This window comes from Rattus norvegicus, chromosome 14 (assembly GCF_036323735.1).
Source record: "Rattus norvegicus strain BN/NHsdMcwi chromosome 14, GRCr8, whole genome shotgun sequence".
Taxonomy (NCBI): Eukaryota; Metazoa; Chordata; class Mammalia; order Rodentia; family Muridae; genus Rattus; species Rattus norvegicus.
In genome coordinates, this window is record NC_086032.1 from 73,796,790 (window position 1) to 73,940,968 (window position 144,179).

Genomic DNA, 144,179 nt, shown 5'->3' on the forward strand with positions numbered 1-144,179 from the left:
GCTGTGGGAGATTGTGGCTACTAACTAGAACAAAGAATCCATTGCTCAATTTTGAGTTTCACACTAGATTTTTATTTTAAGTACATGGAGAGATAACAGTCTTGACAGCCTACTTTTCATGGATGGAGATTAGCTTTCCTTACTTTAAATTCCCCAAACCACCCTCTATATATAAAAAACATAAGCTAAGTATCTGAACTATGTTTGCTCTTAGCTGTAGTATAGAGGAGATATTGAAATTTATTACAAACAGGATAGAAAAACCACATTGATATGGGGTCAGTATGAAGATATAGTGAGTGTGAAGATGCTGTCTTGAGGTTTCAAAGCTACACAAAAGTGTCAAGTTCATCAAATCCTTATTCAGGGTGGTTAACATGTTAGTCATGCTATTGAGAAGCTGCAGGAGAAAAACCACAGTTTGATTCAATTTCTTTTGGAAATTCTAGAAAAAATATCCAGTGTGGTACCCACTGATGCATCCACTGAACTCTGAGGGCTAGTCCTAACTCAGGAGCATAGAATTGACAGTGATGAAACTGTGAGAAACTAAATAAAACCAAAACTAATTATTAAAGATAAAAGATGTAGAGAAGGGGGAGGGGTAGTTGGAGGGGAGAAATAGGAGAGACCACAATATATAATATATATATATAATGCACATTTACAGAATTTTTGAAAAAAAGATGATTTACTAAAAATGTATGGAGTGCTCACTTTAATCAGACACTTTACCTATATGTTTATTATTTGTTTATCCTTTATAGCACACATGCAGTTATAAATGCCTTGTATAGTGTGAATCTTAAACTGTATATAAAGGGATTAGGAGATGGCTCAGTGGGTTCAAAATTGAGGATCTGAATTTATATCTCCAGAGCTCATAAGTACCATATGCTCTATCCTTCCAGTACATTTATAAGAGATGGTAGGTAGAGACAAGTGAATCTCTGGAAGGTGAAAGGCCAGCTATTCCACAGAAAGCCAACAGAGATCTTAGCTCAAACAAGATAGAAGAAAAGAACTGATGTGTGAGGTTGTTCTTTGACCTTTACATGAAGAACTATATTCACACATAGAAATGAATTATGCATGTGCACATACACACACAAACACACAATATACACAGGAACAGGCACAGGCACAGGCACAGGCACAGGCACAGGTACAGGCACATGCACACACACACACACACACACACACACACACACACACACACAGCCCAAAAAAGATTCAGGTGTTGAACTGTAAGGGCACAATAGCACAATTCAGCAGACATCAGAATTACAAACGTACTTTTTTCTGCTTCTCACAGCTCGTTTCCTTGAAGGCTGAAAGTCAACTGATAACCCAGGGAATGGGTTGGGGTAGGACTCTTTCTATGGCATTAGCTATATTGAAATGTCATGTTTATTTTGGTTGTTCTATGCCTGACAACATTCTCACAGAATTCTATGAATTTGAACAATGACTTACAGATTTTTTACTAGTTTGTAATCTTTAGAGAAGTCTAGACATTAGTAAAATGAAAAATAGTTGATTATTACAGTAAATGTGATCTCTAGACCAGTATCACATGGGAATATATGAGGGATTAAACTTCTTGGAACCTAGGCTAGCAGTACTGAATTAGAAACTCTGGGGTTACTCCCAGAAATGTGTTTTAACTGGCCCTTCAGAAACATCTGATATACAGTGAAGTTTGAAAATCCACTGTGTTATCATGACAATCACTGGTATGTTCAGACAGTCGTTTATTTCTTCCTTCCAAGACCCACAAATAAAATTCCTATGCATATTTTAGAGTGGAGGGATGGCTGCCTGTTAAACATAGTAGATAAAAGAGCATTTCTGTCTCTACTTAGAGAGCCACAGGAAACCACAAAGAGAAAGTGAAACAGAAATAATAAAATCTAAAGTGAAATGACTAATATATGCTAAGCCCTAGGAAATGTGGATTGGATAAGGAAGGCATTGTCCTAATGCACATATATGCTCTACTTGAGGGGGAACACAGGTTTCTCTAGATTTTACTGTCAAAAGCTTGGAGAAAACTGAGTGTAGATGCATAAGCCTGTAATCCACAACGCTGAGAACTCTAGGATAGGTGGGTTGTGAATTCAAGGTCAGCCTTGAAGAGTCTGAAAAACAAAAGATCTATCTAATAATCATCTCATTAACATACATAAGCACCTGCTTTAGAACAGTAGGTCCCTATTTAATACAGATGCAATGACCGAGCATGACAGGCAAGCGTGAAGTAGCTTACAAAAGTAATAGAAGATAAAAACAATAATGCAAATGGGCTGATTCTGCAAAGTGCTAGAAGATGAAAAACATGACTGAGAAAGTAAAGCAGAGAAGAGAGACAAAAATCCTAAGTGCAATTGATTGTTGCTATAAATTTACATGGGAAAGGTCAGGCATGCATCAGGAGTTAACTATTTTAATTTAGACTGGAAGAAGATGAGCTAAGAAGTCCTGTGCTCACCCATGCAGTGAGTAGATGAATAAGAATGAGCAACAGGTACAAATGGCCTGAAGTGGGAGTTTAGCTTGTGTGCTGGGGATGCTCGAAGTCAAGTGCCGTTCAGAGGCATGAGTGAATGCACAGAACTAGAAATGGTAGCAAAAGCAACACAGGCAAGGTGCCGAAGTCACTGCTACTCATTGTGACAACTTTGGTATATGTGAAATATGGGGGCACCCTCAGGGCTCTGAGCAGAAAGGGTCTATGTGACTTTGAACTTGAGAAGCACATTGCAGGTGGATTTACAGGTCAGTGGATTTACAATCCAGGTGAGGGATAACTTCGTCATAATTTGTAGCCATCTAGAAGGGGTTTGATTTTAGAGAGTCAGGTTCACTTTTGTAAGCTGTCATCTTACCACTGTCTCTCTGAAAGGTCCTGAAACACAATCTTATTTTCTGAGTCATACTTTTACTACAATAATGTTTTTTTATTGAAAAACAAACAAACAAATGGGACAGGCTCTATGTCATGATGAGTGCCACAGTGTATTTTTGGGCAAAGATATACATCTCAACTTTTTTGATGCAATAGCCTCTAGTTAGAGAATATCATTTGAAAATAATTAGAATTGATTGTTCTATTTGAGGAGAGTAATATACATTGTGAATATGAAGAGGTTTGAATTTTGTAGACCCCCTCAGTCTGCTGTGTTCATACTTTATTGATAAGTATACAGACTTAATCTTTTGGGTGTACTTCTCATTTTACCAACACTTAAAATAATGTATTCTAGGTCATTTAATGAGTATACATAAATCTTTCTGTTGACATATCATTTTAAACATATAAATATTGTTTTGATTTGGGACAGAGATTGCCAAAATCTCCTGTTTTAGTTAAGGTTTTACTGCTGTGCACAGACACCATGACCAAGGCAACTTTTATAAGGACAACATTAATTGGAAGTGGCTTACAGGTTCAGAGGTTCAGTCCATTATCATCAAGGTTGGAGCATGGCAGAGTCCAGCGAGGCATGGAGCAGGAGGAGCCGAGAGTTCTAGCTCTTCATCGGAAGAGCACTAGAAGACTGGCTTCCAGGCAGCGAGGACCAGGATCTTAAAGCCCATGCCCACAGTGACACATTTCCTCAAACAAGGCCATACCTCCAAATAGTGCCACTCCCTTGCCAAGCCACCATACCTCCCCATTAAAAACCCTACTACCACCAGAGGCCAAGAAACAAGTGGTTCAATTGCAGGAAGGAGTTATATTTTTGGAGCTGTCAGATAATGAAGTTTCATAGAGCCCCAGACATTAAAGGTTATTGCCGTTGCTCATCGTTACCCTCTAGAACTTGATGGTAAGTCCTTATTGCTGAAGACATGACACACTTGAGGAATAAAATATGATGAAATCAAGCTGGTACACATCTGGGTATTTTTCATAACTACAATGACTAACATGCCCACTAATGCAATAGTGGTACAAACATTATGTCTGTAACCAACTACTTTCTAGTTGTATTTAAGTCTTATTGTATGTTATGGTTTATATATGCCCAGGAGTGGCACTATTAGAAGGTATGGCCCTATTAGTGTAGGTGTGGCCTTGTTGGAGTAGGTGTATCACTGTATGTGGGGAGCTTTAATAGCCTCATCCTAGCTATCTATACTGGAAGCCAGTATTCTGCCTACAGCCTTCAGATGAAGATGTAGAGCTCTCAGCTCCTCATTCACCATGCCTGCCTGGATGCTGCCATGTTTCTGCCTTGATGATAATGGACTGAACCTCTGAAAGTGTAAGCCAGCCCCAATTTGATGTTGTTCTTATAAGAGTTGTCTTGGTCAAGGTGTCTGTTCATAGCAGTAAAACCCTAAGACACTGTGTAAGGTGAGACACAAACTGGAAGCATCATTGAACTAAGAACTCATGTCTAGACATGTTGTAGGCCCTAGGGGAAACTCTACCTTCAGTATGTTACTAAACATACATAGTATGAAACTGACTGCTAATGACTTCTTATAAGACCCATAGATCAATGCATCCCTTATCGCTCCTCTGAGAAATCTCTATTTTATAGTATATAATGATTAGCATGAAGACTCTCAACTTACTGAAGTTCCCAGAATAAAAGGTTTCAAGATAATCAGTCCTAAAGTGAATTTATATAATATGTCCCACACCCAAGGCTCATGGATCATTGTGGAAGTGTGAGGAGTATAAGAGCCAGAGAAAGTTATGACTACAAGAAAACTTATGAACACAGCAGGTCAACTGAAAATATAAACTCACCGTGGTTGTGACAATATGCATAAAACTTGTGAAAGCTCAAATCAGACCCAAAACAGTGTGGAGAAAGGAGTTGGGAAGACAGTGCTTGCCTAGCTGTGGAGTGATCGGCAATTGTTAGCTTCTAGGAAGGAAAAGGTCAGCATTCTGTAAGAACTTCTGGTAAGTTGAGCATACTCCAGAGTGAGAGTAAACATCCAAGAATATTTGGGCAGCACAAATTGGTCTTGAGATTAGGAAAGAAAGAAAGTAAAAAATGAAAAAAGGAAGGGAGGAAAGAAGGAAGGAAGGAAGGAAGGAAGGAAAAGAATGCTGAGAGATAAGAAAGTAGTGAAGAATTTGGAAATACTTAGGAGGAGTAAATATGACCAAAAAGTCATACAAAGGTCAAAATTCTCATAGAACTAATAAAAATTTGAAGAAATGGCTTTTAGGAAAACAATTGTTGAAGGATTTCTGTTTTTGTGTGCTAGTTATTTTTCTGTTTCCATGATAAAATTTTCCAACAAAAGCAACACAGGCTAGAGCAAGCTTATTTTAGGTAACAATTTTAGATTTAGATAACACACATCATATCAAGGAAATCAAGGCAGCAGGAGCTTGATATGTCCTGTCACATCCATAACCAAGGGTACAGAATGAAAGTGTGCATTGATATACACAGATAGGGGTTGGGGATTTAGTTCAGTGGTAGAGCGCTTGCCTAGCAAGCGCAAGGCCCTGGGTTCGGTCCCCAGCTCCGAAAAAAAAAAAAAGAAAAAAGAAGATATACACAGATAATTTTCTTTACTCTTTTGCAATTCTGGATCTCAAATCAGGGAATTCTATTAGCCACTTTTATAGGGGCTTTATCTCACATCAACACAACACAACACAACTATATCGAAATGATAGACTTGACCACAGGCCAACCTTACCTAGACAATGAGACTTTCTTCCTAGGTAAATTATACAAGTTGATAATCAATACTAATCACCACACATTGCCAGTTGAGGGTGATATAGCACAATGCCATAGACTGGGTGGTTACATGCAAGAGCAACTTACTTCTTATGGTGCTAGAGGCTGAGAAGTCCAATATTAAGCGACTCCCAATAATGTGTGTGCTTTAGATTTACTTTGTAGTTTACAAACACTGCTCTCTCATTGTTTTCTCATGGGGTGCAACCAACCAGGAAGATTCCTGGATCTTTTTCTTGTGGACAATAATCCCACTCATAAGATTCCCACACTGATGCCTTACCACTCCCTAGAAGGCCTACCTCCTACAATCAACATGAATTTTACAGGAACATTCACATTCAGACCTTAGAAGTTTCAAGTACAAATTATGGTCATTGAAAAACAGAAGAGCAGAACTTACTGAATTAGTGAAAGCATATGAAGAGTGGGTGTCCAGAATAAACCCCCTTCTACCATCCTATCTTCATCCCAACTTAGTGTACTCTATTATTATTATTATTATTATTATTATTGTTGTTGTTGTTGTTGTTGTTGTTGTTGTTGTCATTGCCATTGTCATTGCTAGGCCCCTACTCATATGCCAACGGGTGGGGGCAAGTCACTACTGAGGAATGGACAACCTACCAGTAACTACATTTTCAAAGGAATGTAAGTCTTTCCTCTCTTAGAACCTATCAAATAGCAGTAATTCCTCCTCAGGGGTTAAGCCTTGGGATCCTTGGCTTGATTTTTCTCTGGCTTTTCTTATTTAGGTCTTGTGCAGTTGCAGGGAATTCAGAATTGCAATACACATGCCATATCCAAAAGACAGAATTTTTCTATTGGATATTATTTTTATTTACATTTCAATTGTTATCCCTTTCCCAGTTTCCCATTCACAAACCCTATCCCACCCCCCTCTCCCTGCTTCTAAGCATTCCTCCCATCCTCTCTTGCATACTTCCAAGTTCTTCTTTCATGATGTCCCATGATCCTTAGTGATTGTGGTGGTGGTGGTGGTGGTGTGGGGGTTGCTAATATATACAATCTCATTTAGAGTTGAGCATTCAGTCTTTTATTCTTGACCCTTTGATCAATTATGCATATCTCCCTGGAGCTGTTGATCCTTGAAAAACATAAGTGCTTCTGACCACATTTGAGTGAGTACATGAGTATAAACGTAAATATTTAGAGGGCAACATAATCATTTAGCAAAATAGCAATAGCAGGTTCTATGCAGACTCCATGACCTCCTGAGGCATTGGCTTTTGACCAGAATTACAGTACTAGACCTAAAAATTCTCCCCTGTGGAGCAGATCTCAAATACAATTGTAAAGCGGTTAGTTATACCATGGCAATTGTGCCACTATGGCATCAGAAGGCACATCTTGCCTGGCAGGTTGTTATTGCATTATGTAGGGTGGAGCTGTGTAGACCATTGATATATTTTCTCTACCAGCTGCCTGCATAGCACCTTCTCGCTTGAAAACTGGGCAATAGTGGGCAGGGTCCCTGGTGGGTTTGAGATGGGTTTCTCTAGGTTCCACAGCCAAGGTTTTTGGTGTCTTCAGCATCAGAGACTTACTATGTAATTATCACGGATAACCAATAGAAACGGCAATTGATTTTGTTGTTCTGGAGAACTCTGTGGCTACTTGACCAATCAATAACTCTTAAGAAGTTATGCCTTGTACCGTTATGTTCACTTAATAAGAGAGTGTATCTCCTGTAGTGACAATGTCTACCCATGTAAGATAAGGCTATTCAAACCTTTATTTAAAGTTGCATGTGGAAGTTAGCTTACTAATTGTAGGATTAACTCTCTCCACGGAGAAGCTGGTAACCTCTAATTCATGAAGACCTGTGAGTAATAATGGCTTCTCAGATTTTAAGACAGCCATGACTAAGCCATGCCTGGGGTACTGCATCCTACAAGGAAGAAGCTAGGAGGCCAGTTCTTATTGCAAACCAAATCTGTTATTGCCTTAAATTTGGACTTCTGTTCTCCAGAATTGTTTAGAAAATCAGTGTTGTTCTAGCCACTTGAGACATGACATTAATTTTTTCTTAATATTTACTTCTATGTGTGTGTGTATGTTTTCCCTGTGTGTATATGTATGTATTATATGTATGCCTGGTGCCTGCAGAGGCTCGAGGGGAGCATTGGATAATCTGGAACTGAAGTTACAAATGAATGTGAATCACCATATGGGTGCTGAGAACCAAAGTTGGATCCTCTGGAAGAGTAACCAGTGCTCTTTACTGTCAAGTCATCTCTGTAGCCCTGAAATATGGCATTTTATATATGGAAGCCCACGCTGGGTAAGACATCCCTCTATGTTCACCAGTTTTCAAATATATGTTTACCATGACACTTATGATTTCTTGCTTCCTTAGTGAAAATGGTTGTAATTTGTTTATCTCCATTTCCTTTAAGCATGTGATCAGAAGTCATATTAAATTGGGACTTCTATAGCTAGAACTTCTCACTATATTGTATTCTACAATCCCTGCCAGCCAGTAGTTTTATTTTTCTTGACACATATAAATTTTCTAACATCCAATGTGATTTACTTATTTACTTTGCCATACTGGTAGATTGATAATGACCTAAGAACAGGAAATCATATCAAAAATGCCATCTTTAGCTCAGAGTGACACCCATAATATCTCTAGCAGTACTTGGAATAAATCAGGAACTCAATAAATATTTGTTGAACCAATAAATGAAGTCAGTATATTCTCACTATTTGACATTATGTTTGAGTTAGAAATTGACATTCAAAATTCCATGTGGCTGTCAATGCTGCTGTTGAATTTTGGTCTCTCTCCTTGACTCCTAAAGTTTCTCCTGACTTTGTGGCTAAGTCTTCTAGGTATGAATTTTAGGTCCCACCCACCTAACTTTTCAAGGTTTGTATTAAGACACCATAATATGTGGTTCTTGTGTGGAGGAGGTCTCATTAGTAAGAGTTCCCAGGGTCCAGTTGATTCCAGTTCCATTTGAGTCTGTGGTTCTTTCTTGCAACTCCAAACTCAAAGTTGACTTTGGAACATCACCTTTCTCAAGTTCCCACAGTATTTGCTCTAGACTAATGAAAAAATGAATGATCATAAATATAATTACTCTGAAGGCTTGAGGGTATTTTTGGTGTACTTGGGAGAAAGATGAACTTGAAAGGAAAGCAAATGACTGCAAAAGACTTTAGGTATTTTTCTCTGTTAAAGTTTAGGAGGATGAGTACCAAAAATAAATATCATCTCTCATGCCCAGTTGGGTTCTGAAAGTGGAGCAATAAAAAATAAGAACTATGATATAATATGAACCAAAATGTCATTTTAATTACTGCTAGACACTGGGGAGGTAGTTTAGTGTGAGCGCCAAAGGAGCCTGTGCCCAGGATGAGGCTGATGCCCCCATGCTGACCATGGCAGTGGAAAGAGCTACTATTGACTTGGCTAGAAGACTGGGAATCCCCAACAACAGCAGAGCCTTTGGCTGTCAACAGAGGGAAAGCAGGGCAGGGGAGGAAGCTGCCCTAGACATTTCTTTGCTGGGACAGCAAGTGTGCTTGTCAATTCTCAATTGTTGTGACAAAACAACTGAGGAAATCAACTCAAAGGAGAAAAGATTTATTTTGGCTCATGACTTTAGAGGTTGCAGTTCACAGTTTCCTGGCTCTGATGGTTCTGAGTCTAAAGGGAGGATTTGGTGCAACAGTGCAGCTCCCTTCAGGCTGTCTAGAAGTAAAGACAAGAAGAATAGTGGCCAGTGTAACAATTTCTCCATACAAAGCAACTTCCCAATGATCTCCTTACTCCTACTAGGCTCTACCTCCTAAATATCACCAATACTTTCAACAGTGTAGGAAGTACTTAAGACACAAAACTTTGGGGAAGAATCACACTGGAAGTACAGTATTTGTGAAGCTGTTTTGGTTGATGTTCTCATAAATGGCAGATATTTAACAAGCATCTTTATAAAACGTCATTCATTACACCTGGCACTGGACAGACAAGCGAGAGAGGCAAGTGCAAGGCAAACGTGGGTCCTTGCTTTAACTAACCTATAATCTGAGTGACCCAGATGGGCTCACATTTTAAGATCACTTGTACATGCAGTTTGAAAAGACTCTTCAGTATGTAAAGAAAGTGACACACAACCTTAGGTCACCGGAAGATAACTTGAGGGGTGGGGTGGTTTTTGTAAAATTTTGTTCATTATGTGATCCAGATTCAGAGCAGAGAAAGCTTGAGTAGTTAAGGTGTACCAGCAAATAGAACTTTATTTACTAAAGGGTTTATTTTTTGTACAAGATCAAAAATAACATCATGAAGATACCAAGTGACATTGAGAATCAGTCTAGAGGAGTGAACTTTCATCAAGTGAAATAAAATGTGTATGAGTTCAAATTCCAGTTGTTAACTGTTTCTTTTTCTTTGAAATTTAATATTTTTATTAGATATACTTCTTTACATTTCAATGTTATTCCCTTTCCCGGTTTCTTGTCCATAAACCTCCATTGCCTCCCCCTCCCCACAGGGGTGTTCCCTCTATCAACCCCCTTACCAATCCCCAGAAATTTCCTTGCAATGGGAGTCCAACCTTGGCAGAACCAAGGGCTTCCCCTTCCACTGGTGCCCCAACAAGGCTATTCTCTGCTACATATGCAGTTGGAGCCCAGGGTCAGTCCATGTACAGTGTTTGGGTAGTTGTTTAGTCCCTGGAAGCTCTGGTTGATTGGCATTGTTGTTCTTATGGGGTTGCAAGCCCCTTTAGCTCTTTCAATCCCTCTTCTAATTCCCCCAAAAGGGGTTCTGTTCTCAGTTCAGTGGTTTGCTGCTAGCATTGACCTCTGTATTGGACATGCTCTGGATGTGTCTCTCAGGAGAGATCTATATCCGGTCCCTTTCAGCATGCACTATTTAGCTTCATCAATCTTATCTAGTTTTGGTGCCTGTACATATATGGGCCACATGTGGGGCAGGCTCTGAATGGCCATTCCTTCAGTCTCTGCTCTAAACTTCTCCTCTATATCCCCTCCTATGGATATTTTTGTTCCCCCTTTTAAGAAGGAGTGGGAGCATCTGCATTTTGATCATCCTTCTTCTTGAGCTTTCTGTGGCCTGTGGATTGCATCTTGGGAAATTTGAGATTTTGGGCTAATACCCACTTATAAATGAGTGCACACCAAGTGTGTTTTTCTGTGATTGGGTTACCTCACTTTGGATGATATTTTCCAGTTCATTCCATTTGTCTAAGAATTTCATGAAGTCATTGTTTTTGATAGCTGAGTAGTACTCCATTGTGTAGATGTACCACAGTTTTGAATCCATTTTTCTTTTGAAGGGCACCTGGGTTCTTTCCAGCTTTTGGCAAGTATAAATAAGGCTGCTATGAACATAGTGGAACATGTGTCCTTGTTATATGTTGGACCATCTTTTGGGTATATGCCCAGGAGAGGTGTAGCTGGGTTCTCACGAAGTGGCATGTGCAATTTTCTGAGGAACCTCCAGACTGATTTCCAGAGTGGTTGTATCAGTTTGCAGTCCCACCAAAAATGGAGGAGTGTTCCTCTTTCTCCACATCCTTTCCAGCATCTGCCATCACCTGAGTTTTTTATCTTAGCCCTTTTGATTGGTGTGAGGTGGAATCTCAGGGTTGTTTTGATTTGCGTTTCCCTGATGACTAAGGATATTGAAAACTTCTTTAGGCGCTTTTCGGCCATTCAGTATTCCTCAGCTGGGATTTTTTTGCTTAGCTCTGTGCTCCATTCTTTAATAGGGTGATTTGGCTCTCTGGAGTCTAACTTCTTGAGTTCTTTGTATATTTTGGATATTAGTCCTCTATCAGATGTAGGAAAGGTAAAGGTCTTTTCCCAATCTGTTGGTAGCCATTTTGTCCTAATGACAGTGCCCTTGGCCTAACAGAAGCATTGCAGTTTTATGAGGTCCCATTTATCGATTCTTGATCTTAGATCATAAGCCATTGCTGTTTTGTTCAGGAAATTTTCCCCAGTGCCCATGTGTTTGAGACGATTCCCCACTTTTTTCTATTAGTTTGAGTGTATCTGGTTTGATGTGGAGGTCCTTGATCCACTTGGACTTAAGCTTTATTCAGGGCAATAAGAATGGATCGATCTACATTCTACTACATGCTGAACTCCAGTTGAACCAGCACCATTTGCTGAAAATGCTATCTTTTTTCCATTGGATGATTTTGGCTCCTTTGTCAAAAATCAAGTGACCATAGGTCTGTGGATTCATTTTTGGATCTTCAGTTCTGTTCCACTGATCTATCTGTGTGTCTCTGTACCAATACCATACAGTTTTTATCACTAGTGCTGTGTAATACTGCTTGAGGTCAAGGATGGTGATTCCCTGAGAAGTTCTTTTGTTGTTGAATATAGTATTCAATATCCTGGCTTTTTGGTTATCCAAATGAATTTGCAAATTGTTCTTTCTATCTCTATAAATAATTGAGTAGGAATTTTGATGGGGATTGCATTGAATCTGTAGATTTCTTTTAGCAAAATGGCAATTTTTACTATATTAATCCTGCCAATCCAAGAGAATGCAAGATCTTTCCATCTTCTGAGATCTTCTTCAATTTCTTTCTTCAGAGACTTGAAGTTCTTGTCATACAGATCTTTCACTTGCTTGGTTAAAGTCACACCAAGATATTTTATATTATTTGGGACTATTGTGAAGGGTGTCATTTCCTTAATTTCTTTCTCAGCCTGTTTATTCTTTGAGTAGAGTAAGGCTACTGATTTGTTTGAGGTAATTATAGACCCAGACACTTTGCTGAAGTTGAAGATTAGGTAGTTCTCTGGTAGAACTTTTGGGGTCACTTATGTATACCATCATATCATCTGTAAATAGTGATATTTTGACTTCTTCCTTTCCAATTTGTATCCCTTTGACCTCCTTTCATTGTCTGATTGCTCTGGCTCTGACTTTGAGAACTACATTGAATAAGTAGGGAGAGAGTGGGCAGCCTTGTCTAGTCCCTGATTTTAGTGGGATTGCTTCAAGTATCTCTCCATTTAGTTTGATGTTAGCTACTTGTTTGCTGTATATTGCTTTTACTATATTTAGATATTGGCCTTGAGTTCCTGATCTTTCCAGGACTTTCATCATGAAGGGGTGTTGAATTTTATCAAGTGCTTTCTCAGCATCTAATGAAATGATGATGTGGTTCTTATCTTTGAGTTTGTTTACATAGTGGATTATGTTGATGGATTTTCATATATTAAACCATCCCTGCATCCCTGGGATGAAGGCTACTTGATCATGATGGATGATCGTTTTGATGTCTTCTTGGGTTCAGTTTTCAAGAATTTTATTGAGTATTTTTGCATCAAAACTCATAAGGGAAATTGATCTGAACTTCTCTTTCTTTGTTTGGTCTTTGTTTGGTTTAGGTATAAGAGTAATTGTGGCTTCATAGATGGAATTTGGTAGTGCTCTGTTTCTATTTTGTGGAATAGTTTGGACAGTATTGGTATGAGGTCTTCTATGAAGGTTTGATTGAATTTTGCCCTGAACCCATCTGGACCTGGGTTCTTTTTGGTTGGGAGACTTTTAATAACTGCTTCTATTTCTTTAGGAGTTATGGGGTTCTTTATATGGTTTATTTGTTCCTGATTTAACTTTGGTACCTGGTATCTGTCTAGATCATTGTCCATTTCCTCCAGATTTTCCAGTTTTATTGAATACAGGCTTTTGTAGTAGGGTCTGATGATTTTTTGAATTTCCTCAGATTCTATTGTTATGTATCCTTTATTTCTGATTTTGTTAATTTGGATACACTTTCTGTGACCTCTGGTTAGTCTGGATAAGGGTTTATCTATCTTGTTGATTTTCTCAAAGAACCAGCTCCTGGTTTAGTTGATTCTTTGTATAGTCCCTTTCGTTTCTACTTGGTTGATTTCAGCCCTGAGTTTGATTATTTCCTGCTTTCTATTCCTCTTGGATTTATTTATTTTTGTTCTAGAGTTTTTAGGTATGCTGTCAGGCTGCTGATATATGCTCTCTTCTGTTTCTTTTTCCAGGCACTCAGAGCTTTGAGTTTTCCTCTCAGCATTGCTTTCATTCTGTCCCATAAGTTTGGATAAGTTGTATCTTCATTTTCATTAAATTCTAAGATGTCTTTAATTTCTTTCTCTATTTCTTCCTTGACCAAGTTGTCATTGAGTAGAGCATCGTTCTACTTCCATGTTTACATGGGCTTTCTGTCGTTATTGTTGTTATTGAAGACCAGCTTTAGTGCGTGGTGATCTGATAGGATGCATGGAATTATTTGTATCTTCCTGTATTTGTTGAGGCCTGTTTTGTGACCAATTACATGGTCAATTTTGGAGAAGGTACCATGAGGTCATGAGAAGAATGTATATCCTTCTGTTTTAGAATGGAATATTCTGTAAATATCTGTTAAATATATTTGGCTTGTAACTTCTGTTAGTTTCTCTGTGTCTCTTTAATTTCTGTTTCCATGATCTGTCCTGAGAGTGGGGTGTTGAAATCTTCTATTATTGTGTGAGGTACAATGTGTGATTTGAGCTTTAGTAAGGTTTCTTTTATGAATGTAGGTGCCCTTCCATTTGGAGCATAAATAGGATTGTGAGTTCATCTTGGTGGATTTTTCCTTTGATGAGTATGTAGTATCCTTCCTTATCTTTTTTGATGACTTTTGGTTGAAAGTTAATTTTATTTGATATTATAGTGGCAACTCCATCTTGTTTCTTCAGGCCATTTTTTGAAAGTTGTTTTCTTGCCATTTACTCTGAGGTAGTGTCTATCTTTGTCTCTGAGGTATTGTCTGTCATTGTCTCTGAGGTGTGTTTCCTGTAAGCAGCAAAATGCTGAGTCCTCTTTACATATCCAGTCTATTAGACTATGTCTTTTTATTAGGGAATTGAGTTTGTTGATATTGAGAGATATTGAGGATCAGTGATTATTGTTTCCTGTTATTTTCATTGTTAGAGGTAGAATTATGTTCGTGTGTTTCTCTTTTGGTTTAAATGCAAGGAGATTATATTCTTGCTTTCTGTACAGCGTACTTTCTCTCCTGTGTTGGAGTTTTCCATCTATTATCCTCTGTAGGGCTGGATTTGTTGAAAGATATTGTACAAATTTGGTTTTGTCATGGAATATCTTGGTTTCTCCATCTATGTTAACTGGTAGTTTTGCTGGATATAGTAGCTTGGGCTGCCATTTGTGTTCTCTTATTGTCTCTATGACCTCTGTCCAGGATCTTCTGGCATTCATAGTCTTTGTTTAGAAGTCTGGTGTAATTCTTAAAGGTCTCCATTTTTATGTAACTTGACCCTTTCCCCTTACTGCTTTTAATATTCTTTGTTTTATGCATTTGGTATTTTAACTATTATGTGATGGGAGGAATTTCTTTTCTGGTCCAATCTCTTTAGAGTTCTGTAGGCTGCTTGTATGTTATGGGTACCTCTTTCATTAGGTTAGGTAATTTTTCTTCCATAATTCTGTTTATTATATTTACTGGCCCTTTAAGTTGGGAGTCTTCCCTGTGTTCTATACCTATTATCCTTAGATTTGATCTTGTCATTGTGTCCTGGATTTCCTGGATGTTTTGGGCTAGGAGCTTTTTGTGTTTTACATTCTCTTTGACAGTTGTGTAGATGTATTCTATGGTATATTCTGCCCCTGAGATTCTCTCTTCTATCTCTTGTATTCTGTTGGTCATGCTTGCATGTATGACTCCTGGTCTCTTCCTTAGGTTTTCTATCTCCAGGGTTGTCTCCCTTTGTACTTTTCTTTATTGTTTCTATTTCCAGTTTTAAATCCTGAACCATTTTCTTCAATTCCTTCACCTGTTTGTGTTTTCCTGTAATTCTTTCAGGGATTTTTGTGTTTCTTCTTTAAGGGCTTCAATTTGTTTACTTGTGTTGTCCTGCATTTCTTTAAGGGAGTTATTTATGTCCTTCTGAAAGTCCTCCATCATTATCATAAAATGTGATTTTAAATCTAAATCTTGCTTTTCCAGCGTGTTTGGATATCCAGTATTTTCTTTTGTGGGAGTACTGGGCTCTTATGATGACAAGTAGTCTTGGTTTCTGTTGCTTAGGTTCCTGCACTTGCCTCTTGCCATTCGGTTGTCTGTCTCTTGTGTTTGCTTGTCTTACTGTTTCTGAGAGTAGCTTGACCCTCCTGTAGGACTCTGTGTCAGCACTCCTGTAGAACTGTTTTCCTCTTTTCTCTCGGCCTTTTCTGAAAACAGGTGCTCTGATCTCAGGTGTATAGGTGCTCCTGGTGACTGTGTTTCAGGTCTAGGTGCAGGCAGGAATCAGAAGGGTCCTGCCCCTGATTGCTCCTAGGTTCTTGTACCCAGAGGGCATGATTGGTTCTAGGTGTTTCCCTCTTGGGTTGGGAATGTGGGCAGAGGGTAGTCTCCTCTGACTTTTCAGGAGTGTGTACACTTCTGAGGGTCCAGCTCTCTCCCCCATGGGATTTGGGTGCAGGGAGCTGTTTGTTCAGTTCAGTTCAGTCCTGGGCACAGACCAGAACTGCAGGTACTGACGGTTGACTATTCCTGTATTCCTATATCCAGAGGTACTCTGCAGTTTCCCCTTGGACCAGGGATGCGTGCAGAGGTGTGCAGTAGTGGTAGTCTGTTAGGTGGTCTCAGAATGTCTGCACTTCTGGGTGTTCAGCTCCCTTCCCCCCGGTGTTGGGTGCAGAGATCTGTGTGATTGTATCAGTTCAGTTCCTTGTTAACTTGTTCTATTGCCGTAGATTTAGACTACTCGCCCTCTCCTGAAACATTGCTTTTCATTGTTATTGGCTTTCTGTCTCTGTAATAAAATATATATTATAAACAACTTATAGAGAGGTAATGTTTTGGCCCATGGTTTCAGCCAAGAGTCATCTGATCCTTTGAGCCTATAGAAAGGCAGTACATTATGATTGGTTGCATAGTTGAGGAAGATGCTCATATCATGATGGTTAGGAAGCAGTAAAGGAGATAAGAAAGAGCTGGGGCCCAGGTTGGCCTTGAACTCATGATCCTCCTGCCTCTGTCTCCTTCACCAAATACTGATCTGTGTGCCACCATAACTAGCAATAAAAGAACTTGTCAGGGAATCACCATCCCTGACCTCAAGCTATGTTACAGAACAATAGTGATAAAACACTGTATGGTATTGGTACAGAGACAGGCAGGTAGATCAATGGAATAGAATTGAAGACCCAGAAGTGAACCCACATATCTATGGTTACTTGCTCTTTGACAAAGGAGTTAAAACCATCCAATGGGAAAAAGATAGCATTTTCCACAAATGGTGCTGCTTCAACTGGTGGTCAGCATGGAGAAGAAGGCAAATTGATCCATTCTTATAGTCCTGTACAAAGCTTAAGTCTAAGTAGATCAAGGACCTCCACATAAAACCAGATACACTCGAATTAATAGAAGATAAAGTGGGAATAAGCCTTGAACACATGGGTACTGTGGGAAATGTCCTGAACAGAACACAATGGGTTATGCTCTAAGATCAAGAATCAACAAATGGGACCTCATAAAACTACAAAGCTTCTGTAAGGCAAAGGAGGCTATCATTAGGACAAAACAGCAACCAATAGATTGATAAAAGATCTTTACCAATCCTACATCTGATAAAGGACTAATATCTAGTATATACAAATAACTCAAGAAGTTAGACTTCAGAGAGTCAAATAGCCTTTTAAAAATGGGATACAGAGCTAAACAAAGAATTCCCAGCCGAGGAATATCAAATGGCTTAGAAGTACCTAAAGAAATGTTCAACATCCTTAGTCATCAGGAAAATGCAAATCAAAACAACCTTGAGATTCCACCTCACACCAGTCAGAATGGCTAAGATCAAAACTCAGATGACAACAAATGCTGGCGAGGATGTGGAGATAGAGGAACACCCTTCCATTGTTGGTGGGATTGCAAGCTGGTACAACCACTCTAAAAATCAGTCTGGAGGTTCCTCAGAAAATTGGATATAGTACTACCTGAGGACTCAGCTATACCACTTCTGGGCATATACCCAAAATATGCTCCAAAATATAGCAAAGACACACGCTCCACTATGTTCATAGCAGCCTTATTTATTTTCCAGAAGCTGGAAAGGGACCAGATGTCCTTCCACAGAGGAATGGATACAGAAAATGTGGTATATCTACACAATGGAGTACTAATCAGCTATTAGAAACAATGACTTTATGAAATTCATCAGCAAATGGAGGGAACTAGAAAATATCATCCTGAGTGAGGTAACCCAATCCCAAAAATAAACACATGGTATGCACTCACTGATAAGTGGATATTAGTCTGAAAGCTCAAATCACCCAAGATACTATGCACAGACTACATGAAACTGAAGAAGAAGGATAACCAAAGTGCAGATTCTTCAGTCCTTAAAAGGGGGAACAAAAACATTCACAGCAGTAGATATGGAGACCAAGTTTGGAGAAGAGACTAAGGAATGGCCATTTAGATCCCGCCCCACCTGAGCATCTAGCTCATATACACACAGTAACCAAACCCAGACAATATTGCTGATGCCAAGAACTGCATGCTGACAGGAGCTTGATATAGATGTCTCCTGAGAGGCTCAGTCAGAGCATGACAAATACAGAGGCAAATGCTAGAAACAGGCCATTGAAGTGAGAATGGGGTCCCACTAGAGGAGTTAGAGAAAGAATTGAAAGAGCTGAAGGGGCTTAAAACCCCATAAGAACAACAATACCAACCAACCACGGCTCCCAGGGACTAAACCACTTCCCAAAGAGTACACATGGACAGACTCATGGCTCCTGCTGCATATGTAGCAGAGGATGGCCTTGTTGGGCACCAATGGGAGAAGAAGCCCTCAGTCTTGTCAAGGGTGCAGCCCACAGTGTAGAGGAATGTCAGGGCTGGGAAGGGGTGGGTCGTTGGGGAGGGGAAACACCCTTGTAGTAGAAAAGAGAGGGGGAATGAGATAGGGGGCTTACAGATGAGAAATGAGGAAAGGAAATAACATTTGAAATGTAAATAAAAATATCTAAAAAATAAATTAAAGAGAAAGGGCTGAGGCTTCATGATTCCCTCTAATTGTACACCTCCAAAGACCTAACTTCCTTCTACTTGGTCACAACTGCTAAAGAGTTCACCACACCTGATTGGCTTTGCTGGCTAGAGATAGCCCTTCAGAACCATATTTACTTCATTTTTTTTCTTGTCTTAAACTATAGAATATGGTCTATGGTTTTTAATGATATACCTTTAAAACATGCATTATCAAGACAGCATAGAGAAAAGGCATTTAAATTTTGTGAGGAAAAAAATGTTCGTTTCATGCTTCCAAGAGTTAATTTTTCTTTAAATGCATTAACACTAAAACACAAACCACCACCAACTTAAAAAATAGACTTTTAGAAGGAGAGATATTTTACTTGAAATATCAACATAAAGCGATTTTTTATGTCTGGTTTAAAACCCCTTAAATTAGGTGGCTGTAATGGAAAATCTGACAAGCTCAAATAAGGCAATTCAAAAATATATTCTGAGCACTTAACACATACTATACATGAAATGTATTTTTAACGTCTATATGTTTATTGCAGATTAAATACTTAAAAATGGAAAAACAGACCAAATGTTTCTAAAATATTTGCTTAATACAGTTAGAATATGTGAGTTGTAAGCCTCAAGCATATATGTTTAAGTGTTTGACTAGCAACAAATGGGATAAAATATTTCATTGGAAATGTTAAGCAGTTGATAAAAGTGTGTGGAAGCCTACAGATCACAGTCACACCCACGTCTCTCTAATTAAGGGAGAAAGAAGTAAAGACGCCCTGTTGTCTGAAAAGCCTGACCTTGTGAATTCCGTAATCCAATTCCTGTACACATCTCTCGACTCACAGTTGCTTGTTCATGGGTGTCTGAAATACTTGCTTCTTTTTAGAACCGCTGCTGTTTTATTTAGAAGCTATTCCTGTCCGTTTTAAGACAAGTTTTGGCTATCTCTCTTCTCATTGAGTGTATAAAGAGATAAATCATATACCAAAAACCTCCTTCTATAAAACTGAACAGAAAGAATCAAATGTACTGTTACCATTTGGGCAATCTTGGGAGTGTTAGTTATCTCTCTGCACCTTACATTTTGCTACAAAATGTGAAAGATCAGAGGACCAATTCATTGGGCTGTTGTGAGGACTAAGTATGATAAAATGGATGGTGGGAGGAGGTAGGAGGTATCTGGGGGACAAAGGCATTTTAATTAACATGCTTCTCATAATACAAGCAAGATGAAATTTACTTTATTTTGAGAAATTTTGCTTTTTAATACTGTCTAGGCCTCTTTAGGTAGATTGTTTTCTGTCATCTACTGCACTGTGATGTAGATGATGCTATTTTCTATCTATCGTGAATGTTGATCATGAATAAATATGAGAAGAGATGAAGGGTAGACAAACTCCATCAGGCTGTCTAATACACACCGGACTCAATGATCTGATGGTTTTCTCCTTAGCTTTTGTCAGTTTCCAGAACCTCAGAGATTTCTGATTAAATAAAACTAACTAGTGACACTTCTTCTGAAGTGTAAATTGTTTGCTGTTTGATCCTCCTTCCCAAATTTATTGCTATCAATTAGTAACTCAAGCTCACCATAAGAAAACCAGGTTTGGTAACTGTTGCAAATACTAGGACAATAATTCCTAATTCCATGACCTTGGCCAGTCACATCTAGATCTTGGTTTCTTTATCTGCATACTTGGGGAGAAAAAATCCTGTTTTTTGGTGGCTAAATAAGTGGCTATTTGGAAAGATTTTGTAACAGGGCTTACCATATTTAGCAAATGACAGCCTATGTTTACTAGATTGCTTCATTTTATTATAAATAATTACTGTAAGTACATACACAGTAGGCATCTTACGATGTACCAAATGCATTATTTCAGTGTTGTTCCTACTATTTAGCAGACTGGAGGCATCCTGTCTTTCCTTCTGTGTCAGTTCGCATTCGTATTTTCCATCTCTAGTTTGTCAGTAAAATTAAAAGGAGACTTTATGCATTTGCCCCCTCATTCTTCCCTAGAGTTCCCTTTTCTGGTAAGCTCATAGAACAATGGTTGATTTTTTTCCTGCCCTTTTCCATGCAGAGACAGATACTACCAGAGAGGATAAAATTCTGTTCACCTAAAAGCAGATACTGCCAATCATGAAGGATCAACTTCATGGAACACCATCTTCTTAGGTGAAATAAATGTGTCTAAAGACAACTGGTTACCAAAACGACCTTCCTTTTCAAAGAAAATACTGATGGCTTGAAAAAAAAATGAAACTAGTAATGGACTCCAGATGGCTTAGCTGCCAACAAGTCTGTCTCATAGAACTAGCATGGTCTAGGGCACTTGAAAATTAATACTGTGGAATTAATTCCAAGTCTAGAGCAATTTTGCACATAGTGCTTTAACACCAATCTCCAATGCTTTGTCTCTGTGTCACTCATAGGTCCATGGTTACACTTAAAAAAGTTGCAAGAATTATCCTCCTTGACACACTTTGGCCCAGGTTAAAATTAAATTCTTTCTTTTTTCAAAATGTTATGTTATTATTTAAACTAGTATACTTTCTACATCTTTATCTCTTTGCTCTAAACAAAGCTTTACAGTGGGGAAACCAACTAATGATTAATTTAAATGCTCTATTTTTAAGATGAGTGAGAATTCAACATTTTCCTTAATGTGGAGTTGACAAAACGTATGAGGCAAGCGATGGGCTTTGTGGAGCACTGAACATATGCTACAAACATTAAAAATAATGGTTTTATTTGGATATAACCACAGATCCTAAAATTTTCCCTGTTAATGTGCACAGTTCTATGGTTTTCAGTATATTTATAGCTATTCAAGCATCATTGTCATCTAAGTTCCAAATGTGTTCACCGACTCCCACCCTCAGAGTATCCAAGTACCTCTTAACAGTTACCCCTCATTTCCCCATTCCCCAACTCCTGGCAAACACTCTTCTATTTTGCACTTCTAGGTGTGTATGCCTGTAGATTTCTATGGCACCTGGGAATCCCATATGAACAGATTCATATTTTATCAAGCCCCCCTTTTTATCAAATTCATTTGTCTCAGCACAATGTTTCTAAATCCCATCCATGCTACACTGTGTGTGAGTAGCACAGTCTTTGCTGGCACTGAGCACTCTGCCATTGCATGGATGTACCGCATTGTCTTTATCTTTTATTGAGATGGACTTGGATTGTCTCCAAATTGTTGTCTACTCTGAACATTTTTTCTTCTAAATTTTTGCGTAGACATACCTTGTTAAAGTCTCCTGAGCAAATACTCAGGGGTGGAATTGCTGAGTCACGGGTTAATTCCTCTTTTCAAAGGTGATTTACATATCACATATTCATAAACTTCTTCTTACTGCTGTTCGAGGATGTTGAGTGGATGGATTAACTGACACAGAAGGCTCCAGTCTAGTTTTATTGTGCAATCAAAGAAGTTGTTTCAAAGCATGTGACATGCTTTCTTTGGGGTGTCACAGCTGGAGTATTGATAATCTCGAGTAGTGACTTTATTAAATTATTTTCTTAAGGTGGTGAAATTTCAGGACTGGGATTCAGGTCAGGGCAAATATGAAGTCTGGAAAGAGTCATTACCCTCTCATTGTTTCTTGAATTCATATTTGTATATCCATTTCTGCTCTTTGAGTTCCTTTCACCCATGGTTACACTTCTGTTGGAGTGGGTTTCTTGAATCAAGAGACTTCTTTCACACCTTTTCCATGAAGTATGTCCTAGTTTTTCCCCCCTCTTTTCATTGAGTGTTGGTTTGGTGATTTTAAGGTTTTGTTAGAAGTGTCTGGAAGATACCATGGCCTTGACGAACTCAGGAACTAAGGCATCCATGTCCGATCTGCTTCAATTTTCAAAGACTCATTGCAACCTTTAAAAATTTAAGCAGTATTTTTTTTTGTTTTCAAAACTAGCACTCTGGTCAGGAGAGAGAGCTCATCTGATAAAGGTACTTGCTGCTAATCCTGATGATATGAGTTTGATTCTCAGGAATCATACGGTGGAAGGAGAGAGTCAACCTCTAGTAATTTGTCCTCTCTCCTCTAACCTTGGTATAAGTGTTCTCTCTCTCTCTCTCTCTCTCTCTCTCTCTCTCTCTCTCTCTCTCTCACACACACACACACACACACACACACAAATAATGTAACATATATTAAAACAAAAAGAAATAACTTGAGAGATGCTTCAAAACTTTCCTCCTTTAGGTTTCAGGGTAGCTATGATAAAGGCACTTTTATTCCAATATTATATAACAAAGGATTTGCTCTCTTTTCAAACATGGATACACACTACAAAACTGAAAGAATATATCACATAGTAGATCTCTCCTGAGAGACACAGCCAGAATACAGCAAATACAGAGGCGAATGCCAGCAGCAAACCACTGAACTGAGAACGGGACCCCTGTTGAAGGAATCAGAGAAAAGACTGGAAGAGCTTGAAGGGGCTTGAGACCCCATATGAATAACAATGCCAACCAAACAGAGCTTCCAAGGACTAAGCCACTACCCAAAGACTATACATGGACTGACCCTGGGCTCCAACTGCATAGGTAGCAATGAACAGCCTAGTAAGGGCACCAGTGGAAGGGGAAGCCCTTGGTCCTGTTAAGACCGAACCCCCAGTGAATGTGATTGTTGGGGGGAGGGCAGTAATGGGGGGAGGATGGGGAGGGGAACAGCCATATAGAAGGGGAGGGGGAAGGGTTAGGGGATGTTGGCCCAGAAAGGGAATAACATTCGAAAGGTAAATAAGAAATACTCAAGTTAATAAAGAAAAAACGGGGAAAAAAAAGAGCTCAGACATTTTTCTTAAGGAAAACCAGGGTTTGGAGATGTCTATTAACTTTCATTAACCATGTGCCGCTCTGGAGGGGTTACAATCTAGTGCCATTTCATCACATCATAAAAGACAGGCAGTTATACCATCCCACGTTATCCTCAACATTTATGATTCTCTGAGTGTAAGTTGCTAGACAGCATATCTTATGTTCTGTTAACAACATGATTCACTAATGGGCCTCCTTATGCTCTTCCTGAACCAGTTGAAAAATGTTGCGTAATTAAGGTTCCAGGATTTCTCAAGGTCTTTCATAAGTTAGCATCCATGCTGAGCCATAAAGGTGACAGATAGAACATTTGTTTGTAAGGTTTCTCATATCTTCAACTCAGTGTATGTTCACTAATTTACCCATAATATTCTTGTGCAATGGATGGTCTCTGTTTCTCTAGTCATTTTCATTGGTTCCTTCTATCCCTATTACTTGTTGATTTGAATTGTGGTAAAAGAATAAAGTCTTATAGAAAATATCATTATTAATCTTTTAATATAACAAAACTATTTTAAAGCCCTGGCTGTTAGCCTACAGCAATAGAGGCTCATGGATGTTTTTGAGCAAAACATGTCTGCTCCAAATAATTTGGTACAATGGATGGTTTCCTTCTGACTCATTTTTACAACAGAAGAAGGGAGATCCTAGCACCTTATTGTGTGATTTCAATGAATACCCACTGATTGCTTCCCCAGCACTACAGCGCTCTGTAGGGGACACCAAGTTTTCCCTGGCCCAGGATTATAGATCTTCAGATACTCATGGGCTGGAGTAGGGACTAAAGAATGTAGAATCCTAGAGTGTTAGATGAACAGGGGATGTGCTAGACATCTCAAAAAGTTAGGATGAAATTGAAAGGTATTACGGGATCACTTAGACTTTAAAGCTGAAAGGGAAGCAGGGCTGGGAGGGAAGCAGAAAGGGGGATATCTTGTCCCTTTTGAAGAACTTATGGGGTGGATACCTTAGTCTCATCACCCTCTCAAGGTACTATCTCTTAATATTGTTAGAAAGGCAAGAGGATTTCCACAAAAATTCAAGATGGAGGCAGATATATATATCCTCTGTAGGTACACTTCATCAAAGCTCCTCTAAAAAAATCAGAAAGGAGAGAGAAAGAGAGAGACACAGTAACAGAGAAACCAAGAGATAGAGAGAGCTCACCTGAAGTTGGGTAGGCATAGAGATGGGGAGGGTCTGGGAAGAGTTAGATGAGGAAGAAAACATGATCAAAATATATTGTATGAAAAAATAAAGGAAAAAAGAAAAAGGGAGAAAATAGAATTTTGAAAGAAAGAAAGAAAGAAAGAAAGAAAGAAAGAAAGAAAGAAGGAAAGGAAGAAAGAAAAATTAAGAGAGAAAGAAATGGCATGCATGTTTGGTAGTCCTGGTTTTGCTCCAAATGAGCTTGCCTGCTGCAGAGAAGCCTCCAGGCCATTTTTACCAGAAAGCTACTCTCCTTGTACTAAACTATAGAATTATTAGTTCTTGAAAATATACTAGTCTATTCTGCCATTGAAATACTCCGACTCAATTAAAACATCATGGCAGCCCCACAGGGCACAGATGCCCTGGGAAATGATCTCAGGGTGTTTCTTTGGCTGTGAATGGCTTCTCAATGTGCAGGCGACCACACACACGTGTAAAAATGAAAACAGCCCTGGTGGTAATGGAGCAATTCAATAATGCTAATTTGCGTTTATAGAGCAACCCTCTTCTCAGGTTAAATGCTGGTTGGGTTGAGCGTGAGTGGAATATAACCTGGCCTTTGTCTCGGCTGCGAGCTGGTTCCTTGTGGATTTCCTACCCTCATGTAAGCCCCCTTACTTGTCCCTGCTTCTCCCCTGTTTAAGGTCTGTGTGCAGTACAGCTCTACATATTCCAAATTCATTTCAATTCTTTGCTCTGTGGGAGATAACACATGAGTCCTGGGTCTTCCCTTACAGTTAACAATCAATCAACTTTAGGGGAACTTCTATTTAACCATTTGCTACTTAGACTGTCTTTTTATTAACAGATACCCAAGTGCAGAAGCACTTGCTATGAATTTTGAGTGTATCCTTAGACCTCCAGCTGTGTTCACTTCTTATATATTTGTAATGAAGTTTCTCCTCTAGAAAAAGAGATGTTTATCCCTTGCTTGCTTATTATATCATAACTATCCTTCAAGACAACTTGAGAATCTTGTTAATGATTCCTTTCATCTCTCCCAAGAAGAATAATTACATCTGTTTTACCCATTGTTGCATGTTTTTAAATTACTGTATCATTGACAGAAATTCCATCACCAATGGGACCATTATTTACCACTGTCCTTCTGCACCCGCAGAGAGTCCTGTATAAAGTTAGCAGTTGTGTATTTATCTGTAGATACTACACTATTCTGGGTAACAAATAGTCCCAAATTTCTGTGACTTGTCACAGTTGTTTATTCCTTGATTTTTCTAACACAACAGTAGTGGTAATGGGAGGTGCTTTTCCTGGAGTCACTTAAGTCAGAAGGAGCATATGCATGTTTAGGTAGAACAATCTGGAATCCATAATCCCCTCAGTCATATCCCAGAGGAATAAAAGAGTCTCCCAACTCATGGTTTCAAGCCAGAAGTAGCCCCATAACCTAATCTCATGCTTCACTGCTCATGAATACCTTTATGGCTATTTTACCTTCACAAAGGGTGAGAGACACAAGGAGAAAGATAATTAATTGTTCAGTGATTGTTTTCTGATACAGCGCTCAAGCGCAGTGAAAATGTGAAGAGGCCACTCTCAAATCTCATCTTTGGCTTCTGTCTTAGTTAGTGATCTACCACTATGAGGAGGTACCATGAGCAAGGCAACTCTTGTAAAAGAAAGCATTTGCCTGGGGCTTACTTAAAGTTTCAGATGCTTAGTCAGTCACCCTCATGGCAGGTACCATGGTGACATGCAGGATGACAAGGTAGTTGAATCCAAAGACCACGGGAAGAGAAAAGTAGCTGACAGTTCTATTTCCAGAACTGCAGGTAACAGGAAGAGTGAGACTGTGGACTTAGCGTGCACTTTTGAAGCCTCCAAGCCCACCTCCTCTAACAAGGCTACATCCCCGAATCTTTTCAAGTTGTGCCACTCCCTTGTGACAAAACATTCAAATATTTTAGCCTATGGGTGCTATTCTTATTTAAACCACCACGACTTCTGAGAATTACTGGGGAAGATACCTAGCTCTTATTTCTATTGTGAAGGTGGGATGATTTATGAAAAGCCAAAAAGGTATCACTTAAAAGCAGGGCACACAGTGGCTCACTTGTGCCTATAATTTGAACATTTAAGGAGGAAAATAGAAGGGAGACAGATATCCCTGGGGCAAGCTAGACTAATCAAATTGTTGGGCTCTGGGTTCAAGTGAGAGACCCTGTCTCAAACAAGTGATTAAGAATAGCAATGTTAACTTATGATCTTTGTATTCAGGTGCACATATATTCATGAATACCCATACATGTGAGCAAGATGTATGTACACATTCATATCACATACACACATACATGTACAAAAACAAAAAATGAATAAGCAGACATAGATGATATTTATTGTGCCTTCCCTACTCCCATCCCAGGCATTTTGAAAGGCTATCGCCACTTTAAGAACCTATCAGGGCTTATTTATTTGGTGACATCTGGGTCCAGGGAGGTTGGGTCACATGACTACATCATCTAGTTAGAAAGTGATGGATCTTTGACTTGAACTCTGGATGTATAATTCCTTGTTTCTAACTCTTATCTCAAATAATTTATTAGCTCTTATGGGAGTATCTACACTTATCAGAGATCTTTTGGGTAGATATCTTGACAATCTAAATTGGTAACAGTTTAGAATGCATAGAACATAAGTCGCCACTGTTCCTTGTGAAGTTCTAGGTATATGCCTTAACTGACATACAAATGACATTTCAGTGAAAGCCCAGGAAAAGTTTGCCTGGAGGCCTCTCCTCAGCCTTCTCCAAGGTAATGCCTGCTTAATGAGGCTACTGAACAAATGTGAGGCTCTAGGTGTGTGTGTGTGTGTGTGTGTGTGTGTGTGTGTGTGTGTGTCCTTTGAGGGAATGTGATAGGTCATAAGGACACGTGTATCTGAAGCTTTCATGGGTTAGGGTAGAAGTTGAAAGTAGTCTTTAATGCCAAGATAAGCATGCCAGTGTAGAGAGAGCTATTTGCAGGGGTTGCTAAAAGAAACCAACTTGGACTCTAGGAAATGCATTGACATTCCTCTCCCTCCCCTTCCCTCTCTTCTATAGTTTCTCCTCCTCCTTCTTCTCTCACTTTCTTCCCTTCCCTTCTCCAGTTCCACTGCCTTCGTTTTATAGATTGAGAGAGCTCTGTAAAATTACTCTATTACTATCTTTCCCTTCTCAACCAGGCTTAGGATTTCCCTGTCCTCTTAGACCACAGATTCCTCTAAATCCCTTAGTCAGAATTGTTCTCTCTCTGTATTATACCAACCTTTTCTGCTTCTGACTGTTTAAATACAGGAAAACCACTACTACTTATCAGTAGCATGTAGCACAGATTCTTGTAATAATCAAATTAGCTTATCTTGTAGATAAAAAAACCTAGAACTTAGATGAATGGTTCTATTTGGTTTTGACAAAATCAACAAATTTCAGTAATGTAGGATGGTAACCCAGATAGGTTTACTTCTCTGCAAAGGGACTATTTTTACAAAACACCTTCCATCATTTCAGTATCATCTCCTTGTGTAATGGGTAGTTTTGGGGGAGTCTCATGGGTGTTCTGAAGCTAATCTTCAGCTGTGGATCCTTCTTGATATTCTCTCATCAGAAGTGAACACAAATGACCAAATCACACTGTAGCCTAGTCAGTTATGAAGAAGAGTCAGTAGAAGAATGACATTTATACAGTCTGATAGTCATACTGTGTGCATAAGTATGGGGGGTGCACAAGAACAGCAAGAGAGAAAGAGATATATAGAGAGACTGCTATCCTTTTTGAGGGCACAACTTTTAAGACCAAGACCAGAGGTCTGTGAGCCTTTTGTAACTTCTGAGGGTATGGGAGTATGTGGTCTGATTGTAATTTTACCAGTCACAGCCTTGCATGAACACAGCCTCCAGGTTTACTAGTGATTTTTCACCATTCACTGTCTCACTTCTGAGCCAGTCACAAGCCTAGATTACACCAATCATAGGCTTTTTACTGAAGGACTGGGAAAATACACCCCTTCTCTCACAAGTTAAGCTCCAGGGTAGATAGGGACATAGAGTTCATGGGACTTTTGCCCTGAGTAACATTTTCTTAAGCTGGTGCTGGTTGCCTGTAGGGTATGTTACTGATGCAAATTTACCTGAATCACAAGTTCAGGGGCAGCTAAAATTGCACCAGTAAGTTCTTGCAACTTAAGTGGAGTTTCCTTATAGTGGTCAGAAAGAATTAAAAGGAGCCAGAGAGCAATCCTGCTCCTTGCCAAAGAAAAGGCTGCTTGGCTGACAGCTCCTCACTCAAGGTAGGTAGTCAGGCTAAAGAGAAGGGTCTGTCAGTTGCCATTCAAAAGGGCCTACTAGCCTGCTCTTGACAGGTTACTTTATTTAAAGGAAGAAAATACATTAAATGCTGCTTACAACAAAGATATTTCATAGACATCATCATTTAATGCCACTAACTCAACAATGCTTATCTGTGAAGTAAACACCCTTCCGAAGACCTGGGTCCCTCTTATCTGTCTTAATAGGAAAGGGGAAGACATCAGCTATATAAATGATGAAATATATTCACGTAAGAATTATGTTTTTGTGCAGTAATAGTGATCATTTTAGTAAAAAAGAAAAGGACAAGGAAAATTAAAAAGCAAGGAGTAAGTTTATATGGGAAATAGAGCATGCTTCAAATGTAAAGCTTCAAATAAATCCCTTATTCCTCAGTCTTGGTTAGAATACAGTTGTAAAGTCTTCCTTTTTCTGACAAGTGCAAACCAAGTACAACAATGCCTTATTTAAGTCTTACTAAAGGCACTTTTATTCATCCAGTAAATAGTCATTGTGTTCAGATTGTGTTAGATGCCACAGGACATGGGAAAGGCACTGTTAAACTCAGTTCAACAGTCTACACTCTGGGTAAGACATCGAAAAACTATGAAAAGCATGTGAAGTTGATCTGACAGGCAAGTTGGGCACGGCAATAGGATAAGGCCTCACATGTTGATAGAAAGGGCCCATAGTCAGCTGTCATCACAGAAGTGCCTTGACCTGTTACAGGAATGAGCCTTGAGACATTCGGTGGGGGAAACAGAAGCACACATACAAAGGCCTCAAGGTCGGAGCTTGCTTAATATGTGTGAGGAGCAGCAAGACTTAGTTTGATGAAACAGGGTGTTGGAAGATAGGAAGGATGGATGTCAGGGATGAGGTGGGAGAGGGACTGAACAGTACAGTCATCCACTCATGACTTTGGTTTATATCTGTGATGAAAGCTGATCATTGACCTTTGAGGAGACAGGCAACCTGGCATGGTCACCATGTTTCTGGAAACAGAGGTGAGTTTCTGCTGTTGAGGAAGCTATGGTGGAGCCAGATGGGAGCTTAAGTTTTGCCTTGGGATAAGGAACACTGAGATACCTCATGGCTGGCGGTGGAGGAGACACAAAGGGGGAAATGACTGGCCTGATTTTCTCTTTTTCAGAATTGGGATTTTACTGTAATGTTCTCTGGAGTTTTCACCTGGAAGACTGGCCAAGGAGTTTTTACCTGTTTAGAAAAGGCTCAGACATACTGAGCTATCTGGAAAGGACATGCCCCAGCCTGATGAGTTGCCTATAGGCTGGGTAGTACGCTCCAGGTTTCCAACTTTGGTGAGCTGTCACCCATGCTGGGAAGGACTTTTGTAATACAGTAGTCTTTGGGACATTTCTGTATCTGTAAGAAACCCCTTGCCCACATTCCTGTAGGGAGCTTCAGTATAACTCATTAGTTTGCCAACTTAGACTTCGCTGCAATATGTACTTTGGTCTGTTATCTGTTCTTGACATCGGGTTAGTAGACATGTGTCTTATTAGAGTGTCTTTTGCTGTGAAGAGACATTATGACAAAGGCAATTTTTATAAAGGATGCCATTTATATGGGCTACCTTACAGCTTCAGAGATTTAATTCACTATCACAATGGCAGGAAATATGACAGTAACCATGCAGACACGGTGCTGAAGAAGTAGCTGAGAGTTCTGCATCTTGATCTCATGGCAGCCAGAAGACAGAATTCCAGACAGCAAGGAGGAAGGTCTCAAAGCCCACCTCTATAGCACACTTCCTCAACAAGGCCACGCCTACTCGACAAAGCCATGCATCTTAATAGTGCCATTCCCTGGGTCAAGCATATTCAAACCATTACATTCTACTTCCTTTCCCTCATAGACTTGTTCAAATATATGGATCTATGGTGGCCATACATAGCCAAAACCTAATGCAAAATACATTAGCACAACTTCAAAAGTCCCATAGGCTATACTAGTCTCAGCAATATTAAAAGTTCAAAGTTCAAAGTCTTCTTAAATTCATCCAATAATTTAAACATAATCCTCTATCAAATCAAACTGAAAGCAGATCTCATACCTCCAATATCACAGGATATACATTATAATTCCAAAATGTCATAGTGAGGTAATACTGGACCAAAATCAGACAAAACCAGCTGGGCAAACTCCAAACTCTGCATCTGATATTAAAATCACATCTCCAAGTCCTTTAATCTTTGTTTACTGCAACAAACTACCTTCCTTTGGGCTAGTTCCACTCTGGGTGAGCAGTTTTCCTCAGCAGGTATCATAGGGCTCTGACATCTCTAAGATCTTGGGTTATCAAAGGCAACTTCAACTTTATACATTTTTGTTCCAGTGTCTGGGATCTACACATGATATTCTGGGATCCTCCAAAGGGCTTGGGTCACTTCTTCAGCTCTGCCCTCTATAGTGCTCTAGGCTCTGATTAACTCCATTCCATTGCTACTACTTGTCTTGGTGATCATTCCATGGTATTGACATCTCTAATTCACTGGAGTCTTCTTCTACAACTAGACTTTATCAATAGCCTCTCATAGGTTCTTTCAATGGTGCCAACTCTCAACTTCTTTGTATGACCCATTTAGTCCTAGGCAACTGAGGCTGCAACCCTTTGGTATTCCTCACCCTGCCATGTCAAGTCTCTGTCAGAGTAGGCACATCCTCTTCCACTGAGGCCAGAGAAGGCATCCCTATTGAGGAACCAATACCATAGTCAGGCTCCAACTTTAGGGAGAGCCTCTGCTCCAGTTGTTGCGTTACCCACATGGAGACTGAGCTACATGTCTGCTACATATGTGCAGTGACCTACCTCGTTCCAACCTGTGTGTGCTCTTTGGTTGGTGGCCCAGTCTCTGAGAGCTATCAGAAGTATAGTTTAGTTGACTCTGTTGGTCCTCCTATGGGGTTCCATCCCCTTCAGGGACTTCAGTTCTTCCCCTAACTCTTTGCTAACAGTTCCCAACCTCCACCTAATGTTTGACTGTGGGTATCTGAATCTGTTTCAACCAGTTGTTAGTTAGAGCCACTCAGAAAGAAAAGTTATGCTAGGCTCTTGTCTGAATGCATAGCAGATTATCATTAATAATGTCAGGGATTGGTGTTTGCCCATGTGATAGGTTTCAAGTTAGGCTGGTTATTGGCAGGCCATTTCTTAAAGTCTCTGCTTCATCTTTGTTCCTGCATTTCTTCTAGACAGGACAAATTTTGGGTTGGAAGTTTTGAGGGTGGGTCAGTTTCCTTATCCTTCCATTAGGCGCCCTGCCTAACTACAGGAAGTTGCCTCTTTGGTTTCCATGTCCCCATTGTTCAACATCTTGGCTAAGGTCGCCCACATTGACTCCTGGGAGCCTCATCCATTTCAGGTTTCTGGGATGTCCTCAAGATTCCTGAATCCGCAGCATCTGCAGATTTCCATTCATTCTCCCAGCCTTCTGGGTTTCTCTCCTGTGTCTCAGCATACCTGCTCCTGCTCCTACATACCCTACCCCCAGTACCCCTTTTCAGTCTACCTCTTTTTAATTTTTTTCATTTCATTTGACAACTGTAGTTTAAATTATTCATGACATACTTCAGAGTATGCTAATGAACAGCAACTACTTCCTTACAAAATATTATTTTGAGATATAAACAAGTACCTAAAATCCAGTGTTAATAAATCTTGTCTGAATACACAAGTAAGATGTTCGGCTTTTATGGAAACTTGGGGAAAAGGCTATATAGGTTGATTTCCAGAAATAGAATTTATTTTAAAATATAATAAGATCCCTTAGCATATCAATTTTTCCTGTTTTTTATTGGATGTGTTTTTATTTATTAACATTTCAAATGTTATTTCCTTTCCCAGTTTGCCATCCATAAACCCCCTATCCCAACCCCTCTTCTTCTATGAGGGTGTTCACCCACCCATCCACCCACCCCTTCCTGCCTCCCTGCCCTGACATTCTCCTACACTGTGGGAGTCGAGCCTTGGCAGGACCAAGGCCTTCTCCTTCCGTTGATGCCTTTATGATCTTTTGTTCTCCAATCTAAGTGTGATCCAAGCATCTTTGCTTGAGCCTTGCTTCTTGTTTAACATCTTTGGGTGGATGTAAGATGGGCATTCTGTGTTTATGGCTAATATCCACTAATCAGTGAAGACACACCATGCATATTCTTTTAGGTCTGGTCTATCTCACTCAGGATGTTATTTTTCTAGTTCCATCCATCTGCCCACAAAATTCATGATGTCTTTGCTTTAAAAAGTTGAAAGAATAGTATTCCATTGTATAAATAAAGCATATTTTCTGTATTAATTCTTCAGTTGAGAGACATCTGGATTGTTTCCAATTTCTCATTATTATGAATTAAGCTGGATGAGCATAGTCAAGCACATGTCCTTGTGATATTCTCGAGCATCCTTTGGGTATATTCCCAGGAGAGGAATATCTGAGTCTTCAGGAAGAATTATTTTCAGTTTTTTGAGAAGATGTGAGATGGATTTCCAGAGGGGTTGTATGTTTGCAATGCCACCAGCAATGGAGTAGTGTTCTCTTTCTCTACATCCTCCCCAGCCTGTGCTGTCCCTCGAGATCACTTTTGTTTTGTTCTCAGCTATTCTGATTGGTATAAGACGGAACCTCAGGGTCATTTTGGTTTGCATTTCCCTGATGACCAAGGATCAGGGAACAGCCTTTTTTTTTTTTTTTTTTTTTTTTTTTTTTTTGTGCTTTGCAGCCATTTGAGATTCCTCTTTTTTAATTGGGTTATTTGATTTATTGGAATCTATCTGCTTGAGTTCTGTATATATTTTGGATAATAGCCCTCTGTCAGATGCAAGATTAGTGAAGAGCTTTTCCCAATTTGTTGGCTGCTGTTTTGTCCTTTTGACAGTGTTCTTTGCCTTACAGAAGCTTTTTGTTTCATGAGATCCTATTTAAGTGTTGATCTTAGAGCCTGAGCCATTGGTGTTTTGTCCAGGAAATAATCTCCTATGCCAATATGTTCAAGGCTATTTTCTGCTTTCTCTTCTATGAGATTTAATGTATCTTGTTTTATGTCAAGGTCCATGAGCCACTTGGACTTGAGTTTTGTGCTGGGTGATAAATATGAATATATTTGCATTCTTCTACTTCAGGGAACTGAAGTTCTTGTCATACAAATCTTTCCCTGGCTTAGTTAGAGTTACACCAAGATATTCTGTATTATTTATGGCTATTATAAAGGGTGTTGTTTCCCTAATATCTTTCTCTGCCTATTTGTCATTTGTATAAAGGAAGGGTACTGATTCCTTTGAGTTAATTTGGTATCCAGTGACTTTGATGAATATGTTTGTCAGCTGTAGGAAATCTCTGGTAGAATTTTGACTTCTTCCTTTCTAATTTGTATCCCCCAATCTCCTTTTGTTGCCTTATTGGTCTAGCTAGAACTTCAAGCACTATATTGAATAGATAGGAAGAGAGTGGGCAGCCTTGTCTTGTCCCTGATTTTAGTGGGATTGCATCAGGTTTCTCTCCATCTAATTTGATACTGGCTATTAGCTTGCTGAATATTGCTTTTATTATGTTTAGATATGTGCCTCAAATCCTTGGTATGTCCAAGACTTTTAAAATGGAGTGTTAGATTTTGTTGAAGGCTTTTTCAGCATCTAATGAGAGGATTATGTATTTTTTCTTTCAGTTTTTATATAGTGGATTATGTTGATGTTTTTCCTATATTGTACCCTCCCTAAATCCCTGTGATAAAGCTGTTTGATAGTGGGGGAATGATGTTTCTGATGTATTCCTAGATTCAGTTTGTGAGATATTTTTATTGAGTATTTTTGTGTCAGTGTTCATGATCGAAATTGGTCTGAAGACATGGTGCTGGAGAAGGAGCTCTTGATCTCAAGGCAGCCAGGAGAAGGTTGTCTTCCAAGTAGCTAGGAGGAGGGTCTCAAAGCCAACCTCCTCAGTGACATACTTCGTCCAACAAGACCATACCTACTCCAAAAAGTCCACAGATGTTAATAGTGCCACTCCCTGGGCTAAGCATATTCAAACCACCACAACATGTACTTTTTTGACATGTTCTCAGTAATATTCTTACACAGCATATTGCGTGTTCATTTCTGGAGGCCTCAGGCAGCATTTACTGATCATGGAAGCCACCTTCAATGTGTGGTGACATTACTTGCATTGCCAAGCATGAACAGAGCAAGGGACAGCCCTCAAGCTGAAGTTCTTAAGAACCAACATAGTCTCATGAAACAAATCAAGTGGGCAAACCATGAAGGTAGACCACTGCCTAGTTAGAACATCAGTTCAAAGGCAAAGCACTATGCAAACATCACTCATCCTGGGAAGAGCTGTATGTTGTGTGATAAATCACACTGACACAGAGTAGGGATCACTTTTGTAGTTTCTCTTCCATTTTCTATTTCCTAAGATAGAAACCTCTTTGTTTTGTCAGTTTTGGGCTCTGGGCCTGGAACAACTTGTTGATGCTCAGAGAGGGAGTAGCTCTTATATTATGCCCTCTTCCTCTTGTGATTAAGAATGTTAGAATGGGAGCAGCTTAAGACAGAGCTCCCAGTCCTTTCTGTAGGACTGGAACGCTATTGTTTGCAATCCAGGCATCACACTGTAGAGTTTCCTACCCTCGACTCTGTATGTTATTTAAATGAGCATATCTGGCAGTTTGAGGATATTTAACCATGACCTTTTAAGATCTCATATGGCAACTGGAAGAGAACCATTTCCTGGGTTAGTCTCCACGAGGCTAGGGTGTGGTGGGGTTTCCAACACCTTGTCCCCACTCTGTTTATTTGCCCTCAATTATTTGAATGCTCCATTCCATGTTAAGTATTTCCTTGAGGTTGCATGATAGACCCAAAGAAGGCCTTCTGTTCATCCAACATCTGTTTCTCTGATTTTCCAGCTCCTTGTTTTGAATCAATGTTTTAAGTGAGTATGGGCATAATATTCAGTATATTAGTACACACTGGAGACAGTCTTGCCTACTAGAAATCTAGGTACTACAGGGTTATAAAAGTCATTTGATACCTTGTAAAGCCCAAGACACCTAGCCAATGCCCAGGCCCGGTTTCTTGATGCAGTCAGGTGATAACACATGTACACTTGTACAGCCCTTTTCAGCATGTGCCAAAAGTTCATGCTAAGTACTACATAAATTATCACCTAATTAAGTACTGTTATGGTTTGGATCGGGGGGAAGTGTAAACTCGATTCTCCTTGGAGAGCAGTATGCAGCAATATGATGTGGAATTAATTGTATGGGTCCAGGTCAAAGATCAAAGTACAAGTGGAATTGCTCTTGCAAAGGGAGAATTTGAAAAGGATTTTTGTTGGCATCTCAGTCACTTTCTGTTTTTAAAATTGTTCCATGTGTGCCAGCATACAACTGTTTCTCCTCACCTCTTTTTTCTCTAGTTTGCCTTAAATGGTTCCTCTATAATCGTTTTAGTTCCTTTCTTCAGTGTTTACTAAGGCCAGTTCTTTCTCAATTAAGAATAATGGTAGAGAAGACTTCATCTGCATTAGATACTCTGGTTTAAATATTCTTTCTGATAAATAGTAACTGATTCTGGGAAAGTGCTCTAATTACAGGAGACTCAATTCCTTCTAGTAAACATCAGTGATCAAACTTCCTGTATCATATGCTTGGGTTTGTATGATGCTGGGTGCAGACTCAAGGCTTCAAGAAGAGAAAAGTTAAGTGTATGCAACCATTTCCCCACCATCTTAGCCCTTGATGTGCCATCACCCTGTGAATCCTGTTTCTGCTGTTTACACCCCTTCCTTGCTGTCATTACACTACCTGGATCTAGTGTACTCATCACAATACCTTTCCTTGATGTTGTAGTATCACTGTGTTGGTCTTTGAGGAGGCTTAATATTCTCTCTGTAGTTATTCAGTTTTCTAATTAACATTGTAATTAGGTTTGTGTGTTAAATTCTTTATGCAAAACTATCTAGAATGTGTTCCCTTTTGCTCACTATTAGAGTGTGTTATAATATACAATAAATTCACACATACACATAGACACACAGAGTTATTTAGATGGTTAGAGGCTTATATAGCGAGTAATTAGCTCATTTCAGGTATTTGCTTTGTCAAGTGAATTTATCAAGTCAAAGTGTGAGCATGCATTTATATGATGTATCTCTCCCTCCTGAACTAACACTGGCCCTGCAGTTACCTGTTTCGGTGTCTCTATTATAGCACCTGAATGATGGAAAGGATTCATGAAGCGAGCAATGGCTGAGCACCTCTTAGTGTTCTCCCTGCCATGGGCCTTGCCTCTCCAGGAGCTGACTTGTCCCTGTCGTTCCTGTCCTTCTATGATGTCAGAATGGTCATCCCATTGCTTAGATGAATGCATAAAGCTGCAGACCTCATACCACAATGTCTCTTGAATGCCTGCTACCTCACTTATGAATGTATTTGGCTGGAAGAATGGCAAGTCCCCTGCTGGCCCTGCAATCCCTCACTGGCATCTTTCCTATAGGAATTACCACCTTTGCTTTGTCTCTTGGCAGAAAGTTCACCTTTAAACTTTGGACCCCCCTTACCAATCTAGAAGTCTTTTGATGGGTACGTACAAACAACCAAGAGTGCTTTATCCTCCTTAGGCTCTTTTTTACTTGAGTTGAATGTCTCTGTCTTTCAAAATAATTTCTTGTGATTTTCAAAATCACTGGGAAAATTTCCAAATCATGGAATTCCTTTACCGAAATCCATATAAGAAGAACTAAGTGATTAAACACTAGGGCAACATTAATTTTCAGATGATCATCATTTCATTATTTATCTAGGAAAATAAGAGTCATTGACCAGTACCAAATCTTTGAAGGTATGTAGTAGCAGAGCTTATCATTATTTAAATTTTATAGAGGGATAGAAAGTTCAAGAAGACTTGCAGCATCTGGGAACTGAATTTTCACTATGATTTAAGCAGTCCGTAGAGTGCTGGAGATGTCTTCATAGCTCAAACATGAATCAATGTCTTAAAGAGGCAAGTGTCAGATGAAAACATAAATCTCTGTGAGCTCACCTAATACAGAATAGAAAAGTGCATCGTGAGCATGACAGGGCCATGCTGGATACTCTGTGGTAGAAAGAATTTGGGAAATTTATAGAGATACTTCAAAAGCTAAGCATTAAATACTGTGTGTCAATGTTTCTTTACCTTTGGGCATCTGTGATTTGGTTGCTCTTCCCTGTCCCCCACCGTATCCAACAATCAAGTACATGACTATGGACAAGAATGGCTGCTGTCAATGAATAGTCCTGGAATTGTATCCTCCAGAGGTATCGAGTCAAAACTATGTTCTGCTTGATACATTAAGCTCATTACCGATACTGATGCTATTATGCCAGGCACTACTGTTAGCTTCTGAGTTGCTTCTGCCATGGATACCACCCACCAACCCTCCTCTCAGCTCTATTATTATGCCTGTTACTGATGCACAGTGCTCATTTCCACTGAGCGCTATTTTCAAACTCTTTAGGTATTTAAGTTAGAATGTTACATGAATTGTGAAGAATGATTTTCAAATATACTGATTAATAGACAATTTTACCTCTAGAAACATTTGAACTGGTAAAATGTTTTTGCTTGCTGAAAGTAATGTGACAATAAAGTACGGATTATGAATAGTACTGCGTGTTCTCTCTTGTGACTCCTGGGAAAGATTGTTACTGTTTTGCACATGTCATGTTTCAACATTGTGGGAGGATGTTTTCTGACACTTCATTCTTTCTTCTGTGTCCTTCCAAACTGCTTTCTTTCTAAAGCATTTCTCACAGTAACTGTCAACTCTCTGGCAGAGGGTTTGCTATTTGTGATACTGCAGGAGCCGGATATTTTCTCACAGTTCCTCAAATGCAGTCTAATGTCTTCTGATTTAAAGCCTCTGTGCACATATGTTCTTCCTTCATATGAAAAGTCCCTTCCAATTCTGACTGGCCAACCTCTAAGCAGCCCTCTAGGAGGGTCCAGTCAAAGAACAGTTCATTTTAAGCCATTTCCTTATTAGCTGGAGAGCAGACTGGAGAGCCTTTTACATTCTCAAACACAATGTGCTCCTTTTAGAAACTAGGCTCATGTAGCATACTATTATTGGTTATATATATATATATATATATATATACATATATATGTATATATATATATTATATGCTCATTGATTTGTTAGTTTTTCAATACTTCTGTGCTATTTAGGGAAGGGACTTTATCTTCCTTGCACAAAGTACACTGTTGTGCAAGGAGCTGCAGTAGGAAATTGTTATTGAATAAATGAGAAAGCCAATAATGTTGGGTTCAGGAACTGTGCTGAATGGAGCAATAACCCTTTTTCCAGTTCTAACATTTCTATGAACAGATTTTATTTCCTTGCATTTGTAGTGGTTTCTCATCTTCAAATTTAACTCCAATAAAAAGAGTTATATGTATATATGTCACCCCGATGAACTAATTGGCTATAATAGCTTCAGAGACAGAAGAAATATTTCAGTTTGGCAGAGCTAGAAGAATGTGATTGGAGAATACATCAAACAACAGCAGTTTAGCCCAGGAGTCTGGAGTCTATTTTAAGTCCAAGAAATGGATATATTCTTAGAGTAGGATGAACAGTATGTAATAATTTTGTGTGAGCCTCTCAGCTGGCAACACTAATGAGAAACAACCTCACTCAGTGCTGAATGGCATGAGCTCAGGAAAGGCCCTCTGAGGTTGAGTCTGTTGTAAATCTCACTGCTTGACTCATCTTGGTACCAGCTCCTTTAAGTTCACAGAGCCTTGGACAGCTTCCTCTTACTGAAATTAAGTGTGTATGTTGGCCAGAGCAGGCACAGCAATGGCAATTTTGGCTGAGCTGATTCCTGGAGGAATGTTCTAGTTAATTGGGTAAGAAAATTTGAAAGAAATGATTTAGAACAAGACATTGTCTTTAAAGAAATCACCTTCAAATGGAGCTGCCTTCATTTAGGTAGAAGGCATTCCCTGTGTTGTCTAAAGACTCTGAACTTCAAGTGTAAAGGGTTCAGAAGGAATTCCACAGTCCATTAGAGCAAAATGGAAGCCAGAGAGATGATTACAGTTTCAGAAATAGAAAAGAGAAAGAAAACTTTCTCAGCTTCAGTTCTGTCATCTTCTTATTCATTAAGCAAGAGAAAAACATGAACAGGGCCATGTGCTGTTGTCCACTCACAGATCTATCTGTGTGAGAAGACCATTCATTTGCTCCTTTTTTTTAACCTTCACCTTTGAAGTAGAGCTGTTAATTTTGTATTTTTCATCACTTTCTCTCATACTTATAATGAAAATAGTTTCCTACGATTTCAGGGTTTGAGTTCTCATTTTTATTGTTGAAAGTATTCTTTTTCTCTTTAAGATTCTTTTTATTTTGTATTTATCTGTGAGTGTTCTATGCACACGCATTCAGGAACTAGAGGCTAGCATCAGATGAACCCTCTAGAACTCAAGTTTCAGGTTGTAGTTAGCTCTCTGGTGTAGGTGCTGGGATCAGAAAATGGGTCCCCTTTAAGTGTGCTTTCAACCACACAACCTCAATTTGTCATTTTATCTTTTGATAAGTGATACATTTTAGTGAAGACTAATTTACACACACACAAACACAGACAAACACACACACTTGATTTTATCATTGATAGCTTCAAGATCATTTCCAGACAGTTCGACTAGGCCAGTGTCATTAGAATGCCCTCCTTTGCTTTACAGTTTCTTTTACCTTCTGTCTGTAATTTATGTGAAACAGTTTTACACGGAGAAAGAGGGTTTAGATATCTCTACCCTTATGAATATTCTGTTATTTTATTATACTTTACTCGACAGTTTTCCTACTGAATTGTTTTAAATATTTTATTAAAATTAATTCATATTATAAGTAGATGCATATTATTTTTCTGTTCTCACTCTTGGACAAAATACTTCCCACTGGACTCCTGAATGTGAAAGCAGCCACACACTACTCGGATAGATTTATGTCACTCATAATTCATTATCTTTTTATTATAGAGCTAGAATTTATTTGCTAATATTTTAAAAGTAATTAATCCATATATAATATTAGTAATTCTTTCAGTGCTACCTGTGAGTGGCTTGGGGACTTTATTGTAGTCGGCTCATAAAATAATTGTTTAAGATTAGAATGAGAGCAACTTTTTTTATCTACAATTTTCTTAGGTTTTAAATATTTATGGTCTGCCATATCTCAAAAACTTAAAATAAAAATTTAAGAAAGAAGAAATTCATCAGGTTTTCTGAGTAGTTTAGGATGACTGATCACACTGCCCCTCCATCCCAGCCAGGACTCCAATCATTCCTTTGCCCAGTGTACCGAGTAAATAGTTACACATTCTCTAATAGCCACTTTGAGTTAAGTAGAACAATGATGTTAAAGTAGCCTCTACGAAACTCAATAATGACCCCAAAGAACAAGAATCGTGAGTCTGGCAAAAGGGATATGTGAAAGAAAAAATATAAATTTCTTCCTATAATAGAAACAGTGAAAGTACAGAAAGAAATTTAGGGAGATGGAAAGATAGAGATAGAGAAGAGAGAGGTAGGAAGGAGGGATAGAGAAGAGGAGAACATAATCATATGACTGTTTCAGTGTCGTGTGTATATGTTTTTGTGAGTGCACACACATGTAGAGGCTGGAGTTCAGTCTCTGGGTCTTCCTTCATCATTGTCCTCTTTAATTTTTTCTTTAAAAATTTGAGACATGGCCTTTTACTGAACTTGCAGCTCACTGATTTGGCAAAACCAGCTTTCCAGCAAGCCCCAGGATCCTCCTATCTCAGTTTACCAGTGCCCAGATTAAAGGAGCTGGCACTCTTGGCTTTTGTTGTGAGTGCAGGGAATCTGCATTGAAGCTTCATGCTTATATAGCAAACACTTTACCCACTGAGTCATCTCCCCAGCTCCCCTGTATGAGTATCACTATAGAATTATTATATGATTGTATTCTCTCACTGTTACTGTTCTCTACTTGTTAATGTTAAATTTACAAATTAAATTTTACTGTTGGGACGTGCATGAAAGAAAAAGTGCTGATATATGTAGAGTTTGGTACTGTGTGTAACTACAGGAATCCATTGAGGAGCTTGGAATAGACCCCTTGTTGATAAAGAGATGACTTGGTTTCTTATATGGTGGAATAAACTGGGGATGATACATGGTTCTGGAGCTTTCTTTGTGATATGCTTTTTAAGCGTAGGAAACAGTAGCATTTCCTTTGGAGAGCATTTTTATCCTGCATCTCAATCACAATCCTTTTCCTTGTCAAGAGTGAAACTTTGCAGCACCATGTTTCTTAATAATTCAACATATACTTCCCAAATTTAGCATAAGACCATCCACAAGGCTCAACTCTATTCCTGGTAGATAGATACCAAAAAGTTAGACAGGCAACCCAAAAGGATTTAAGAGCAGTATATGGGAAGTGACCAACAGAGAAGGAAGAAGCAGAGAGAATTTTATAGTGCAAATGATGCCATGGTCAACCTCTAGTCATTTCAAGTCTCCTCTGAGAGTGTTTACTGAAAGTCCTCCAGTACTCAAATGATACAATGTCCATGGAAGTCACACTTGTGGAATCTAGAATGGGGAATGTGGACTTTCACACAAGCCTGATTTGGAGGGCCCCAGAAGGAAGTTTCAAAAGAATAACTATCATTGGTCCATGCCCAGAGAGCAAGAAGATAGCAACCCAAGTGGAACTACCTACTTACCTTCTCTTTACGACCCTTTCTCCTTGACACTGGGGGATGTGGAGTGACTACTAAATGAGTGGAAGATGAAACTGACAAGGAGAATCTAAAGCCATCTCCACCTACTCCTCTTAGATGGATGATGGGAATCGGAGGATAAACCTAATTTTGATTGAGGAATGACCTTGCATATAATCCACTATTAGTTGCATTCTAAATCAGTTAGTAACACATTAAACTTTCTTTGTGGCTGTTTGATAGCAATAAAAATGTAAAATTACATTGCCTGATGACACACACACACACACACACACACACACACACACACACACACTCACACACACTATATGTATATTGGTTTTCTCTTTGCATACCATTTCAACAAATGGCACAAATGGCACAAAAATGGTCAGACCATACTCTGAAAATGTTCTCCAGTTGTGTATTCTGATTTCTTCTACAGACTGTAGATTCTTAAACCCAGTACATTAGGGTAGGAAGGGATTTACTATCATCTCAAAGTTGGCACCATACTGATATCTAACTGAGGAATCTGATATTAAGAAATAGCCTTCTCTGTTGTGAGACTAGTGGTCAGAATTCTAGAGAGGGAATACTGTATTGGTTTGGTGGCTAAGGTGCTTATTTATATGACTTGTAAGTGTGTTTTCAATGTGGAATCTTCTTTCCTCTAAGGCAAGAGGTAAGAGATAGGAGCATCAACTAAAATCCTCACTAATAATGGTGGACCTCAGTCATGAAGGCTTCCACAGGCACAATTTTTTGGTCACTATTTTACCAACTGCCTCTCGAGCTACTTCTTGGGTTAATGTTGGTTCTATTTGGAAAGACAAATAGCACTAAAACTAAAGAAAGTTCCACAGCTGACTCTACCGTGTTAGACCTGCCCAACAAAATTGCTGTCTGCAGCCAAAGACTACCTTGTCACAGTGTCAGAAAAAGTGTGGCTAAAGGCATCCCAGGGAAAAAGAGAACATGTCTAGACAGATTGGATCATGTCATGTGCCTAATTAAACAGTCCTTCATTACGGGGCCAGTGCTATGTCAATGTTGCTTGTTTGTATTAATAACTTGTGGAACATACCTTAAAAGGGATTCCATGGACTTTACTCCCTACTGTGGGTTCATGGAGATTGGGACACAAAGATTAAATAATACAATCTTGTTATACTTCCAGCAAAGAAAAATGGAGAATTGGAGAGGGGAAAAGACAAGGTTAAACAATGTATAGTGGGCAAACCAGCATTAGGATCCAGGATTCCAGCATCTGGTTCTAAGCAATCTCTCTTTAGCTTTCCTATAAGGTAGACTCACTCCTTAAAAAGAAAAAAAATGCTGCTAGAGACTTCTTGTTGAGATTTCTCTCTTTTACACGAATATATTATACGTGCAAATCCCACATTTCTGGTTTGTCTCTTGAGTTGGTCTAGTTACCTGCTTTAAATATGAAAATGCTCACTAACAAAGTAGGCCCTATATAGGGACCCTGAAAAAAGAATTCGAAGTCCTGTAGTTTACGTTAGAGGGGGCATGGAGAGAGCTAGTATAGGCATGAGGAGATGTGGGGATGGTGCAGAAACCAAGGAAGCTTGCGCAGTTTAGTGCCATGAATATCAGAGCTCAATCACTTAGGGGACCCAGGGAGGAAATGTCAAATAGATCACAAATGTTTTCCCTCAGATGAAGCAACTAGGCTATGTATCTTCCAACTGTTATCTGCCATTGACTTAAAGGTACCTCTGGGTGCCATTACCTTATGATTTCCATCAGGGTTACTTGGATTTTGTTCTCAGCAAATAAGCAGTGGCAAATGGTCAGTCTCCAATGCATGTCCTAAGTGGAGGGCAGGGAGTACCTGCTCCTGGGCTGCTATCAATAAGTCCTTCCCAGATTAGCAGAAATGAGTTTGCCTTTATGCTTTCTTACATGAGATCTAGTTGTTATCATAAGAAAAGCATGAAATTGTGGTGGGAGGACTTACAGAGAAGAGGCTAGGTAAACAGTCTGGAGAACAGCAGGTTCAGAAAGTTGAAGCTAAATTTTCAAAGCTGGTTTCTGGAAGTCCGAGATGTGCACAGGTTGGTTGACACACTTAAATGTTAGATATCCTGACAGTTATGGTCACTGGCCTCCCCAGCACTGACCTCCTCAGTTTTGTTTCCCAGCTCAGTCTTGGACAAAATATGGGACATTAGGAAGAAAAGGGTAAAGTGATATTCACTCATAAATTCACTGATAAATTGTTTCAGGATGGATTAGAGATTATCATATTAAACAAAATATGCCAAACTTGGAAAGACAGAGATCATGTGTTTTTTCTTCATGTTGACATAAACACACACACACACACACACACACACACACACACACACACGTATATGCATATTTCTGTGTGTATATATTCAATATACTTTATTATACTTAATATACTTTATATATACATATATATGTATATATCTATATATGTATATACACATATATATAGAGAGCCTCCTTAATGAATTCTGTAAGAGTCATTGCATTGGTAAGTCTTTGTTTCTAAAAATAGAGTGGTTATCACTAGAGAACATTTCTGTATGTTCTTCATTTCTGAGCCTTCACAGATAAGTGAAATAATAGATAAATCACTCTGTATTATGTAAAGTAGTTATTCTAAAAACATTCCCTTGCTGTCTACTATGTACCTGAGCCTTGCATATATAATGTCCCATATATTATAGGAATATGTAGATATACAAGAGTATAGGAGACACCACCAGCTTTCAACTGTATCTCCAACAGACTGCTAGGCAAAACATATACAGTGAACATAGTCTATACTGTTCATGGTTGAGGAAAGGGATGAAACATTAGTTAAAAACCAGAAAGTAGCATATATGATTCTAGCATCACTCTAAGGTATGTAGAAAGAGTCATATATGCTTGGATGTACAGTTTACACAAACCTAGGTTGTATGATACATCCTGAGACTCCTTGGATACAGGTTTATGTAGTATGTTGCTGCAAAAAAACATAGCCAGTTATTGTATGACATGGATATTTGTGCATCTAAACTTATCCAATCCTATAAAAGGTACGATGAAATTATGGCAGAAAAATTTAAAACTTGAGTTTTCAGGAGAGGAAGTTTATCTGGGTGAGTCAACAAGTACCTGATGGGTGGGTGTCACTCTACTACTGGTGCATACAAAACCATGCATGCTTAGGTAACACTAAGTTCACATGTCTTCTTTAATCACAAATTAAATTTAATTTGTTAATGTATAAACTTATAGTTAAAAAGGTTACCCCTTTGAAACAACAGTTTAATACAAAAAGAAACTGCATAGGCAGACAGTGGAATTCCCTTTCTGTCTCTGTTTACATGGTTTCCCCTTTTCAATTTATCTGTGTGAAAAATCTAAGGCAGAAATATGAATACAAGTCTAAGCTACACAAAGTCAGAATCACTGGCAACACTGTCTGATTCTCTGATTGGGGCGGGGAGCTGGGAGGGTGTTAAGGACCACAGCAGGCATGGAGCCATCATTTTCTATGACATTTCCAACTCTGGAGCAGTCCTTGGGAAAATGCCAAGTGCTGGTTTACAGTTAACTTAACTGTGTGTGTGTGTGTGTGTGTGTGTGTGTGTGTGTGTGTGTGTGTGCGTGTGTGCGTGCGCGTGTGTGCTCGCATGCGCATGCGCACATGTATGCACATGCTAGCCCAGTTAACTTAAAAAAAACTAAGCAAGAGGATAGGCACCAATAATGAAAGGTAGTTAGCACTGTGCTAGAAGCCTGTCACCATCAAATATTATGTTCGTCGTACAACAATGTACACTACCAGTTTATGGGATTTATATCATAGTGGGTTTACAGTGTCATGTGATAATGGGGTTAACCTGTGCTAGCATAGGTTGATCTTATGAGGTGGTAAAATTTCCCAGGTCCATTCCATTTTGTGAGATCTTAGTTCTCTATGTTATTAAAATATCAGTATGTGGCACCTAGTTGTTACATTCCAGACAAGGTACCTGTAAATGAAAGACTTGAGGAAGAAAAGTATTTTTCAGAGAATCATGGATCCCAGGTCCTAGTGTTTGCTACAGAATCTTGGAATTTTGACACAATAATTCCTATTGTCCATAAAATATCCTTATATTCAAGCCACTGAAAGACACTTGTCACTTGCAAGACAACACACAGTGGGGTAAAAATGATGATGCTGGGTTCATGGACCAGTTTTACTTATTAAATTCTTTATGACACATGGGTAGACACAACAATATGGGTAAGAACTACTTAAGCTAATGAAAGCTTCTCCTAGGGGTTTGCAACTTCTTGGTGGGTTACATGATGGTGGTCCAAGGCCAGTCAGACCTGAAGCTTATTCTGCAATATTTTTTATGCCTTAAACTAAAGTTTCTTGCTGACCATCATTCATTATGAAGAGGTAGCTGAGTCCTGTTAGATCAGAGCCTCTAGCTGTTGTGGAGGGTCTCACAGACCCAGCCACACCCTGGATGTCTATCTCTTCACTGCATTCACAAGAGCCAAGTCTTTCATCCTCATGTCCCCACTGAATCTCTATACTCCCAGGGATCTACCATTTCTAGATAACAAATCCCAACCAGAGAAGGGCTGTGGACGGAACTGTCTTATCTTATGTTCACTATCATGATGGCCTGTTGTTCTTTCAAACACCCGCTTTCAAGAATGTTCATGTAACCTTGTAAACATTCACTTCGGTGAGAAATACACAAAAGCACAACATTACCCAACTGGGTGATAGCGTCTGGCCTTTCACCCATTTCCTTGGACAAACACCTCCTGGCTTCTATCTTCTGATCTTAAGGGGCCTTAAAGAACTGTATGCTGTTTTTGAGTGGGCAAAAGCCTTTCCCTACTCCACTGTTCTTCCTGTCTCTGAAGGACAATTGTTTCTCTTAAGTCTCTTCTTTCCCACAAATATAAGGAGTGTGTGGGACTTCCGGCTGAAGATTGAATCATATGTTTCCGTGAGAAATGCTCTAAGAGTCTAGAAGTGGAGGCACATTTTTATTTGGGGGTTCTGCCCAAGAAAGGGAGAAAGGGGTGACTAAGTGACTCAGAACATGACATGGCTGGCATTCATTGCAACACTTCTTTCTATCAGTTGTTTGATTGTCTTGTTTTGTTTTTGGCCACAACATGCATAGAACTTTCTCCCCGTATTTCCATAAGAAGCTCCCTTTGTAGCGACAGGTCAGTGTTTCCTGTTTGTGCTATTCAGAAGAGCAATGGTCTCCATTTCCTGCCCCAGTTTCCCTTGGTCAGAGATGTTTTAAGGTTTCACAAGTGCCTTGCCACACAAATTCGCTGTTCTAAGTAGATGATTAAGGTTTTTCTCCCCATAAATAAACATTTTCTTTTTAAGATAACTAAGAAACAGTCAGTTACTAAGAAAACAGACTTATGTCTATACTACCTCCTTGCCTAACCAATACCCTGGGTTGTTACCTTTCCTTTGCACCTCCCACTACTTCTGCATCCCCAGAGCTGGAACTAGCCTCACCCTGGGGAGTCAGAATTGGGAGGAGGAATGAAGACGTAGAATTATTTTCCAATCTAACTTTCCTGTTAGTGAATACAAGTTTGGAACCTGTGGCCAGTAGAGAGGTTGTGTAAACGAACATGAAACATCAGGGTAGGCAAAGGAAACATGGCAATGGGACGCAAAAAGGCAGGAGTGGTTCTGAAGAAGGGAGGTAAATCAAGGGATTCTTTCTTACCCTTTTATGAGAGGCCACCCGGATGGTCAGAGTGTTGCCCCAGCCATGATGTTGTGAGAAACAACAAGGCAGACTGCAGGATGTCATATACAAACAGCTCTTGTCAGGATGGGGTGGGGCTATCTGCTCTAGCCAATCACCATACCCAATCTGGTCCTTCACCTACTTCCTTCCTCTTCACACCTCCCTCTGCTTGTGTCTCCATATGATTTGGGTTGCACCTGGATGCTCCCTAAACACCTTGTTGAGTAATAAATATACATGACTCTGGTGGTCCTGTCAGCCCTCACCTCTTTGTAAAAGAACTGCTCATCTATAGTCCTGGATACAATAGATTTTCCAGATCACATCACATCTTTACTTTAGCAGGCAGTGCCCTACACTGATCTTCTCTTCAAGATGCTAAGGTCCTCAGTAGAAGAGAGCAATGAAGAACAAACTCTGGCATTGGCCCAGGAGTCAGTTACAAATCAAACACTATGCTTACAAACTCTTATATTTTGAAAAGCACACTTTGCAGCGATTAAATATTTATGCATGGCACGCACTTGCAACCGTGGTGATTTATTTGGTCTCTATAACTTATAGTAAAATATAAATTCCTTCCCTGGGTGATATTAAAATATATAATGATATAAATACATGTTTATATGTAATTTATTTTCCCTATAAATGGGATATCTAAGATGCTGGATAAAAAATGTATCTGTTTTCCTGTGTGTGTATGTGTGTTTTTAATAGTCTCCATAAATCCAGGGAACTCCTTCTTGGACTACTAGCTTCTTTCAGTAGAAGAAGAAGCATGTTTTCACTGGGATTTCCACGTTCATAATTATTCCTCTCATTTCTCTGCAGTGAGAAGACAAGCTGGTATTTCATTGCTTTGGGGAGGTTAATAATATGGTAGGCAAAGCATCAGGAAAAAATCATAATGAATGAAGCTATACAAATCAGAGGGAAACATGTGTTGCTGTTCTAAAATGTTCCTGCCATAAATCCTGGAAATTTCACTATAGTCACAAGCAAATAACTCCTTAGCGCATAAACACTCAATTAATTAAAAGTAATGCGCTACATAAGCTTGAATGGGTTCTAAATCGAAAAATGTCCAAATAATGCTACTGTAGGCTGCTGAGTAATTGGAGTTCATCTCAGCTATTCAGTATTTCTAAGTTAAAGGACTGATTGCGGCTGAAATGGGGCATACATGGCCCCCTTTAAGAGAACTCCATGTGTAGCTTATAAAATGATATTGACTCTGTATCTAGTATATAATCATCAAGCCTCCTATCCAGGCTAGGAAAAAAAAATCTTTTCTTGTATTAAATGTCTATCTCTTGGGATGTTTCCAGAGCAGAAGTTTGAAGAGTTCTGTTTTTCCCATTATTTATAATTTATGGAAGCCTGGGTTTTATTGTCCCCCTGCTTCTCTTAAGTTTCTTGAACCATTATTCTACGGTGCTTAAGGGGACACATGTCACCTGACCAGTATTTTGTAATCCCTAAATAGCTACTTCTTGAATAGGACTCCAAAAACACTTCTTATAGATGTGCAAACATTTGGAGAAGTGAAAAGCCCCTTCTGACACCAGGCCCAGTCAGGTGGCTGGTTTGTAGTTTCGCATTTCCCTAGGTCTCACCCCACGCTGCCCTCACCGCGTTCTGCTGGCGGTCGTGTTTAGTCTGTGTGTTCCCTGTGCGTGTTCAGAACTGTATCTTCTCTGTCTCTCTGATCCAGGAGGCCAGCACTAGGAAGGCACAGGGCAGATTTCAGTATCCCCTTCCTCATCACTGTCACTCACTTGCTCAGTGATCAGCTACTGAATGTAGAGTCCTTACTTGCCCCAAGCCAGATGCTGGAAATTGAAGTGCTTATAACCAGGGATACAAGGCTCTTAGCAATGTAGGGCTCACTATATTTTCATATATATATATATATATATATATATATATATATATATATATATGGGCCTGGCCAACTTAACATGCAACTTTTTAAAAATTATCTAATAGGAGGAGTAACAATATGCCTTTTACTCTTTGTTCTGCATCAATTGCTTGTACTTCTGTACTTCACTTTTTTTTTTTATTAACTTGAGTATTTCTTATATACATTTCGAGTGTTATTCCCTTTCCCGGTTTCCGGGCAAACATCCCCCTCCCCCCTCCCCTTCCTTATGGGTGTTCCCCTCCCAACCCTCCCCCCATTGCCGCCCTCCCCCCATAGACTAGTTCACTGGGGGTTCAGTCTTAGCAGGACCCAGGGCTTCCCCTTCCACTGGTGCTCTTACTAGGATATTCACTGCTACCTATGGGGTCAGAGTCCAGGGTCAGTCCATGTATAGTCTTTAGGTAGTGGCTTAGTCCCTGGAAGCTCTGGTTGCTTGGCATTGTTGTACTTTTGGGGTCTCGAGCCCCTTCAAGCTCTTCCAGTTCTTTCTCTGATTCCTTCAACAGGGGACCTATTCTCAGTTCAGTGGTTTGCTGCTGGCATTCGCCTCTGTATTTGCTGTATTCTGGCTGTGTCTCTCAGGAGCTATCTACATCCGGCTCCTGTCGGTCTGCACTTCTTTGCTTCATCCATCTTGTCTAATTGGGTGGCTGTATATGTATGGGCCACATGTGGGGCAGGCTCTGAATGGGTGTTCCTTCAGTCTCTGTTTTAATCTTTGCCTCTCCCTTCCCTGCCAAGGGTATTCTTTTTCCTCATTTAAAGAAGGAGTGAAGCATTCACATTTTGATCATCCGTCTTGAGTTTCGTTTGTTCTAGGGATCTAGGGTAATTCAAGCATTTGGGCTAATAGCCACTTATCAATGAGTGCATACCATGTATGTCTTTCTGTGATTGGGTTAGCTCACCCAGGATGATATTTTCCAGTTCCAACCATTTGCCTATGAATTTCATAAACTCGTTGTTTTTGATAGCTGAGTAATATTCCATTGTGTAGATGTACCACATTTTCTGTATCCATTCCTCTGTTGAAGGGGTTCTTTCCATTTTCTGGCTATTATAAATAAGGCTGCGATGAACATAGTGGAGCACGTGTCTCTTTTATATGTTGAGGCATCTTTTGGGTATATGCCCAAGAGAGGTATAGCTGGATCCTCAGGCAGTTCAATGTCCAATTTTCTGAGGAACCTCCAGACTGATTTCCAGAATGGTTTTACCAGTCTGCAATCCCACCAACAATGGAGGAGTGTTCCTCTTTCTCCACATCCTCGCCAGCATCTGCTGTCACCTGAGTTTTTGATCTTAGCCATTCTCACTGGTGTGAGGTGAAATCTCAGGGTTGTTTTGATTTGCATTTCCCTTATGACTAAAGATGTTGAACATTTCTTTAGGTGTTTCTCAGCCATTCGGCATTCCTCAGCTGTGAATTCTTTGTTTAGCTCTGAACCCCATTTTTTAATAGGGTTATTTGTTTCCCTGCGGTCTAACTTCTTGAGTTCTTTGTATATTTTGGATATAAGGCCTCTATCTGTTGTAGGATTGGTAAAGATCTTTTCCCAATCTGTTGGTTGCCGTTTTGTCCTAACCACCATGTCCTTTGCCTTACAGAAGCTTTGCAGTTTTATGAGATCCCATTTGTCGATTCTTGATCTTAGAGCATAAGCCATTGGTGTTTTGTTCAGGAAATTTTTTCCAGTGCCCATGTGTTCCAGATGCTTCCTTAGTTTTTCTTCTATTAGTTTGAGTGTGTCTGGTTTGATGTGGAGGTCCTTGATCCACTTTGACTTAAGCTTTGTACAGGGTGATAAGCATGGATCGATCTGCATTCTTCTACATGTTGCCCTCCAGTTGAACGAGCACCATTTGCTGAAAATGCTATCTTTTTTCCATTGGATAGTTTTGGCTCCTTTGTCAAAAATCAAGTGACCATAGGTGTGTGGGTTCATTTCTGGGTCTTCAATTCTATTCCATTGGTCTATCCGTCTGTCTCTGTACCAATACCATGCAGTTTTTATCACTATTGCTCTGTAATACTGCTTGAGTTCAGGGATAGTGATTCCCCCTGAAGTCCTTTTATTGTTGAGGATAGCTTTAGCTATCCTGGGTTTTTTGTTATTCCAGATGAATTTACAAATTGTTCTGTCTAACTCTTTGAAGAATTGGATTGGTATTTTGATGGGGATTGCATTGAATCTGTAGATTGCTTTTGGTAAAATGGCCATTTTTACTATATTAATCCTGCCAATCCATGAGCATGGGAGATCTTTCCATCTTCTGAGGTCTTCTTCAATTTCTTTCCTCAGTGTCTTGAAGTTCTTATTGTACAGATCTTTTGCTTGCTTGGTAAAAGTCACACCGAGTTACTTTATATTATTTGGGTCTATTATGAAGGGTGTCGTTTCCCTAATTTCTTTCTCGGCTTGTTTCTCTTTTGTATAGAGGAAGGCAACTGATTTATTTGAGTTAATTTTATACCCAGCCACTTTGCTGAAGTTGTTTATCAGCTTTAGTAGTTCTCTGGTGGAACTTTTGGGATCACTTAAATATACTATCATGTCATCTGCAAATAGTGATATTTTGACCTCTTCTTTTCTGATCTGTATCCCCTTGATCTCCTTTTGTTGTCTGATTGCTCTGGCTAGAACTTCAAGAACTATATTGAATAAGTAGGGAGAGAGTGGGCAGTCTTGTCTAGTCCCTGATTTTAGTGGGATTGCTTCAAGTTTCTCTCCATTTAGTTTAATGTTAGCAACTGGTTTGCTGTATATGGCTTTTACTATGTTTAGGTATGGGCCTTGAATTCCTATTCTTTCCAGGACTTTTATCATGAAGGGGTGTTGAATTTTGTCAAATGCTTTCTCAGCATCTAATGAAATGATCATGTGGTTCTGTTCTTTCAGTTTGTTTATATAATGGATCATGTTGATGGTTTTCCATATATTAAACCATCCCTGCATGCCTGGGATGAAGCCTACTTGATCATGGTGGATGATTGTTTTGATGTGCTCTTGAATTCGGTTTGCCAGAATTTTATTGAGTATTTTTGCGTCGATATTCATAAAGGAAATTGGTCTGAAGTTCTCTTTCTTTGTTGTGTCTTTGTGTGGTTTAGGTATAAGAGTAATTGTGGCTTCGTAGAAGGAATTCGGTAGGGCTCCATCTGTTTCAATTTTGTGGAATAGTTTGGATAATATTGGTATGAGGTCTTCTATGAAGGTTTGATAGAATTCTGCACTAAACCCATCTGGACCTGGGCTCTTTTTGGTTGGGAGACCTTTAATGACTGCTTCTATTTCCTTAGGAGTTATGGGGTTGTTTAACTGGTTTATCTGTTCCTGATTTAACTTCGATCCCTGTATCTGTCTAGGAAATTGTCCATTTCCTGAAGATTTTCAAATTTTGTTGAATATAGGTTTTTATAGTAAGATCTGATGATTTTTTGAATTTCCTCTGAATCTGTAGTTATGTCTCCCTTTTCATTTCTGATTTTGTTAATTTGGACGCACTCTCTGTGTCCTCTCGTTAGTCTGGCTAAGGGTTTATCTATCTTGTTGATTTTCTCAAAGAACCAACTTTTGGTTCTGTTGATTCTTTCTATGGTCCTTTTTGTTTCTACTTGGTTGATTTCAGCTCTGAGTTTGATTATTTCCTGCCTTCTACTCCTCCTGGGTGTATTTGCTTCTTTTTGTTCTAGAGCTTTTAGGTGTGCTGTCAAGCTGCTGACATATGCTCTTTCCTGTTTCTTTCTGCAGGCACTCAGCGCTATGAGTTTTCCTCTTAGCACAGCTTTCATTGTGTCCCATAAGTTTGAGTATGTTGTATCTTCATTTTCATTAAATTCTAAAAAGTTTTTAATTTCTTTCTTTATTTCTTCCTTGACCAGGTTATCATTGAGTAGAGCATTGTTCAATTTCCACGTATATGTGGGCATTCTTCCCTTATTGTTATTGAAGACCAGTTTTAGGCCGTGGTGGTCCGATAGCACGCATGGGATTATTTCTATCTTTCTGTACCTGTTGAGGCCCGTTTTTTGACCAATTATATGGTCAATTTTGGAGAAAGTACCATGAGGAGCTGAGAAGAAGGTATATCCTTTTGCTTTAGGATAGAATGTTCTATAAATATCCGTTAAGTCCATTTGGCTCATGACTTCTCTTAGTCTGTCGACATCACTGTTTAATTTCTGTTTCCATGATCTGTCCATTGATGAGAGTGCTGTGTTGAAATCTCCCACTATTATTGTGTGAGTTGCAATGTGTGTTTTGAGCTTTAGTAAGGTTTCTTTTACGTATGTAGGTGCCCTTGTATTTGGGGCATAGATATTTAGGATTGAGAGTTCATCTTGGTGGATTTTTCCTTTGATGAATATGAAGTGTCCTTCCTTATCTTTTTTGATGACTTTTAGTTGGAAATTGATTTTATTTGATATTAGAATGGCTACTCCAGCTTGCTTCTTCTGACCATTTGCTTGGAAAGTTGTTTTCCAGCCTTTCACTCTGAGGTAGTGTCTGTCTTTGTCTCTGAGGTGTGTTTCCTGTAGGCAGCAGAATGCAGGGTCCTCGTTGCGTATCCAGTTTGTTAATCTATGTCTTTTTATTGGGGAGTTGAGGCCATTGATATTGAGAGATATTAAGGAATAGTGATTATGTTTCCCTTTATATTCATATTTGGATGTGAGGTTATGTTTGTGTGCTTTCATTCTCTTTGTTTTGTTGCCAAGACGATTAGTTTCTTGCTTCTTCTAGGGTATAGCTTGCCTCCTTATGTTCGGCTTTACCATTTATTATCCTTTGTAGTGCTGGATTTGTAGAAAGATATTGTGTAAATTTGGTTTTGTCATGGAATATCTTGGTTTCTCCATCAATGTTAATTGAGAGTTTTGCTGGATACAGTAACCTGGGCTGGCATTTGTGTTCTCTTAGGGTCTGTATGACATCAGTCCAGGATCTTCTGGCCTTCATAGTTTCTGGCGAGAAGTCTGGTGTGATTCTGATAGGTCTCCCTTTATATGTTACTTGACCTTTTTCCCTTACTGCTTTTAATATTCTTTCTTTATTTTGTGCGTTTGGTGTTTTGACAATTATGTGACGGGAGGTGTTTCTTTTCTGGTCCAATCTATTTGGAGTTCTGTAGGCTTCTTGTATGTCTATGGGTATCTCTTTTTTTAGGTTAGGGAAGTTTTCTTCTATGATTTTGTTGAAGATATTTACTGGTCCTTTGAGCTGGGAGTCTTCACTCTCTTCTATACCTATTATCCTTAGGTTTGATCTTCTCATTGAGTCCTGGATTTCCTGTATGTTTTGGACCAGTAGCTTTTTCTGCTTTACATTATCTTTGACAGTTGAGTCAATGATTTCTATGGAATCTTCTGCTCCTGAGATTCTCTCTTCCATCTCTTGTATTCTGTTGGTGAAGCTTGTATCTACAGCTCCTTGTCTCTTCTTTTGGTTTTCTATATCCAGGGTTGTTTCCATGTGTTCTTTCTTGATTGCTTCTATTTCCATTTTTAATTCCTTCAACTGTTTGATTGTGTTTTCCTGGAATTCTTTCAGGGATTTTTGTGTCTCCTCTCTATGGGCTTCTACTTGTTTATTTATGTTTTCCTGGAATTCTTTCAGGGATTTTTGAGATTCTTTCAGGCATTTTTGCGATTCCTCTCTGTAGGCTTCTACTTGTTCTCTAAGGGAGTTCTTCATGTCTTTCTTGAAGTCCTCCAGCATCATGATCAAATATGATTTTGAAACTAGGTCTTGCTTTTCTGGTGTGTTTGGATATTCCGTGTTTGCTTTGGTGGGAGAATTGGGCTCCGATGATGCCATGAAGTCTTGGTTTCTGTTGCTTGTGTTCCTGTGCTTGCCTCTCGCCATCAGATTATCTCTAGTGTTACTTTGTTCTGCTATTTCTGACAGTGGCTAGACTGTCCTATAAGCCTGTGTGTCAGGAGTGCTGTAGACCTGTTTTCCTCTCTTTCAGTCAGTTATGGGGACAGAGTGTTCTGCTTTCGGGCGTGTAGTTTTTCCTCTCTACAGGTCTTCAGCTGTTCCTGTGGGCCTGTGTCTTGAGTTCACCAGGCAGCTTTCTTGCAGCAGAAAATTTGGTCTTACCTGTGGTCCTGAGGCTCAAGTTCGCTCGTGGGGTGCTGCCCAGGGGCTCTCTGCAGCGGCAGCAACCAGGAAGACCTGTGCTGCCCCTTCCGGGAGCTTCAGTGCACCAGGGTTCCAGATGGTCTTTGTCTTTTTCCTCTGGCGTCCGAGATGTTTGTGCAGGGAGCAGTCTCTTCTGGTTTCCCAGGCTTGTCTGCCTCTCAAGGTTTAGTTAGCTCTCCCTCCCACGGGATTTGGGTGCAGAGAACTGTTTATCTGGTCTGTTTCTTTCAGGTTCCGGCGGTGTCTCAGGCAGGGGTCCTGCCGCTCCTGGGCCCTCCCCCACGGGAGCCCAGAGGCCTTATACAGTTTCCTCTTGGGCCAGGGATGTGGGCAGGGGTGAGCAGTGTTGGTGGTCTCTTCCGCTCTGCAGCCTCAGGAGTGCCCACCTGACCAGGCGGTTGGGTCTCTCTCTCACCGGGCCTGGGAGCAGAGAGCTGCTGCGGGCCGGGATCCGCGGGTGTGGGACTTCAGGTAAACACAGAACGTGCCCGGTTCTAGAGAAATTCTGCTTCCGTGTGTCCCAAGCTCACCAGGCAGCTTTCTTGCAGCAGAAAATTTGGTCTTACCTGTGGTCCTGAGGCTCAAGTTCGCTCGTGGGGTGCTGCCCAGGGGCTCTCTGCAGCGGCAGCAACCAGGAAGACCTGTGCTGCCCCTTCCGGGAGCTTCAGTGCACCAGGGTTCCAGATGGTCTTTGGCTTTTTCCTCTGGCGTCCGAGATGTGTGTGCAGGGAGCAGTCTCTTCTGGTTTCCCAGGCCTGTCTGCCTCTCTGAAGGTTTAGCTCTCCCTCCCACGGGATTTGGGTGCAGAGAACTGTTTATCTGGTCTGTTTCCTTCAGGGTCCGGCGGTGTCTGTGGCAGGGGTCCTGCCGCTCCTGGGCCCTCGCCCACGGGAGCCCAGAGGCCTTATACAGTTTCCTCTTGGGCCAGGGATGTGGGCAGGGGTGAGCAGTGTTGGTGGTCTCTTCCGCTCTGCAGCCTCAGGAGTACCCACCTGACCAGGCGGTTGGGTCTCTCTCTCCCCGGGTCTGGGAGCAGAGAGCTGCTGCGGGCTGGGATCCGCGGGTGTGGGACTTCCTGTACTTCTTCACTTTAAATTAGCGCATTGTGAGATCTTACCTTTCATCTTTACATGTCAGTGTGTGTTGTCATTATGCAGGTTTTCTGGAGGTAGCCATATTGCTGAATTTGGAGGAGTGCAGCTTTTCTGTCACATCTCCCAGGAGATGTCCTTACTCTTCAAACTTCTTCCACATTGGTCTCTGAGCCTTAGGTGTGGAGAGTGTGATACAGATGTATTGGTTGCGGCTGTCTGCCCTATGGTTTGCTGGCTTCTGCACAATTGTACAGTAAGCACTGGTATAATTGTCATGAGCAAGTGAGGGGTGAGGTACCGTTTTTTGGTAAATGTTGAACTAGTTTTCTTTTTATAGCATTCAAATCCATTGTAACAGAAACAGAAATTAATGGTATAAAGTATGATGACTGTTATTAAGCTAAATGCATAAAACGAAGTTGAGGTGTATAAGATGATTGTTCAACAAAGCAGGGAGAATTTATATGATGCTGTTTTGTGTATTAATGTAAAGTCCCATATATTGTAAGTATTTCCTCTGGATCTGACATGACCATCATCATCAGGATGTAGAGCTGCTACGTAACAAACAGAATACCTTGACCCATTAGAGTCAGGGCAACAAAACAGTGGAAACAATATTACTTCTAGCTAGACCTATGAAAGAGCCAACTTGTATGATCACAGATATATCCATCAACAATATCGCTTTTATTATTTTTAGTGTGTTCTGTTTTCAAGATTTGGGATAGAAAAGTTGTGTCTCTGACCCTGTGTGACAAGACAACCTTCTGGTAAATAACAAAGGTATACTATTGACCTTTCCTCAAAGTGTTAATCTATACAGAAAAATGCTCTTCAGGAAAGCTATAGTCCAGTAACTTTATGAAATAGAAGTGTGAACTGGAGTCCCCAGAAAAAAGCCATACCTTCTCCATGCTATTCCAAAGGGCTAGTTTAGAACTTCTGTGATTATGAGGACTCAGAATGTTCAATAGCCCAATTATCTTCTGATACCTTTGGCCCCCTTAGTGGCCATTCATTGCCAGTTTCTGCATTTGACCAAACATTCTCAGGACTCTTAGTTAAGTCCTTCTGAAATGTCATCAGGTAGCATCTGAAGCCTACAGTAGAGGTTTCCTGGCTTTGCTATAATCTGCCTACCTGATGTTTCCATTTTCATATTTGAAAAATTCTTTAATATATGACTTTCTTTTCTTTTATAAATATAAGAACTTATGAAACTGATAACACATTGGAGCACTTTATCAGTAGAGTGGGAAGAAAATCAACACATAAAAGAAATCAGACTGGAAACTTTCCCCCATCAATGTCAACATGTAACAGCATTCACAGAAAAAGACAAATTGCCCCTAAAAGTCTACAACTGCTGGCCGTAGGACCACTGTGCATGTAACCATTTTTTATAAGCTCTGGTTCATCTTCACTGTCAGAGGAGCTTGTTTTACTCAATAAGTTGCTCTTTCTGCAACTATCCACATACACATCTCTGTTAATTTTTTTTTTAACCGTGGACACAAACCCCTGGAAGGTGCTTGCTAATTACTAGTAATTATCTTTCATAGTTGGCAAAACAACAAAGAGGTAAGATTCCTCTAATTCTGAGGGCACCTGAGAAAAGTTACTCTAAACCCAAATGGAGACCAAAATGCTTCTTTGACTTTCTGACTTTCTTCTTTTAACGTGACCCATGTATTCTTCCTTCTTTCCAATTCTTTTGCTTAGGATGCTTGAAAAAGGAAGGCAAAAACATCTGTAGGAGGTGCAATGATGGCTGCATGGCAGCACCAAGTCTCACTGTTCCCTTATCATAGTTTACCAGGGGGTTGGACGTACACTCAGACCCCTACCCACAGTGACTGGGAGCATATGGAGTTGCCTGAGAACTATGGGACACAGTGATATCTTCCACCAACATTAGGTAGACAGCAGCCACATTGGCACACTGCTTAGATTGTTTGCAGGACCCAGCATAAACTATTTCTTGTTCTCTTAGAGATGAAAGCCTTGGTTTCTTTTCTCTCTCTCTCTCTCTCTCTCTCTCTCTCTCTCTCTCTCTCTCTCTCTCCCCCCTCTCTCTCCTTCCTTTCTTCTTCTTCTTCTTCTTCTTCTTCTTCTTCTTCTTCTTCTTCTTCTTCTTCTTCTTCTTCTTCTTCTTCCTCCTCCTCCTCCTCCTCCTCCTCCTCCTCATCCTCCTCCTCCTCCTCTTCTGTTTTTTCATGAACAGTAGATAGTCTTCCTAAACATGTAAGTAGACACAGTGGTTCTCTGGCCATGTGCCCTTTAGCCACTTCTTGTTTTCCTTTTTGTCCTCAGGATTCTCTCCTCTGTTTTTTTTGTTTGTTTTTTTAAATCAAATCTGTCTTCTAAACTGTGCCCTGGGTCATACATGAACTATTGACCAGAAAGCTTGTGCTATGAACTGGGTCTTGGGAGCAGGCAGCAGAGTGATATCTAAATAGCATGACTAGCTTTCATGATGGCAAAGCAGTGGGGTCAAAAGAAACAGGCTAATACCCATGCAATGATTGTGGTTTCTTCTGGGTACACTTACCAGATACCAAGTCAGCCTGCAAGTGCTATGACGAAGGCTAACGTCCCTGAGCTGGAGACAGGTACATTTTCATGGTACATCTCTGACAATGTCATATCTACTATTGCTTCAGTCTAGTCTAAGCAGTGACTCCCCCTGGAGTATGCATCCTACCTCTAGTTACTGTTTCTCTTTGACCCTCTGTCCCTTGAAAGGAGTGTGGCTTTCTGCTACTGGTGAATTTTGCTTGGCTTTACCAATCCTGTGTGTCCTTTGGATCCTCATAATGGTATTGCAGCTAGGTCTTTATGGTAATTCACAGATACTGCATTTCTTCTTTTCATGGCTTCTATTTTTTTTCTGATAGGTCTTCTAGGCTGATAGGCCATCTAAACTCTGTCTTAAGAAATGATACCAGGTTAAAGGAATACAAGTCACAAAAGAAGTTTCTTGATAATGTATGTAGCTGTGACTTATTCTATGAGGACCAGTGAGCATCGGTCATATAAAGAAAGGACACTCTGTATAAAATGGAAAGTAAATGCATTCTATTGTTATCTTACTGTTAATTTATTGAATTAACTTGTTCTCTGTAAGAAATAGGCATGGTTCATCTGACACATGAATGTACTCAAAGTCTGGTGGTGACACCAAAATATCAGGGAATTAGGAAAAAGTGAGATCCAAGAACAAGTACATATGTCTGCTTGGAACAAAAGAACAGAAGGAGGAGAAGGCTTCGTGACAAGCATCAGCTCTGCTGTGTTGACCGTATTGTTCTGTTACTGCTTTCAGAGGCTGCAGCCACGGGCAAATATGGCATGCTTATTTATTCTTCGCTTAACCAGAATTTACCGAGTTCTAATTAGGTACAGAACACCCAAGACAAAGTACACTCAGCCACCATGATCTCCGCAGAATGAGAGAGTCAGGATGAGAGTCAGTGTACACACTGCTGAAATATAGCAAGGCATGTTTGGGCATTTTCCAATTGGATTGAAATCTACTCTGTAGAAAAAAAATACATGTCTGTTAGTCAAACGCCCATGACTTAGAAGGTCACAGATGCTAGGAGGAAATACACTACTGATGCTTTGCTGAGTAGACTTGTACTCAAACCACTTTCTCAATATTTCTGTTTACATGATTGGACTAATACTGCTCTCTCTCTCTCTCTTTCTCTGAGCCAGAAATTCTTCTTTTGGCAGAGGGGATGATTAATGGAAGTGCGGAGAATGTTTTCATTCTTATACATACACAACCTATGAAGCCAGAATTACACTGCTGCCAAAACTAGCTACGAACAAAACAACAAAATGATATTATATAAAAATTCCCTTGGTGAGCGTAATGTAAAAATTTTCAATAAAGTACTTCTCAGTCAGCTAGTAGGCTGTGATAACTGGCTTTGTTATCTGCTAATAACAGACATGTTGAGAAGGGAACTGGAAAAAAAATAGCATTTGGTTTAAAATAAAACTAGGAAAGACCCTAGACCTGGAGATGAAAGACCTCCAAAACGAAAGCTTAAAAACAGACGAATATCATCAGACAACAGAAAAACCTCTCATGTTCACAGTTGAACTGAGAGTGTGAAAATGACTATATTACATAACGTGATCTACCAATTCAAATACAGTTCCTGTCAAAACCACAATGACATTTTCATGAAATTAGATAAACATCTTAAAATTCATATGGAAATACAGTAGACCAATCAGAAGAAGCAATCCTGGAGTCATCATAATATCCTATTTCAAACTATACTGCAAACCAGTTAACAAAGACAGTGTGGTACCAAAGCAGATCAATGCAGTAGAATATGGGATTCAGAAACAGACCCACACAGTTACAGCCACCTAATCTTTGACAAGTTAAAAACACACATTGACAAAAAGTCAGCCACTTCACCAGTGTGGAGGAAGCTGGGTATCCACATGCTGGTTTCATCTTATTGATTATTTGGAATTGATTATTGGGGTTTTGAATGGGGGCAGCACAGGGAATGGAGGGAGATAGTTCTTCTGAAATAACAAATTCTATTTGGAGAGAACTTGAGCAAGTGTTTTACCAAGTAGGGGTTAAAACTAACAGAATTATTTCATTGATTTGTTATTCTATTGTAGGTTTTTAAATATTATTTCTGAAATCCCTTTATTGAGCTATAACTCAGACATGATGGAATCACCCACTTGAAATTACACTTAATAGCTCTTGGTATGATCAAAGGCTTGGGTAGCTGTCACCACGATCAGCTTGGAGCACTGCCATTACATAAGGTATTGTCATGAAACTCCCCATTTCACATTTTTCCCTCCCTCTACCATTCTTTCTCTTCTACATCCACAGCTCCAGCACCTGTCCTCTTTGCTTTCTCTTCATGTTCTCATTTGTGTATTCTGGAACATTAGAAACATGTTCTTCATATCCATTTGTCCATACATGTGGCTTTGTCCCCACCATTCCTTCCTCCCTCCAGCCAGTGAGTTGTCCCTAGCTGCTGGCCTTGAAAGGACTGTACTGCTAGAATAAATGAGTACTGTATCTGCTTTTCCAAGTGCTGACATTTGGATTGCTGAGATGTGGGGATATAAAAGGTGACTGAAGCACTTGGAGCGTAGTGGGACTCCCTAAGATGCCAATTTCAGTTCCCTATACTTGTACCTTTTAGACCCCTGGTATAAGGTCAAGGAAACAACCTGTCCTTGCTCCTTATTCCTAAGTGCTCCTTATTCACCACAGTGCTCAGAACACATCAATTATGAAGAGTTTTCCTAAAACATTACATATTTTAGATGAAAACAAAAACAAAATCAATGACCCATTTTCAGAATGTTCCAGATGCCCACAGTAACTAGAGATTAAACCCATTTTAGAGACTGCTCAGTTGTCCCCTCAAATGATTGCAAGTATTTTCAGGTATTTGGGTTTCTTTCATGTGTAAAATATTTAACATTTGTACAATGCAGGTAATTGGTGACAGATTCTTTTGGAGTTCCATAGAATGGAGTATATACAAAATGAGCAAGCGATTGGAACAATTTGAACTCCCTCTAAGGCTTGCAAAATTTGGTTAAATATATCAATTCAAAGCAACATAGTTTTTTTGAAAAGTTGGAAGTCAAATTTAAGTGCTGTTGACTGTTCAATCTCTCAGCTAGAAATAGATGTCAAGATCTTTCTTTTTATTGTTATTTTTAATTTAGACAAATGTTGCCTTGGATAGCTTTTCCTTTAGCAGAATGTTTGTGAGTCTCAGAGGGAACTCTGAGCATACTTTTCTTTTCTTTCTAGTTTTTTTTCTTTAGCATTGCAAAGGATATTGGCTCTGTAGCTGTCAGGAATACTGCACCGAAATATTAACAGAAAATGCATGGCAGAGCACAAGGCTGGGCCATTTCGCACTTTCTTCTCCTTCATGTCTCTGCCATTTGGAATCCCACCTACCTTTTAAAGCTGAGCTCCAAGACTTTGAGGTGGAAAGAGCCTATACTCTGTTGCCAGGGGAAAAAGTGTAATAGTGATGATCTTGGGCTCCAAACTCAGCAGTTCCCCTTTCTAACTCCTTGAACTTGTTTCTGAAACTTACGGGTTTTATTTGTCCCTTCCAATAGACACAAATTCATAGACTTCAGAGTGTGGTTGTGATGAGAACTTCAGCATGTTGTGATGAGACCATGTGTAACAATTAGTTACTGTGACTATACCAATGCCCATTCTTCTTTCTTCATGTACCAGCCCTGTAACTGTATTTTGGAGATCAAGGGTTGGTTGGAATGAATTTAGTTTCTTTTTTATTGGATTTTTAAATTTACATTTCAAATGTTATTCCCTCTTCTGGTTTCCCCGTCTATAAGCCCCCATCCCATACCCCTTCCCCTTTTTCTATAAGGGTGTTCCCCCTCCCCAACCACCTTCCCCTTATCGCCCTGACATTCCCCTACGGTGGGGGGGGGGGTCCAGCCTTGCCAGGACCAAGGGCTTCTCTTCCCATTGGTGCCCAACAAGGCCATCCTCTGCTACATATGCAGCTGGAGCCATAGGTCTGTCCATGTGTACTCTTTGGGTAGTAGTTTAGTCCCTGGGAGCTTTGGTTGGTTGGTATTGTTGTTCTTCTGGGGTTGCAAATCCCCTCAGCTCCTTTAATCCTTTCTCTAAGTCCTCTAATGGGGACCCTGTTTTCAGTTCAATGGTTTGTTTCTAACATTTGCCTCTGTATTTGTCATGTTCTGGCTAAGCCTCTCAGGAGACAGCTATATCAGGCTCCTGTCAGCATGCACTTCTTGGCTTCATCAATATTGTCTAGGTTATATATATATATATATATATATATATATATATATATATATATATATATATATATATATATGATTCCTTCAGTCTCTGCTCCAAACTTTGTCTCCATATCTCCTCCTATGAGTATTTTTATTACCTCTTTTAAGAAGGACTGAAGAATCTGCACTTTGGTGGTCCTTCTTCTTCATCTTCCTGTAGTCTGTGGATTGTATCTCAGGTAATCAAGCTTTTGGGCTAATATATACTTATCAGTGAGTGCATACCATGTGTTTTTATTTGTGTGTGTGTGTGTGTGTGTGTGGGGGGGGTTACCTCACTCAGGATGACATTTTCTAGTTCCATCCATTTGCCTATGAATTTTATGAAGTCATTTTTTTTGATAGCTGAGTAGTACTCCATTATGTAGATGTACCACATTTTCTGTATCCATTCCTCTGTTGAAGGACATCTGGGTTATTTCCAGCTTTGGCTATTATAAATGAGTCTGCTATGAACATAGTGGAACATGTGTTCTTGTTACATGTTGGAGCATTAACCTAGTCTTAATGGAAGAACACCAAGACAGAGGACTTGGTCCCATCACTGTCCTTCAATACTTACAAACTGAGTTCCATAAAAATCTCTTGTCCTTTGCTATTTATGAAGTCTAGTTTGTTTTTAAGCTTCCTTTTCAATTTCATGAACTATTCCCTGTATTTTCTGTGATTATTTTTCTAAAGTTACATGTAACTCTCTTTGTTGTTGAAAGAACTGCCAATAAATATTAGAAATACTAGTTTCTTCACTTTTTCCTTTATAACAAAACTATGGAATTTCAGCTACAAAGTGTTGTTACATGATAGATGTGGAGAGTTTGGTTTTTATCTTGTGCTGTGTTATACATACATACATAATACATACATGAGTATATGCAATACACATATGCATACATGTGTTTGGAGACCAGAAGTTAATGTCAGATGTTTTTCTCTGTCATTCTTTATTTATTAAGTATATTATTTTTAAGATAGAAACTCCTACTGAATCTAAACCTCACCTTTGTGGCTATCCTATGAGCTCCAGGGATGTGCCAGTCCTTACCATCTAGCAAGCAATGGAGATGCAGAGGCATGCTACCACATATGCTGTTCGGAATGTGAACTCAGTGCCTTGGGGATCTTTTACTTACTGAATCATCTATATCTATAGCCTCAGATGTGGGGTTTTATGGGAATTAGAAGAAGAAACTTTATGTTTGAGTTCAATTGAGAATAGGAAATGTCTTCATCTTCATTCCTTCTCCTACCCTGGGGCTATGTTCAATGCCCCTGTTGTAAACTGTAAGTATTCTAAGTCAGAAACAAATGTAGCACAAGGTTGTGAACATTATCATTTAGCAATACTGTGAAGTATGTGCTATCTCTCCCATGATTCCACAGTCACTGAGAGCCATGACTATTGAGAATATTGTACTGCATATTACTAATTGAAGAAAAGATCAACATTAAACAGTTAATGGATGGCTTCTACTGATGGAATCTATTAAACTATTATGAATTCAAGTCATATTTAGTTTTGTAAGTCAGGGACCTTCTGAATGCCACAGTCCTGGTTAACATGTCAAAGTTTTCCCTGAGAGAAACACTTTTATGTTTTAAGTTAAATCCTCATGGTGAGTCTGGACTAAATTGAATTGATGTCAAAATTGAAGTTCAGTGAGAAATTTGCATCTGAGTCCCCTGGCCTTTGGCCCTGACAGGAAGTTAAATATTTCCTCTTTTATAGCATTCTACCTTTAGTCATATATATTTTAATTAATTGCTGTAGGTTTCTCCCCAGTCTGCATGTTAATAGTTTATGTAGATCTGTAGGATAGTTTCACAAAAGAGTAATCTCTGTTGTTTTTATGTTTTTAACACTGACTACTACCTTGTAGGTGGCAGGTTTTACTGAGTTACATGTTCATCCTCAATGAAATTGGGTGTTGACAGAGTGATGTATTGGCAGGTCACAGTTCCTAATTCTGTTTAGATTCTATATGCTCAAAAACATTTTCTCTATCAACTCTATCATCATGTCAACTACATGACATAAACCAGGCATAAACCAGGGCTCCAAAAATACTTGTTGGGAGATTCTAAATTAGGATTTGCTTTTGTGGGAATGTCTCATGCCCAATGATCTTGGAGTGTTGCTTCAAAGAACAGAGAGGAATATGAGATTTGGGGGCAATGGTAGCTAATGGTCTAGAACTGATACACCATGAACTCTGTTACTTATGATCTCCTGTGCCTCGTTTCAGACTCCAGAATTTCAGAATCTCAGATGGTGCTCCATATGTTTAGTTGAGGTTACCTCGACAAAAATCCTTTAAAAATCTATTGAATCTAAGGACCTATACTCTAGTAATTGTGATATTTTCCCAAAGGTTGAGTGCCCAATTAGAACTCAACTTCGAAAGCTAAGTGGCTTATTTACTGTTCCTGGTGACTCTGAGTATGAGTCTCTCCTGCAACAAATATGTCTACTCTACAGACGCTTGACTGAAACGCTCTAGAAGACTAACCAAGTAAGGAAGACACAGAGACTCTTTTAAAGCTGAGCCCCAGCCTAGGAAGGCAGCATGGATTCCGTATCTCACATGTTGACTTGCTGTCTGGTAGGGTAGACACCAAGCATCACAGTTCTTAAGTTACATCACTTAGCAAATATCAAGGAACACATTCACATGGTTTCTATTCCTCCCCATTTTGTGTTTCTAACATTTACAGTGTCCTGCAGTCTTGGATTGTAATTACCTCGATAAATGATGAACATGTTTTTGAAAGTGCATTTCCTGGCAGACGTGGCCTGACAGGCTGCTTTGCTCTTGTTCCATGTGTCCTCAATGAGGTGCGTTGGCAAGGGCCTCTGACGAAACTTTCATCTTTTTTAAACTAAGATCAAAATTTTCTAAAAAACATGCCCTACATTTTCCATATTTCATTTTCCATTTCCATATCATTTTAGACACACAAAGTTCAAATCTAAAACCTAATTTAACATTTTTACATGAGAGGTTAGGACTGCAAACAACATGATTTTTCCAGACTTTCCCTTGTCCTGATGACCACTTTATTAGTATTCATTCCTTTCACACAAAGACATGTCCCTTATCCTCACACCTTTAAAATGCAACTAACCTGGAAAGCTGAAAAGAACTCATTTGATGTTTAGATTTCCACATCAAGAAAACGAGTTCTTGTGAATAGATATGTATCTACCCTAGCCATGAGCTAACCCCAAGAATATATTACATACAGAAGTATGATTGATATTGCAATAAAATACATGTACCATTTTCTAGACCCCTCCCCCATACATTCTTTCACAATATAGCCTACACTACTCTGTACAGCTAGCTTAGTGTCTTAAATTGTTTCACTCACCCAGCTTAACTTTAGATGATCTTGTCTTACCTGTTCTATAAACTGTAGCATATTAAACTAATACCTGTAGTTTAGCAGATACAAGAGTTTGTGGTATAAGTGTAATTATCTATTCAATCCTTGAAGTCCATTTAAAAAATCTGGATACAGTGGTTTGCAACTGTAACTACAATACTCATATGGGGAGATGGGAATAGAGACCTGAGAATACACCAAGAGAATCATCAGGGAACTCTCAAAGGCAGCATAGTGAAAGGAGCAAGAGAGACCCTGCTTTAAAAGACTGAGACCCTTCTACTCATCAACGAACTACTGGCTCCAGATGGAGTCTAGGAAATGGGAGTTATTGCCTTCGTCCATCTACCCACATGTAAGTCCATTGATTCTAAGCAATAATTTTGTCACTAGTCACTCAGACGACCGTGGTTAAACACAGTTGTTCATAAAATAAAAAAAGCATGAATAAAAAAAGGCATGGATATAATAAGGAGACTTCTAGAGAGAAGTTGATAGATGTGAAAGGGAAATCAGAGAGACTGAAAGGGGTGAGTCATTAGAATAGATTATATCCAGGCATGAAATTCTCAAAGAATAAGCTTAATTAAAAATAATAATCCAACTCATGGTAGAAGGCATTAACTGTCTCCTGAAAAGATATCCCCTGACTGACACATGTGCACTGTGACACACTTACACCTGTGAGCACATGGCGTGTACAGGCACACACACAGACACACACACACACACACACACACACACACACACACACACACCTCTTTAAAAGAGTATTAACACTTGGTAGTTCTTCAATCTGAGAAAGTAGCCATTCATTTTATTTATTTCTCAGAAATCATCTTGCATCAATGACTAAACTCAACTTTTAGTTGTATTGTACCAATTCTTCAGAAAATAAATTCTTTTATACTGAGTCCAGTCTTCACTTATGAAAGTATTAGATAAACCATTAAAGCATAATGAATATTATACAACCATTTTAGGATGGGTTTAAGTTCAGCCAAATGATTTCTGGTTCCACCCTTTTGGATACATTTAATTTTTAAATTGTTAGCATGCATTGATTTTAAGTGTACTCTTGATCTGACAAGGTTCATTAAAGAGGTTAAAGGATGGTTTACATTTATTTTCTGAGAACCTGAGGCAACTGGCTAGTGTGACTGGCTATGGAAATGCTCAACATATTGAGGATCATGAAAACGTGTCAGCCACATATCACACCTGCTGTTCAACTGGGTGAACACATACTGTTCAGCTGGGTTTCTAATCAATTTGCCTGCTCTTTTCTGGCCTTCATAAACATATGTACATATGTGTGGCCCACTCTTCCAAATTCCAACTCTCTAGTTGTCACTTTATTCATTCTATAGGCATTTCTTATAATGAAGACCAGTTCATATCTTTCTACAAGGAGAAATGACTTTTTATTTTATGTAGCCAATAAATTACCTTGTGTGGAAGGACTAAATAGTTATAAAACAACAACAATTAATTCTTAGGCATCTAAACAAAATAAATAGTAAAGTGTCCAACTACCAACTCCTAGACAAACATTTGTCGCAACTTCATTCCTAATTGCCTCCAAAGAAAAAGCAATCAAATCTCTAAAAGCTAGTGAACAGCTAACATATCTGTGGAATAGAACAGAAAGAACTGGGGTTGGGGGTTTAGCTCAGTGGTAGAGCACTTGCCTAGCAAGCACAAGGCCCTGGTTTCGGTCCCCAGCTCCAAAAAAAAAAAAAAAAGGAAAAAAAAGAACAGAAAGACTGAACTAGTAGCAAATGCTACATCAAGATAAGGCTCAGAATCATTATGTTAAGTGAGAGAAACCAGGCCATAGAGACCACATATTATGTGACTCAAGTTTATATGAGATGATCATAAAACAAAATGTTTAGAGGTAGAATAATAAGGTCAATTAGTTGTCTGGGACTAAGAATGGGATTGAAGTTTACAACAAACAAGCTTGAAAGATCATACTGGAGAAAAAGACATTCTCAAATTGATTTGTAGTGAGTCGCGAAACCATCTGATAAATTAACTCAAAAGCCTTAAATTATGCACAGAAAGAGGATGCATTTTATAAAATGTAAAACATGACAGCTTTTAGAAAAAAAAAACAATGCCCAAGTAAGGGAGGATGAAGGTGAGTCTGAAGAAGCATCTATGATGGTGACCACAGCACACTCATCCCATGTAACAGACCAGAACAACCTGCCAGTATCGTGAAGTGTGACATCACAGAAAAGTCTTACCTATCATGTAATAACGGACAGCCATTTAAAGCTTTACAAATGACAGTCAATATTTCTGAGTCATTTTAATTTAGTAATATAATATTTTCATCTATTCCTCTTAATACAAAGAATACATATTGTCAACATCTAACTAACCTGTCCCTCAGCTCTTATTTTACTTAAGTGAAATTAAATGAGTTCTAGTAACACAAATAAGGAGATTAGCTCTAGGCTGTTAGGGAAGACAGTACTGGAACTGCCATCCTTGTTCTGGGTCCATTCATTGAATATTTTCACAGAGATGATTGTATATGGCATACCCTCTCCAGAAATAGCTCATTAAACTTTCCACATAATGGATCATAATGGACGGTGAAGTAGTTTTGCAAAGAAAAACATAATTCTTAACGCAACCTCGTCCTTCTTTCTGAGTGACAGGACCACTTCCCAAAACACAAGGACATTCTAAGAAGCATTAGCTATGCCCTTTTCTAGTGGAAAAGAGACTGGATCTGTTCCCTCTATACTGCAAAGAGCCATGCTAATGTTCTCTTATAACTACCTCGAAATCTATAAACTGTGCTTGGTTTTAAGCTATTTAGAAAAGGAAATGCTTGAAGCAAACTGGAAATATCCTGTTCACAACTATTAGCTAGAGAAACTGCCTTCAGAGATTGTTAGCCAGACCCTTCCTGACTGCCTATCTGTAATACTGAAGGGATGTAAGGAATTCCTGAACCTCAGGCATCTTTTGCCAGTCATGCTAATTTTCTATGTTGCAGAAAATTAAAAGCATTTCATGGCTAATATAATTTTGTTTGTTTTCTACATAAGTTGATTAGCTACTCAATTGATTCTGCTTTCAAGTAAACCCCAATACTATAAATTTAAAACTTAGGTAAAGGCATCACAGTTGGGTTAGTGATAGGATAATAATTATGAAATAATCAAAATGTAACATATAACAAAGAGACCTGGGTATCTTGGGAGATAGGAACTGTAAGAATTTTAGAGCTCTTGACACAGTTTTCTGATTTTGACAATTTGGACTTAGAGAAAAATGGCTGCTTTCTTAGAAAATTCCCATCAAGTTACCAACAAAGCTGAGAGTAGTGTGAAATTCTTTCTAGACATTCAGTACTATCCCTTCCTACCACTCTAAGCACCCTACATCCCCACAACTACTTAGCAGTTCTCCCCTAGGAGACAAGTCAATGCCTTCTTATATAATTTGTTTATACACATGTGTCTATCTATCCATTCATTTATCCATCTATCTATCCAATTGTTCTGCTTTAATTAGAGAGAAGGAGGATGATAAGTATCATAACATTGCATTATCATAGGTCATGATAAATAAATATATGAAATTATGACATTCCTTATACCTTTGGGATTTGGGGAGTAAGAGAAGAAGAGCCAGAAAGCTATAAATAAGCCTTGGGAAATATACAAAGCATATTATACTGCTACTATTGCATTACATGAAACTATATGTTTATGTGCTGGTCTTATATGCTACAAAATTCTTAAAGCTCATGGCCAGAGACCTGGTATGCATCATGACCGAGCAATCAGAGATACACAGCATCAACAAGGTTTCAGAAAGAAAGATCTGATCCCCAAAGCAGTCTTATGGTTGCCACATCGATACAGGCATATATTTGCATGCATGTGCACATGCACATACACACATTAATGATAATGATAATAATGATAATGATAATAATAATAATATGAATTCAAGGTATTTTGACAAGCTAGTTCTTCAGTTTGTCTATACCTCAGTTTAACTATGTAATGAATTCTTTGTTATTTACCTGCTGTAATGCTAAAATTCTATTTGCTCTATTAAAATATGTTTCTAAGAATATTTACATCTTACATATTGTCACAGATATGCATAACTAGTTACTATTTCAGAGTTGGTTTTACTGTTCTACATAACATAAATAATGCTATAGTGTATTGAGGAGTACAAATAGCTCTAAAAACCTGATATTGCTTTCCGGATAGATACTCAGAAGCATGATTACTGGATTATATGGTAGTTTTCTCTGTAATTTTGGAGAGTCCCGGCACTATTTTCAATAATGACTGTGTCAATTTGCACTCTTACCATACATGTGTAAGAATCTATGTAGTATCTTCACCTATACTCATTTCTTTTGTCTTTTAGGTGCTATCTATGTCAACTGGTAGGAGATGATAGCTTTTTGTGATTTGACTTCATTTTTTTAATGACTGGCAATGTTGAGCACTTGTGATGCACCCCCTAGTCTGTTATAATTAATGTTGGTTAACATATTTATCTAGTATCCTTTGCCTATTTGTGAAAAATGTTATTTTGGTACTTTCTTATTGTTGTTAATGAATTGTAAGAAACCTTTTTGTATTTGGGGGCATTAGCTTCTTAAATGATCATATGGTTTATAAATATTTTCTCTTACTCTATATATTGACATTTTATTTGTCATTCTCTTTGCCATATAAAGCTATTTAGCTGGATTCCACTTACCTCTGTATTTTATGTGCATGCTTCAGATGTATATTTCAATGACTCTTATTTAATATCTATGTTTAAATTTTGAGTCCATCACTTGCTAAAGTTAAATCAAGATAATATAAATAATTTAAATAGACTTTAAGAAAATAGGCCCCCAAGGAAATAGAAGCAGTCATTTAAATCTCCCATCCAAAAGAAGCCCAGGACCAGATGGTTTCAGAGAATAATTCTACCAGATTTGCAAGGAAAAGATAATGCCAATACTCCTCAAACTATTCCATATAATAGAAACAAAAGGAACATTGCCATTACATTTCACGAGGCCATAAACACCCTGATACCTAAACCACACAAAGACTCAAGAAAGAAAGATAATGTCAGACCAATTATTCTGATGAACATAGATGCAAAGATCTCAATAAAATATTCACAAACCAAATCCAAGTAAGTACACATCAAAAAGATCATTCACCATAATCAAATAGCTTTCATTCCAGAGATCCAGGGATGTTCAACATTTAAAATTCCATCAATATAATCCACCATAAAATCAAAGTAAAAGAGACAAAAACCACATGATCATCTCATTAGAACTCGAAAAAGACTTTGACAAAATCCACACTCCTTCCTGATAAAAGTCTTAGAGATATTATAGATACAAAACACTTATCCAAGTATAATAAAGGCAGAATACAGCAAGCCAATAGCCAACATCATGTTAAAAAGAGAAATGTAAAGCAATTCCACTGAAACCAGGTACAAGACAAGGCTCTTCCCTCTTTCCATATTTATTCAACATAGTAGTTGAAGTTTTAGCTAGAGTGCTAACCATAACTAAAGGAGATCAAGTGCATACACATTATACTGGAAGAAGATAGAAGAAGTCAAAATATCTCTATTCCCAGAGGACGTAACTGTATATATTTTACCAAGAAACTACTACAACTGAAAAACACTTTTACCAAAGTGGCTGGAATAAAATTAAGACAAATTAGTAGCTGTGCTATATACAAATGATAAACTGGCTGATATTTGCAATTACAGCCACAGTCTATAAATGATATTGCAAAAACAAACAAACAAACAAAAATCCCACAAAAAATTTTTTAAAAAAGTATTTTCCAATTCTATTAAAAAATTAGAGATACAATGCCCTTCCCAATAACCACAGAAATATAAAGTATCTTGGTGTAACTCTAAGCAGGTGAAAGACCTATAAGAACTTCTAATCTTTAAGGATGAAGTTGAAAAGAAGATCAGAAGATGGAAAGATCATCTCATGCTCATGAATGAGTAGAATTGACAGAGTAAAAATGGCCATTCTACCCAAAACAATCCACAGATTCAATGCAATTCCCATCAAAACTCTAACACAATTCTTTACAGACCTTGAAAGAACAATACTGAACTTCATATGGAAAAACAAACAAACAAACAAACAAAAAAACCCAGGATAGCTAAAACAAGCCTGTACCACAAAAGAACTTCTAGAGGCATGACCATTCCTGATTTCAAGCAATAACAACAGAGAAGTAGTTAGAAAAACCACATGGTACTGGTATAAAATCACACAGTTTGATCAATGGAATTGCACTGAAGACCCAGAAGTAAATCCGCACACCTATAGAAACTTGATTTTTGACAAAGAAGGGAAAATTATACAATGGAACAATGAAAGCATATTCAACAAAGTTGCTGGTCTAACTGGATGTTTTCAAGTAGAAGAATGCAAATATGCCTATATCTATCACTGTGCATAAAACTCAAATCCAAGTAGATTAATAAACTCCAAATAAAACAATAATCTAATAGAAAAGAAAGTGGAGAATTACCTGGAATGGATTGGCACAGGATCCCACTTTCTGAACAGAACACTAATAACTCAGGTACTAAGATCAACAGTTAATAAATTGGATCTCATGACACTGAAATGCTTCTGTAAGGCAAAGGACACCATCAAAAGGACAAAATGACAGCCTACAGAATGGGGAAGTATTTTCACCAGCTCCACATCCAACAGAGGACTGACATCCAAAATGTATATGAATCTCAAGAAACTAGACATCATCAAACAAAATAGCCCAATTAAAAATGGTGTACATACATAAACAGAGAATTCTTTACGGAGAACTCTCTAGTGGCTGGAAAGCACTTAAAGAAATGGAAAACATCCTTAGTCATGAGAGAAATGCAAATTTAAATGACTCTCTGATTCTATTTACACCTACCAAAATGGCTAAGGTCAAAAGTTCAAAAAAACAGTTCGTTTCTATGAGGTTGTGGATCAAGGAGAACAACCTTCCATTGCTTGTGGGAGTGCAAACTTGTACACAACAAGAAATCCAATTTGACTGTTCTTCAGAAAATTAGGACTAGATCTACCTCAAGACTCAGCTATAAGACTCATAGGTATATACTCACAATAAGCTCTACCATATCACAAGGACAATTGCTCAACTATGTTCATAGCAGCTTTATTCATAATAGTCAGAAAATGGAAACAACATAGATGTGCCTTAACTGAAGAATGGGTAAAGAAGATATGGTACATTTACACAATGGAGTATTACTTAGTCATTAAAAATGATGACATTGTGAAATCTGTAGGCCAATAGATGGAATTAGAAAAGATCATTCTAAGTTAGGTAACCAAGACTCATAAAGAGAAACATTGTATATATCCACTTATAAGTATATTTTAGTCATAAGTACAGAATAACCATGGCATAATCCATAGACCCAAAGAAGAAATATAACAAGGAAGACCCAAGAGGAGCTATGCTTGAATCTCACTGAGAAGGGGAAATAGATTAGACATTGAGGGTAGATTGAGGGAGGTGACTGGGTAGGGGAGGTAATTGGGATGGGAACAGGAGACGTGAGATTGAAGGGAGGGAGAGAATACAGGGAGAGCCAACTGGATTGGGAGTGGGTGCATCATCACTATGACAAGATGGAAACCTAGGACAATGGAAACTCTCAGGAATCTATGATGGTTACCATAGTTAAGATTCCTAGCAATGGAGGATATTGAACCTGAACTGTACATCTCCTGTAACCAGGCAAGACTCCATTGGAGGTACTGGGACACCAACCCAGCCACAAAATCTTAGATCGACAATTTGTTTTGCCTACAGGATAAAGGTGTAAAAGATGGAACAAAATTGGAAGGAGTAGCTAAACAAGGGCATGAATTAAGACCATGCAACGAGTAAAATTCCACCCTGACACTATTCATGTTATTCTGCTATACTTGCAGCAGGAGCCTCACATAACTGTCATCAGAGGCTCTGCCCAGCAATGGATGAAACTGATGCAGAGGCCCACAGCCAAACATTAAATGGAACTTGAGGAATTCTGCAGAAGAGGAAAGGAAAGATTGAAGGAACTAGAGGGGTCAATGTATCTAGGGAAACCTGCAGAATTAACCAACCTGGGCCTATAGGGGCTCATGGAGACTGAACTACCAACTAGAGAATAGGCATGAGACAGACCTGGGCCCTCTGCATGTATGTAGTATTTATACAATTAGATATTAATATGGGACTCATAAAGAGGAAGCAGAGGCTGTCTCTCTACATTGCTTGCCTCTGGATCCCTATCCCCTAACTAAGTTGCCTTGTTTGGCCTCAACTGAAGATGTGCCTAGTCTTACTGTGACTTCATATGTCAGGCTGGTTGATAACCACAGGAGGCCTCTCCTTTTCTGAGGAGAAGAGGAGGTGGGGTATATGGGGGTGGGTGGGAGGTTAGAGGAAGGGACTGGGAAGACAGGAGGGAGAGAAAACTAATACTGCAATGTAAAGTAAGTAACTACTAAACAAATTTTAAAAAGAAATACAAAGATTTTAATCCAGGAGGTTGATTTTTATGTTTGAGGTAAGATAAGGTATAATATGACCAGTTTGCACATGGTTATCCAGCTTTTGAAAAATAGATGATTTTCAACCCCCCTCCCATACCTGTGTCAAAACTTAATCTGCATATATGCCTTGTGTCTTTTGGGGAATCTATTTAGTTTCACTGCTATAGGCATATGGATTGATGTCAAGACCACATAACTGTAATTTCTGTAAGTTTATTACATAATTTTGTAACAGAAGTGCAATGATGATAGATTTACTTCTTTTGCTTATGATGGCCTCACAGACTTGAGGAGGTGGTATTCCCTTGTGACCCTTACAATTATTTTTCCTATTTCTTTGAAAAGTCTTGCTGGGATTTTGGTAGAATTGCACTGAATTTGTAGATTGCTGAAGGCAATATGGGCATAGGAATCGTATGTCTTATTTGTATCATCTTTACTTTATTTCATTAATATTGAAATTATAAATTTCAATGCATAGATCTTCCAATTATTCAGTTATGTTCATTCCTGAGCACTTTATTCTTTGTGATGTAGTTGCTAACAAGACTGTTTTTTCATTTGTTTGTTTGTTTGGTTGGTTTTCTTTGTTTTGTTTTAGGATTTGTTGGTTTGGTTATTGGATAGTCTGATGTCCATCTATAGAAACACAAACCTTTATGTTGATTTTGAATTCTGTAATTAAATTGATGGATTTCTTCCTCATAAAGCTGACTTGGGTCCTTTGCAGAGCAGGGCTCTGGGGCCATATTAAAAACTGTAGGTTTTAGTAGTGAAATCTATGGAGGGAGCTCTATGATTGAGAGCTGCTGAATTCTTCAGTAGAAAAGCATGCAGGACTCTTTATAGAAGAGGTCATTAGGGACCATGGTTTCCTTACCATAGGCTGCTTATAATTTCTCTTTTCCTCATTGTTCATGAGGACTCCAAATGTTTTAGTATAATATGAGTACCCTACTGTTCTGCATATGGAGAAACTAAAATGACAAATTCACGGACTAAGGAAGCTGTTTGTTCGTTTCTTTTCTTTATCTCTATCAGAGAAAGTACAGGTTGGGAAGTTCCTTGTCACTTCAGTGCCAGATCAGAGGATAGAATGGTGCAGGAAAAATTAAACTCTTCTATGAATTTCTATGTAGTTGTTCTTGTGGTGTGGGCTGCCCAATTGTATTGCAATGCCCCCCTTTATGCCTATGCTTTCCCATGTGTTTATGAGGCCACATGTCAACTTTAGGTAGTTTTATCTATTGCTTTCCACACAGGGTTTGAGACAGGACATCTCTTTGAACCTAAGACTCATAATTTCAGCCAGTGAGCTATCAGAACCAATGTTTATGCTTCTCTCCACTTCTCTTTCGTTACAGGTATACTCTGTCATACTTGACTTGGACATGGGTATCTAAGATCTTAGCTGAGGAGTTTAATTCCTTCATAGTCAGAACTTTATATATTCAATCTTTTCCTCAGCATCTGCTACAACTTATTACCTGGGCTTCTGAGCAGTTGCAGAACAATTTTTAATATAAATGCTTAGATATTGTACTTTTTATGTGTAGAACAATGACTGGTATCACTGGTATCTCTTTCTTTGTCATGTTCATAACATAACCATGTCATCTAAATTTCAAGCTTTTTAATACCAGGCATGCACACACACACACACACACACACACACACACACACACACAACACTTTTAAGAAGACATAAAATTATGTGTCTTAGAAAATTGTAATATGATTAAATAGACTTTTAATGGTCTTTATTTTGTTCAATAAGGCATTTCTTGGTGCCTACAGTAGAGAAAAAAAATGTTATGTTACTATAGATCCAAGTCCTTCCTGTTGGGACATTTTGAAAAAGAAGTGGTTAAGAACTACTGTTGTCATTGATGTTGTTGTTGTTGTTGTTGTTGTTGTTGTTTTTGGTGGTGTTGGTGGTGGTGATAGTGGTTGCGGTGGTTTCATAGGAGACATGTATTGAATTTTGAAGGTTAATGGGTACAGAACACATGTGAAAATAAGAGCAAGTAAGAATGAGGCAGAGGGCTGAGTCACCCCATTTAGTCATGATGATTGCTTTGAGTTATAAACTTCTAGTCATTTTGTTGTAAATAAAATTATAGTTGCCTTCAGGAGAGATTACAGAGACCACACCATTCCTAAGTCCACACTAGGAAGTCAAGCGACAAGAACAGGTTAAATTGTTTAACTAATGGGCTGGTTTTATTTGTGATGTTCTTGTATCTTGGCCTCTCCTTGCAAAGCTGTGGTTTTTTTAAAGTATCAGAGGACTCCTTTGATGCAATGTGATGTAATCTTGATGTATTATCCTTGGCTATCCATGTGCCTTTTGTTACCTTGAGCATTCATGAATTAATACAATTTCAATGATCTGCCCACTGCTAATAACTCAGAATGAGAAAGAACATATGGAAATTCAGGATCATGGCAGGTTGCCAAAATTGGATTGAAAGCATAAACTAAGGGAGCTGGAGCACATTCCAGGAGCAGTTATAATGTTAAAGTTATAATGAACATACTACTGGTATGTAACTCTATGCCAACCCAGATACCACTCAGTTCTCACCTTAGTTTATTTTTTTTGATACTCTTTTTTAAATTGGCCATTTTATGTATTTACATTTCAAATGTTATCCCTTCTCTTCTCACCAATCCCCACTGCTTCTGTGAAGATGTTCCCACTCACACCCACCAATTCCCCATTCAAGGCTATAGCACGCCCCTAAATTGGGATAACAAGCCTTCACAAGACCAAGGGCTTCTCCTCCTATTGATACCAGACAATATGCTACATATGCAGCTGGAGCCATGGGTTACTCCATGTGTACTCATTAGTTGGTGGTTTAGTCCTTGGGGACTCTGAAGGGGTCTGGTTGATTGATATTGCTGTTGTTCCTGTGGGGTTGCTTTAGCTCCTTCTTTAACAGTCCCCATGTTCAATCTGATAGTTAGCTGCAAGCATCCTCAACTGTATCAGTAAGACTCTGGAAGAGCCTCTCAGAAGACACCCATAACAGGTTCTTGTCAGCAAGCACTTCTTGGCATCAGCAATAGTGACTGGGTTTGGTAGCTGTATATGGGATGGATTCTCAGGTGGGGCAGTTTCTGGACGATCTTTTCTTCAGTCACTGCTCCCCTCTTTGTCCCTGTATTCCCCACATCCACCATGAGTATTTTGTTCTCTCTTCTAAGAAGGTATGAAACATCCACATTTTGTTCTTTCTTCTTGAGTTTTATATGGTCTGTGAATTCTTTCTTAGCTATTCTGAGCTTCTAGGGTAATATCCACTTATCAGCGAGAACATACCATGGGTATTCTTTTGTGACTGAGTTACCTCACTCAGGATGATATTTTCCAGTTCCATCCATTTGCCTAAGAATTTCATGTAGCATTGTTTTTAATAGCTGAGTAGTACTCAGTAGTACTGTGTAAATGTACCACATTTCTATATCCTCTGTTGAAGGACATCTGGGTTCTCTCAATCTTCTGAATATTATAAATAAGGCTGCTATGAACATAGTGGAACATGTGTTCTTGTTGAATGTTGGAGAATCCTTTGGGTATATTCCCAGGAGTGGTATAGCTGGGTCCTCAGGTAGTACTATGTCCAATTTTCTGCGGAACTGCCAGACTGATTTCCAGAGTGGTTGTACCAGCTTGCAATCCGACCAACAATGAAGGAGTGTTCTTATTTCTTCACATCCTTGCCAGCATCTGCTGTCACCTGAGTTTTTGATCTTAGCCATTTTGACTGGTGTGAAGTGGAATCCTAGGTTTGTTTTGATTTGTATTTCCCTGATGACTAAGGATGTTGAACATTTCTTTAGGTGCTTTAGCCATTTGGTATTCCTCAGTTGAGAATTCCTTGCTTAGCTCTGTACCACATATTTTAATAGGATTATTTGATTTTCTGGAGTCTGACATCTTGAGTTCTTTGTATATATTAGATATTATCCCTTTATCAAGTATAGGATTGATAAAGATATTTTCCCATTCTGTTGGTTGTTCTTTTGTCCTATTGACAGTTTCTTTTGCCTTAGAGAATTTTTGCAATTTTATGAGGTCCCATTTGTCGATTCTTCATCTTAGAGTATTAGTCATTGGTGTTATATTTAGGAAAATTTCCCCAATGTCCCTGTGTTCAAGCCCCCCCACTTTCTCTTCTATTAGTTTCACTGATTCTGGATTTGTGGAAGTCTTTGATCCACTTGCACTTGAGCTTTGTACAAGCAGACAAGAATGTGTCAATTCGCATTCTTCTACATGCTGATCTCCAGTTGAACCAGCACCATTTGAAAATACTATCTTTTTTCCATTGGATGAATTTAGCTCCTTTGTCAAAGATCAAATAACCATAGGTGTGTGGGTTCATTTCTGGATCTTCAATTCTATTCCATTGATCTACCTGCCTGTCTCTGTTCCAGTACCATGCAGTTTTAATCACTATTGCTCTGTAATACTGCTTGAGGTCAGGGATGGAGATTTCCCGAGAAATTCTTTTATTTTTGAGAATAGTTCTAGCTATCCTGGGTTTTTTGTTATTTCAAATGAATTTGGAAATTGCTTTTCTAACTCTATGAAGAATTGAGTTGGAATTTTGATGGGGATTCCATTGACTCTGTAGATTGCTTTTGTCAAAATGACCATTTTTTACAATTCTAATCCTGCTGCTAATCCATGAGCATCAAGGAATCTTTCAATCTTCTGAGATCTTCAATTTCTTTCTTCAGAGACTTGAAGTTCTTGTCATACAGATCTTCCATTTGCTTGATTAGAGTCACACTGAGGTATTTTATATTCTTTGTGACTATTGGGAAGGGTGTCGGTTCCCTAATTTCTTTCTCAGCCTATTTATCCTTTGAATAGAGGAAGGCCTACTGCTATCTTAGAGTTAATTTTATATCCATCCAGTTTGCAGAAGTTATTTATCAGGTTTAGGAATTCTTCTGGTGGAATTTTCGGGGTTGCTTAAGTATACTATTATATTGTCTACAAATAGTGATATTTTGATTTCTTCCTTTCCAATTTGTATCCCTTTGACCTCTTTTTGTTTTCTAATTGTTCTGGCTAGGACTTCTAGTACTATATTGAATAGATAGGGAGAGACTGGGCAGCCTTTTCTAGTCCCTGATTTTAGTGGGATTTCTTCAAGTTTCTCTCCCTTTAGTTTGGTGTTGAATACTGGGGTGTTGAATTTTGTCAAATGCTTTCTCAGTATCTAATGAGATGATCATGTGTTTTTTATCATTGAGTTTGTTTTATATTGGATTATGTTGATGGATTTCTGTATATTGAACCATTCCTGCATCCCTAAGAAGAAGCCTACTTGATCGTGGTGAATGATCATTTTGATGCATTTTTGAGTTCACTTGGCACAAATTTTATTGAGTATTTTTATATTTATATTCATGAGTGAAATTGCGCTGAAGTTCTCTTTCTTTGTAGGGTCTTTGTAGGGTCTTTAGATATAAGCATAATTGTGGGTTTGAGGAACAAATTGGGTACTGTTTCTTCTGTTTCTATTTTGTGGATTAATTCAGAGAGTATTGGTATTAGGTCTTTTTTGAGGATCTCATAAAATTCTGCTCTAAACCTATTTGATCTTGGGCTTTTTCTGGTTGGGTTTCTTTTAATGACTGCTTCTATTTTTTAGAGGTTATGGGACTGTTGAAATCATTTATCTGATCCTCATTTAACTTTGTTATGTGGTATCTGTCTAGAAAATTGTTCATTTCCTCCATATTTCTAGTTTTGTCAAGTATAAACTTTTGTAGTAGGATCTGATAATTTTTTTTTTAATTTCCTCAGTTTCTATTATTATGTCTCCCTTTTCATTTCTAATTTTGTTAATCTGATTACTGTCTCTGTGCTGTTTGGTTAGTCTGGCTAAGGGTTTATCTATTTTGTTAATTTCCTTAAAGAAACTTCTCCTGGTTTTGTTGATTCTTTTTATAGTTCTTTTTTGTTCTACTTGGTTGATTTCAGCTCTGAGTTTCATTATTTCCTGTCACCTACTCTGCTTTTGTGTATTGCTTCTTTTTGTACTAGAGCTTTTGAGAGTTCATCTGGGTAGATTTTTCATTTGAATGAAATGTCCTTCCTTATATTTTTTGATAACTTTTGGCTGAAAGCCAATTTTATTCGATATTAGAATGGCTACTCCAGCTTGTTTCTTGGGACCATTTGCTTGGAAAATTGTTTTCCAGCCTTTTATTGTGAAGTAGTGCCTGTCTTTGTCACTGAGGTGTGTTTCCTGTATGTAGCAAATTTCTGGGTCCTCTTTATATATCCAGTCCTTTAGTCTATGTCTTTTTATGTCTTTAATGGGAATTGAGTCCATTGATGTTAAGAGATATTAAGGAATAGTCATTGTCATTTCCTGTTACTTTGTATTTAAAGGTGTAATTAAGTTCGTGTGTCTCTCTTCTTTTGGGTTTGTTGCAAGAAGGCTATTTTCTTGCTTTTTCTAGGGTGTAATTTCCCTCCTTTTGTTGGGGTTTTCCATATATTATCCTTTGTAGAGATAGATTTGTAGAAAGATATTGTATAAATTTGGTTTTGTCATGGAATATCTTGGTTTCTCCATCTATGTTAATTGAGAGTTTTTCAGGATATAGAAGCCTGAGCTGGCATTTGTGTTCTCTTAGGGTCTGTATGACATCTGCCCAGAATCTTCTGGCTTTCATAGTCTCTGGTGAAAAGTCTGATGTAATTCTGATAGGTCTGCCTTTATATGTTATTTGACCTTTTTCCCTACTGCTTTTTAATATTCTTACTTTGTGTTGTGCATTTGGTGCTTTGACTATTATATGACAGGAGGAATTTCTTTCCTGGTCCAATCTATTTGGTGTTCTGTATGCTTCATAGCCATTTCTTTCTTTAGGTTAGGGATGTTTTCTTCTATAATTTTGTTGAAGATATTTACTGGCCCTTTAATTTGGGAGTCTTAGCTATCTTCTATACCTCTTATTCTTAGGTTGGTTTTTTCATTATGTCCTGGATGTTTTGGGTTAGGAGCTTTTTGATTTTTGCATTTTTTGACTATTGTGTCAATGTTTTCTATGGAGTCATCTGTCCCTTCAATCCCAGATCCTAAACCTCTGGGAGGAGGAAGCTGCAGTTGCTAGTTTTTTTTTTACACACTCTGCACATGTGTAATAATTGTACATGTGTACTTGGACAGAGGAAGGCTGCCTTTCTGTACCCATGTCAGGAAAAGGGTTTTGCTAATTTCATTTCCCATGAGTGTGGTTACTTCATCCATGATGTGGCCAGCTCATTTCAAATAATACACATTCATCCAGGTTTTCACTTGTTTCTTTTAGTCTTCAATACTTAGCTGAGTATTGTGAGTCTTGAATATTGTCCCAGCTCTTTTTGAACACGTCACCTGCCAGTCACTGAACAAGTTTGACCAGGGATACAGAATTTTTTGAACTCCAAGGAACTTGTTTCATTAGGAGGTAGTTTGTAAGCTATATAATCCTCTGTGGTATCTACCTCTGCTTCAGAGCAAGGAACAGAGCCCCACAGATATGACTTTCAGAACAGTTTCTGATGTTATGGATAGGTTTAGAGTCAAATTCAAGTTTTCTCTACAGGAATCTTTGCTTTTATACAGGTCAAAGGATGACTTTTGTCAGATTCCCAAATTGAAATGCTGGGTGATTTGAATTAGTCACTTATCTGTTTAGGAATCTATATTTTTTCCACTTACAAATTGAGGAGCGTAAATATTTGATCCCAGGACCTTGTTTATTTTGATATATACTGAATTATAGTCATTTATTGACAAATTGTTTAAGGTAAAGGTATTGAGCAAGATTCAACAGGTATTTTATAATATTGCATCATTACTACCTTCTTAGTTCTGAGGGTTTTTTTTTTGTATGTTTTGTTTTCGTTTTTTGTTAAAGGTAGAGTGTACTTACAGTGAAATGAGAAAAGAGAGTCGAAGGCTCTCTTCAGAGTTGAGGACTTCAAAATCTTAGCAGACTGAGAAATGGGACATAAATTAGCCATACTTGACATCCAAGATTGAGTCTTTATGAATATTCTTAAAAACAGTGGTCCCAGTAAAGGGCAGGAATGATCAAAAGCATTTCTGAACAAGTGACAGAAGTGCCTTCATGGTGACAGGATAAATTTCTCCAGAAATATCTGGTATGAGAACACTTGCACCAATCAGAGTCAATGGTTTCTGCTGAGCAGGTTGCCTGTGGATCATTTCTGAGCTTTTGGGAAATGGAAACTATTATTAATAAACACAAGAAACATTCAAGTCCTTTTGTAACTGAACCCTTGGGGCAATTAGGAGAAAGATGAATTAGTTTAAACCTCAGAGGACTAAACAAATGGAGGCAGATCTCACCTTGGCAGAGAATACCCTGCAGTAAGCCTGAAACTAGTCTCTGATAAGACATGTTCAACCCCAATTTCTAGAACCAGTGGGTATTACCTTATTGGGAAGAAAGATGTTGGTAGAGGAAATTAAGTCAAGAATCTTGAGTTGAAGTGCCAATCTGAGGTAATCTGCCTGAGCCTCAATTACACTGATGTATACTTATAAAAGGTACACAGGAGACAAGCAGCATGCAACAAAGGCAGAGACACCATACAAGAAAACAAGCAAAAACAGCAGTCTGATGGTCAAAGTGGCATGTATTTCCCCTTCAGAAGTCCCCATTCCATCCCAAAGGGAAACTTGAAAACACATTGACTTTGGATTTCTCACTCTTAAACCATAAGAATGAATTCTGGTGGTTTTATGAAATCCAAGTTGTGGTAAGGATAGCAGACATGATAGGGCCTAGAAATGATAGATTCAGAGATGTGACAGATTTCTTAGATGATAATATTCTTAGATACCCAAGCATAGCTTGGAGAACTGAGAATTATCTCTCATAAACAAGACAACGTGGCCCTAATTACACTAGACATTACTGATTTGTAGGATACTCTAGATAATCTTTCTAGAACACAAATCAGAATGAAATTTGAATTATAGCCTCATAAAAAGGCTAAGTTAATAGGAAATGTCCTAGCAAACAATTCCAGGCTCTTGACTGTATATGTTACTATTATACCATTTAATTTAGGCACTGGCATATCTTTTTATGAAGGCTTACTGGTTCTACTTCCTATCATTCTAATGCCACGTGAAATGCTCTTTCTAGCTTTCTATAACTGAAGAAAACAAAGGCAAAGAAGCCACACAAACTCTCAATTTTCTTTATCTGTAATAGTGAATACATATAACTTTCAATCATGGCCCATAAGATCCTCAAATATTCTCAAACTAACTGAAAAGTGCTGGGAATAAGCCATGTATACTTGGCAGCATAAGTGGTCTTTGTCACATAGGAGCTTGAGTTGTAAATCTTGATTAGTTTTTCTTTCATTGTCAGTCCTGGGATACTATCAGTAATCTAGTTATACTAATAAGCAATTTCTTCTTAGACTAGTTGATTCAAACATAAAATCTGTTCCATATAAAAATGGAAACTACTGTCTCTATAAGTTCAAAGGATATAAATCTGGTAAGTTTTCAATTTTCAAAAGATATTCAGTTATAATTAAGGATAGAAATAAATCAATGACTTGTTTTTATAAAATGAAGTAAAATGAAAAATATTCCAGTTGCACTGATGATTTTCACAGATTATTGAAATATGTGGTTAAAGGTGTTGCTCTTTTTTTATAAAAAAAATTAGAAAACTTTATTGGTTTCATATATGTAATCATGTGGTACAATCATCTTTACCTCTTCACTCCTTACCCTGTCTGTCCATGTATACTCCTTCTGACTACCCTCTTCCACCCAAACCATCCCCTTCCAACTCCACAAAGGTGTGTGTGTGTGTGTGTGTGTGTGTGTGTGTTTAAGTTTTTGCATGTATCCACCTCTGTTCACGATCAGATGCCCATGATCACAACATCCATGCAATCGTCAGAGACAATATTTCAAGCACTTCTCCCATATTCTATCTTGCTACAATCTCTTCAGACTCTCTGGGACTTAGGTGGGGAGGAAGGTGGTATAAGCATCCTGCTTCAGGCCAAACATTTCACTGTTGAAGCTCAAGTCAGCTTTTGTATAGGAGGACATTTAAAGAATTAGCACTACTAGAGTGTCTAGAAGAAGGAAAGCTTGATCTGTAGGTATAGTTCATTCCATCATCTAGGTTCAAGTTTGGTCCCAGAGAAACCAAAGAAAACAAGAAATTATCATTCAGTATATCATTTATTATTTGTTGATCTGATAGATACTTTATACATATTGTTTAATTTGGTGATCATATAAGTCATATATGTTAGACAACATAGTTCCCGTTACAGTAGAAACACAGATTGTGAATAACTAGTAAATACCCTGCATTTTATTTTTCCATTCTTCCTTCTAGTAGTGCATTGCTTTTCTCACTAGAAACTAATTTTTCCTACTTCCTTGGTGGTAGGTATGACTATGAGGGTGTTTAAGCTTCATGTGACTTCAAACATGGATTTTAGATCACAAGCCACAAAAAATTATATCTCCCTTTGGAGAGTCTTTGACAAATAATCTATTTGTTTTTGTCAAGGACCAGCTTTGGTTTCGTGGGATTGAGCTTTGTTTTCAAAGACTCATTAAAGAAAGATGACTTACTGCCCTGTTTTCTAAATCTAGTCACAGACCACAATCACTTGCAGGAAATGGAATGTTTACTTGAGTTTATTATACAAGGCTCTGGATATGAGCTGTGGGATTTTTACACCTCATAGCAACGGTATTACAATTTATTTACAACTTCATGTTGGCAGCTGCACAAACTCTTATGAAAAAGGACAATCACACCTTGGGGACTAGTAATTACAGAAAAAGGTATAAATTGGGCAAAGCAGTGTGAGCATTTGGCCCTTAAGTTGAAGAGAATAGAAATGGCTCTGGCAATTGGACAGAGAGCCAGTCTCTTGTTCGTTATGAGTCCATGAACTAATTAAACAGAACTTGTCAGAATAGACGGATGAATAGATTGAACTGGATTTTGGCAAAGGTTGGTCCTGCACTCATGAAAACCAAGTTGTTTTAGTGATGTCATCATTTGGAACTTCTAACTATGATATCACTTTTGACAGAATTAATGTAGAATTAATACCATATGTAAGACCATTAATAGGTATTGACTTTGTACACTGAATGATTATTTAAGGTGATTCCAGAGGAAAACTCTGAGATAGTCTTTGAAGCATCTTCAGCCTTTCAGATATCAAACTCAGATTTGATGTGTTCAATGTTTGTCAGAATTCTTCCAAGACAAATCCATAGATGAATTTCCAGAATCTTTTAGAGGAAGATGGATTAAAGCATCTTTTAATTTTGAACTAGAGCGTGGGAGGATTTAAAATTAAGATCATGGTTAATGTGTAAGGAATTTCACAGGAGCTTTCATGCAATGACTTGATTTTTTAAAATTTAGTTAGCATTAAGACATAGGCATGGCATACTCATTAGCCAAGCAATGCCATGTTTTCTACTTTTTCCAGAGTAAGTACATTCTGGATTCTACTTCGACCTTGTAAACACCATCAAAATAAAATGTATATTTTCTATGTCTACTACAGTTTGTTCTTTTATGTCTTGGGGGAGTATTAAATGTAGTTTTTATTTGTGAGGATAGTGGTGATTCAATGCCTTTGGTATTCTCTACAGAGTCCTTGCAATTTGCACGGAAATAGAAATATCAAAATTGTGACTGCAGTATCATACGCTTGGTGTATATGAGGTAACTGGTAAGGAGGAATGAATGCTCAGTGCACTCAAAATGGTAGCCCTAAAATGTTGGCGCTGGTATTAAGCCAGATCTTCTTTATAGTAGCACAGTACACATCTCAAAAGCGTTCCCTTTACAGTCAAAGAGGCTGAGGATCTATACAATTTTGTTATTAATAACCAAGTTCATTTTTGTCTAATTGCAAAGGTTCTTCTGATATAAAAGACAATAACTGCATATAGCTTCAGTTGATTTCAAGTAAGAGGCGTGGATGTCAATCACAGAAGAGGCAGATAAACCTTGTATTCCTGGTAGGGAAGTGGATGGACCACAAAGCTTTTGGTTCCAGTTCTGGCTTGTCCATAGCTTCAGTGCCTCATTCTGAGGCATCCCATAGCCCTTTCTCAAGTATTCCTTCTCTAAGAAGCTGAAATGGTTCTCGGGAGTTCATTCAAAATCCTGAACTAATATGAATGAGCACTGTAAAGTAATATTTAAATATTTACTACAATTAACTAAACCTTGATGTTCCTTTTCTTTTTTATTGGATATTTTTTAAATTTACATTTCAAATGTTATACCCTTTCCTGGTTTCCTGTCCATAAACCTCCTATTCCCTTCCCCCTCCTCCTTCTTCTATGAGGGTGTTCCCCCACCCATTCACCCACCCCTTTCCAGCTCCCTGCCCTGACATTCCCTTACACTGGGGGCTTCATCGTTGGCAGGACCAAGGGCTTCTCCTCCCATTGGTGCCCAACAAGGCCATGCCCTGCTACATAAGCAGTTGGAGCCCTGGTTCAGTCCATGTATAGTCTTTGGGTAGTGGTTTAGCCCCTGGGAGCTCTGGTTGGTTGGTATTGTTGTTCTTATGGGGTTGCAACCCCCTTCAGCTCCTTCAAACCTTTCTCTAACTCCTCCAATGGGGACTCTGTTCTCAGTTCTATAGTTGGCTGTGAGCATCCACCTCTGTATTTGTCATGCTCTGGCAGAGCCTCTCAGGAGACATCTATATCAGGCTCCTATCAACATGCACTTCTTGGCATCAGCAATATTGTCTGTATGTATATGGGCTGGATCTGTATGACAAGAACTTCAAGTCTCTAAAGAAAGAAATTGAAGAAGATCTCAGAAGATGGAAAGGTCTCCCATGCTCATGGATTGGCAGGATTAATGTAGAAAAAAATGGCCATCTTGCCAATTCACTGCAATCTCCATCAAAATTCTAACTCAATTCTTCATAGAGTTATATAGAGCAATTTTCAAACTCATTTTGAATAACAAAAAAATCCAGTATAGTGAAAACTATTATCAACAGTAGAACAACTTCTAGGAGAATCACTATCCCTGACCTCAAGCAGAGAAATAGTGATAAAAACTGTATGGTATTGGTACAAAGACAGGCTGGTACATCAATAGAATAGAATTGAAGGCCCAGAAATGAACCCATACACCTATGGTCTCTTGATCTTCGACAAAGGAGCTAAAACCATCCAGTGGGAAAAAGATAGCATTTTCAACAAATGTTGCTGGTTCAATGTTGATGTTTCTAACAAGAGCAGGCTGGTAATGTCTTTAGCAATATCTTTGTGTATAAATGAGTATCCCATACACTAGATGTGATATCAGAAGCAGTTTAGTTAATCAGTAAAGTATTCTCAAGAGAAGCACACTTCCTCTTTTAAAAATATTAGAAAGAAGGTGAAAACAAGTCCCATATAACCCAGTACCTTGAACTTTGGGGAAAAAAACTGGCCTGCCAAACAGATCAATCACCAGTGAATGTATTTTAGATAAGAAAATCAAACTCACTTTTGGCTTTCCAAAAGTGCAAAAATAATACTCCATTCCATGTATTGTTATATTAATCCTTAAGAGCTTTCATAAAAAAAAGTACAATAGCCTAGTTGGCTTAAGCTAGAGAATTTTATTTCCTTGAAAGTATGGAAACTAAAGTCCATGACCAAGGTGCTAAGAAGGGCTTTGTTTTGAGAAGAGAGAGGCAGCCTGATCTATTTTTAGCTTGCAGAATCTGGCCCTGACAGAAATCTCTGGCGATCCTTGGCTCACACAAGCACCATCTGCAGCACTACCTTTAGCTCAACACACTGTGACTATACACAGTTGTGTATATATTGGTGTCCAGATTTCTGTTTTTCAAATGGAATTAATATTTATATTAGATCATTTAATGGTCTCATCATAAAGCAATTACATTGTCAAGGGCCCCATATCCAGATAAGGTCATATTCTGAGGCACTGAATGCTAGGGGCATTTAGGGGGAATCAATTCAACTCAGAGCCATCGCTTGCAGGAGAATATGCGATACACATAAAAATGCCTATTATATTTAACTTCCGGCTAGTGTTGGGTCCTAGAGAAGGCCACACATTGTTGCAAGTTTGGAGTTAGTTGGAAAATTTGAAATATGAATTTGATTTCTTTATGGCTCTTCACAGAAACTTTATCATGAGGATCAAAACAAACAATTTTATATATTAATTATTCTTTTCTCACCATTTGCTTGGATATTTCATATGCTGTGTACTTTTGAGAGAAATCCAGCCCTTCAAAGACACCAGTGTGTCCTAACCAATCTCCTGAGTTGGATTAAAGTATTTTCTCACAGACAGCTCCCAAGGGTTGTGTCACACATGTGCAAAATACTTTAGGTTATTATTTCATCATTTCTATTACATAAAAAACTACATGAAAAGCTTTTCATAACACCTTCTCTACAACAAATATATTAGTGTTTTGTAAAAGAGATTAAGAGGTACAAAGAAACAAATTAATAGATACAAATAAAAGGCAGTGGAATGACCACTTAATGGATGCCTACACTCATCTAAGCATTAGATTAATTTATACCACCACCTGAGCATGTAGATACTTTACAGATATAGAAACCTAATTTTAAAATTACATGGAATACTACCAAGGTCAATGACGGGTCAATCATTCTACAACCAAGAGCAAAACCACCACCACCAACTAGAACAAGAACAAGACAAGAAGAAGAAGGAGGAGGAGGAGGAGGAGGAGGAGGAGGAGAAGAACAATAACAACAACAATAAAACAAGCAAAAACAGAGACAAAAAAACCTAAATGCGCATTGGGAAGGAGAATTTTATTTTTATATCCTGGAATTCTATCTACCATTGATGACGTCCGATATTTCCAAGTCTTGATTTCATCACTAAAAGGTGGAGGTCATGATACCATGTACATAGGGGATTCTAAGAGGGCTAAATAGGAAGGCCTGTGATAGGGGATTCATCCAATATTGGAAGCTCAGCACAGGTCAATGAATATGTAAAATAGTAAGTCAATGTGCTGAGTATGAATTTGTGAGTACTGTCACTGAATGAGCCAAGGCAGCAGGAGTTTGTGTGTGCTATCACTGTCTGCAAATGCACATCATTTCTAGAGTTAATTTTTTGTTACTCTTATGAGATTTGAAAAGCAGAGATTTTTCAAGAAAAAATCATTTCTACTTATGAGTCTTTTCTTGGCCATTTCCAAGTGGAAAAGAGAGAGGGTTAAACTGTCGTATGGGGTTGTCTTCATAGTAACCCATTAGGTAGACAGTATGATTTGATTTCTACATTTTCTACCATCAGTCTACAGATGAGGCAAAGAGAAGTAAAACAATTTGCCTGAAGCCACCTGATTGCATTTGTCACAAACCCTGATTCTAAACCCATAAATGCCAGCTGCATCAATAGTTCCTTTACTGTGTTTACAGCCTTCTTCGTGGCAAGTTCAATACACCTGAGATCTGGGGGTCACATTGTGAAATGTTGAGAAGCATGCGTTACTTTTTGGCTTTCAGTTTAACTCTCATGTACAAGGGAGACTCTATGCTACTTCATAGGGTTGAGGTGAGGGTTGAATGTATTAATAGCTACTAAATGCTTAGAAGTAGGTTTAGAAAACAGTGGGTGTTTAAGAAATGTCATCTCCTGATTGAGTTCCTATAGTGACATGTTAAAATCACAAAATTCTTAGTCCTATTCTCTGTACAAGATTAGGACTTCTGACAGTACCAAGAAATTCAGGACCAGGCAGTCTGCTTGATGCAGAATCTTGGAATTTGGCTGACTTGAAAAAGTCTTCTGTAAGAAAGCAAGCTACAGAGTTCCCCTTTAAGTCTCTTAAGCTGTTCTAGAGAAACACATGTTCAGTGCTTCATGTGCAATTAATCTAGCTGGGTGTCCTTTAAAGTTTTTTTCTTGATAAATCTGTAAAACAAAGAAACCCCACATTGGCTGTACTCCAAATAGTGTTTTAAGCATATTGCATATTTTATCTAATTCTTGGATGACTATATAGAGTAACACTCTTATGTTTGCTATTGGACAGATGAAGAGACTAAGATATGTGAAGCACCAGTAAGTTGCCAGTTACTCAGCAAAATAACCAGAAGAGCATGACTTTGACCTTGAAAAGACTGACAGTGTTAGTTGGTTTTGCTCAACCTGTAAAAAGAAAGTGCAAGAGTGTCGAAAGTCCAGATATCAGAAAAATGGTAGTGCCATTGTGGAATGATGAACCAGCTTCTTCCAGCATCCTTGATGTAAATTCCAAGTTTCTCAGGCAATGCAAATACTTTCCTCTCATTCCTCAACTCCAACTCCCCTTACAAGTTTTACTATTGCCCTCTTGTGCTGTTATGTTTCCATTGGCTTTTCTTCATATTTTACCGTCCTTTGAATTGTATTTTTATTTATTTTGCATGTACATATGTACACCCATAAGTATGAACATACCACAGGGCACATGTGGATGTCAGAGGACAGCTTGGAAGAATCATATTTCTTCTTCTATTACGTGTGTGTCAGGGGTAGAACTCAGGCCATCAGACTTCTCAGTAGGACCTTCACTGCCTGAGTCATGTAGTGAGCCCCATAGAACAATGTAAATTAGATAAAATCTCAAATGACTTTTCATATTTTGCATTGAAAATTATGAAACCTTGACTTAACCCTCTCTTCTTTTAAATTCTTGGGGAATGCTGACTGTATAGTTTAGTTTTATGCTCAGCACTCTGAACCTACACGTGGCTGACAAGATGTTGAGAGTATAGACATTTATCAAAACCTTGAAGAAAAGATCAGAAATTACGTAATTCTGTGTATGCAACAGGCAGAAGTCACAAGCATAACATATAGGTATCTCAGAATTGTGGAAAAAGTTGGGTTTTACTGTGGCTAAAGTTGAGCTTATGGTGGCTCATTAACAAGTACCTTTCCTTTCTCTAGAACAAAATGGAGCTGCCAAAACAAGAGTTTTTTGTTTGTTTGTTTGTTTGTTTGTTTGTTTTTTTACTATAGATGACCCTGGAAAGGTCAAGAAGAGAACATTTGTGTTATTGAAATACCTGCCCAATCCTTTCCTTTCTAAGTTTCTTACTTTGACCAGGGACAAATTACAGCAGCAGACAGCAATCTGGACCAGTGTCTGAGTGATAGGAATGATCTAGGAAATATGGCTGTGCCAGCTTGGTTACAGCCTCCTAGTCAAACACCTCATTGATGGTTTTGCTTTTGGACAGCCTCAACTATGGCTTTCTTGTCATCCCTTTCCCAGAAATGAGAGCTTCTAAATCTGGAGCTCTGCCTTTCTTTATCTCTTTTGAGAACTTTTATCCATCATATTGACTCTTTAAAAATCTCATGTTGCCTCATTCAGCTCCTCCTGAGTGATTTTCTAACTCTGGGTCTATGAAGGATAAGGATTTAACTTTTGCTTTGTATATGTTTACACCTCTTCAGAAAATAGCGGACATATAGCAGTTATACAATGCTATTTGTTTTATTCACTCATCATCCTGGGATTTGCTTATATACTCCATAAATGTCTCTATGTACCCTAGGGAGTGCTGAGCATAAAATTACAATTGATGAAGGCAGTAGGATGTCTCAGTTTGAAGGTGTTTGTGATCTGCTATTGCAGAAGTTCTTTAATTACTATCATTGAACTACATTTGCATTTTAATTAATTAAATATATTTAATTAATAACAATATGTATATCTGCTGTTAGAAAGCATATATAATATCCTTATCTGTCATAAATACCCAGTGTTCTTGTTATGATCACCATCTGTAGGATATACATGTCTCTATGCCTTATAAACCATCATTTTTAATTATAACTCTTTTTTAAATGCCAAAATAAGAAACAATTTATTATAGAGAGAAGAAAAATTTCTCATCCAAAATATAGAAATTTGTACAACTTTGCCACAATCAATATACACGAACTGCACATATTTACACCAGTTCATAATTTACTAAATAAAAGATGACTAACAAAGTTCACAAAATAGATGGCAGTTTGTGGAAAAAGACTCTTACCCAATCGAGTACAAGGAAAGTTACAAACCAGATCTCCACTTTCTAAAAATAAGAAGTTTACTCACTCAGTCTTAGAAAACTACAAGCGAATGTACAGAGAGCTGGCTGATGCTGACAACCATAGTTAAGACAGTGTCTTTTTTTAAGGGTCTTTTAAAAACCTGTTCTCATGGTAGATTCTGGTCACTTGCTACTCTCAAAGCCAAAAACACAAGGTCCAACCATTTCTCCCAGGTCATGCATACTAAGTGTCTTTATGTACATTTATACGTTTTAAGTGCTAGGTAAAAGTCTCTGTGTAATATTTCCAGTACTACCACGCTTAAACATTGAGCTTTCCTATTGAGCTGCCAAAAAAATTTATACAAGGTGAGCAGAGTATTAAAGAGGTCTCTAGTCTTCATCTAATAACATGGAAAACTGTGGTTGAGAAATTTCTAGAAAGTATAATGAATTTCAATAACGAAGTTACATGTAACATTTAACTTCATTGCATATCTGTTTCTGACGAATTGTCAATAGTTATGATCACAAAGTGCTACCAAAGAAGCTGAATCTCTGCTACTGGACTGATCTGCTCATCACTCACTAGAAGGCTCAGGTATCAAGAACGCACGTCCTTGAGTATTTCTCTTCCATGAAAGCTTAGACTGATAACATGGACCTGTACTTCACATCCTAGGAAGGGAGAACCCTGATTTCCCTTCATGCTCTTTCCTGCTGTCTGAGAAGACTCTGGGTTTCTTCTCTTTACATATGTCCCAGAGGCTTCTTCTAGGAAGATTATAGGCTTCCTTGACAATAGTATCAGGAGCTGGGTATTGTTGTTTCTCTTTACATCATCAAATAACCTGGGCCAAGTAGAGCCACCTTTTTGAGAACATGATGTCTTCTCTTAAGTTTAGCTTTTTACTCTCGGAGATAGAAAGGTACATTATCCACTCTTAGGGAAAAGGTGATACAGTGAGTGATGTCAGAAAGGAAGTTGGAAGGGAAAAAAATTATCCAAGACAGAGAGGAAGTCAGAAAGCAAATGAGGATCTAGAACACAGTAAGAGAGAGACAAGTTATATATTGGTTTTTCTATGTGGACTGAAGAAATCATGAAGTACTTAGAGAGGACATGAACATAGCAGCTGATAAAATGATGCTGTGTAACAATCTATCACCAGGTGAAGGACATACAATGATAAATGGTTAGATCTAGCTTGTAAGCAGGGATCATACCATCTAGGCTGAGCCTGATATGCTGGCAGGCTTCAATCATATTTTGACTGGGGTTATTCATGTATCTATAAGTTGTCATTGTTTTTCACGTCTCATCTTTTTCTGAGGCTGGCAGATTTTGTATTAGACCAGTGTCTCTTTCGAAGTAATATGAGAGAACAAGAGAAGGAATTCTAGCTACACCAATTTCTTTGAGTCTCTGCTTTTAGCATACTCACTGTCCTATAACATGCTTACTCACCTGTCACATTGTCCTGCATCCAGGCCATAGTAAGTTTCAGAAACTCTAGGAAAGGTATACACGTGGTGAATATGGGCATGGGCAAAATTATTATACAATTCTACTAAAAGATTATTCACCATTATATAAACTCTGACCTTATTTACAAAAAATATTAATGATTTTAATGATGGAAATCACAGCACTATCAGAACTATGATAGCAGTTCCTAGGGTTTAAAAATTCAGAATATAACACTGTAACCACCAGTCACACAGCAAAGAGACAAATATTACATTTTGAAAATTTTCATAGTCCAACCATTTCTATCTGCTTGTGTCACAGGGGAAATTGATGACAGAGTAAATGGCAGTAGAAAGACCCACGAACCTAAATTCTAGTCTATTCTCTCCTGGACTATATGTTGCACTTAATTGGTGGGCAGAAGGAAGGCCCCATTTTACGTGTTGTTACCTAAAGGTTAACATGATACACTATGACTACATAATAATTCTGTATTTTATGTAGTTCGCTCCACTTTGAATTCCCTCTGTCTCACTACAGATTATGGAGACAATTCACAAAGAGGAAGATGCAAATGTTCTCCTGGAAACCATGGTGCTGAGAAACAGAGGTGTGATATAGAACTTACAAATTCGATATTAGTCTGTAACTCAATCTGACCATGAGGAAAGCTGACCCAGCTGGGGCCAGCCTATGCATGCAAAGAGTCAAGCTGCAGGCAGGAATAATCCCCCTTTTATATAGCACTGGTGAGACCGCACCTGGAAAACAGGCTTTTGCTCCACGCCTTGGTACCCAGGCCATGTGGATGGAGAGAAGAAAACTGTATGATTCATTCATAGCTGGAGGAAATGATCTGGGGGTGGGGATTAAAGTGCATAATGAGTTCCCCCCTGTAAAGGGACCCCCTAATGGCCTAGAGGCTCCACTGGCTGGACCATTGTGTTCAGATGTTTGGGTTCTTAAAGTGAGAGACCTTGCAATATCTGGCTCAATGACTCAGTCCATCTCTGGTCCTTTGTCACCCACTCAGTTTCTTCAGCTTCCTTGGACATATAGTTGGGTTTTCTATTACTGTGATAAACATAATGACCAAACTTGAGTTGGGGGAGGAAAGATTTTATTTCAGTTTGTAGTTTTCAAGTTACAGTTCTTCACTGAAGGATGTCAGGTTAGGAACCCAAGGCAGGAATCCAGAGACAGGAACTGAAAGGAAGGCCATGGAGGAATAGGTGCACTAGTCTGCTTCTCATGGCTTGTTCACCCGGCTTTCTTATACACTCCAGGGTCACCTCCTCAGCAGTAGTCCTACCCATAATGGGCTTGTTCCTCCCACATCATTCACTGAGAATGTATCCCACAGTCTTTCTTATAGGACAATCTTAGAGAGGCATTGTCTCAGTTGTGGTTCCTCCTTCTCCTGTAAGTGTGGCTCATATCAAATTGACAAAACACTAACCAGTCCAGGACTCCTTTAGGGGTTCCAGAAGTCTTCGATCCCTTTAATCTTTTCTGTCTACATCTCTTTTCAGACTTGTAGTGAACATGGCCTGGACAGCTGGCACAATCAGGGCCTCCTCCATGGCTCTCGATTTATGGATACCTCTTGTTCCTTCTGGTCTCTGCATTAGCGAGCTGCTCAGTTTCTTGCTAGGGAATCAGAAGTGGTCTGGACTTTGTATTCTGTTCATTATACCTGCGGCATACTTGCATATTCCATGTATCAAGGTCATCTATCAAGGGAATACAAAGCAGTTGTCAGCTCTGTTCTGGGCTTATATATGCTTACCCATCTGCCTAGGATTTACTACTATTTGCTCTATCTTAACTATAGGCAGTAGGAAGGGGGATGGGTCAGGGTAGAGCTATTCACCATGGTTTTGAGAAAACCCTTGGCTTCTCTGAGCCTCATTGTATTAAATAAGGATGCCAAGGTCTTTCCAGTGAGAATATTTGGGGAAAGACAAGAATTTGGGAAGAGAACAGAGGTAGGGAAACTGGGAGGAGTTAAAGTCAGAAGTAGGGGATAAATAAGATCAAAATACAGTAGATATGTATGAAATATTCCCTGCATCCAAAATTAGTGCTACACAAATGTTCATGGATAGAGTGTGATCAGCCTGTCAGGGACCACACCTTGAAGAAATCAATGCCATCAGCTTCTTAGCCACGGATGAGGCATGTACACATGCACACGAGAGTGCATGTGTGTGTGTGTGTGTTTGTGTGTGTGCATGTATGCACATACACCTTGTGTAAGTAACTTTCTTAGTCTAGTTTCTCCTCACCTTAGCTATTTTCTGTCCCCCGTATTTATTCCCACCCACATCAAGCTTCTTTAGTTTCTATGTCTGGAATTAACTAAGCCCCTTTCCACCTCAGGAGCTAGCACATCATTTCTCACACCTAACATATCTCATAACTGGACCTTCACATACATTTTAAGTCTCACCTTAAAAGAAACATCTCAATAGCTTTACAAATGACTTTGATCTTACCTACAGCTCAGATTTGTACTCTCTCCTAAAATGCTTCACTCTCTAGCTTTAAAATGGGCTCTTGCTTTGCAAGTATGTAGGTATGCACATATATACACAGTTATGTAGTTTAGTTTCATCCATTTCTTCCAGTAGATTAAGCACAGGATTTGTACAGTTCTCTGTATCTCATACATTGTATAACTCAGAACACAAAGTGAACACTTAGGAATTAATTGCAGATTAATATATTCATGACTAAGTGGTATTTTAGGCATTGGTTTAAAAAAAATTCCATAGGGAGATGTTAATGTGGCCTAAAGTTTTAGTGGTGTCTCCCTGGCATCTTTCAAACCTTAAAATGCAAGATAATTGGGATTCTTGACCTCATTACAAGAAATTATTTTGGAGTTAGGCAAAACTAGGACAGGGCAGGGCAAATGACCTGTTCAGAATCATGCAAGAAAAGCACTGGGGATTTGGGTGAGAGCCAGGTTCTAGCCACAGGGAAGCCAGATCCTCAAATTCAGTCTCTGACATAGGCCCCTAGGGAACAACTTTGCATTACAACCCCACTGTGACCCACTCACCCAAGATGGGACAAAGAGAGAAAGGCTCAGGACAAGTCTGAGGGTTTCCAGGCCACTGTGCTTAAAGTTTGGCTGAGGGCCCCCGCTTCCCTCTGCTATTGTCCCTTGGGCTCATGGCCTTAAATCAAGTTCTCAAGCCTTTCTTCTGCTCCAAATGAGCTGGTGGCTTTTAATTGTATTTTTCCACTCAGAGTCTTTGAAATCCATCTCGCTTTGCTTTTGTGGCTTTTGCATGACCTTTGATGTTCCCTTGGCACATTTCTGTTACTGGAGGGAAACAGGGATTTTTTGATTTGTTAGAGAGATTGGAGTCTGAGTTTTGGACCTCAGGCCTGTAAGCTTTCCGTTAAAAGCAGAGAGATGACTAATAACTATTTGGTGTGTAATGATGGCTTAGCAGTATTTAGCACTGATTTAGGCTCTCTGGCTCTATTACCTAGGATATTTTCCTGACTTAAACATTCTTCAGTTCTTTAGCCAGCAGCTGTCTACATTTTTTTAAGTCCCCCAACCTCCAGAAATTATGATTTCACATTTCTAATACTCCTCTCAGTGTCCAATCAAAAAGGCCTCTTTGGGCTGCCTTATAGCATGTGTCCTTAATAAGTGACTTCAGCCCAGATGACAAGTAGAAAATACAAACAAAGAATAAAGCCCGAGTTTTCTGCAGAACAGCTTGTACCCGTATGTCAAACTTGATCCCTAATCCTTGGTTGTATGTAAAGTCGGTATGAGAAGGGAGATAAGGTAGGGAGAGAGATAAAAAGGAAGCACAGAATCTGACCACTTTCTTCACTTTCTCCTCATGAGTCCCTCCCAGCTACATCCCCTTGAGCCTCTTACATGTGCCCCCGCTTCAAGTTGATAGCATTTTCAATTAAGAAAAAAAAGATAATGAAAATGAGGCCATGGACTTGAAAGAGAGCAAAGGAATGCATGGGAGGAGTCAGGGGAAGAAAAGGAAAGTGGGGGTGATGAGGTAATTACATTCTAATTTTTAAAAATAGAAAAAGAAAGGACAGCCTTTAACAGAGTGAGAATGTATAATTCAGGCTCTTAGCCTGAGCAGCTGCTGGATTCTCTTCTCTTGTGTAGAAGGGCACAATTTATCAAGAACTTAAGGTAATTATCCCCTTTAGATTATATTTTAAATTACTGCATTAGCATTGCAATCATTTATTAACTTAGACATGTGGGCAAAGTGGATTTGTGCATGTGAAGAGAACAAAAGTACAGTTATTGCATTCCATGGTGTGTGTGTGTGTGTGTGTGTGTGTGTGCGTGCGTGCGTGTGTGTGTGCGTGCGTGTATGTGTGTGAGTGCGTGCGTGCGTGTGTGTGTGTGTGTGTGCAAAGTTTCTGATTTGGAAAGGCTGCCAGAAATGTGTGCACACTTGTACACTTATAATTAAAAATCTTGAGTTTATAATAGTAAGAATGAGGTCATTTTAATTCCATAATCTTTGTCATTGCCAAAGAAATTAGCTGACTGCATCTGCTCATTGAATTCTCTTTACACAGAAGAGGAAGAATATATACACAGACGCCTTGAAAGACTCTTCAGTTCCTCATAGTCACAGCACTGATCTTTTTGCTCTCTGCCCTAACTTTTACTGATGATACCAATGGAGGATTTTTTTCAGGGAAAAAGGAAGATGAAATTTGAGTTCTCAGACTATGAATAATTTGATCTGTGAATGAAGCATTGGGTATGTTGAAATTCAAATTGATCTCATCTTGATTCATAGTTTCTTACCTTTGTGAACGGAGGCTTTCATGGACAGATTAATTTAAAAAGTGAGAATGATAACTGGAAGCTCTCCTGGCGACCTTGGCATCTATCACTGTGTGATGGGTTTGTGTTCATAGAAAATTACAAGGCCTGATTCTTACAATCCATGCATGAGTTATGGGACTTTCAATTTTGTGTCATCAGATATAGTAGAAGATGACTTTACAGGATAATGGGCTTCAGTTGTATGGGTAAACAAAACAAAACAAAAAAACAAACAAGAAGAAGAAAAAAGTAGTAGTAGTAGTAATAGTAGTCGTAGTAGTAGTAGTAGTAGTAGTAGTAGTAGTAGTAGTAGTAGTAGTAGTATAGAAGTTTAGATTATGTTGAAGTTCTCATTCTCTCTTCAAACTTTTCTTCAAGTTCTCATATTCTTAGATTCTCTTTCATATCTAAGCTCAGTTTCTCGGTATTGACTTGTATCTATTACCTGTGTGAAAGTTCACAGTAATTCCATGCCCACATCAATTTTTATTTTTGGGCAGCCCTAGGAGAAATCTATCTCTCCCTTTTATCTAACTCCTACCAGACCAGAGGATCATGTCTCTGTTGTTGAGTTGTCAGTTTATCCAGATCATGTGTTTATCTGAGGCTCCAAGTTCTTCACCAACCTACATAGAGTGAGGTAAGGGAGAAATGGTCCATGCAAAAATCTGGGCAGCTGTTTCTGGAGGATATAGATATCAATGGCACTGAGACAAAGCCATCAGATTCTCAGATGCTTACCAGGGTTCTAAACTATTGAGGCAAGCTATCCAAATGATTTTTTGTTTGGCTTTCATTAGAAATTTCTCCTCCGCTCTCAAAATAGACTTTGTGGAATCAGAGCATAGGACCCCTCCTTCAGATAATATAAACACAGAGAAAGTTAATGTGCCAAGCACAAGAGATTTCCCTAAGAGAGGTTAGATGTAGAGAGGCATGCCATACATATAAGACTCTGAGGACCATGTATCACCAATGCTCTTCTAGGTGTTGTTGATGGTCATCACAGCCTTGGTGATGGAAAAATTGAAGAAAAGAGAAGGAGCTTTTCATGCAATGACTGAACTGTCCCCAGGTAGGAGGAAAACCCTGACTTTATGTTCTCCCTTAAAGATCCACATTCATGAGTAGTAATTACACTTGACTCAAAATAGGCAAGACCTGTAAAGAAAGAAACTCAACTTTCTTTTTGATTTTTTTATCCAAGTGAAATTAAACATTAAACAAATATAAATCACTTTCTTAACAGCACGCAACCCAGGAGAAGCCCAGAGGGAATCAAAGCCATAAAATTTATGACTCGACATTTCTAAAAATGGATCGCTGTCTCTTGGAGTTCTTCTGAAGCACATGTGTATGAATAAGTGAGTGCCTGGCATCCAGCAAGATCAGCTATATTCTGAGGTCTCCCATGTTCTTTCATGACCTTGGATATTCTCATAAACATTTCAGTGCTGGAGGAAAGGTTAGAAACTCAGACCTCTGTGTTTGTGCTCCTGTTCTGCCTTAGATTAACTTAAATATTGTTTGTAGATGTTACAGATAAATCGCCTCAACTGTGAGCCTGCCTGGTTGGTTAAAAGGATGCTGTTTATTTCTCTAAGGAAGTTGCCCAGCTGGGTAAGAGAGCTGTTGGACCATTGCCTCACTGCACACAAATTTCCTACTTATTTCAAGACTCAACTTCAGAGAGTGCACTTAACTGATTTGCCTGGCTGTCATCTGTCATGTTCTCTTGGACTCAAGTGTCACAATGGCAGAGAACTTGTCATCTCTTTCCTCTCCAATTCCTCTAGTGCCTAGAATGGTGCCAGCCATCTGCAGCTGCTCCATCAAGGGAGACTGAAGTCAACACTAAAGAGTGATTGGTAAGTTAGAAAAGTGTAAGAGGTTCTCAGGCTTCAAGTGTATGAGTGTGTACTAGATGAATGACAGAGAACAGTTGATCCCTGTGTCCATTCAGGCAAAGAAAACAATGAAAAGAGATTTATGTAAAACTGTTGGAATGCAGGCAAGCCATTAGGGAGGATGTACAGGCAATCATGGTTAAATTTCTGAAATACTTTTGGTTGTAGAGAGAGCATTATTTTTCAGTACCACAACTGTCAATTATTAGCAGTATGCCTTTGAAGAGAGTCATGTACCTCCTCACTTTGTACACTTGTGCTTGGAGACAACCACTGATCTAGAAGTTGTTGTAATCCCATAATGTGTGATGAACATAGGGCAATGTACATACATAGCTGCTTTACACGACTCTCATCTTCTTTTTTTTTACCTTAGTATTTAATTAACCATTTTAAAGAAAACACATAAAATAGTATTCCATTATGAGACCATCCTACACTGTGAAGTTTTGGACCAACACAGCATAAAGAAAGAAAGAGATGGGGGAAAGAATGAAGAACCACTATGAAACTTGGGTTGATAAGAGTTTGGAATAAGAGTGGATGTTACAGCTACAGAGAAAGAAAAGACAATGTTGTTTTTAAAGATGGCATGTCCTGCAGGGAGAAATGGTTATTTTATTTTGTAGGGACCTCAAAAGAACAAGCTGTGCCGAGGAAAGGATGCATCGTCTCACGTATGACATCAAAGTCCCTTACAGTCATTGTATTATTGAGGAGCCCCATCTTAACCCAAGTTTTAGAAGACTTCCTTTTCCTGAGTGCTTGAGGTTGTACCACAATGATTTTGATAGCTGTCTGTGCATCAGAATCACCCAAAATTATTCTTTAATGCACACCTTTCTGTATTCTACCATTAATTCAGTGATCAGGGGTATAACCTTGGCATCTGCCTTTATTAAATAAATTCTAACAATAATAAGTATAACAAGAGAGAGCTAGATGAAGAGGGAATGAGAAATGGGAGGACAAACATTAACAAAGAACCTTTTTATCACCCCAATGGTAATTTGCCTGCCAAAAAGATCATTGTAGGCCAATCATGGAGGTACAATGCCTCATAAAAATGCCTCAGTTTCTGAGTTGGGAGGGAACAAGGGGGGAGGGATATCTTGCCCAGTCTTTTGGTTGGCATAGAAGATAGACATATTTGTTTTGGCCATCTGTGGGCTTCAATGCAAACAGACTTTAACAGTTACTAGCTTAACACTGAGAGAGAGAGAGAGAGAGAGAGAGAGAGAGAGAGAGAGAGAGAGAGAGAGAGAGAGAGAGAGAGATGTTTCTCCCCACAGAGTGGGGATTGGTGTGCTTATTTCATGGATAAGGAAGCTGAAATTCAGGTTTCTTCACTGCTTTAGGTAATCCAACAAGAAAAAGCCAGAGTTCCCATTCTGCTCCCCTCAACTTTTCATCTTCTCTCTTTTTTTCCACTTCTCAACTCACTTCAATACTTGATTTTGATTGTCAATTTGACCAATCTGGGAGTCATGTAGGAAATCATCGAAGCAAACATCTGAGTATGACAATGTCTCCAGAAATTATGCATTCGCTAATCTAATGAATAGGTTCATTCCTTGATGGGTTCATAATGTGGAGGTATTATTTTTGGAGGCTATAGAAATTTTAGGAAGTGCAGCCTAGCTGGGGGTAAGTATATCGCTGGAGGAAGGCAGATCTTTGGGGTATGTTATCTTGGTACTTCTCCTGTTCTTTATGTTTTTGTGAACTGTTCTTTCCCATCACTCTCTCCTATCTATGATTGACTAAACTCTCTGAAACCACATACTTTATCTTTCAAATTGTTTGTGTCACATATTTGGTCACAGAAATACAAAAGGAGGTAATTTGCATATCATCTGCATTTTGCACTGTGAAAATATTTTAAAATGGAATTTGTGTGTTCTATTTAGCCTCCAATTTATATACAACACAATACTCCATACATGATAACTGCTTCTCTAATGTGTAGTTTTTTTTAAGCATTTAAATAGTTATTCTACTTATTAGAGTGAAACTTCCAAGCACATAATGATTATCATTTTATGTTTCTTAGATTGTAATTGAGTTAATTAATTATAAATTTGCCTGACTAACATCACAGGACCATCAAATTTGGGGGAATTGAATTTAAATTGAATCTGTGCCACAAATTACTGTGAAACATACATAATAATGTAAATAACAATATATAACATAATAACACACATATATACATATCTATATCTATATGTATGGATGTGTATTTTGTGCATGTGTGCTCTATACTCTATTGATTCCTTTTCTTAAAACTTTTATTAACTTATTGCAAACCTAGTGAGGACCTCGCCTCTGAGACTCACTAAACATGGCAATTTCCAAGACCCATAAGATTGCCTTTTCTGCGAAGGATATGAGAATCTGGAGTTCTACAGTCAATCCCAGTCTGAAAGTTGTTATCCTTATTAAGTATGCCTTGTACTGTAGACACTCCAGCTGCATAAGTCAAGATCATTCTGCTGGTTTCAATGCATGCCTGGTACCTATGAGTGAAACAAAGCACAGAAGGATTCAATAGCTTGCTCATTGCTCAGGCATATCATGCAGCTAAGATGTGGATTTTTCTGAATCCCATGTAGCCTGTACTATTTCTGGACAGAGAACTGGAATTATACTTTATCAAGCTTTACAGATCACTTCTGACTGTTTAGAATTAGTATCATGCACATATGTTTATCTATATGATAGTTATATCAATCTTTTGAAAGGATTTCCCTCAATGAAATGTGTCCTGAGTGAGATCTTAAAAATTTCTATTTACCTACTAATAATATACTGTTGGGGTAGACCTGGTTCCTGATATTCTCTGAAGTGGGTGTCATTCTTCTTATATATGCAAATAACTTTGTCCAAATCAACTCAAAATTATTATCTGACATTTAGGTCCTATAGACTAAGGGTTATAAACTGTAAGGCAAGCTAAACATTTCTCAACAAAAAATTTATGTTAGCACTTTGAAAATAAGTATTGATTATATACATTGACTTAATATTTTAAAAGGTTGATTTTCTTGAAGTTTCTCTATCTTGAAACTGTTGACAATTTGATTGTAAATTCCTTGTATAGAAAATTCACACTATAGGATTCTCGGCGGATGCCTATTGATATTGACAAATACCTCCTTGGAGTTGAGAGTTGGAGTAAAAAAGCATAGGGAAGAGAATATTTAGGCAAATGTTTACTAAAGGATAATTTTGGGAAATGTTTTGGGGATTTGATTTGTTTAGTTGTGAAAGGTTTGTAGTGGAACCCATATTATACCATTAGCAAGAGCTCTAGAACCCAACTCTAGTGCTGTATTCTTGGCATAAGGCAAGAGGAGAAAATATATTAGTTATAATATTACATTCTTGAGTATCAGTCAGCTTTTAGAGGTGTTAAAGTGAGTCCTATTGCTCATAACCTCTCTGTGGATATATTTCAAAATTTTAATCCTTTTAACAAAACAATCTGTCCTTACAAAGGTTGTTTAAAGCCTACATATATTGGGGAATGAATAAAGAGATAAATCATTAATTTAAAATTATTGCACTTCAAACATAAACCTCTAGTTTAGTTTAACCATAAAATACAGAACATACTTATAGCTTGATGTAATCTTTCTTTTGGCTAGCCATTCCTTAAGAGGAAGTGCAGACAGTAATCTTCATAATTTTCTAGAAAAATTTCTGTACTCGTGTGATTATATATATATATATATATATATGTGTGTGTGTGTGTGTGTGTGTGTGTGTGTATGTGTGTGTGTACATATGTTCTATAAAATGAACCTTGAGTGCAAATTGCTTTCTTATGCTTCAAAATATTAAGAGTTAAGTGAACAAAACTATATTTACTTGTTTTAGAATGAGAAGTGTGTCTGGCTGCCTTCAGAACTCAGACACAAGCCATTTGTATGATGATGTGTGCTTTATAGTCTTCAGTTTCCTGAATAATAAAACGAGATGATTCAAATCTGGGCATGGTTGATCATGCCTATAATGTCAGTGTGAGGAAATAGAGGCAGGGAGATTACAATGTGAAGTCTACTTGAGTTACATCCTCAGTTCAATCCTATCATGAGCTATGTAGCAAGAGACGTTGTCTAAGAAATAGAAACAACAACTCACAGTTGAAGAAGACAGGAGATAATATAATAAAATCATATCTAAAATACCATCTTAATTCTAACATTATACCATTTCAAAGTTGTAGGTTCAAAAAAGTCTTACTCCATTTATACAACACTATCATTAACCTTTGCAAAGGCATGGCCAATCTAACCCAGCTTTAGACATATTTACTTTTCAGTATTTTTTACACGTATCCTGACAGTTAGGTTTTGTTGTCTTTTTTAATTTACTTGTTGTAGAAAAATTATAGTTCAAGCCTTAGTTTGATAAATAGTTCTAAAATATCTGGCAGTATAACACAAGTGACCAGAAAACCAAAGTAGCATAAAGGAACCTGTGTGGCTTGGTGCAGAAGTCTGATAGACAATTAGGATCCCAGTCTGAGTTTTTAGCAGGAAACCAGGCCCTGAAGTGCTTATGTCTGACTTGCAGACAGCTGCTAGCCCCTAGAAACACCTTTCTGGAACTAACCCGTGGGAGCTAAAAGATGATGTTGACTAATAACCCTACTGCTTTTATTTGGGAGTAAACCTTATAAAACATATATTTCCTGGGTTTGGTGGTCCCTCTGTAACCAATAATGCAGAAACTGCTTCTTCCTCAAGGGGTGAAAAGCACAGGCCTATTAAAAACAGAGGAAGAATGGGAAAGAAAGGGAATTAAGGATTTTAATCTCTCAGAAGAATGCTCAGTGATGAAGGCTTAGAAGACATGACTTTGGTTTTCTGGGTGTACAGAAAGAATAACATGTTAGGTCAATTGTTATAAAATGTATTATATAAACTAGATTACAGTAAGAGCGCATTATATTTTAATGTCATGAATTAGAACTCTAAAATGAGCCAGGAGAACTAGAAAAACACTCTCAAATGTTTATACTGTAGGAAAATGTATCTGGGTGACCTAAATGTCTGCTAATGTCCCATCATGCTTAGGTATATTGGAGTCCTATAATTCTCAATTCAGATTTACCTTTAGTTTATAGGATGTACACCAACATTTAGATTACAGAGAACAAGACTTGGTTAGGTTCCATTTAAAAAAATAAAAAAAAATGCTGGTTGAGCAATAAACATTACAGGGAGAAAGTTAACAGAAGTGATAAGGCATAATTTATTTCAGCCAAGAGGATTTTAATAATTTGTGCTCTTCAGGAGGGGTATGGAGACAAATGACCTCAGTTTACTCAGGACATTCTAGGGCAAAGATTAACATGTAATTTGAGGTTCGGAGAAACTCTGGGGATACCATACCAGATGTCTCTATTAACAACAGTCTGAGTTGATATCCTGAGTTCTAGCATTAGAGATGCTCAAGTGGCATTGGATGAACCATTTCTAAGTAGTATGTTGGATATGATTAGGCTTGACCAAGGAAAATGATCCTATTACCCCTAACCATACAAGCAAGGCCAAGATATTGAATAGCACAGGAAAATGATCTGTGGTATGTCAAACCTCACTGCTAATTTCTCTGGATTTATAGATCCTACTATTGTTGACTCTGCACATCTAGAACTTGAGTGACTTGTTTCTTCTAGGAAGTTCTCTAATCTATTGTGTGAATGAGTTTCTGCAATAGAAGATAATTAAGATAATATTGTAGACAAAGACTGACACGCAGCCCATTACAATCAGAAAAGCAAATGATCTGAAACTAGATCTGTGATTCAACTCTAAGATGAATACTAATTATGTTCATAGAGTTTGATTACTCTATTTGGTCACTAGTCTACTCATCTCCGCAGTGAGGAAAATCATGTTGGGAGGATTATTGAGAGGGTCATACAAGCTGAAATAACTCAAGTGTTATTTTCATCATAGTTCTCTTATCACAATCCTCCCTGTCATCTGAGAAACTGACCAGTCTGGTACTACTCTTAAACACTGAATAACTGTATACCTATTATGTTATACAAAGGACACAGCACTTAAAAGTTGGCCACATCTATGCACATGCCCACACTCAAACATGCACACCCACACACCTACATGCACATGCTCTCCCACACACATTCACACATAAACACATCCATACACTCACACACACAGAACCACTTACTCTAATAGCACCTACTCCAATACTCCTTGGATTCACTATCAACCTTGTCTAGGGGATAAGATCATGGAGGAGACCACAAAGATGGCACAGTTGCTTCTTATAATCTATTATCAGGGATTATCTAGGAACTATCCTAGAACTTCGTCATTGTGTTAAACCATATTCAGGAATCTGTCACTGGAGCACAGTGTGTGCTCAGCATCCTTTGAAGGACCCATCGCAGAATGGACCAAATCACAGTGAAGTGTGATACTCTTATATGGTGGTTGTGGGTTCCTGCCTTAAGATTCTTACTGATACTTTGAAAATTGAGTGTGATCTTAATTTTATTCAAGTCAACCACTAACTCCAAGTTGTACCCCATATTTACAGCTATCTAATATCATCCTAGTGTTGGAGGTTAGCTCCTGATACCATTCTAGCCTGCTTCACATTTCGATATCCCATATGCAACCAGGAAGCGTCTTGAGAAGACTTTGAATTTCTATATCATCGGTGTTCAATTGATTATGTGTCTACAATGGATCCAGCATTAGCCAGCATTACATTTAGAGCATAAATCAACTGACTAAATGGTCCATACATACAAGTCTTATTTTCATTTCTCTTAGTTTTCCCAAGGGAAAATTTTTCCTCAACTTTGTATGCCATTGTACAATGTGTAATTATTTTAACTGTTGCCTTAAGTTTGGTTAGAAACTTTGATTTCATCTGATAAAATCAGCTACTATTTTTCTTCTATCATATTCATCAACTTTTCTCCATATGATATTCATTAAATATAAAATTTTTGTTGGACAACAGGCTAAAAAAAAAGCCAAACAAGTATTGAGTAGGGGACTATGGAATAACAATTGGTGAACTGAGTTGTAAAAATTGCTTTTTCCCCTCCAGTTTCAATTTGGATGAAGTAAATCAACAGGATTCATATAGGACTAGATCCAGAACTCACTGCAGCTACAAAATCTGAAGATGCTTAAGTTCCTTATTTAAAGAGTATAGTGTTTCTTTCTATGCTACATAATATTCAATATCCCTGTCTATTTTAAATAATCTTTACATTTCCCCAAATACCTATGATGATGTACATAATATATAAATGGACATTTACTATAGAATTTATGGACTAATAGCAATAACTAAGGTCTGTGCAGTTTTAATATAGATTCTTTTTTCCCTTTAATCTCCATAGATTTAGAGTTCTCAGTGACAAGTGGCCAACTACAGTTTAACAGTATCAGAAATCCCCATTTCAAAAACAATGAAATAGGATGAAGAAATAATATTTCTCCTCAAAACAGAACATTTCCTGGGTTGAGTAATTTAATGATTCTACTGTGAAAGTGAAGTTTTCCATGTAGACATTGTATAGGATGTTCTCCAAGATTGTGAAGATGACTCCTACAGAATCACACTCAGATTTCTAAGAAACTCCTTAATTGAGTGAAGTTCTATACTAAACTAGAATAACACTTCCCCCATATATATATATATATATATATATATATATATATATATACACTAATTGGGAGATTAAAGAGGCCATCTTATACTCATTATTCTATTGTTAAGTTTGAAAAAATCACAGAAGTCCTATTGTATGTCATTTCTCTGAAGATAATGCTATCCTATGTCCACTCTTTTTAAAATTAATTAATTAACTAATTTATTCATTCATTTTACACCCCAATATCAAACCCCTCTCCTCCCAATTCCCCCTCACACAGATCTCCCAGGTTTATTCTTAATCAGTGTTGTCAGAGAAATGAATGCCTATGACTGGCCTGGGTGAAAATATGTACACTGTCCAAGCAAAATTCTATTTCAATTGGCAAGAAAGAGGGATGCTGTGTGCATTAATTTAGCAAAACAGCACTGTTGGCCACATCATCAATACCAGATTTCATCCTCCCTGGTCTTGACACTTAATCTGGCCTTGTTTTATAGTTCTCTCATTTCTTTTTTCCACTTGATCCAGCATTCCTTCTCCTAGCTATACTTCCTAACTTGAACTCTTTAGGTTGGCCTGACCCAGTCTGCAGGGACACGAGCCATAAAAAATAGTCAAATAGAGTATTACATACTGAGACAGATAGGATTATGGGATTTATGAGAATTTCTTGGTAGTGTTAAGATGATAAGACCTTGCCATAAATAAAGTAAGCCGAGGTCTATAAGAAGAGTTCAATTCCATTTGAGATACCCCATCCCAGAGTTCTCAGCAAAGTGGGATCTGTCTGAATTTGACAGTTGTGAATTGGTGTTTGAAATCAACCTGAAGGGTTCCATAGAAGCATATCAAGGGCCCCCAAGAAGAGGGTGGATGTCAGCAGGAGGGCTCCTGTGTTCTTTTCTCCAATCCAGTGTCATGTTTTTCCCAGAATAGCTCTGCTTTACCTCTTACATCATTTGATTTCCTTACAGCACTTTTTTAAAATAAAAGACTTTAGAGGAAATCATTCTTGATCTCAATTTGTCTTTGAGACAACAAACAAAACTGAGGCCAGATGACAATCATTTGGAGTCTCTCTTTCCTTCTGAATCAACCCTGTTCAGAGTAGATTGTATGTTCCTATTCCCAAGCACTGACTCAATAAAACACCTTTAATCTTCTGTTCAAACTCATAAAACTGTGACCCACGTTGAGTTTTGTTCCACGCCTCTATATGTAGGACTTCTTTTAACAGAAAACAATCCTCCTAAAGGAAGAGCAAACATCCTTTGCTGGTGAGCTTCTGCAGGTTGATTTTCAACTCAGTTCTTTCCCAGCATCTTTCCTGGGCTGTGATGTTAGGTTTTTAAGGACAACTTGACCACAAATTAGAATCAACTAATCTGGGATCCACAGCTGAGAAAATGTCCTGGTTGCCTTAATTAATGTGGGAAGACCCACCCCAAATATGGGCAGCTCTTTCTGTTAACAGCCCAGAAAATAATAATGACAGAAGGGAGAAGGTCTTTAGAGTCCTCCTCTCTCCTCTCTCCTGTTCTCTTTTTCTCCCCTTCCCCCACTCCCTCCTTCCCTTTCTCTCCCCTCACTCCCCCTTCTCCCTGTTGGTTTTATTCTTCTGAAAAGCCCTAACTAAAAACCAAGTTCCTTTTGTAGGATAGACGTGTTTAAACACTGTTACTGAATTTTCCTGGGCTTTTATAGAAGTTGACATAGGTTTGAGGCTGCCTTTTCTATTGCTAATGGATAACTGACAGTAATTTTGCATATCAGTAGTGTTTCTTCTAGTACCTCAAGCTTATTTTACAGCAGGAGGATTTCAACTCTCAGAAGCCCACCCCTTGGATTTTAAAGGCTGAGCACATTTTTTTTTTATGATTGAAATCATTCCTATGACTACATTCACCTCTTTAAATATGGTAAATATCTTGCCCGCAGAATCTGTGGAATTGTTGTCTCTTGAGGCATATGACGATTTGGCCCTCAAAAAGATGATTGTTGTGTTGGTGAGAGGATGGATGGGATGACCTGGAAGGTCTAGTACAGCTCTCATTTTGATGATGTGATTCTTACCAGATGGGAGCAACGGTGAATCAGACATCTATCGGTGGTACCCCTGTGCTTTTCATCCTAAGTTTATTCTACTGGTATCTGTATATTTTCTTTGGCTGCGTTCTGCATTTGTGATGCTCAGCATGTGTACCACAAAAGCTCTTTGTCTCTCACAGGAAGCAGGCTGCAAAGGCCTTGTGCAAAGATGGAGCAAATCATACGTCTGCATCTACATTTCTGTGTTTGTGTGGAAACCCTGCGATCTTTCATAGATTGTGGCTTTTAGTGAATTTTATTTATTTGAATATGGCTAAAGACATGACTTCTTGATGTTATGCTGTCATGTCTGTGTCTCAGGAAAAATAATAAACCACAGTACAATATCATACCATGTATGGGTTTTACTTAATAAGAGAGGAGAGTAGTTATTAAACAGTAACTTAAAGATACTTGGCTAGTCACTAGGTAAATATACCTTACTTGGAGATTTGGATCTTTTATATCTTTAGCAATTAAGTTTTTGGCCTTATATATTACTTGAAAATGTGCACCATTTTTTCGCTGCTTCTTTTTGCATCTACTCACATTATATTGGGAAAAAGTGTCAAACAGAAAAAAGTCTGTTGGTGATACAAGTTCAGGAATTTCTTTGCAGTGAATTGTTAGGGGATTATCAGTGCCCATCAGCCCATCTCCTTTGTGTGTTCTTCTATGAAGCAACCATGAAGGCTGTCTGCAGAATTTCTCTAAAGGGAAAAATGTAGAAAATTTTCATAATTTCAGTATTTTCTACACATAAAAACAGCCTATGCATTTATTATTCTGTCTGTCTTATTCCAATAGGGCCCGATGCTTTATGATTGTAAATAGGATAATTTCATTTTTTAAAACCTAACATAAGTATTCTTTCATTTGATCTCCACTCATCTTTTCTAGTTTTTTTATATGTTGACTTTTACTGTTAACTGTGCAATCAGAACTTCTAAAAGCATGTATGGTTCATGAACAATTTCTGAAGCATCTCTAAGGTTTAGTGTACCTTCCTTTTTTTTTTTTTTTTTTTTTTGTTTTAGATTTCACACCGAAGTCCCCTGCCATGTGAGTTCCTCCTGCCTCTCAAATCACACAGGCTGTTCGCTTGCTATTCAGTCTTCCAATCTTTTCTATAGTCTTCATCATAGACATGCTCCTGAGCAGATAGGGCTTTTTTGATCAAACAGAAAAAAATGGAATTCCAAGCAATTGCAATGCAGCACATGCCTTCTATGATGGATGAAATGTGGTATGCTTCATAAGATGCTGTGCTGATCTCCTTTTGTGGCTTAGGCAAATGTGATAAGTTTTCCTCAGCAGCTGATCATGCTTACATTTCTAACACGTTTCCGCATTAGTCTCATGTATCCCTCCACAGTTTCCTACCACCCAGTCACCCCAGCTTCAGATGGAAGACTGTCACAGACAACTCCAGCGTCCTTTAAATGTACCCAACCCTGCAACCCTTAAGCCAGCTTACTCTGTATCATCTATTCTTTTTCATAGAACCACAGTGAGGGTACTCCCTTGCCTTTGGAATAACCCCAGTGCTTCTCTGTGTTACTCTGAGTACCAGCCATGGTTTTCTTCTGGGACCTCTGAACAGTAGAATTGTGCCATCCTATGAGGACTCTGTGGCTGCACTAACCATAAAAGGAGGCGACCACCAGAAAGAAGCTTTCAGTGCTGGGATGCAGAGGGACCTCAGCCTTTACCTCCTTGCTGTGGAAAAGCAGCTGGCCATACTGGACACGATATATGAGATGCACGCGCTGGAATCTGACGAGGTGGTGTGACAGCCACAGGACAGCACCTCCTAACTTCAGGGAATAAAGTCTGTAAAGTGTAAAAAAAAAAAAAAGAAAAGAAAATCATTTTCTGGTTTGTTTCTCTTAACCTGTGTACCACTGTCCCCATACCTTACTGAACGTGAGGGTAACATGTTTAAAACAAGCAGAGATGTTTATTGCAAGCTCTAGAAATCAGAGAGTAATCCTGAACTACAATGTAGTTAGGAAGGTGTGGCAAGTTCTGATTGGAGGAGGGAGAATGGTAGAGGATAGAGGAATTATCTATATGACGGGTCTGATAGTATTGCCATGTGACAGGTTCGAAGGACTGTTCTGTTCGCTTCTATATTGTTGTGATACAATACTGACCAAAAGCAACTTGGGGTAGTAAAGGGTATTTCATCTTACAGGCCATACCATATTGCTGACGGAGTCCACATCAGTCCAGTCCTGACTGGAGGCAGGAATCTGGAGGCCAGAATTTAAGGAAAGACTGTTTCTGTAAAATTATAAAAAAATGGCTACCTTTTACCTCACACTAGGTCTGGTGCCCCAAGATATCTGGTAGATATCTTCATCTCAGTCAGCAAAGCCTCTCACCCACTTTGCTCTTTCCCATATCACATTGCCAATGGCTTCTCTCTGAGCCTGGAAACAATCTCTCTACCCATCAAGTTCCCAAGGCTGGTTGCCACCATGTCAAACACACACATCTCAATTCTGTGGCGGCCCAGTGTCTCCACCACAAACTCTCTTAAACTTAAATTGCCATATGAAAGAACACACAACACAATAACATCTGATCCAATTAATAAGATATAATTTCCCCCCTAAACACACAAAACCCTGTACACAGTCATCCCTTATGAATATACATAACAACTTGTAAATGTGCAGAGAGGAATCTTAACATCAGTCTCCATTTTCTCTCCACTGCTTCTCCTGCCTCCTCCAGTGTCCTCCTCTTCCCTCAAGCTTTTCTCCTGCCCATCCTTCCTTCTAGTCCAGTGACAGACCTCATTCTATCTTGTACCTGCCTTCACCTGTATGTCATCATGCTACAAGAGACCATAGAGGAAATGTGCGTATTGGCTTGCTCAGTTAACTATTATTCTGCACAGGCCAGTCTGCCTAGGGATGGTGCTTCTCACAGCAGTTTAGGCCCTCTTAAATCCATTAGAAAATAAGGTCATGCCTCCCAGATGTTCTCACAAGTCAATTTGTTGAAGGCAGTTTTTCAACTGAGGTTACTTCTTCACAGATGACTATGTTTGTATCAAGGCGACAAAAATTGACTGTGAAAAGACTCAAGAGAACTTCACAGTATTAAAAGTGAATATTATATGAAAGAGGATTGTAGGCTAATCAGGCAGGGACTAGTGCCGGCTCATTTAATGTTAATGGTAATGTTTAAAATATGTTTTTATTTACATATTTGTCCCTTTCAGTAGATTTAAACTATCTCTTCCTTTAAGACTGTATTTTTATTTTTATTATGTGGATATGTGTGGGTGTGTCCAAGTGAGTTCAGGTGCCTATATAGTTCATAAATGGCCATCTTACTGCCTGGAACTGGAGTTATTGGTAGTTTGAGCTGCTTAAAGTGAGTGCTGTAAACCAAATCTGGGTTTTCTGAAAGAGCATTATGTGCTTTTAATCCATCTTTCTAATCCTGGGCTTGAACTCTCCTTTAAAAGGTAATCTTCTCTGCTTTTTATCTGTACCTTCCAAATTTAACAGATACATCTTTTGAGGTGGGAGTTAAGGAGTTTATAAATAGAGTTTATTCAAATAGATGGATAGTCTTCTTCTCAATGGTATCAGTTAAAATGCAGAACTAAAAATTTTAAGACCACGGAAAATGGATTGGCTTAAGTCTTGTAATAGTAAGTTTAGTTAGAAATTTAGAAGAACATGTTAACTCATACTCTTATTATGATATGATTTTTAATAATTTCTTCAGCATAACATGTATATAATAAAAATAGCTCGGTGTGATACTTTTTGGTGAAAATATATATTAAATGCAAACCATTTAAATATATCAAATATAGCAATAACTGCTAAATTTAGGCACTTAAAAATTAGTTTCCTTAAAAACTAATCATCTTCAAAAAATGGTGCTGGTGTAATTGGCAGTCTACATGCAGAAGAATGCAAATTAATACATATTTATCACCATGTACAAAGTTTAAGTCCAAGTGAATCAAGGACCTCCACATAAAACCAGATACACTGAATCTAAGAGAAGAGAAAATGGGGAACAACCTTGAACACATCGTCACAGGGGAACATTTCCTGAACAGAACACCAGAGGGTCATGCTCTAAGATCAACAATCAACAAATGGGACCTTATTAAACTGAAAAGCTGGGTAAGTCAAGGACACTGTCAATAAGACAAAATGGCAGCCTACAGATTAGGAAAAGATCTTCACTAAGGCTACATCCTATAGGGGGCTAATTTCCAAAATATTTAAAGAAAAAAGAACTCAACAAGTTAAATTCCAAAAAATAAAACCCCAAACAACAACAACAACAACAACCAAACAAACACTCCCCCCAATAATGCAATTAAAAAATGGGGTAGAGAGGTAAACAAAAAAATCTCAGCAGAGGAATATTGAATGGCAGAGACACACTTAAAGAAATGTTCAATAACTTTAGCCACAGGGAACTGCAAATCAAAGCACCCCTGAGTTTCTACCTTATACCAATTAGAATGGCTAAGATCAAAAACTCGAGTGACAGTTCATGCTGGTGAGGATGTGGAGAAAGGCTAACACTCCTCCACTGTTGGTGGGATGACAAGCTGGTACAATCACTCTCGACATCAATCTGTTGTTTTCTCAGAAAATTAGAAGTAGTTCTACCTAAAGGCCTAGTAATACCGTTCCTGGGCATATACCCAAAAGTTGTCCCAACATACCATAAGGGCACTTGCTCCATTATGTTCATAGCAGTCTTATTTATAACACTCAGAAGCTGGAAATGACCCAGATGTTCCTCAACCGAAGAATGAATACAGAAAATGTGGTTAGAATTCACAATAGAATACCATTCGGCTATTTAAAATGAGGACATTACGACTTTTGCAGGTAAACAGATGGAACTAGAAAATATCCTGTGTGAGGTAACCAAGATCCAAAAGGATATGCATGATATATCCTCACTCATACGGATACTAGCCAAAACATACAGAATACCTATGATACAATTCACACACCGTAGGAAACTTAACAAGAATGAAGGCCCAAGTGCGGATACTTTAATGCCACTTAGAAAGGGGAACAAAATAATCATGAAACGCAGAGGGAAAGAGAAACCTGGGTAGGAAAGGAGAAAAGTAGGGAGAAAGGCAGTTGTATCAGATATGGGAGGACAAAGGAGAGAAGCCCAGAAAGCCAAGAGAATGAATGGAAATATGTAGCAATGTGGAGTGTGTCATGGGGAAACCTCTAGAAAGTCCCAGAGAACAGGGATGTCAGAGATTCCCAGGACTCAGTGGGGATGATGTTAATCAAAATGCCCAACAATGGGGAGATGGAACTTGAAGATACAACTTTCAGTAGGTAGACATGGTCCCCCAGTTGAGGCATGGGCCCACCCACCAATCTTCAAAATTTTTGACTCAGAATTTTTCCTGTCTAAAGAAATGCAGGGAGAAAAATGGAGCAGAGACTGAAGGAAAGGCTACCCAATGACTGGCTGAACTTGGAATCCATTCCATGTGTTGGCACCAGACCCTGAGAATTTTACTGACGCCATGTTGTGCTTTGAGACAGGAGCCTATAACGGCTATCTTCTGAGAGGCTCTACTAGCAGCTGACTGAGACAGATGCAGAAACTTATAGCCATCCATTGGACTGAGTTTGGGGAGCCCTGTGGAAGAGTTATGAAAAGGACTGAAGGAGCTGAAAGGGATGGCAACCCCATAGGAAGAACAATCAAGTAATCCAGACTCCTTAGACCTCCCAGAGACTAAACCATCAACCAAAGAACATACATATGTATGTATATACATATGAATATATATATTCAGAGGACTGCCTTATCTGGCCTCAATTGGAAAAGATGTACTTAACCCTATAGAAACTAGATGCTGTAGTAATGGGGGATGCTGGAAAGGGTGAGGTGGGGGGTTAAATGGGTAGATGAGGAAGCAGCCTTTCAGAAGCAAAGGAAAAGATGGGGTGATGAACTTGGGCTGGGGAACAAGGAAGGGGGGCAAAATTTAGAATGAAAATAAAGTAATTTAATAATGAATAATTAGTTTCCTTATCTTATTCTTTTTGCCTCTTACATATCCTTGGGATATTCATAAAAGTTTCTTCTAATTAAATGCACTCTTTAACAATTTTATACATATAACCACGATGGTTGTTTAAAATGTATTTATCATGAAATGTACTGAAATGTAGATAGAAATGCTTATGCCAACAATGTAACTCCCCACAGCCTTCTGGGAGTGAATAAAAATTCAGAGTCCTTACCTGAGTTTAGCAAAAAGGGTTATTATCTGGTTAACTATTTCTATTATACTTGCTATTATGCTCTAATTTCTTGACTTATTTGGTTTATTTGATTGCAAATTTCTCTGTTGTAGAGGTTTGAATAAGTAGGACTCCCATAAGCTCATATATTTGGGTGCCTAGTCACCAGGGAGTGGAACTCTTTGAAAAGATTAGAAGGATTGGGAGGTATGACTTTTTTGGAAGAAGTGTGTCACTGGGGTGGGGAGCTTTGAGGTTTCAAAAACCCATTAAAGCCTAGTCTTTCTTGGCCTGATGCTTGCATATCTCTTAGCTGTTTATTTCCATGTGCCCTGCCGTGATGATAATGGACTGGTAATGGGAGTGGTAATCTCAAGAGAAGATCCCACTTAGCTAAAGATTCCAATTTATGAAAAGGACGTAAATAAAAGCATAAGCAGTGAAGAAAACCATCAACAATGAACTTGAAGGGGGTGGGGCAAATTCCAGTCTAAGCAAGCAGTGGAACTTTGAAAGTTTTGCTAAGTAGTTCTCGATTTAGGGTCAAAGATACAAGAAAAGCATTGTAGAACCCTGGCCCCTACCCATGCATAAAGAAAGGTTAGATGTGTAGTAGAAATATCCCTTCTACAGAGAGGTCATTACATGAAGCTGTGAAAGTAAAGCCTGAATTGTACTAGAAATTCCAAGAGGTTGGATATGCCAGAGTCATGGAATACCTGCTAAGGAGAGTAGCAGACTGTTGGATCCAGAGGAAACATTTCCCAAATTGTGACAGTTAGGCAAAAGCCAGCATTCCTTAGGAACTTGTGAAGTCAATTTCAATTCCACTCTATCAAAAGGACTTATTTCCGTTATCATTGGTAGAAGGGACAAATGGCCATCTATGGTGCTTAATTGTACACCATGCCATGGATCAATCATGCTGTCAGTTTATACAAAGAGCAGGTATGAGACCAGCCCAAGAGAGAAGTACTCTATAGTCAACTAAGCCTAAAAGAGTTGGAAAACATTGTGACCTAAGATACAGGGATATGGAATTTATAGTTTTCCTTGCTGCTTTTCATTCTTGTTTTAGTTCAATATTTCCTCATTTCTATTCTTTGGAATGATAATGGATGTTCTGTGCCATTGTATGTTGGAAGTGTATGATCTGCTTTTTGATTTTGGTTTTATAGGGAGTTACAGTTAAGAGATTTCCATGAGTCTTAGATCTTAGACTAGAATTTTGGCTAGCTTTAGCTTATATATATCTTTGCAGATATTGCCGCAATTGCTCTGAGTTCATATGTACAGCTGTATCAGGAAGACATTCTTTTCTCGTAGTCATCCACTGCCTTTGGTCCTCAGGCTTTCTGCTCCTTTCATTACTTTTAAGGATATTTTATTCTATGAGTACTATATTTGAATTAATTTTAATCTCTCTCTTTCCATTGTCTTGCTCCTTCCATTTTCCCCAACTCCCTCTCAAATTTATAATTTATTATTTAATTTTCTTTATTGTTATACATGTACACACAGACAGGGAGACAGAAACAGAATAACAGAGAAACACACAGAGAGAAAAAGAGACAGAGAAAACTTACTAAGTTCCTTTACTATTTCTCATATGTACATGTGTTTAGGGATGACCATTTGGGATTGGGATTTATCCTTGGAGAAACTGGCTCTCCCTCTCTTGGTAGCCATAGATTGCCTGTAGCTCTTCATCTGGGCATGGAGTCTTGTAAAATTTTCTCCATCAACATTCACCAGTCCACTAATGCCATTGTGCAGGTTTAGGAAGCCATAATTTTGAGGTTTGAGGCTTCTATGGATTCAGCTTCCTTGTAATATCAGCAGATGTCTTAGTCTCTAACAGTCTTTGTGTCTCCCCCTCTTGTGTTGTTTCATGATTTAGGTGTAGCTGTTGCATTGTGGACACATCAATTGAGCTTGGGTACCAGGTTCACTTATCATCAGCATTTTCCCCTAGTTACAGATCAAATTTGGTCTTTATTTGAGGCAAAAAGAAGCTTCCTTGATGAGGCTTGACAGCTATACTTATCCTTGGGTACAAGGTTAAGTATTTTATAATATAGTTAGGAATCATATTGGCTTAGAAAAATGGCAGTAGTAGGTTTTCCTTTGTGGTCCATGACCTTACCAGTCATGAGTAGTTGGGTAGATTTAGAATACCGATCAAGATTTCTCTCTCAGTAGCTTGGGAATATCTCGGTTACTCCCAAAAGTGGTTTGTAGGCCTAAAAGATAAGTAGGATTGTTTGCTTTTATCCCTTGGAAACTGATGTAGCATCTTTTGATACTATGAGAACTAGTCTTGGTTAGTTCCAGCTTGATTTCTCTAAGTCCTCTGCATAACATATGTAGTGTTTAGCAGCTTACCTTCAGATTCTGGGAGGCAATCAAGAGAAATAGCCTATATTGTTCTAGAGGCCTCTTGGACATCCCTAACCAACAATTTAAAAGGAGTTTTCCCATGCCTGGCACTGGGATTTTTAGATGGTCAATGATTCGTATAGGGGTCATTTCATTCTTTGAATCACAAATCTATTCAACACACACACACACACACACACACACACACACACACACTCACTCACATACAATTTGAGTAAGCTTATAAAATAATACACTTTCCTATGCCTTTTACAAATAACCTTAGCGCTATTTATCTCATCCTCCTTCTGCATCTGTATTCTTGCTTTTACCTCCCGTGTTAGAGTTTCCCCTTGTTTTCCTATCTTCTTTTAGTATCTGTGTCATCACCTTTATTGGGCAGAAGTGGAGACCAGGAGACTCAAACTCCAAATGGCTACAAAAACCACCCTATGTGGGTTTTGAGATTTTATGATCTTAATGCCCCCCCCCCCCGCGCAGTTATGTTTAGTGAAGGGCTGAAGACAAAACTCCGAAAACATTTTTACGTGCATTTGTTGAGTTGTTGGGTTTTTTTTGGGGGGGTATTTTTGAAAATTTATATTTCAAATGTTACTCCTTTTCCCGGTTTTCTGGACATAAGCTCCCTCTCCCAGCCCTCTCCCTTTCTTCTATAAGGATGTTCCCTTCCTTTAAATACATAAATACAAGGAAAATAATCATATAGTAGAAATAAAGAGTTCCCTTTGAAACCAGAATCTCCCTCAAGAAGCTGCTTATTAGTTGTGTGGTTCTAAGTACATCATAGTTCTCTAATCTGGATCATAATGATCTTATCTTATAGGTTATATCCTAATCATGAGCCTTTTGAATGAAAAGGTCTATTGCAGAGCAGACATGCATTTCCATCTCACTCCTCTGCATCCAGGCATCTCCTCCTTATGCTTCTGGATGCTTCATATCCATCTTCATATTCGTCTTCTTCCTAGGCTGTCTGGTTAGCCCTTATGTGTTCCCGTGGTGTAACTCTGTTCTTTATTTTCCATGATCACGGCATTAAAACAGCAGGGACAGGCACAGTGTTACAAGTCTCCTAGCCAACTGTTCTTTATATCCCTGCCATGAACAAGTATTTTGAACCTTAACTCATCTCTTTTCAAAATCAAATGAATGAAAATACTCAAATTTAAAAAACCATCTACCTAGACTGTTCTCCAGCCTTTCGTCTTCTTTTTTTTAAATAGAAGTTACTTCTTTTATAGAAGGTTCAAGTTGAAAGAAGAACATGTTAGCTCTTTGGAGACTAAAACAGCAAATGAGATGTGTATTTAATACAAGACGTGATTATTCTACCAGCAAAGTAATTGTGAATAGAATTTTCAGGGGTGTAGTCAATATAGATCTGATAAATATCTAGAATACAGTTAAGTCATAGGCCTACTAGACACTAGAAATAGAGGACAAATTTGACATGTAAAATTTTACATACAAAATTTTACAACCTAGTAAAGCAATCATATGTAAAAAGATAAATGGAACATAGAAATGTAGTCTTGAGTAAGTTTAATAATTCTTCACTCTTCTGGGCTCATATTTTTCATATTAAATGGCAGACAATGGGAGCATCAAAACTTCTGTTCAGGTGTGTACAGTTGTGGTCAGCTCGCTCCTCACCCATGTCAACAATACCACAAAATAAGTCATAGGCTACATGCATCATTAGTACTACACAAAAAAGCACATGAGTTCTTAACTCACATTGCCAATACATTTCACATAGCAGCCTCTGTTATGAACTCACAACTTTCAGCACTTATTAAATACTTGTTCAGAAATAGATTGAAATAGTCTTTTATCCCCCAAGGGAACACCGGGGATTAGCATTTATTGAACTCAACTAAGTGCCAAGTTAGTTACACTAGTTTTCCACACTTAAGGCTACATCAAGATGTCTTCAAAGGACTTGAGAATAAGAAAAACAAGATTATTCTCTGAAGGTTAGACTACAAAGTCAGCACGTGGTGGAGGAAATTAGACAGCCCTAAAAGGAACAGGCCAAAATAACAGAGTGGAACTGTCTCAAGAGATTACTTAAATTTGGAGGCAGCCCTGGATATAATAGAGCCACACCTACATTATAAGACTGAGTCACAGACAATGGAATTAATAATTATGAAGAGAAAAAAGCATGCCAGCTGAGGTAAACCAGACTAATGTAGCCAAGAAAATAACAACAATGACACAGGCAGTATGGTTGTTCTGCTTGGAGGATAGGGTACTGTGACTCACAAGATTCAGGCTGGTCATTCGTAATGGGCCAAAATCATCCCTAGTTATAAATGCTCAAATGATAAGATCTGAAAGACAGTTACACTTCTATCGGTCAGACATTACCACCTAGGGGGGAAAACAATTTTAAAGAGGAATAGTTATTTTCATTCCAACTTCCAGAGGTTTCTGAGCATGGGTAGCTGAGTTCCTAGGTTTGAGAATCCCTCCAATGTGAGGTAACCCTCCTAGGGACAGGTTATGGAGGAAAGACATTTTTACTTCATGGAAGCTAGGAAACGGAGAGAGATAGAACTAGAAGAAGGGGAAAAATTTGAAACCCATCCTTCAGAAGCATATTTTCAGTGGCCTAGTTATTCCTATCAGGCCCACTTGCTGTATTTCCATCGTCAATGATGGTGCTATCAAACGATCAGTCCATCAGTTAGCTAATCTCTTTACAATCAGAGCCTTCATGATCATCAATCATCTTTCTATATTTTTTTGGGTGGGCTAATTCAAACATACAGTAATAGGTCCTATAGTTTTGCTTCCTATTAACTTAAGGACTCTAGAGTGTTGGCTCCATATATACAAGGTCATGGGTTTGGTCCTTAGTACTTCATAAAACTGGATACAGTGGTGAATACCTGTGATCCCAGAAATTAGAAGATGTACGCAGGAGATTTGGAGTTCAGGGTCATTCTTGGCTATAGAATAAGTTGGAGACCAGCTTGAGATACCTGAGATCTGCTCTCTCCAAAACAAACAAACCAACCAACTAACAAACAACAACAATTTAAAATGAAAAGAATTGGCATTCTAAGGTGGATAATGGCAGAATGTTTACTTTAACCACACAGATTTTACTAGTTTTATTCCTAAAATACAGTTTCATTCATTAAAATGTCCCTCCTGCCTCTATACCTCTGGTGATCTAGAAAGTATTATCTCATTATATTTCAATGTCTTCCTAAAAGACTGACTGTTCTTTGTAATATTTCTGTTTCTCCATCTTGTGACAAAGGAACCAGCCTTCCATTTTGAGGGTCACCTTTAACTTCTTGTCATCTTTTCTTCTTTTTAACTCTTATGAATATTTCTTTGTCTCTGCCACTGACCTCAATAACCAACTTCTCTTCCTTTCTTTTCACTGTCCACATGGAGAGTCTTCATGAACCCTTTCTCTGAAGCCTTAAAATAGTACTGCATTCGGCCTATGTAGATAACTGGCTTTAGAGCATAGGCATTGTTTATATTTATCTGTGTGTATCCATTTGTGTGTATATACATGTCTTTTTGCATGTGAAGACACATGGAGGGCAGAGGTCAAAATTGTATATCCATGACTTATGAGCTGTCATAGAGTTTCCATTGCTGAGAGGAGATATTATGACCAAGGCAACTCTTAGGAAGGACAAAGTTTAATTGGGGCTAACTGACCTATTCAGAGGTTTAGTCCACTATCATCTAGGCAGAAGGCAAGTGTCCAGGCAAGCATGCCACTGGCGAAAGAGCTGAGAGTTCTACATCTTGTTCCAAAGACAAGCAGGAGAAGACTTGCTTCCATGAAACTACGAGGAGAGTGTTGAAGCCCACACCCACTGTGACACACTTCTTCCAACAAGGCCCACACCCCCTAATATGGGCACTCATATTTAAATATGACATGTATATTTAAGCCACTATAGGATCCATCTACTTCCTCCAAGAACATAGGGCCCACTGCATGGTCTAGACTGGCTGGCCAGCAAGCTTTAGGACTCCATCTATCTCTAGCCTGGAGGCCTGTTCTATAATAATATTCTTTAATGTGTTTTCTGGGAGTCAAACTCAGGTTCTCTTGCCTGCTCCTCATCAACCGAGCCATCCCCACAATCATGGATAATTCTGAGTTTTTCTCCTGTCCTGATTGCTTTTTTCCTCTGCCCCTTCTCTCCCAGTTTCAGTTTCTACTCCTTTCTTAGAACTACCTGTCTACTTATTTAGATAATACACATGAATACATACAAATGCATATATACATGCACACCCCCCCATGCACACTTTATTTAGAGTTTGTAGTTTTCTCCTTCCTTCTACTTTCCCACAATGAACTAAACATTTGAGGAACAATCTATGGAGATACATTTATGCATTCCCAACTTAGTTCAGATTTCCAGTCACAACAGCATTCTGCTGTTTGCCTTTGTACTTTGTGCATTCTTGGTTTATTTTTTAAATGATTAGCCCTGGGGCTCTCATAGATTAGAACAATGGAATTCCAGTTAGGGGACCCATAGCCATGAGATAGTCTTAGTAGGCCTTAGCTAAATTGTCTTCCAGTCCCAGTGTAGACTCCCTTCCTTTGTCATAGATCTTTATATCTTCAGTCATCCAGTAAGGTTCTGGATTCCAGGACAACTAATATAATATCTTTTAACAACGGTGACTCTTAAAGATGTTGGCTATTATTATTATTTTTATTGCACAGCTGACAAAATTAGATTTAGTGGAGTGGAAGGGACTTATACAAAATATCCCAGCAAGTTGTGAATCTGGAGTTTATCTTAAATTTATCTCCATCTCTGTGTGCTTTTTGTACAATGAAGCTCACATTTGACTAAGAACTCATTGCTAGGTCTACCCGGCACAAACATTTTGAACTAAAATGAAAGTGAATTTTTTTTCATTTTTTCTCAATTTTTTTCTTTTTCTTTTTTATCTTTATTAACTTGGGTATTTGTTATTTACATTTCGATTGTTATTCCCTTTCCCGGTTTCCCAGCCAACATCCCCCTAACCCCTCCCCCTCCCCTTCTCGGTGGGTGTTCCCCTCCCCATCCTTCCTCCACTACCACCCTCCCCCCAAGAATCCCATTCACTTGGGGTCCAGCCTTGGCAGGACCAAGGACTTCCCCTTCCACTGGTGCTCTTACTAGGCGATTCATTGCTACCTATGAGGTTGGAGCCCAGAGTCAGTCCATGTATAGTCTTTGGGTAGTGACTTAGTTTCTGGAATCTCTGGTTGGTTGGCATTGTTGTTCATATGGGGTCTCAAGCCCCTTCAAGCTCTTTCAGTCCTTTCTAAGATTCCTTCAACGGTGGTCCTGTTCTCAGTTCAGTGGTTTGCTGATGGCATTCGCCTATGTATTTGCTGTATTCTGGCTGTGTCTCTCAGGAGAGAGCTACATGCGGTTCCTGTCGGCCTGCACTTCTTTGCTTCATCCATTTTATCTAGTTAGTTTGTATGGGCCACATGTGGGGCAGTCTCTGAATGGGTGTTCCTTCTGCCTCTGTTCTAAACTTTGCCTCCCTATTCCCTCCCAAGGGTATTCTTGTTCCCCTTTTAAGAAAGGAGTGAAGCATTCGCATTTTGGTCATCCTTCTTGAGTTTCATGTGTTCTGTGCATCTAGGGTAATTCAAGCATTTGGGCTAATATCCACTTATCAATGAGTGCATACCATGTGTGTTTTTCTGTGATTGGGTTACCTCACTCAGGATGATATTTTCCAGTTCCATCCATTTGCCTATGAATTTCATAAAGTCATTCTTTTTTGATAGCTGAGTAGTAGTACATTGTGTAGATGTACCACATTTTCTGTATCCATTCCTCTGTTGAAGGGCATCTGGGTTTTTTTCCAGCTTCTGGCTATTATAAATAAGGCTGCGATGAACATAGTGGAGCATGTGTCTTTGTTATATGTTGGGGCATCTTTTGGGTATATGCCCAGGAGAGGTATAGCTGCGTCCTCAGGTAGTTCAATGTCCAATTTTCTGAGGAACCTCCAGACTGATTTCCAGAATGGTTGTACCAATCTGCAATAATTTTTATGAGACTTTTCAGAACTCTGATAACTTATATATTATTTTTCAACACTCCAAAGAGTTTTACTTAGTTTAAAGGACTAAGGAAGTCACCTCCACTCATTTGCTTCACTTCTAGGACATGGAATATGAATACATTAAACCTGACCTTTCTATTTTCCCAACATGTGCATGAGGTCAGGCACATGTAGTTATTCATAGTAAATACCTGACAAACTAGGACCTAAAAGTTATATGCACACACATGTAACTCAGTTCCAAAAGACTTCCCGCAGTTGATCTCACACAATTGGAGCAAAATGAAGTCATATGGGGAGCTGGGATGCAGAGACAGCATTTGGCTACAGTTGTTTAGAATGCCTTCAAATCATTCTGGTTCCAAATGAAAATTAGTTTGATGAATATTTAGAATCAGGAACTATTGACCATATGAAGGGTGCGGTTGGTGTGAACTGCTACTTCAGGGGTTCTCTTCCTTCTGTGTAAGTTTGGCACAGAGCCAATAAATATTTAAAGGTTGAGGGTGCAATTGGAGATCTGGAGGAGCATGCCTGTGTAAGAAAAAAAGAGGAAATGCAAATATTACCTCAATGAAACATCTTAATTTCATTCTCTCATCCAAAGTCGGACTGAAATACTGTGCCTTCCCTTGATAAGATATACTTTTGCCATTCTGGTGCATATTTTAATAACATCTGAGCCGAAGAAACAGAATTATTAGAATCAGACTAGATGAGGCCAGAGCAATGTGGTTATGTAGAGGAGAAGATGCTTCCAAAGAGTAGTGGAGAATTCAATAAGGGAAGAGGAGTGTTTTCATGAGAGTTGAGTGTGTGTGTGTGTGTGTGTGTGTGTGTGTGTGTGTGTGTGTGCTCAGGAAGTGAAGAGACAAAACCAGATTCTACACCATGGCGGCTCTGAGAGCCATGCTAAAAATCTCAGGCTCTATCCTGCGGGTAACATCTTTTAGAACAAAATTCCTATGCATAGGATTCTCTTTCCAACCAGACAGGCAAAATAAGCACATGAACAATAAAATATTAGGTTGGAAGAACAGAGGCATGGAAGAGCAGGTAAAAGTATTTCTTTTCTCAAGCCTGATGATTTTATTCAATCCCCGAGACTATGAGAACTGTCATCTGACCTCCTTACATATGTCACAATGTGTGTATATGTATTTGTCCATATGAACGCACACACAGTAATGAGAAGAACAATATTATGGAAAGTTCATGGAGCTAGAGAAAACAGATTCACTTATTTTGTGTCAACTAGATGAATCTCAGGCTCTTCTGACAACAGTCATGAGTTGTGAAGTTATAAAAAATTAACAGAGATGCAAAAATCCTTGATTTTTGATTGACATATGTAAGATTTAATAGTCTCAACCTGACACAATCTGGGCTCACTAGGGAAAAGTACTTGTGTACATGTCTGTGAGAGTTTTCTAGATGAGATTAATGATGGTTAGAATTCCTCATCTAGGTGCAGATGGCACTATTCCATAGGCTTGTATTCCAGAAAGAAGAGGGAGGAGAGAGCTAGCTGATGACAGATGCTCTGCTCATCTCTGTCTGCCCTGTGACTGAAAATGCAACGTGACCAGCTGCCTCAAGCTCTGGCCACTACACCTTCCCTATCATGATAGACTGTTAACTTAAATTGTGAGGAAAAGGAAACATTTCCTTCCTTGAAATGTTTTCTTTCATGTATTTTGTCAGACATGAGAAAGGGAACTAATACTGATTGTGGCAATTGCTCCAAAATAGAATTCATCAAAGGATAGAATAAGGGCTGTGCATAACTACACAGGGTAATCATTCTTGAGACAACAATGATATCCTTTGCAATAGCAGCAGTAGGTACAAGGTAAACATCTGGTGCACACCATGTACTACTACTAGCCTGTAACTGACACTGCTTCCTTCATTCTCATAGCAGCCATACAGAAGACATCACTTGTACTTTGCACATGGGAAAACTTCAGCACAAACAGGATAAGGGGCCTCACCAACACCTCACACTCAACAGATTGAAGAGCAAGGACCTCAGGCAGTTTTTCTTCCCTGCAATAACACTTTCCTATCACAGCCTCATATTACTTTGCTTTATCATTTTATTATTCATACAGAACTATGATATATTAGAGGTGCTACACAGGTCAAAAATTTTCCTTTAAATATCCTGATATGGTGCTTAATACTGCTTACATTCATCCTGGATGCAAATAAGAATTGATACATTCTTCCAGAAAGCACCTGTAAAAGTCAATGTCCCATGCAGAACCCCTTCAGTTCTATGAAATATGTATATATTCTAGAAAGTCACAGAGGTCTATCCTTTTCCTTTCCATTGTGCCCTATTAATTTGTTTCATTGCTATCTTTGGAGTACAGGTTTTTATCTCTACCTCAATACCTTTTCTATCTACCTCAGCATCTTTTCTATCTACCTCAATATCTTTTCTATCTACCTCAGTATCTTTTCTACCTTAGTATCTTTTCTATCTACCTCAATATTTACTTTGTTTTGTGAAGCTCACATATGTCCAGCTATCATCCACCCTGAGCAATCACTCAGACCAGCTTCTGGCTTGGTCTAAGGCCAACTTGTGAAGAGATGGTGTACACATCTCACAGAACAAGAACTAGGCTTCTGAATCCTTCCAGTCTTCCTTCAGGTTATAAAAGAATCTTCTTATGCTTCTCAACATGTTTTCATTATTATACCCTTACAGAACTTACAATCTTGAGATGATGTCATATGATCTGATAGAAATAGGACTCTGTGAGCTGCAGTTAGCTGTGGCTACATGACCAAGTTCTAATGAACAGACTGTTAGAAAGGGACCTGCTGCTATCCACATGTAGAGTCCAGCTCCTCTGTGCATTTTGCAGCTGATTCCTCACATCTTTTCTGCTAGCAGGAGTGGGTATAGAATGATTGAAATCTGAGCAACCACCTAATAACAAGAAGTGGATGCTACATGTTGGAAATTGAAACATTAAAAATACACAATTCCTTTAATGTGAAAAGGTCACCTTTCTAGCCATGGCATGCTGACTCCTAGACTCTATAGTATTAGGGAATCAGTAGATCTCACTCATCGCTGAGCCACTGTTTAAAAGCATATTTCTCCTTTCACTAGTCACGTAAATTTAGTTTGCTGAAGACTACACTTAGTGGGCTTCTTTTCTGTTCTTTGAGTCCATTTGCTTTCATTTTACCAGGTAACAATGGACACATTTTCCTATCTCACATTCAAGGCCCTTGGAAAGATGAATAGGTAAACAGGTAAAAGGGCTTTGTGAGCTGCAAGATTTCCTGCAAGGCTTCCTTTCTATGCCAACAGAAGTGGCCTTTTGCATTTGTGGAGAAATATGGAAAAATACTTAATGGCTAAGTTTGTTTCTTGGTGGAACAGGTAGAGGAGGGAGGGAGGGGAAAGGGGGTAAAAGCCACACTGTGTTGAAGATCCAGATTCCAAATGAACCAGAAACTCCTTGGCTGATGGTTGGCCCTAAAGGTTCCTTTCAAGTGGGGCAAGAGGGATTACTTCCTAGTTCCCAGGACCTTTCAGACAGGCTGTGGTTTAACACTGCCCAAACCTTTGTGTAAACACACCTACAGCTTAAGTAAAATAGGGACGACTGAAATCTGAACTGCCCTTCTCTGAATGTGTTCTTCATGCAACATCTCCTCACTCTATTACTAGTAAGTCAGAGTTCTACTTCTGCTGGTCCCTGAGTTGATTTAGGAGTGTGTGGCCAGGCCTCTAGAAACTTCTTTGCTCTATGAAGAGTATTCCAGCAGTCTTTGTTGTCTAGAAGTCTCTTACCAAAAACAGGTTTTCACACGGGCTTTTCATATACTCTGCCTTGAGGCAGTCTCAAATACCAAGAGGTCCTCAGGGGATAGTTTTGCAAGTTTGTTCTTTTTCCTTTTGCATCTGGCAAAGAACAATGAAAGCCCATACTTAGAAGACAGCTGTATGTATAGGCTGAACTCTTGATTTGGTCTCCTTTGAAAGGTGTTGGGCTGCATCCCGAAGCAAAACACGGGTTTGGAATCCACTGTGGTTGCTTTCAGTTCACATTACCTAATCTGGAGCTAGTGATGCTGCATTGTTAAAAGACTGCAGCAGACTGCTCAAGGGCCATGGAAAGGATATCATAATGGCAGAAAATACTGCTCTCAGCAAATTTATGTACTGGGAGCTTTATGGATGGTCAATAATTTGCTTATAATAATAAATTCTGTTGATGTTTCTCACAGTTATGTGCCAGTGTATTAACTGTCATAACAAGCGAACACAGCATCAATAGGTGACAAGAGATGTTTGCTTGTGTGCAGGGTCTGGGTCCTGGGAGCTCCCTCCATCTCCAGATATTAACTCTTTGATAACTGAGCTATAGATGAAGATTAGAGCAGGGAAGATGGGGGAGCCTACTCTTCCCCACCTTCGTCTCTCATCCTCTAGTCAATAATATGAGACAGTGAGTGAGTGATCCTTTTGAGCCTTTGCTGGTCGAGAGAGAACTTAGAGATGCGACTCAAATAGCATGAACTCAAGCAAAGTTTGATTCTAACATGCAAGCTGGATTCAAAGAGAAAGGAGAAGAGTAAGTAAGAGCAATCAAAGGATACTTTTATCAGTATCCAATTCTGATTTTGAGATTGCTTCCAGTCTTAAGAACTATCGAGGCCCCAAAGATATGAATATATGTATATATATATACATACATATGGGTGTGCCTATGATATGATAATCAGAAATTTGTTAACATATTTAAGAACGAGGTTTAAAATAGGAAACTATAGAATCCTGAGAACCAGAAAATAGAGGAGCTCTATAATTGTTTACCCAACATCAAATGAACAGCCTGAAATTATATACATAGAAGTAACCATATATGGATAGAGTGTGTTCTATTTATACACTTAGAAATGTATGTTTGTGTGTGTGTGTGTGTGTGTGTGTGTGTGTCATATTTAGCAACAAATTAACAATTAAAGAAATAAGGTCATGAATGTGAGAGTCAGCAAGAAGGAATTCATAGGAAAGGTTGGTATGAGGAAAAGAAGGGAAAATTATATAATTATGTTTTAATTTAAAAAAATAAAAATTACAAGTATATTTGCTTTTATAATTGTAATCTATATAGCAATAAAAGCATTTGAGAAATGAAAAACTGTCTTACAAATCGCAGTGTTAAAAATGCCTACAGTTCATATTTGCAATTGGCACAAACCTGCAGCTGTGTCCCCTCTTTGGACAGTTTAGAGTCATGAAGCATTGATGGTTTCAATTCACCCTGACTTTTCACTCTGAAAGCTGACCAGGGTCAGTTCTGCACGGCTGCATTGAGCTCTTGGCTCTTGAGTGTCTTCCGTTAGCCAATGCAATATGGAGTTTCTCTAATTAGATGTTTTTATGGCTCTCAACTTGAAAACTAATAAGTGAAAGAACTCACTGTGCCTTAATTTAAAATACTTTTTATTTTCAGCCAGGCCTTGTGTCACCCACTTAAAATCACTTGGCACTCAGGGGGCTAAAGCCAAAGTATCTAGAGTTTGAGATGAGTCTAGGCTACACAGCAAGTTCTAGGCCAGCCTCAGCTACATAATTCACTTTGACTTTCTAACCCTTCCCTGAAAAATATTCCTTCTAAACTTCAAATGTCATTCATGCAAATGTAGCTATTTCACTGGCTCTGTAGAACTATTCAGAAGCTGCTATGCTGCCCAAGACAGAATGAAGCAAAGCACTGTGCTAGCAATCTTATCTCCCATTTGGCGTGATTTTACCTAAGCCTGTCCATTGCAGTGTTCCCTGCTTCCTTTGACATAGGTTCTTCTCTTGCACTGGGCAGAGCATTCTTTAAAATGTCACTTTGATTGTTGTGACTACTGAAAGATGTGTGGCATAGCTGTGGATTCAGAAGGCAATCCTTTTAATCTCCTCTTTCATGGCAACAGTCTCTCCTACATAGAGTACAAGAATATGCGTCCTGCACAGTGCCCTTATTCCCCACTGAGCCTAAAGGTGCAATCAGGAATGGTTTCAATTTTACTTTTAAGGGAGTGTCTCACATATATTCTTGACTGGCTAGCCTGAAACTTACCCTATAGACCAGCCTTCTATTTGACAGTGTGTCTAGAATGTAAAGTTGGAGAATCTTTATAACCAGGAAGAAGCATGAGGTGAATTGGTTAATAGTAGAAGCTGGACTTTTTTTCCCTATAAGAAAAAAGTGCAGTCTTAGCTTCATTTCCTAAGACTGTGACTTCATTTAAGAAATGACCAGTGCAGAGGTCAGAGGTTAGGAAAATTCATCTTTGATTAGGTTTGATCTATATGGATATGTGTACTGTCTTAGGTAAAGAGAGAGCCACACATGTGAGGGCTCTTTCTCAAGCAAAATGAAGAATGATATCTGACCATTGCCAAGAACTAGAATACAGTATGGAATGGATTCTCCCTCAGGGTATTCTATAGGAGCCAAGTAACCCCACTACAATGGAGTTTGGATGCATCCCCTCCAGAACTGGGTGAGCATAAACATCTGTTTTTCTTTGCCACAGTTTATTTTGTCACAATAGCCTAGGAAACTAATACTGTGCTGTTCTGAAGAGGCATAGGTGAGGGAGACATTGAGGAGCTGGAAGTGTGCAGTCCCCTATTTCTTAGCTCAGCAGTTATCCTTGGAGTTGTCTACAACAAGATCTGACGGAGGTCTGGGTGGAGGGGTGGGGGCAGTGTGTCTTTTCATCCTTCTAGATTCTTCTCTGTTTAAAAGAAGGACCAGCCCTGTTTGGCTCACAGTTCTGAAGTCAGTGCATGTGTATTCTACTGGCAGCCTTGGCAGCATGGAACAATGACTTTGAGATGACGGGGTCATTTGTTTCCAGATAAGTTTCAAGATGGATACCCTGGATAATTTTTTTAAGGCATAAAGAAAAATCAATGCCTGTATCAGCATACAGATACCCATATCCTGTGCTGCTCTTGGGAAATCTCCTTTCATGAACTCTTTGGAGACCATCTATGTTTCATGACATCCAGTTTGACAGTTTTAGGTCTGATTTTGTCTGCTGTGGAAAACATTTGTTCGTTGTATCAAAATCTCATGCACCTCCTAGGACTTGAGGGAACATGGAAAGTAAGTCCCTCTTAGGAAAACTGGGCTGCAGATTCTCAAGATTTGGATCTGTTTAAAAGGTAAGGAAACTCATATGACAGAGAAGGATAGCCACATTGATTAATAATGGAACACACAGAGGTGAGAAATATTAACTAGAAATGCTTCAACTTGTGATCACTGCTGTGTGAACTTGTATATCACTCCAACCCAACCCTCATTCCCCTGAACAAGCTCACTTGCCATTGAAGCTGTCCTCAACACCAGACCTCCCAATGACTCTATCCTCAGAGGTTAGGAGCTCTCCCTGGCTACAGAACACGGTCCCATGCTCTAACTTATTCACGGTCACTATATGTGGGTTACTCTGGTATTACTCTTTTGCTACAGACACAAACTATTTTGCCACAATTAATGTTTTGGTCAACAATGTGCAGACTTAAATCCCTGAATTATATGACTAGGCAAATAAAAGCAGACCACAGGATTTGGTCTGCTCAGGTTGGCTGTGACTCACCCTGTAAGGACAAGCCAGCAATCTTGCTGCTTTCCCAGTAAGTCTGTTGGAGTCATACTGTTATATTATGCTTTTTCTGTCCCTGTACACAGATGGAGTCAGTCTGTTGAATTTGTATAACACAGTGGAGCATTTCAACAGGTAGAAATTAGTCAAATTTCCATAAGGAAAGTCTTCACACTTCACTTAGAGACTCTGAAGTCCTGGTCATCATCACAGGAAAAGAACAAGTTGGGAGTGTAAGAGATTTAGAGATTTTACAAAAGCTTCTCTCTCTCTCTCTCTCTCTCTCTCTCTCTCTCTCTCTCTCTCTCTCCCTCCCTCCCTCCCTTCTTCCTTCCCTCCCTCCCCCTTCCTCCCTCCCTCCCCTCTTCATCTCTCTTAAGGGGTCCAAAGCTGAAAAATAAAAAAAAATTATTGATTGTGTGAATAAATACATTTTCTTAAATGATTTAGAAAGCTCTGTTTATTCATTTACCGACAGTGTTTAGAATATATAGTAGCCAGCGTGTCTGCAGATATATTTATGTTGGACTGTTTGGCTTGGCTTCACCTCTGTAATAATTTATAACAGTTTCAATGTAAACCTACCACCGAACAGGTCAAAGAGGTCTTGGATTTTAAGCATGGTCCTCACAGATAACTCCCAGCACTGGTTCCCACCCAGATCCTGGCTCATCCCTCTCCGTCAGGATGTGGACATTTTTCATTTAGGAGAATGTAAAGGTGAAGGTTTTTAATTTGTTTTCTCACGTCAGAGCTTTGTTTTCTTTCTAAAACTCAGGCTATATTTACACCACAGAGATAAAGCCTCCAGGCATATTGAGTTACAATCACATCCTATCACAGATCTAGGTGGACAAACACAAGATATTTCATGCTTATTGGTGTTATGTTTATTATTGTCAGAAGCTAACAAAACAGGAAAGTGAGCCTAGTTTTTAATGCACCTCTGAGGAGATGCATTAAGGTCTACCTTGTTATTTTCAATTTTTCTATATATTTTATTAGCTTTATATAGCTATATTCTTCTCTAGATAAAATTTTGATAGACTCTTAGTATCAAAATATCCTTGCAACTAAGAAATTTTAGTTTTGTAGTAGATAGCACATCTACCAAATGGTCACTCCTGAACGCATGCATACAAGTAACATTATACAGGTGGAACAAGTTATATTTAGAAATATATATGCACATACAGATACATGCATGCAATAATAGTTAAAAGAAAAAGAGGTCATAAATTTAAAAGATGGCAGGAGGGGATTAAGAGAAGGATTTTAGAAAGGAGGAAAGGAAAGGGAGAAACATTGGAATTATAATCTCGTAAATACTTAGTTTAAGCTATATAATATGCCCACTAATTGGCGATGGTGGACACACACAAGTGTGTGTGTGTGTGTGTGTGTGTGTGTGCGTGTGTGTTCAAGAAAACAAGCCTCAACCTTCAAAACAGTCAAATGGGAAAGGGTTAATATTTTTAGGTAGATCAGATAAAGGACCACTTAGGTGTGAGCCAAGGCACACAGCACTATATTGAATAGATAATCCCTTGCAGAAGATGTTTTATGTGTTTCTTTCACCAGTGTGTTGACCAAGCTGTTTATCATGCTTTATTTCACTCCAGTCCCCGCCTACATTCATTCATCTATTTAGTCAAAAAGTGCTTATAGAAGTGCCCACATATTCTGGGTTATGACCTTCATCATCTGTCAGTGTTGCCTTCCCCCCAGTCAATTTTGTAAAAATGTATGCTATTACCTCATTTTTCAGATGGTGGTGTGAAGATCTGTGAGATTACTTACGCTGCTAGGAAGAGGCACAGTCAAGCTTTGAATGATCACAGACAACCACAATTGGCCAGTTTGCAGAACAGTGCTGGGAGGGTGCACCCCTAAGTCTAGCATTAAGCAGATCAATGTACACTTACACATCATCCTGCTGCATCTCAATGACAATGTGACCTCAGATACAGGTGCTCCAATGTACCATTATATGTTGAAACCCCAGAATGTGTACTTGTAGTTTTGGCTTGGCAATGGGAGATTTTCCACTGAGGACAGAGCTTCAGAGGCTTATGGTTACTGACTCAAGAGTATACTCCTAAGAATCTAAATATTAAAAATAACACGTGACATTAAGACATTAACACACAGCATTTCATAAGAATGCATTAAAAACAAAACATATTGATAATCTCATATGTCATGCTTTCCTAGTAACTATGACTAATATTGGGGAATAGGAGAAAACATTCCTTGCTTTATAAATCGGGTAACTTTTTGCTTTTGTTATATAACAAAATTCATGTCAGTTTCCTAAAGCATAGCTCGTTCTTTCAGGAGACTAGGGTCAAGCTCCCAGGAACACACAGATGTGGGAGATAAACCAGTGGCCCACTCCAGGATGCCTGCTCATTGCTGGTCTCTGTCCTGACCAGCTATCAAAAGCCAGTTTTCTTCCTTTAGAAGAAAATTTTCTATCTGCATCAACATCAGGAAGTCATTAGTCATAGTTGGTATCTTCATCTGCAAGAAAGAGAGCATTTTTTTAAAACAGTCAGCATTTCTTCAGGAAACAGAACTATTAAGAATGATAGAGAATACAATCTTTATCATGGGAATTTAGTCTTATAAATCGTTATCTGGTTAAACACTTGATGTGGTTTTACATTGCTGCTATGTCTGAGGATAGGACTGGGGTCTGCAAGGAAGAGAGTTATGAAGGAAGAGCTACAGGTATAGTTTCTGCCCAATGAGGTAGCCATGCCAACAGGTCAGAGCTACTATACATATATTGGGTACCCTGTACTCAACATCCAAGTATAGAAAAGCTATGGCGTGAGCTTGACTTCTATCTACTTATTTAGTTCAAAATTCCTCACAGTCCACTTTAAAGCAGCCTTATCAACGAGATCCTGTGAGGCATAGCCCTGTCTTAGCTGGGTTGACACAGCAAAATTCTGCCACATGCTTACCTTATTTACTCTTTGAAGCAGACACTTGTGGAGCAGAATTCCCTTTAGAGTATGGATGTTCGAGGAGCTGATGGTGGACATGTCATATATTTGGGCAGCGGAATGTAAACAGGATCCACGATGCTGAATAACCTGTAAATTTTTCTAAATGGGGCAAGTTCATATGGAACATGTCGTGCGTTTTATGTCTCTTATGTCTGTTTGGTAGACTCATGTAGTTTTCAGCCTTCTTGCGCTTTGGTAAGTCAAACAAGCAAGCATATATTCACAAAATAGTAAGCAAGAAAAGCAAACAGATCCTTTGTCCTCAGTGAAATTATAGAGCTACTGAATCAACCAACTGACCATGGACTGGTTAACTTCATGATTGGAAACATGTGGAACTTCTGTTTTGTTACGTCACTGCACTTTATTGCATCTAAAACAGAACCAAAGGCCATTGCTGTGAAGAGACACCATGACCATTGCAACTATCTAAAGGAAAACATTTAATCGGGGCCTGGCTTACAGTTTCACAGGTTTAGTTCATTATCTTCATGGCGGGAAGCAAGGTGGCAAGTAGGCAGACATGGTGCTGGAAAAGGAACTGAGAGGTCTACATGTTAATCCACAGGCAGAAGACGGAGACAGTGAGCCAGACTAGGTGTAGCTTGAGAACAGGAGACCCGAAAGTCTGCTCAACAGTGACACACTTCCTCCAAAGACCACACCTACCCCAACCAGCCCATACCTCCAGCTAGTGCCACTCCCTATGGCCAAGCTTTCAAACACATGAATCTGTGTGTCATAGCTGTTCAAACCACCATCGCCTTTTATCTGCCTCTTAGCACAGACCTCACTGGCATATTACTGCAAGGAAGAAACAAAACCATTGTGGGAAGTATGAGTTAGTAGAGAATATTTGCCATTTGCTGAACTCCATGATGCTTTCTGAATGCAGCAAGTTTAGAAAGAGTTATCCTAAGTCTAGCACTAGAAACACAGACAGCTTTTTGTAGTTCATTTAGACAATAATGCAGTAGTAGAGGTAAAGCTGTAGCTCTGTAATAGGATTTTTTTTTAAAGAAAATTTTTACTTACTGAAATGAGGAAACTCAGGAATTTTAACACTATATTATTTAACTCTGACAATATTTTCAGGTATTCTAGGTTTTAGGTTTGCACACCTCATAAAAGGATATGAGACCTGAGACAGCATGCCCACATTATCTGGTCCACTCTTTAACCAAATCTCCAGACTTTTGTTGTTGTTGTTTACTTGACATTTGTATTACACAAAATGACCGATTCAATTAGATGGCCTTTCTGTGTTGGAGCGTTTCACAGAGTAAATATAACACTGAGATATTTTAGATAGGCCTGATATCTGTTTTATCCATCCTTACCACATTATGTTCAGTTTACTGATTTCTTTAATCACTCGTGGGCACAGTAATAAGTATAGGTTTCCTTATTAGTTTTATAAACCTTCATATTAATAAAAAAAGTTAAGGGTGTTTTGTTGATTGTTTTTAAAGTGGTAGCTTTGGTTTATGTGTGGTTTATTTGGTTATATGTGATAGCTAACTCAATTTTCTGGCTTAAAGTAGATGGGGGACAGTAAGAGAAAGAGAGAGAGAGGAGATAAGAGGAGAGGAGAGAGATCTTGTATGCTTACAACCAAGAAAAATAATAGGAGAGTTTAGACCAAGAATGTGCTTATAGATTCTGGTTTCTAACTCTCAGGTGAACAAATGAACTGCAGGGGGATTCATGTAGATGACAAAGTAAGTTATACGGAAATCAACCCACAAGGTGACTCCAAGGATTTCCCTCGTTGGTATTTATTCTGTACTGTTGTTCTCATCCAAATTTTGCTCGTGTTGATCTGTGTGGCCATCAGAGTGCAGTACTAGTAGTGCTATGCTACTTTCATGGCTAGTTTATAAAGGGTGGTGACCTCCATCTCTGGTGTGTGTCCTCTCTCTCATTACCTGCTCAGTTCATTTGACAGGGCTGGCATCCCTGCTGAATCCTTCTCCTCTTCTGGGAACAGCAATCATATTGGAGTAAAGTCTCACACTTATGTCACTTTTGAATCTTAATCGTCTCCTTAATGATCATCTACACTGGACTATGAAGAAGGCTGTCTATCATGTGTAGTGAAAGCAGCAGCACAAAGTGACAGAGATGCTGCCGAGCTGGCATTGTTCTACAATCTACAGTAGCCATCCTGAGTACATTTTATACTTAAGAGATTTCTCTTCAACTGGCCACAGTTTGCTCTTGGGCATGCGTGCTGCTATCTGACACACAGTTCTGACTTCATCCAAATATCCACCCCACTCTGCAGGCAGCATCTCTTCTTTGGCACTGGTCCTCACCATCCAAGGGCTGTCGCTTCTTCCTGCATTCCCATTCAAACAGCACTCTGAAAAATCCTTTGAGGTCAGCAGTAGGGGATTCTTATCCTGAGCTGTGGTCCAGGAAGGCTGAATGATTGATCTGTAATCTTCACCCTAACCTGAGGAAGTGCCAGGCCTAAGATTTGGATCTTCTGTTCCTTTGACTTCTGCTATGGTTATCTTCTCTTTTCTTTTCTTTTCTTTTCTTTTCTTTTCTTTTCTTTTCTTTTCTTTTCTTTTCTTTTCTTTCCTTTCCTTTCCTTTCCTTTCCTTTTTTTGTTCTTTTCTCTTCTTTTTATTTGTTTTTTTTTTGTTTTTTCCTTTCTTTGTTTTTCATCTTTACGTTTTTCTTATTCTGGTTATGGGAGGCCAGACTCACAAGGAAAAGTGGTAGCAGGGCCACTGAAAGATGAGCAAATTGAGCTGTTTAGGATGTGTGCATCCTAATATCTGAAAATATTTTTCTAACATTTTAGGTTTGGCATGGCAAATTATGCCAACATTCCTTTCCTTTCCTTTTTAAACCCACATGTATTCTTAGGGAAATGAAGCTCATATGTTTCTGATTCATTTACTGTATAGCCCATCAAAATATTGTTTTATAACAGTTCTTGGCAGGCTATGAAACCTGTTCAAATACAGACTCCCCACCTCTTGCTACCACGGAAGCTGTGCTTAACTAAAAGCATAGTACAAATTAGCTAGAAAGCATTTTTCAAGTGTGTTTCCCACAAACACTGAAGATTTAGTTGAGTTCTCTGTGATCTTTATAATTTAAAAATTCCTCTGACTCTAGAGTATGTATGTGTGGGATGCGTTAAAATCTAGAGTTACATAGATGTAGTCCAGTTGGCTCTGGGCTTCAGATACCTGCAAGTGATGGAGCTAGACAGAAATGATAGGCAGATTAGAACATTACTAATAGTGTTGCTGGGCTTGCTCAGACCTTTATAAATACTACCTTACAGGATCTTCTTGTATATAATATGTCTTGCCATCATTACATCACATAGAGAACAACAAGAAAATAGGGTCTCTGCTAAGCCAAGTCATACTTTTGGTGCCCATGGATCCAAGACAATGTAGGGCAGATAGATTACCGAATCCAATCTCCTAAACTGTGTATGGATTAGGAAATGGAGATCCAGATGAGCTGGGAAACAAGTCTGACTTGCTGGATGGAGAGGTGGAAATTCAGTGACTTTCATGTTCATTAATTGCATATAATTTATTTCTCTTTAAACTTTAATTCTGACCACAAGCTTATTTCCTCTGGGCATGTTGCTTACATTTGGGGCAAGATTTTGGCCAAGGTTTTGAATGAGCAATACAAAATTCTGTTCATGCCACATGGGTGGTTTCCTTGGGCTGTTGTCATGCTCACCATCATGCGAGTGGCTGCCCCTTCTCAAATAGTCAGACTCTCTTAGAAAAACTATCATACCCACTCATACCCACTCTGTATTAGATGGCTGCACTGTGTTTTCTCTAAGTTAATTTTGGTGTGAAAATATTTGTATTTATATGTATAATACAAGAGTTACTGTGGCTGGCTTAAATGGTTCTTAAAGTTTGTCTATGTTTTTAGTTGTTAATGATGGTGTTGCTGCTGCTGTTGGTGGTAGTGGTGATGGTGAGTGCATGTGTGCACGTGGTGTGTGTGTGTGTGTGTGTGTGTGTGTGTGTGTGTGTGTGTGTGTGTTGGCAGGCACTCATCTGTCACAGTATGTATGTTGTGTCAGAGGGTATCTCTTCAGAGTCAGTTTCCTTCTGCTACCTGTGAGTTCCACAGATCAAACTCAGGTCATCAGGATTACACAGAAGTATGTGTACCCACTTAGTCATACCATCAGCCCTGAGTCCTTTTTCAGTTTAATGATTCCTTAAACTATTTGATTTAATCCAAGTTGTTCCCACAAGAATTGTGCAGTTCTGGTTTCTCTGACTGATTGAGCAGTAAAGTAACAAAGGAAAAAATATCAGCCCATCATAACCAAAATTATGAAGCTAGAAATGTATGAGATGAACAGACACAATCTTCGGAATCCACAGAAGGTGCAGGGTGAGGGTGAAATGCTAACAGAATCTGGCCTGTTATAGATAGAGTTCTTCATCCTCAAAGTGCTTAGGTCTTATAGAATGCAGAGCTCTCTGTAGTAATATATGCTTACCTTCGAGAGCTGATGTTTCTTAGTAGCCTGAACAGGTAGCACTAAAAAAATAAAAATCCATGTTTTTTTCCTTGGAAATTGTTAAATTTGTGTGTTTATATGAATGTGTGTGTATGTGTGTGTGTGTGTGTGTGTGTGTGTGTGTGTGTGTGTGTAGACATGCTATGGACATACATATGTACATAGGTTTTTGGTCTTATTAACAGTTTCTGATAACCATTGAGTACATGGAGCATAGATTTTATGGATAAGGAAAATTTACATTATTATAGTTTATTATTTTTCATACATTTTGTTGATTCAAACAATCTTTGTGTGCATGGTACATGTTTATCTGTAGGTATTTACATGTATGAGTATTTGCTTGTGTGAACTCAGCCATGCACATCATGATACCTATGTGGAGGTCAGAGAACATCATAGGGCAATGGTTTCCATCTCCCACCTTGTTTAAGTCAAGGCCTATTTCTTGTTCATTCTCCATATCTACCAGGATGGCTAGTTGACGAGCTTCTAGGGATCCCCCCATATCTGATTCCCATCACCCTGAAGGAACTTTAAGAATACAGACATATGCCATTCTGAGACTGGCTTTACATAAGTCAGGAGGTGGTCAGAACTCAGGTTCTTACACTGGAGTGGCACTCACTGAGCCATCTGCCCAGCCTGGCATTGTTAACTTTTTAGAAACCTTGCCTGTTCTCTCACAAGCCTTTGATACACAATGGGAAGAGCCTCTCTGATTAAGAAGTCTCAGAAGTTCTGGAGATGCACTTGTCTGCTACTGTCAAACTTGCTTTTCAACTTTAACATGTGGTTTCAATTTACACTTTAAAAGAAGTGTTTTTAAGATCTCTTTACATTTTACAACCATGATAAATAATCTTATTTTTGTTGATTTGGATGATATTTTTTTCCTTTGACAGTATTGATGTTGAACACCTTTTTAATCTCATGAAACATTTATGGTTTAGTCGAGATCTAATGAAGAATACAGAAATAGCTGTAAGAATTAAGAGGAAAGATTACTTCAGGGCAGAGGTTATAAGGCAACTGGTTATAAAACATTAAGTTGGGGTTGCTGAGAAACTAGGGTTCTGCCTGCTAGGATCAAACTGATACACAATGGTGAAAGTGAAGTTATCACCATGAAATGATTCCGCCACTTCTAGCTTTATATTCCTTTTTTTCTAAACACAGAAAAATGTATGTAGCAGTAAGAAAGATGTGATAGAAAGGTTCAGGATGAGCTAACTGAAGCATTGCCAGAGCAAATGAGTTCAATAACAGAAAACATAGATTTAGAACTGTGTAAAAATGAGAGAAACTGAAGACAGCGTAAGTCCAGGAGGTGACGTGTATGACCTAGAGCATACGTGAAGTCTATTGAACAAGAGTCCTTCAAGGTAAGAAAAGCCAGTAACAGATGAATCATGAGAGCTAATCTGTTATATATTTTA

General features: G+C 38.7%; 1 long non-coding RNA gene across 3 annotated transcripts; it reads left to right on the plus strand.

The window, feature by feature from the left end:
• The first annotated feature begins 33,912 nt into the window (after positions 1–33,912).
• On the plus strand, positions 33,913–114,663 carry LOC102550787 (uncharacterized). 3 transcript variants are annotated; one of them, XR_005493316.2, is made up of 7 exons: positions 33,913–37,729; positions 96,838–96,907; positions 100,885–101,072; positions 102,128–102,215; positions 102,390–102,605; positions 102,745–103,008; positions 114,299–114,663. It is a non-coding gene; the product is annotated as an uncharacterized LOC102550787 (long non-coding RNA). The 3 variants fall into 3 exon arrangements; XR_010057549.1 differs by lacking the exon at positions 114,299–114,663 and adding an exon at positions 103,677–104,282; XR_010057548.1 differs by lacking the exons at positions 33,913–37,729; positions 96,838–96,907 and adding an exon at positions 96,914–100,486.
• Positions 114,664–144,179: the final 29,516 nt, after the last annotated feature.